The 144,179-nt window shown below is 39.6% G+C and overlaps 6 protein-coding genes across 19 annotated transcripts in view; 1 reads left to right on the top strand and 5 right to left on the bottom strand.

The window, feature by feature from the left end:
- Window positions 1-7,789, bottom strand: part of LOC120784768 (E3 ubiquitin-protein ligase RNF19A-like) — a 34,890-nt gene extending 27,101 nt beyond the window's left edge. Inside the window, exons 1-2 of the mRNA XM_040118834.1 lie at window positions 7,727-7,789; window positions 7,059-7,061 (exon numbers count right to left, since the gene is read on the bottom strand). The gene's annotated coding sequence lies outside the window, so the exon portion shown is untranslated. The remainder of the gene's footprint in view (window positions 1-7,058; window positions 7,062-7,726) is intronic.
- A 2,057-nt stretch (window positions 7,790-9,846) lies between these two features.
- LOC120784333 (polyadenylate-binding protein 1A) lies at window positions 9,847-16,673 on the bottom strand. The gene is made up of 15 exons (XM_040118053.1): window positions 15,775-16,673; window positions 15,251-15,444; window positions 14,947-15,062; window positions 14,398-14,537; window positions 14,209-14,303; window positions 13,890-14,027; window positions 13,534-13,629; window positions 13,124-13,396; window positions 12,887-12,977; window positions 11,636-11,758; window positions 11,379-11,521; window positions 10,800-10,884; window positions 10,500-10,630; window positions 10,167-10,257; window positions 9,847-10,050 (listed from the first exon to the last, which is right to left on the bottom strand). Exons 1-14 carry the CDS (start codon window positions 15,965-15,967, stop codon window positions 10,168-10,170), a joined length of 1,908 nt encoding a protein of 635 aa, XP_039973987.1. The 5' UTR covers window positions 15,968-16,673; the 3' UTR covers window positions 9,847-10,050; window position 10,167.
- Window positions 16,674-18,791: 2,118 nt separating this feature from the next.
- Window positions 18,792-31,553, bottom strand: LOC120784186 (14-3-3 protein zeta-like). Of its 2 annotated transcripts, none has more exons than XM_040117730.1 (6): window positions 31,421-31,553; window positions 28,486-28,797; window positions 23,447-23,570; window positions 20,804-20,967; window positions 20,487-20,582; window positions 18,792-19,668 (listed from the first exon to the last, which is right to left on the bottom strand). In XM_040117730.1, exons 2-6 carry the CDS (start codon window positions 28,786-28,788, stop codon window positions 19,612-19,614), a joined length of 744 nt encoding a protein of 247 aa, XP_039973664.1. In that variant the 5' UTR covers window positions 28,789-28,797; window positions 31,421-31,553; the 3' UTR covers window positions 18,792-19,611. The 2 variants fall into 2 exon arrangements, with proteins under 2 accessions (XP_039973664.1, XP_039973665.1); XM_040117731.1 differs by lacking the exon at window positions 31,421-31,553 and adding an exon at window positions 31,304-31,414.
- A 4,295-nt stretch (window positions 31,554-35,848) lies between these two features.
- Window positions 35,849-43,543, bottom strand: LOC120784679 (zinc finger protein 706-like). 4 transcript variants are annotated; one of them, XM_040118664.1, is made up of 5 exons: window positions 43,447-43,543; window positions 41,688-41,764; window positions 38,469-38,617; window positions 37,413-37,504; window positions 35,849-36,529 (listed from the first exon to the last, which is right to left on the bottom strand). In XM_040118664.1, the coding sequence occupies exons 3-5, from the start codon at window positions 38,601-38,603 to the stop codon at window positions 36,451-36,453; spliced, it is 306 nt and encodes a 101-aa protein (XP_039974598.1). In that variant the 5' UTR covers window positions 38,604-38,617; window positions 41,688-41,764; window positions 43,447-43,543; the 3' UTR covers window positions 35,849-36,450. The 4 variants fall into 4 exon arrangements, with proteins under 4 accessions (XP_039974598.1, XP_039974595.1, XP_039974597.1 ...); XM_040118661.1 differs by lacking the exon at window positions 43,447-43,543 and adding an exon at window positions 43,279-43,423; XM_040118663.1 differs by lacking the exons at window positions 41,688-41,764; window positions 43,447-43,543 and adding exons at window positions 38,763-38,816; window positions 39,562-41,383.
- A 6,190-nt stretch (window positions 43,544-49,733) lies between these two features.
- LOC120784762 (grainyhead-like protein 2 homolog) lies at window positions 49,734-62,880 on the top strand. Of its 2 annotated transcripts, none has more exons than XM_040118822.1 (15): window positions 49,734-50,063; window positions 50,768-50,954; window positions 51,064-51,501; window positions 51,639-51,694; window positions 52,635-52,785; window positions 53,017-53,128; window positions 54,461-54,555; window positions 59,406-59,564; window positions 59,692-59,749; window positions 60,022-60,161; window positions 60,257-60,294; window positions 61,204-61,295; window positions 61,451-61,536; window positions 61,738-61,802; window positions 62,635-62,880. In XM_040118822.1, the coding sequence occupies exons 1-15, from the start codon at window positions 50,050-50,052 to the stop codon at window positions 62,747-62,749; spliced, it is 1,806 nt and encodes a 601-aa protein (XP_039974756.1). In that variant the 5' UTR covers window positions 49,734-50,049; the 3' UTR covers window positions 62,750-62,880. The 2 variants fall into 2 exon arrangements, with proteins under 2 accessions (XP_039974756.1, XP_039974754.1); XM_040118820.1 differs by having other exon boundaries at window positions 52,635-52,887.
- Window positions 62,881-65,360: 2,480 nt separating this feature from the next.
- On the bottom strand, window positions 65,361-138,300 carry LOC120784204 (neurocalcin-delta A). 9 transcript variants are annotated; one of them, XM_040117786.1, is made up of 7 exons: window positions 138,178-138,300; window positions 135,106-135,508; window positions 134,083-134,189; window positions 79,402-79,812; window positions 70,230-70,335; window positions 69,236-69,355; window positions 65,361-67,291 (listed from the first exon to the last, which is right to left on the bottom strand). In XM_040117786.1, the coding sequence occupies exons 4-6, from the start codon at window positions 79,777-79,779 to the stop codon at window positions 69,258-69,260; spliced, it is 582 nt and encodes a 193-aa protein (XP_039973720.1). In that variant the 5' UTR covers window positions 79,780-79,812; window positions 134,083-134,189; window positions 135,106-135,508; window positions 138,178-138,300; the 3' UTR covers window positions 65,361-67,291; window positions 69,236-69,257. The 9 variants fall into 9 exon arrangements, with proteins under 9 accessions (XP_039973720.1, XP_039973716.1, XP_039973722.1 ...); XM_040117782.1 differs by lacking the exon at window positions 135,106-135,508 and adding an exon at window positions 117,490-117,554 and having other exon boundaries at window positions 134,083-134,221; XM_040117788.1 differs by lacking the exon at window positions 138,178-138,300 and adding an exon at window positions 137,434-137,566.
- Between the last annotated feature and the right edge of the window lie 5,879 nt (window positions 138,301-144,179).

Genomic DNA, 144,179 nt, shown 5'->3' with positions numbered 1-144,179 from the left:
CCTTTTGTCACTATCCTTATTTTATGTTAATCTCTCGATGTTCACAAGAGTTATAGGGATGTATAACGTTTTGCATGCTGGTCATTGTGCACCTGTAGAGGACCGTGGCTAATAACCATAACCTTAAAATGATTTAATTTAACATAAATGGGTTCCTAAATCAGGCAAGAAGAGAAGGAAGATTTTGAGGAGAATGCACAACTTGTATTAAAGGTTAAATTAAAGTATTTTAAACTACTTACAATTTAAAACAAGAATGAAATATGAAATAAAAATGTTTCTAGAAGAAAATGACAATGGAGAGGTCGACTGAAAAATCGTATGGAATGCACTGAGAGCTGTTGTTAGGGGGAAAATTATATCTTTCTGTGCATGTAAAAAGAAAGAAACACAATAATGATTATCACAACTAAACAAAGAATTACAAGACCTTGAGACAAAACAAAAAAAAATGAGCCAAACCCAAATCTTACTTTAAAACTAAAGAAAATTAGGGATTGAATACATTTTCTGTACTCACATAAAATAAAATAAAAAAATGATTCTTAAATAGCCAATTAATTCTTTTGTTACACAAAACAGTTGAAATTTGTTGTACTACTGCACTGAGTGAAATAAAAACAGTATCTTCATTTCCAACCAAACAAACCACTGAAATAAATTCAATAAGGGACTCAAATTCAGATATGATAAATGCTATTAAACCACATTCCAACTGGGGAGATTAAAACCTACTCACCAAATATAGTGGGACATTAATTTATATATATTAGACTTCTTACTTAGTTTAAAGGGTAAAATGTAAATGAATCAACTTGCTTTCTCATCCTTTCCTTTCCTTTATACTGAGTCTTCAGTTGTGAAGTCTACAACAAAGTCACGAGCAACTGTGTTTGTTTTTCTTCCATGTTTTACATTTTTAGTTTTAGAGCAAAGAATTATGTAACCATGTCCATTCACAGCAACACCTCAGCATATGATTTTGACTGACGGTTATGTCACCTTAGAGCTTATCAGGGTTTATCATCTTTAGTTTTGCCTATAACATATTGTCTCACATTAATGTTATGCTAGTTAAACCTTCTATAATAGTTTCTATATACTTTGAGTGATAAACTACATAATCTGCCATTCATAAAATGTGTGTAACACTTGCTTCAGCAACAACACTACTACAACAGGCCCAAGAGTTTATTTAATCCCCCTTATGTGTATGACAGTTTCTGTACTAAGAAAAAGGCACTTGGGGCAAACAAAAACCCATTTCAAGAGCCTATATTGCAAAAGACTGACATTGTCCGCTCAACGTGAAAAGCACATCTTACACCTTCAAAAACAGACTCATACCTACATACAAATAAAACAAACCAACTAAACAAGCAATCAGTTAAACAGACTTGACTATCTGCCTGCCATTTTGACATGCCGGTTAAACATAAGCCTGCTCAGATCAACTCCAAACTAAAGGGGAAATTATAAAGGGTACACCTCTCCTAGACCAAGGAAAGTAAACCAGCGCCTTTCATTAGTTAGGAGTCGGAAAGAAGAGGACCACCCAGAGTGACTCAGCAGTGCAGATGAATGCCTATCATTCCCCTCAGTTGATAATTAGAGCTGGGATTCTACTAGGTCTAAAGTTAGCCAGCAGAGACTCACTAGTGAACTGTGTTTCCATAAGTGGTAAGCAGTGTGTGCAGGGTTACATATGAGTGGGGCGAAGGAAATCACCCACAAACACACTGTAAGGTCTCCATCAGCTACTGTCTGGTGTGGTAGTCATGCCACAGCACAATGTGAAATTTGTTATCCTATTTCATAGGATTTCGGCTGTAACACATATAGAAGAGGCACAAATAAAACACAAGGAGGTAAATACATATGGTGATATAGAGAAACATCTAGGAACAAACTGAAAAACATTAGATCCAAAGTTGGACTGGTAGAGGGATAGGTATACAGGCAGGGAGACAACAGTGATGACAGGCTAAGAGTGAGACTGGCACACAGACAAATGTGAACAGTGAAACATGCAGCAGCTGAGCCAGTCTAGTCGGCCAGTCAGTATCACTCCAGCTGCATTCCTGACCTGCCTGTCTCCAGTGTAATGTTGCCTCTATGCACATTCCTGGGCTTCTATGGGGCTGGGGACAGTCACTGCATTAGTGAGGCTTCCACTGCATCATGAACAGACACAGAGCAACCTCCTGGCAGGCAAGCTGAGCAGCTATTGACTGATGTGGGATGAAAGTCAAACAGTGTCCTCTCCTTTTCACCAAAGTGTGGAGCAAGCTCAACACTGTGGGTGTGGTCAGTGGCTGTATTTAAAATGACAGGTTTAACCTTGTGCTAGTGTGGTCGGCCACAACATTCAAACCAGGAAACGGTTTCAATATTGTGGCTGATCGGTGTATAAAGCCTCTCGGCAACAAATAATCAAAAAACTTGGTCATCCATTGTGTTTTGACTCTGACCCTTCAAGATACAAAGGATTAAAAACAGAGCAAACAACAGCAACCACAACAACGGCAGTCTTAACAGGGAAGGCATTGTTGAATGTACAAAGACAGGCAAGGCAGGCCGACGGGAAGAAAAGGAAAAGTTTCCAACCCCAACAAAGCCAGTACAGTCTGCAGCTGCCCCCTCCTCCCAGTCTTCCCCCCTTTCCTCCCCCACTTCACTCAAGAGGGGAGGAAATGAGGTAAGCATCCTGGCATTTCTGCTCAGCTGAGAGAGCCAAGAGCTCAGGAAGAGGGTGTGAATTTGAATGGAATGAACTGGTAAATTGGGAGTGTTTGATATATTTCCCCTGGTAATGCTTAAGAAAGATACAAAAAAATATATATGTAAATGTAAGGATGGAGTGGTATAACAATATGAGAAATAAGACCATAAAGATTTGTTAAGTGGGAGAGATTTTGCCACACCGTTAATACCAACATCTGAGATAGAGACAGGTACCAGAAAACCCACAGTTAATGTATAAAAGCCATCTTTCTAACCATCTACTTTGCTGTCCTATGCTCAAACAAGCATCTGCCACTAGATCAGTGTAAGAGCAGGGCTGTACACTTCAACTGTGACTGTACTGCATTTATGCTTACACAGGTTGATTTTCACAGAAAAGTGAAAAACAACTCTTGTCTTTTTTTAGCAATACTGTGATGATAATGGCCCAAATTAATGTGAAAATGCATAGTTTTAAGTCAAGTAAAAATGAAATTTTCTTGGAAATTTCCTCGATATCCTGAAGTGGTGTGCAACAGTCACAGCAATACTCATTATTGCCAGACTTAGTGGGGTGGTGTAATTTGATTTGTCTTTCCAAAACCAAAAATTTATATGCACAAGTGTAAGGAATGAATTATACAGAATATTTATCCATTTTAACGTAAGCCACTAACTAGAGCTCTAATGAAGTCAATTAATGAACAATTAATCGCCATTTATTTTGATAATCAATTAATTGTTTAAGTGTTTTTTCAAACAAAGATTCTAGAAATGTGAGTTCCATGTGAAAGAATGTTAGGATTTGCTGCTTTTCTTGGTTTTACATTATAGTTAATTGAAAATTCTTGAGTTTGGCACTGTTGGTCGGACAAAAAAAAAAAAAAAAAAAAAGACGTGATGAAGTCACTTTGGGATCTGGGATATTGTAACAGCAATTTTTCAGTTTTCTGTGCCTGGCTGACTTGCTTACTACCCACAGTAGTAAAACCTTGTATTATGTCTGAGTCCAGGGACAGTGTATCATTAGTTAGCTGCAATATTCTGTGGGGTTAAAGGTTACATTATAAAAAGCTTTGTTCACAACTGGCTCATCCACTATGCGGTAACCAATCCCCTAAATCAGACTTGAGGGTAACAGCAGCTCGCTCATGCTCTGCTAAAGTCATAATGTAGTTTGCATCCTCACTCTTTTCCCTTGCAAAAGTGAAACATTTGAAAGTACTGCACTAACAACTAAGCCTAAATCAAACAACTGTGTTGCTTGTCCAAGAATGTTTTTTTTAATTTATTTATTTTTATAAAGCATCCAAAACAGGGTTATATTTGACAGAAATAACACTCTGATAATACTATACTATAATACTAAGGTTAACTAGCTCTACCCTGCAAAACAAAAACAAAGCTGCTTCTTTGTTTCCAAATCTTCTGCACAGATCATGTACTGGAGATTTTCAAAACAAATCAGATGGAATCATTATGTCTACCACAGTTTCAACCAACTCTGAGGTAGCACTAATGGCCACCTACAGCTGAGTCAATCTGCAAGCAACTTCTGCCTGATATGAAGTACCCATTGTTTCGAAAATACTATTACTATGAATTGCAACTGATATCATTGAACACTGCATTATTGAACACTAAAATTGAAAGCTTGACAGTTGTAACAACATAACTAATGGGGTGGGGCTTAGTGAAGTCTGATGCAAAAGTAATGAGCAGCAAATGAAAGCTCATGAAAGAAACCATCTGCAGCACTATATAGTGGCTGATGACGTGAGATCCTCCATTGTACTAAGTAACTGAGTATTTCTGCATTGTAGTTCAGAAGTCTTTGTTTTTGTGAGGAGTTCAGAAATTATATACAGGTTGTTACTAGAAAATATCTATGAATTTACACCTGACAAACTACCAACCACTTCAGGAGTTGGTATGTCTGATCAAACCGCCATCCTACTTCAATGCATCAAATATACATTTGAAGGTTCCTGATAATCCATGATGCATGTCATAATCAATGACAGCACCCTGATGCATTGGCCACCACCTAGCCTTGCAGCTGTGTTTACCATAGTGCAAGAGAGGCAGATCACACACAGGTCCTGACAAACACACAGAGAACACAGGTCAGGTTGCCATGCTGGGCTAATGACCTTTCTTTGGAAGAACACGCAGGTCTGGAAAACATGCTGCAAAGCCTAGGTAGGCCTCTGAAACCCAAACACCAATGACTCCGGAGGTCGGCCTCTAGCACTCATAAAACACAATACATGTGGTCTCATCCGAATAAATATTTGTGGGGAGTGTCATCCGTAGTAGTCAGTAGTGCTGAGCCATAAAGCAATGGCCATAATTTTCTACATATTTTCTCCTAAATTATGAAATATCATTTGTTGGTTAAGTATACAGCAGAATTACATTCTTTCTAAAAGCGCTCCCAAAAAAAACATCCAAATAGAAGGCATAATCTTAACCTCTTTCCACGTTCCATTTGTCCAGTTCTTTGCAGTGTAAACAAATACACACTATGTAATAGAGAAGGGCAGAAAGATTGTAAAGTGAACGAGTAAGTTGATAGCCAATTCAGAGAGTATAGAGAAAGTACATCAAACATGATCAAATTGTACATATGTACACATCAGTGATTTGGCATTCTTGAAGTTATTCACATTTTCACCTAAAACTGAAGACTGTTCATTGAAATATGCCCAAAAAAGCATCCCAACAAAGATGAGCAATGCCAGATATAGGCTAAAAAGGTTACAACTGCCTCGATAGGCCAAAAACTGTGGATCATTGCTCATGGAAACATCTTTGGAAACATTAAGGATAAGAAAGTGCTCTAAGACAGAGCTTTGCCACTGAAAGGTGCAGTAAAATGTAAGGACCTAGTTGCTGCCATATGCAACTAGTTTTTAACAGTGCAAACAATCTTTGGGACAATATACAGTACTTGGTAGATATACCACAAATGCCACCTGCTAAACTGTGGGCTACTCTGGGTAGTCAAACTGTCAAACTGTCAAGAAGAAAATCAAAAAACATCACATTTATCCAGTAACCAGAGAACACAGCAAGTCTCACAAACAACAATTTACATCATAACTAACAGTTTTACAATACCAAGAATTTTGGTTATGTACTTGTTACAAATGTTTTAATAAACCATTCCCATCATTTATGTTTTCAGTATTGAAATACAATTGTGATAACACTGTCAGCTATAAGGCCCAGCAGTAGACATGTGTGTTCAAAACACCTCATATCCTAAAAAGAGCAAAACTTTACATCCTTGACTAAATGACCGTGGGAGAAATGCATTCTGGCATTCTTTGCTTTTATTCTGGCTCATTTCTTAACTTAGCTCAAAAGTATGTGGACTATGCTTTGGTCCCCACAATAAAGAGAACCCAGAGTATTACAGCTTGTGGCTGCATAATCCCTCCCGATTTCTGATATACTGCCTTGCCACTACCAGCAAACAACGATGACAGGGCAGCTGCCTTGTGTGTCAAAATGTATAACCCGAGTGTTGGGTCTTTCTTCAGCCAAGGATGATAAGCCAAGCAGAAGAACTACGCAGGCAGGCAGCTGGGGAACTAAGACAACTTCTACTCTGCTTCACAACGTATATAATTACTATAATAGCACAGTTCACAATGACTTATTAACAAACATGGTATAGCCAATTATAGGCTAACGAAACTCAAGTATGTGATGTCTACACTGAGTATTACTATACAAATATTCCCATAAAGACTAAAACTGAGGTCTCCCACACATTGCCCTACTTGTAAACATACTCAGTGACCATTGTATAATGAAAGACTTGGCTAGGATTAGGAACTTAATTAGCAATGGTAGCTGAGCCAGACATTTTCTGAATACTTCACCTGCATACTGAATAAGATGTGCTCTAACTTAAGATTCCAGATTTAAGCAGAGGCTGATTAATGGCACAAGAACTGCAGCTTCATTTGTATGTGTGCCTCCCTGGCATACAAATATCCAACTTCCATTTATAAGATATATCACAAAGCTGATCAGATTGACCCAAGGACCATGTTGGTTCTTCTCCTGCTGATCGAGATCTGCTGTTATCAGTTGCTAATTCATAGCCTTTGCAAGTAATATGTCTAGTCTTCATTACCCCTAAGCTATATCCATATTTGTATTATGTGTGTTTTTTATTTAAGTGAGCAGTGGTCTCCATCTTTATCTTGGATTGGCAAGTATTACAAGAAGCATCCCAGGTTGTGACAAAATTGTCTTTGTAACTCCTGAAAAAAAACCCAACAATACAGAAGAATAAGATGTGCAAAGCAAACTCTTACCAACTGTTCCATTTGTCAAAAAAAAAAAAAAAAATCCGGGAGGGAGATTAAAGACCTGGCTACCCAACTGAGAGACTTCTCATATTAATCACTGACACATATCCCTGTTTTACATTTTAGTTTAATTCTCAGAAATTAAAACTTTTTTCTGTTGCTGCTTTCTGATTTTATCATGTCATGGCAGTCATTAGCAAACCAGCCCCGCTGCCCAAGTTGAACACACTGCTGAAGTACTTGACGCTGATTAAATACAACTCAACGTCTTCAATTGGCTACAAACTAAAGTCAAGCGATTCATATATTGGTATTGGCTACAAGTCCCAACATTTGTTATAATTTAAAGGGTTATGATAATGCCAAGGTTTTGTACTGTTACTTGACTTCGACTTCTCTATAACGTTAGACTGATAGCTAGGTTAGCTACGTAGTTAACTGTGTTTAATGCCACTTTACGTTACCTAACAAATTATCACTATCTGGTACACGTCCAAACAGAAAATAGGACACATGACGTTAGCAAAATATAATTGGTTATGAACCAGTAGAAATGTTCCATAGGTCTCAGCTTGCCTGACTGAAGGTATCCAGAATACCAGCCAGCTAAGTACCAAACACAACGAGCGTTAGCAGCTGGCTAGCAAGGTTAGCTAGAAACGATGAGAACGTACCGTCTGTTGCTACTGACAATTGTTCCGGAGACAGTAACAAAGAAGAAAGAAATCGTTCTGCTTTCCAAAAACGATTTTAAGTTCAGTAATCAGTCACCCCGCTGCAGTGCCGCAAATTACGTCCCCACTGCTACTAGCACTTATTTTCCTGTCTTAGGTCCCACCTATCCGTTCCGTTTCGAACGACAACAGCTCCTACGGAGCTCGCTCCGTTGTTCACTGTTCTCGTTCTAGCTCAGAAATTCAAATCGCATCGCGAGATTTTGACCATAGTTCAATAAGCCTAATGGTCTCTGCCTGATGGTCCAGGTTTTTTGGTTTCTGTCACGTTTCCGTTACAAAAGAGCTCATATGTAACTTGTTAAACAGATGTATAATAATAATAATAATAATAATAATAATAATTCATTATTAAGTAATTGACTGAAAACATAAGTACAAACTATTTTTATTGCTACCTTGATGTCTATGTATAACGTAAAAAGGAAATACACGTTTCACAGATTTCCAGTGTTTGCCTTGTATTTTCTGTTTTCTACTTTTATCTAAAATATTCGCTATGTTGTAAAATTATATATATACATATCTATATATATAGATATGTATATATATAGATATATAGATATATTCTGTATACCAATCAAGGGTAAACAGAATAATGCCTGATGTCATCTTCAAGCCACGGGGCTTCAAATGCTTCTCTGTGCATAGCAACTGGCTAAACAGCCGTAAAACCAATCATCAGGCGAAATAAACAGTCCTTCATAAATATCATTAATAAACTGTATTACTAAGCCTGAGAGATCAAAGTAAGTTAAACTACCAAGCATGAAGAAAAAATTTATGGATTACATCAAACATTGTGCATATTAGAGCACAATGTATTCATTAAAGACAAGCTATAAGGCTATAAGCTCACTCATGTCTCAGAAATCATATCCCTTACATCATAAATATATATAATCACCATACAATTTATTAGGAACACCGTTCTAACACTGGGTAGGGCCTCCCTTTAATCTCAAACCAGCCTCAGTTCTTCGTGGCCTGGATTCCACAAGATGTTTGAAACATTCCTTTGAGATTCTGCTCCATGTTGACGTGACTGCATCACATCATTTCTGCAGGTTTTTCAGCTGCACATTCATGATGCAAATCTCCTGCTGTACCACATCCCAAAGGGGTTCTACTGGATTCACTGTACACTGAGCTGTCATGTTGATGAAACCAGTTGGAGACTGTTGCTTTGTGACATGGTACATTATCATGCTGGAAGCAGCCATTAGAAGATGGTGAATTGTGGCCATGAAGGGAGGCACATGGTCAGCAACAATACTCAATCTGACCACTCATCAAAAAGGTTTCCGTCTGCAGACCTGCCGATCAGTGGATGTTTTTGAAATTTTTTTAGCATAAATACACCATACACCACCATGATGGAACACATTTAAAAAAAATAAAAAAAACCCACACACAAAAAAACAAAGTTTAAAATCAGTGCAGATAAGACAACATACATGCTGACACCAATATCTGAGATAGCTCAATATTGGCCAACCAATATATCAGTCAGGCTCTTCTCTTGACACCTTCACTTTGTCAGTTCCAAGACATTGCACAAGGTCCTGTGTCTTGGAGGGATTAACTGTCACCGAAAGCAACTGACCTGGTGGAAGACAACTGCTCTGTGAATATTTAGTATTTGTGTAGACCCCAGACCATCCTGGTTTGACATATCGCCAATATATGAACCATAACTTGCGACTACAAACATTAACTCTTACAAAAACATCTTCCCAATCAGCGCAGTTTAATGAAATAAATCTGACAGTGTTCTGTAAAGACATATACAATATCAAACTGGTGTAAATGTTTTGTGTACTTCTATTACTGCGATAATTGAAATTCATGGGGACAATAACACTGAGTCATGAAACAGAGAGGCATATATTTTGAATGAGAATTTATTACAGCCAGTAGTTTACGATACAAATCACCTCTCAAAAACGCTCAGCTACCACCTTCCTGAACATGGCTGATATTCTGAGCACTGACACAGTAAAATGACATAAAACAGAGGAATGCATTCAAATTTATAATTTCAATTTTCTCTATTTTGCTTTTTTTTTTTTCAACAAATTTTTTTTTTTTTTTTATAATCAAGGTCTAGTCAAACCATCCCTAGACCTGGCAGAGTCAATTGTTTTCTTCTTTTTTTAAGAAATAATTTATCATTTTGCGATGTTTTCAGAGTTTTAGCTTTTTCAATGTTTAATTTTTTTTTCTCTTTTTCCATCGGTGAAGCAGGTTTCAAAATGCTCAATCTGTAAAACAAAAAAGGATGTAAACTGTAGTTCATTTACTTGTATCTTTTCATCTGTGCTATCAAGAACTTAAAGAGAATAAAAGAATAAGAATAAAATCACTCAACCACACAAACCTTAAACACTGGGAACACCAGCGGGGGTAGTGGACTTCTGAGCAGCCTCCTTGGCCTGGTGGGCCTGAAGCACAGCAACAGCCTCATCCACCTGAAACAACAAAACACTTAATGGATCTCTGCATACGGAGAATTTCACGTTAAACCCTTTCAAGCTTCATGATAAGCTCAACAGGCTAGTTTGTTCACTGAGTCCTCCTTTGTGGAGATGCAACACAGCAACCAGTGCAAATCTAGAGGAACAGACTTCAAAGATGAGCAAATTCAAAGGAGAAAATAATCTCAGTCAACAAGCTTCCAGAGATATATCTAACAGATTAGCCATTAACTGACCTTTGAGCGCAACGACTCAGGTGACTCCAGCATGTGAAGAAGCTCGGAGTTGTCGATCTCCAGTAGCATACCGGTGATCTTGCCTGCCAGACTGGGGTGCATGTTCTGGATCAGGGGAAACAGACGCTCACCTAAAGAAGAACAGTTATCAACAAACACTTTAAATACAACTGCATTCAATGTATGAAACCATATCTAACATGTAAAATAACTTGTTGACTAGAAAGAATTCTATCGATTTCCCAAAAACACCTCTGTTCACGTCAGATCGTTGTAAATCAGAGCAGGTAAAGTACTAACCCAGCATCTGCTTCTGTTCCTGAGGAGGGGCAGCAGCCAACATGGAGGCAGTCAGGGGCTCCTGTCCTTGGACATGGACAGCAGGCTAAAGATTGGAAAAAAAGATTTGAGCTGAGGGACAAATTCTAGCCACATGTAAAAACTTGAGTGATTTTTGGTTAAAAAGGAAAAATAAAAAGCCTAGTTATGGACATCAAAAGTAACAGATTCCTATACCATCCTGTGGGCGATGCTTTGTCATACAGTATCGATTTCACCCTTTACACAGAAAAAATTTTAACGCAGTAACTATGTCACTTTTTTTTAAATCCAGCCATTCCCGAGCACCAGCTCCAGTCTGATACACTGTTCGCACTAAATACACGTAAACCATGCTCAACCGGCACTGCAGTCTGAAATCTAGATGGTTCGAGTTTTGCTGTCAGGAAGCAGTAAATGTAGTCAAAAGCACATTTCTTATTTAATCACCACCAGTTACTGGAAAATCCAAACCAATTTGCAATGAAAATGTTTAGAAATGAAAACCACGTTACCATTTTTTTCAATATCTGAAAAAGTGGAAGTCAATGGAATTCTTACCTGCTGCATGGTGACCTGTGGCTGGGAGGCCATGTGCTGCTGGGGGTTGCGCACACTGGCAGCATATTTGTACTGAGGCATGGCACGCACTGGGGCAGCAGTAGCTGAAGCACTGGCAGGGCGCTGGCTCAGGGCCTGGGTGGCTGACATGGAAGGAGAAAGAGGCACTTAATCAAAACTTCATCTAGTGACAAACAAGAAGTGACAAAGGTACAAAATATAGGAGATTCTTGTGTTCAGAAAACTGAAATACTTACGCATACGCTGGGAAGCCATCATGCGTGGGACCTGGGTGTTGGTGGTGGTGGTGGGACGGATGGTGTTAAAGGTCTGGGGCCTTGGAGCTGATGGGCGCATAGCACTGGGCATGTTTTGGAAGTCTGGAGGAAGGGAAACCAACATTAGAGATCCATAATGTCACAATTAAATTCTTTCAATCTTAAAGAGGCAGCTGGTTATCAATTTACAGCATCACTTAGCATTCCAATTAGATAGAATAGAATGGCCAGACTTCAATTAGCTATAATCACACAGAATTAGTGCCGGGAGGTTCAAGTGTTATTTTACCTATAAATACATTGTGTATTTAAAGTTTTCAAATATTTCGTTAGGACACCAGAGTGCAGGGCACACAAACATGGTATGTGGGTATCAAGTGGAAGTGAAACAATGTGCTTCATTTTCCTCCCAGAATGTTCAACTGTGGGCTACATAAAGCTGATAGATTATGAAATTGAGTCTTTTTTTTTTTTTTTACTTAACTTACTGTGATAATTGTGTTGATGCTATGTGTGCACTTTTACAGTACATTAACAAAACTCTTCCAGATCATTTGTATGTTGTATCATGACAGTAGCAGAAATAAATGGCCTGGGGAAAATAAAAGTCATCAAATCAAAATGCGAAATAATTAACACCAAAAGGCACTAAAAGCTGTCTATCTTAACCAAACTGTAGCAGCGTGTCTCTCTAGAGTCCACGTGCAGCAGGAATCAAGAGTGAAATCCACAGGCTAACAAGAACTCAGTCTATTGTCTGACTCTGGTACATGAACAAATCTGGTGAGGCTCGTAGCTACCAATCAAGCCAAACCAATGTTGTGCAGCATTCTTTGGCGTACAGGCTGAAGTTTGACATGTACTGGTAGTGACGAGTACAGCAAGTATGTGCTAGAGCTGGTACCAGCAGCAGAATCGAATATATGGCTTAGTAGTACTGAATCGTCTCAGCAGCAGGTGCATACATCTAAACTCAGTCACAAAGTACTGATGTGTGTGTGTTTGTAACACTATTTAAGCATTTAAAATGCTTTCATTTTATTAGTTTGGCAACATCTTAAAGCCAAGTACACGGGAAAAGGCAAAAGCTTTTGTATTTGTCAGATTCAGAGTGCAAGAATATGGCTTTTTCCTGGAGGCAGGAGGCTGCAGTGTGAACTCAATTCATATTGAACTCCCAAAAGTACAAGTTGAAAAGATTTCAAGAGCTATACAAAGGTGGCTACTTACGCTGAGGACGCACTCCTTGAGTGGCCCAACGGGGGCTTGGGCGGAGCTGCGCCAGTTGGTTGGTGGAGTAGTATGCTGCACGGTTCTGGGCCTGAGAAGGACAGAGGAAAAGACTTATAATTGTATTGTCTCTTACTGCCAAGGAACGGAAAATTATTTTTCCCATTATTCATTTCCCTACAACCAGCATATCATCTAAAGTTTTTTCATGTATATTCAGCAATTTGACTGACTCACCTGAGGTATAGCCGCCATGAAATAGCCTGAGGGTGGGGCAGGCTGGTAAGGGTTCAGAACAGGGTTGGGCACAGCGCGGACAGTGGCCATCCTCTGCATGTACTGGTTGGTTAGGTGGGCCTGACGCTCCTCCTTGCGCTGGGCCAGGGCCACATACAGTGGTTTTGTAGCAACAATACGCCCGTTCATCTCTGTTACAGCTTTGGTGGCCTCCTCTGGGGAAGAGAAGCACACAAAGCCAAAGCCTTTGCTGCGGCCACCCTCCATCATCACCTATCGGAGGAGAAACTGATTAGCATTTATTTTGACAAATTATCTTGTTACTCACCATAAAATTACATCAACTAACTAAATTTGTCATCAAGTCTTGAAAAATTTCAACATTACAAATTAAGTACACCAATCTTTACCTTAGCACTTGTTATGGTTCCAAATGGAGAGAATTCTTTACGCAGACGCTCATCATCTAGGCCGTCATCCAGGTTTTTCACATACAGATTGACACCCTAGCACATGAACATTGACAGTGAGATTGTAATCTCAGGAATAAGTCAGATCCACTCTTAGTCTCGCAGAGCCAGCCGTAACTGTATCTGGAGACAGACTAGTTGATAAGAGGTTTTGGATGGCAGCAAAATTTGCGCCTGACACAGCTGTACTTGAAGCATTTGTTCCAATATTATACAAGTATTACCTCCGTTAAAACCAGCCCTGTTATATTGTCTACTGAATTAAATTCCTCTGAAAGAGTAAGAGGCCAACAAACCTGGTATCTGGTCATGCGATCTTGTTTCATCTGCTCAAATTTGCGCTTGAGCTCGTTCTGACGCTCCCCTTTCTTCTGTGCCCGGCCCACATACACTTGCCTGCCATTCAGTTCTTTACCATTCATGTCATCCACAGCCTGCAATGATATTAAACAGAGGTCCACTGAAACAGGCTAAAACAAGTGATGTTTACATGGATTCAAGCCAACAGCAGACGTTACCGGGACAAGTGCGGGGATGTTTAATCTTTCAAAAACTGTAGATAAACATTGAGGGGGCAATTTCCCGAAAAAAAAAGAATGTGGAGTTGATTCTAACCTTCTGTGCATCTTCATGTCTCTCGAAGCTAACAAAGCCAAATCCCTTGGATTTGCCACTCTCATCAGTCATAACCCGGATACTGAGCGCAGGCCCTATAAATTCAACAGCGACACATTTAACAGGCCAAATCAAAATGGTAACATGCCTAATTGTAAACCTGTTGTCTTTGAAATCTTATCGTCTTACCATATTTACCAAACAACTCCTTCAGCTTCTCGTCATCCATGTCCTCCCCAAAGTTCTTGATGTAAACGTTGGTAAACTCTCTGGCACGTGCCCCAAGCTCAGCCTCCCTCTCCTTACGTGATTTGAAGCGTCCAACAAATCTATTGGTCAAATAACGTGAAAAATTTAGAACAAACCCCAAATGCTGAGACAAAACTTTGTCACAACTTGATTCCTTAACTCATGAATTACCATAATGTTCCAGTAACTTTTGCTGTCCAGAGCTGTTCAGAAAAATCTCTCTAATGCATTTCTTTATTTGCCTCCCCAGACTAAATTATTCTGATAGAAAAAGTGCATTGACTGAAAAGTGTTATCCAGCATTACTTCCAGTGTAGGACACACTTGGCTTTTTACACCTGCAATGTGCGTAATTGACAGGTGGGTTTGCAGACAAGATGCAGTTAAACAAACAAAAAAAACAACAAAAAAACAACAAACTTTGATTAGATGTAAAATTCACAGTAATCAAACACCCCCCAATATTGACGTAATTATTGTCCCACTTACACTTTTCTGTCATTGAGCAACATGCCATTCATTTTCTCTATGGCCCGCTCAGCAGCCTCGTGGGTCTCAAAGTGCACAAAGCCGTAACCCTTTGAGCCATTTTCATCACAAACCACCTTGGAAAAGGGAGATTTGCATGTCAAAGACAATCCTAAAACATCATGCATTGCAAAAACACACACACGCACGCACACACACACACTCTACTTCAACTTGCTGCATTCTTTAGTCATGCAAAATAGTCGTCTATAAAGCACTCTTAAAACAAAAAACAGGCAGACAAAATTAATGCAGCCTTGCCTACCTTGCATGACAGGATGTTTCCAAATGCAGAGAAGGTGTCATAGAGTGCCTTGTTATCAATGGACTTGTCCAGGTTCTTGATGAAGATGTTGCCCACTCCACTCTTCCTCAGGGAGGGGTCACGCTGAGACCACATGATGCGGAGAGGCCTGCCTTTGATCACATCAAAATTCATGGTGTCCAGGGCGCGCTCAGCTGAAAACAGATGACAAAACTTCTGACACTAGTTTCATGTCTTTTTCATACTGCAATAACTTCAGTGCTTCTATAGAAGTAAACGTTTTTTTTTAAAAATCCTCTTTCATGACATGTCAGTAATTTCACGACAGGTGTATGATATTTTATAGAACATTATCTGAAATCATTATATTATGACACACAAATAAACTGACTAATACCTCAATAGTGCTAAGTGAAACATAAGATACCATATAACTGAATGCACAGTCCGTGTTTAAAATGGAGTAGGGTGGTTCAACATCCCTCGTTAGCTGCGCTTACTTAATCTAGTTATGACAAACCTACCATCAGCAGGCTGCTGGAAGTTGACATAGGCATAGCCAAGGGATCGGCGGGTGATCATGTCTCTGCACACCCTGATGGACAGAATTGGCCCAGCCGGGCTGAATTTCTCGTAGAGCATGGCCTCGGTAACGTCTGGATGCAGGTCTCCCACATAGAGGGAGGCCATTGGGTAGCTAGGCGCGCTGGGATTCATGTCAGACGCCGCGTGTTATCAGGCAATACGACTGTAAGGTGGTAATAGCTCGATATTTTGTAGACAACAGTCAGCCAATATTAGTTTCCTATATGGAGGGGTTCTTTTACTCGGTCTCTTCGACAGCTTCACAAAAATTGAGAGCGCAGACACTAATACTAGCTATCTTAAGTTAGCAACGTGGGCTAGCTAGCTTGATTAGCAAAATGTCGGAGCGTGGCCTAAGCAATGGTACTCGCACGCTCCACAATTCTGAATCTGTACTTTTTCAGTCAGTATGCTGAATTGCCGGTAGTATACGACACAAATGCTCCAATTTACAATGATAACTGGAATGACAAAGCCCTTACAGGGAGAAATAAGTGGTTAACAATATAACTGGCTAACGTTAATTACACACGCTTTCAACAATGACGCTAACTGTTCAACGTGCTAACGTTCTACTCGCTCCGTCTTTCGTTCTTTTTCGAAGGTAGCGTCTTCTTCGCGTTGCTTGGGTTGGCAAATGAAATCCTGCTTCACCGATTTTTATTTTTCTTATAAAAATATGTCTGCGTGTGCGCTCTAGCTTTTGGTTTGTTTCATAATAATAAAATGTGTGCCGAGACTAGCTCCGGAGCACACCCTACGCAGACGGATTACGGGAATGAAAGGAAGGTCGGTAGAGGTTGTTTCCCGATTGCAGTCGAAACTACTGCGCGTTCACCACCAAGGTTGACGTCACACATCTCGCGATATTTTATATTTGATTTAATTCGTCTAGTACGGATAAATTGCGATGGCTCAGCTCCAGTCTGCTATTTCAGCACATAAGAAATGTTTCGATGTCCAACAGCTTTAGACATCTACTACTCTGAGCTCTCTTGCTTTTAACTGTATTATGCGCCCATTACCACGTTTCTCTGTGACAGCAAAACTATGAAATTACCATCTTGTCTTCATAAGCGTTGTAAATGAAAGAACTGTTGCTATTGATCTTCCGAGGATTGCATTTTTTCTGTGGACATTTATGAATCCAATAGTGTTTCCAGTACATATTTAAGGCCACTTTGGCTTGACAGCTTACATTTAATGCTTGACACTCAACTTGACTGAAATAAAAGGGAGTACCACCGTCGGCGCCTAAAGCCAGCTCTTCCGAATATCACATCCTTCCTTTAAGTTTATGGACACTTAAGAATCAAGTGGTGCTGCCTGCAAATATTTGATTTAGGGCTACTGTAGGACAATGAAAGAGTTAGCCTACAGAAATATTGCAGGGTTAAAAATTGTATCAAGGAAACGCTATTCCTATGTAGTCTAATAAAAAGGATCACTGGATGAACTTGATCCTTTTAATGTTAAGACCATCATCTATTCTTATTGATGAACCCGATAGTGATGGTAATGGTAAATATTGCATGTTTGCCTTACAAATAATTAAAATGCAAAACGTACACGACTACATGCTACATTCTACAGCCATTGTTTTTTAATGGACACAACCTTGTTTTGGAGGATTCTGACAGGTCCTTCCGAAATACAATATAGCCATAACCTATCTATTATGTGGTCACTATGACTGTAGTTAACAGACCATTCTACATCACCCAGAGGACATAGTTGAATGTGTTATCATTTGGTTACACTCGTGTGCTGACTGAGAGCAAAGCCTGCTGGGAGTTTTCTGCAGAGAATATGCTGTTACTGTACTTGTGTTCAGCCATGGGTTGGGAGTAAGAGATGTCACTGCAGCTCAACGTTCCTCTGCGGTAGCCTTGCAGTGCCCTCCTCCCAGGTACTGTCCAAGGCAGCTGGGCAGATTCTCAGAGAGGACTGTGTAGACGGAAACGGTTTTCAAAGTTTCCCTTCCTGTAACGGCTCATTCAAGCAGTGGCAATGAAGCAGACTGACTGGCTGGCTTCTTCATTGTGGAACGAGAAATGAGGGTTCTGCTTGAGGCCTCTGATATGGTTGTTCCTTATGTCTTCACCCTATTGCTCCGCTCAGTGTTCTTTGATTAGCTTTGCCTTCTGAATGTGGATGAGATTTTGCAGCAGTAGACTTTCCATGCCTACAGTCTCCAAAGGCCCAGTGTATTCAAGGGCGTGGACTGTGTGCCCGTACTGTAGTTTATATATTTTCCTGGGTACAAGGAAATGTTTGGTTATTCCTCCAAGAACAAGTCTGCATGATGTAATTCATGGAGGATGTGTTTCAAAGAAACAAAAGGCCTCATTGACAACAGCGGAATATTTGCATTGGAGTCACTGAATAAAATTGGTGTGTACTAAGAAGGGGAGGACTTTCTGTGGGTCTCCTCTGCTCCCAGCCTCCACCTTAGTATCACTCATTTACACTTGCACAGCAATTCACAGAAAATAGAGCATTTGAGTTAAAATGGTTGCTAAATGTACAACCCAAATATAGCCAAACTCACTGGTGTTTGAGGTAGGATAACCACGCCCGAGAGTTGAAATTCATTAACATGCATTATAGATGATTTTGGATCATATAAATGTTAAAACAAAAAAATTCTAAGACTGTTAGAACATTTGGAACTTCCAGTGTATCACCTAAAAAAGTTGAAACTCTAAAGTTGTTGGGTTTTTTTTTTTTTAATTCCACTTACATGAAATTACACATTACCCCCCAAATAACAGTTAGGCTTGGGTGTTCTGTATGAAAATTCCAAAGACATGAACAAAATTAGCCAGCCAGACAACAACCTTCCTTACATCTCCACAAACTACTTCTTACCAACATGCAGTTTAGGCAAATACTGAAAGAAAAAAGGAGAATAAAGACAAAACGAATAGAAATCTTAATTTGAAAAAGCAGTAACTAGATAAGCATGTGGGATTTTTTACTGCTGTGCTCATACAAAACAGCAACAATAACAAGCTTGTGTGCTCTTTTGTTCTTCAAAGTTTTCTATACCTCATAAGTGATACATAGAAATACAAAAGCAGATCACCCAAAAACAGAACAAAGTAGAATAGAAAGTTGAGCAACTGACAGTAAATGGAATGTAACCTTTGTGTTCCAACAAAACCTTGCCCTCTGTCTACAGCATTGCCCACTGCTTCCTCCACTGTCTTTACCTCAGCTGTCATTCTTCTTGCCTAGTACAGATTAGCTGCTGCCGTTTGCTCAGGTGTGAGAAACCAACTCCTGATTTTGTGAAACCACAGGTTTGTCATCAAAAAATGGTGCTAATCAAGAATAAGACCATTAATATGAATAGAATACATACAGTATAACCTGTTGTCTGACTCTAAAAACTCAACCTGCTGCATGTTTCATGAGTCAAGAACTTGCCCTCTCACCCACCACCCTAATATTACGACACCCCTATTGCTCCCACACACAAAGAGGTCAGCAGACAGGCAACCAACCCAAAATACACTTAACCCTTCCAAATGGACCCTCCCACCAAACAATTTAAAACCTACCCTCACTCCCCATTCCCTTTCCCCACAGTTACTACAAAAGAGGAAACAGTAAACCGATAGGAGAAAGATGAATGTTGAGACACCTAAATAGAAAAAAGATGGAGAGAGTTGGACGACAATGATGATAGTGAGGTGGTCTCAGTGTTGATGATCATGATGAAATGAGCCGGGACAATGGCAGGCAGACAGGGATGCCTGTGGGGGTCTGGCTCAATCTCTGGGTTCCTCTGTATCCTCTCCCTCAACCTGGTTATCGGAGGTCCACAGCTGAGGAAAGACAGTAGGACAAGCAGGAGAGAGAAGCAGTGAGAGGGAGGACAGCGAAAGGGTAAAAGAGGAGGTAGAGCAGGGGTAAAGAAAAGAGAGCAACATCCATCAATAGCTAATCTTTACGAGATTCTGATTTTGAATTATAAATTAACATATGCAGCATACATAAGTATTCAAATAGGTATCAAATTCGATAAGACCTTTGTTAATCTATTGCTTTCAAGTTTAGTATTTAATTATCACAATCAAACTTATAGGTCTAAAGTCTAAAGGTGATTCTCCAGACTTACCTAGTTTTAAAAATGACTGAGATGATCGTTTGGTAAACAGATGTAGGAAGGGCTGAATAATTTCACTTTGGGATTTATCCTGCTTCCGCAATTCAATGGAAGTGACTGGAATTTTGTGTGTGTAGCCTAAAGTACTGAATAACGATATGCAATACAGTGTCCCCATTACCCTGGACAATATAGTTGTATTTCTGGAAAGGGACGTTGCAGCTGAATTTAGCACTACTTTTGAATAGTCTGAGTAGCACAAACAGAGTTCCATTCACTTGGCTAAATGAAATCAAAACTACCTGAAATGTGGGTGAACTGACCATTTAAGTGGATGAAACTGGTCTTCTATTGCTACTTGTATGTATATACACACACTCACACATATACACACAATCAAGGTGTTCTAAGGCCACACTGTTGACTGCAAATGGGATTGGCATTATAAACGAAACAATTCATTTAAAAAAAAAAAAAAAAAACTCAACAGACTTATCAAAGAAAATACTAATTGGTTGCAGTTGAAATGAAACTTACTGTCAAGTTGTCTCTCAGTAGCTGCATGATTAGTGTACTGTCTTTGTACGAATCTTCACTCAGTGTGTCGAGCTCTGCAATGGCCTCATCAAATGCCTATAGGATTGAAAACACATTTTTAACGGCTGGAAAAGTAATGGTATTTTATAACAAGTTGTGCATTTATTTGTCTGTAGAATGTGTATGCGTTTCAGGTCAGTCCCCACAAAAAAAAAAAAAAAAATTAAATTATGCCAGATGTTAATACATTTACATTATAATGAGCAGTTTAATAATCTTACAAATATGAAAAGAGTTATGCAGTGTTATGAACTTACGCGTTTGGCCAGCTGGCAGGCCTGATCAGGTGAGTTGAGGATTTCATAGTAGAAAACGGAGAAGTTAAGGGCAAGGCCAAGACGGATTGGGTGCGTTGGCTGCATTTCTTCTTTGCTGATATCAAAAGCTTTTTGATAGGCAGCCTGCGAGTCTTTAATGATGGCTGAGAGGAAACAAAGAGCATCAGAACTGTGGAACCTAAACATTGTAACAGACAAGTAACCATGTATATTGCCTTCATACAGTAAAAAAAGACTAGAAAGAATAGAAAAGACTAAAAAAGAAAGAATACAACACACTCATTTGCCCGTTTATTACATACACCTAGATAAAACTACTGCAATCAGCAATGAGTCCGGCAATAAATCCTACCTTCATGAAGGTAGGATTGCTTTCAGTTTCAGAGTGTTTCAAGTGTTGATTATACTTTATGGTCATTTTGGAGACTGTAGTTTGTGGTGCTGTTGACGTGAACGCCATGATACTCGACCCTATTTATAATTGAAGTAATACAGTCTTTAAAGAAATAAAGTCATATTGAAAAAGTATCTAATGATCTAATGAACAGCAATACCATAATAATAAATGCTGACTAATACTGTAGAAGGGCCACACCTCTCTGTGGTATTGCCAAGCGCCTCTTTCAGTTTCAGTTTAGGGGTAGCTTGTTTTGAGATCTATAACTGAATTGTTTGAGGGCCTAAATAAACTTTCTTACAACACAATGTTGAAAAAGCCAAGTTGTAACTACTTTCTTACAGTAGCTAGCTTTGGTGATGGGGCAAGAAGCTGGTATTCGTAGTGAAATGGGAACTATAAAGCAGATGCAAGAGGTCGATTAAAAGGCTCAAAACAATACTCCACTTACAGGTAATATTTCCTGGTGTGTGTTGAATGCCACCTCAGCAAGCTTAGTGTTGTACAGTAGCCAAAGGGTGTGTCAGGAATGTGGCTCACAGAAGCAGGGTTATAGTGAAATGGCTTGAGTAGGTTTAACAAACTGAACCAGTATTAAGGTTTTTCATAAAGCCAACTCAGAGCTAATGTGATCAAACATATTCAAGACTGGTTTAAATACATAGTTGAAGATGTTCAGAAATATAATTGTTGTTTTTTTGCCTGACAGTTTGAGAAGATCAATACCACTCTTATATCTGTCTTTTAAAAATAAATACAGTCATCAGCCTGTTAGCTTAGTTTAGCATCCAGACTAGAAAGAGGTGGAAACAGCTAGCTTAGCTTGGTCCAGTAATAAAATCCTACCATCTCACTAACACATAACTTGCTGGTTTAATCTGTAGAAGAACCAATTATAAAAACATCAATTTGCAGATTTATGGGGGTTCATGGGCAGGACTATTTCTTGGCTGGGCACAGTAACTTGCTAGAATTGTGTCTTCACTGTGAGGTTGCCATGCAACCAGAAAAGACTCCAGGAACTCTACTGGCCAAGAAATAGTCCCACACAACCCACCATAAAACCACAACTTTGTTTTTATACTTCACCTTTTGTATGTCTTTTGACATGCTGACTGACACTGATTGAAGACTGACTGCTTTTTAAAAAATGTTTTAATTGCCTTTATAATTTGATTCAGAGTAGAGACAGTTCAGTAGTAAAGCAGACCAATAGTCTAAGACCTAGCCTGAGACCTTTTGGTTTTCCCTTGTCTATGTTTTAAGACATGCATGCCTAATTACATGGATTACAAACTCTACGAGTGATTTATGGAAATGCTGATATGTATCTGAGAAAAAAATCCCTAAATTGATCAGAATGGATATATAATTGATTCATTAAGACACATAATTATGAAGTTATGAGTGCACAGATGAGGGAAATGCAATCTCTGCAAACCCACGATTGTAAAATACCAACAGCTGCAAATCACAGCTTACAAATCAATGTGCAGAGTTTGTTAGTTTTAGAAAGGAGACCAGTGACATAATGTTTCAGTCCATTATCTGTAGACACACCTCTTAACAGCCACTAGGAGGCAAACGGATTAAGAGATTGAGAATGAAACTGAGACAGAGAGAGAGAGAGAGAGAGACTCCAAAAGGAAGGGATAATTCTCATGTAAAAAGGACTTAAATGAAATGAACCCAAACAGAATATTCCTTTCAACGTAAGCTGGTCACTGTATACTGCCTAAGATTGACTGAGGTCTCTTAAAGCCTGTCAGAAGCCTTCAAGTTTTATTGATTGTAGTTTTGTTCAAATGTACAAAAACTTATCTACTTAAAGTTAACCTTTTTCCTTGCTGCAGGCATCTATTGCAGAAAAACTGACCCACTAGTTGTAAAAAAAATTCAGTCAACAACAATGACAGGAAGTGGTAGCGTGTAGTACATAAGTACATTTATCCTACCTTTCTTACTGCCAGAGGCATATACTGTGATACTGATGTAATCATCGTGGAGCTAATATCATAAAGCTTTATCCTAATACTTAAGTGTTCCTTTAATAGGATCTTGTCTATTACGTCTTATTTGGCTCTGCTAGGAGTTGTAGATATCATTTCTTACAATTCAGCTTTCCAGCCAGCGAAATGTACATATAAATAAATAATGAAAACGAAATAAACCAACACTACCACAAACCCACAGATGGTATAAAAGGGACTTAACATAGAGCTTACATGTCTTCTCTTCTCCTGTAGCCACCTCAGCCAAGTAGCGGTAGTAATCTCCTTTCATTTTCAAATAGAAGACTTTGCTCTCTGCTGCAGTGGCTTTGGGAATGAGATACGTGTTCAAGAGACCCTGTGAAAGAAAACAAACAAAATAGACTGTTAGAGAAGAACCGCCTTTCTAAGATATTCAATCCAATGTGTCCATTATGATGTATCGAGCTTGCTTTACGATTGGGGCTGGCAGACCTTGAAATCAGCAGAAACAGGAGTGTTGATTTTTATCCTTCAAGTATTGGTATAAAATGTGTACACAATTAATCGAAGAAGGCAATTCTAACACTTGATTACTACAAGGCTCATTTGCCACTTAAACACATCACTTATCCACTGATCCCACAAGTGCAGTAGTAGTTGTTTCAACCAATACAAATGAACATCATAGGCAAAATTTCATAGCATCATTTCTCATCAGACCTAAATGAGGGTAGAGACAAACTGACTACCTCCAATAGCCTCAGGGATTGAGCCTGAGACTTTGCCTGAGCACCATCACAGATGCTTCAGAGACCACTGAAGGGGGTGGATCTGTGAGGAAAGTGGATAACATGAAAGCATGGAGGAGGGGAAAGGGGCAGGCTGGACAGAAGAGTAGAGCGTGAAGATGGTGAAGAGTGAAAAAGGGTGGAGGAGAGAGAGAGGGAGGATGGGAGAATGGATGAAAGATGGTGGGGGTGGAGAGAGTGGAGGGCGCCATGCTGCTGAACTCCTGATGAGCTTTTGCTGAGGAAGTAGGTCACCCAGAGCCCAGCTTGGCTCTTTACATCACAAGTATGCACCAATTGATAGCCTCTCTCCCTGTTGCTAATCTGAATTTCAGCTCGCAGGGAACCTATGGTAGGTGATAAGTGATGGGAGTGTACCAAGGCAAACTAGCTGTAAAAAAGGACAGAGGTTTAAACACTGCCTTTAAATAAACCCAAATTAATACTTAATTTTAAGTGCAGTTTTTATCTCTTCATGGCTCAACTGTGGATTTTCATGTAGTTCCAATGTGGATGTTTCCATGATGTTTCTCCCTATCAGCCATGATAAAATAACTGCCTTTTAGGGTTAAAAGAATGCAAAAAAAGCATAATTTCCCTTGGCATTAGTGACAATATGTTATTAAGAAACACAGCCCAGACCTGCCCTTAAATTTACAAAGTCTTCTGATTTCTAAAACTATGGGTTGAGACAGCATAGTTTATGGGCCTGACTAATGCTCTCTAAATAGGAATAGTATTATAATGGGCTAAGCCTGGGTGTCTGGTTAGAAGACAAGAGTTACAATTTATGTAACATGTTGGAAAATTGGTAGATTTGGTCCAAAAAAAAGGATATAATATAGGATAACAGCACAAAACCACCAAATGATATTAAACACAGACCAGTATTCCAAATGGATACAAAAACAGCCTTTTATAAGTTCTGTAAGATCCTTTTCATTACACAGTGCATTTTTACATTATTCCAAAAATAATGGAATAAACAAGGCTGATGTAAGAGCCTGCATTTGCAGAATGCTCTTTCACTGATGTGAGCCCTTTGGGATCTCAGTGCAGAACTTCACCACTGGCAAAGCCAAAACTAGAATCCAACTACCACTGAGGCAGGAATGTTCAGAGTAAATGAAACATATTTTCAGTAATTGTATCCTTTTTTGCATTCAAGGATTGAGAAAGATTCCCTGAAAAGTAAGCAAAGATCTAAAAGCCTCATCTCTGAGGAACAGACAACAGAGCTGTGATCCTATAAGAAATGCTAAGTAACAGTCCAAAGGTATGTGCTGTTATCCCCACTTAATTCATCGTGTTTGTCCATCTCTATGAGGCCAGGCTCTTCGTCCTGCCTTTGAGTGTGGTCACTCAGAACAGGAATAAAAACATCTTTAGATGTGGTGGGACGACGCCTTGTACGAACTAATTTTTGCTTCAAGTACGCAGTAGCCATATTCCTGTCCGACACTCCTCCTACAGTCCCCATAAGGCCAGTCGGCTGAAGAGGAGGTCAGCGAGCCAGAATGCTGGTGCTCAGCTGGTGTCATTATAGGATTAGGCCCTAGTGAGTCATCAGGTAGATAATGCACGAGCTGAGAAAAGAACAGAGTAGCAGAGGTCCTACAGATAGCTACAGTACTTAGCTACAAAAACTAATGAACTAATAAAACTACAAAATCAGTGGAAAACTGGTACTACTCTTTGAGTAAGAGGAGTTTTGCCCTGAAAGCCTTGAATTCTTGGGTATCTATAACACTTGTCCAATTGAAAACCTTGTGAAGTCTGGTCTGCTACTTCCTGGGGAGAAAAGGATGTGTCTCTATTTATTGTGTAGATAACACTCTTTAAACATGTGGTCTAATCATTCCAAGTCATAGTGCCACACCGACTAAGGACTTTCTACTCTGCCCTAGGTTTATTAAAAAAAAGACCAGTACTCATTATCTGAAGAAATGTAGTGGAAAGAGGAGATGACGTCGCTGAGGATTGTCTCTCGTATGTCAAAATTCTGATGAGACACTCTCCTCTAACAGGAAAAACGTGCAGGCAGTTTGATAAAAACATGAAAGTCGGATTCAGCCTTTAGAATATGAACATTTGAAAATTAATACAATATTGTTGGCTGATTCTTCACCTTAATTACTCATAAAATACTTACGTCCTTCTGTGTGGACAGAAGCCTTAACAGTCAAAGTTCAAGGACCTAGAAACCTTCAGCAGCTACGTATCGGATTACAGCTTGTATCTCGAAATGTATACAGAAAAGGCTACATTGCACTCTTACGCCCTACTAAAAACAACATAGGCGTTGATTGCTACTAAGTCTGAAGAGTTCTTGGCACAGGGTCAAACTGCCCCATCCACATCCTGCCATAGCAAAGACTAATTCAGAAACTGCATGACATAGAGCCAAACCCAATCTTTGTAAAGTTGTCCATCTTAAAATACCTACTACTTTATTTTCATGCATAGGGACAAACACTAAATCTACAGTTTCAACTACTGCACAGACAAACTAAGTTAAGGTTAAAACACAGCTATGTTTGCCTGACCCATAGATGACAATGGTATATTAACATGAATCAAGGGAGCAGAAGACACTTAGTGGCCATTTTATTAGGAACTTCTATACAGTCTAGTGAATTCCAAATCAACTTTTCTGCCATAATGCCTACTTTAACAATACCTAGAAAATTTGGTTTTGTTGACACTGTCACAGAGGTGCTAATTCAACTACATGTTTTATCATTGAGGTCATAGTAATAGTGTTGTAGTGGACTGCATTTTATTGAGAGGAGTTTCTAGTATTGCTGCTGCAGGTATAATGAGAAAATCAGGCCTACTTGACAGGCTTAACACACTTATCTCACTTACTGCTGAAGGACATGACTAACTCATACACTATGAATAATGAACCAAATCAATATAAGTATAAGCTGTTTTAAAAACTTTAAATCCTCTTCTTGCATACTCTCATCCCACTTAAAACATTTTTTCCATTACAATGGCATATTACATATGATAAATCCAACAACACAAGCTGCTGAAGTGAGGTATTACTGTGGAGTTCAACTCACTCCTTAGTCATCCAGCATTTCTTCACACAATCTGAAGAGCAAAAGGAGATGACCCGGTTTAGTAATTTGCCTGAGGTAATTCTTCTATAAATTTTGTCAAGAGGCCTTGTTTTGCCTCTAATCAGTTACTTCTTTATCCCTGAACTACAGAATAAAGATGATGACGACGATTATTAAATCCAGTTTGTGTTTAAGGTAAAGTGTTCATCTGATACTGCACAATATCAGATGGGATTGAACAGTTAACATCTGTGCACCTTGTACCATTCAGCAAACACAGCCATGGACAGCTAGTGTTGACTCTATCAGACCTGCACCTCGTTATGTACGGCTATGTATATAAGTATCTGAACAGTGACAATTCTCATAATTTTGCCTCTGTACACCACCACAGTGGATTTGAAGCGAAGCGATCAAGAAGTGATTGAAGTGTAGATTTTCAGCTTTAAATCAAGGGGTTTAACAAAAATATTGCATTAACCTTTTAGGAATTACAGCCTTTTTTTTTTCCGTAGTCCCTTCTGTGATCATCCATAGTTGTCTTCCAGGCCTTTTGGTGTTGCTGAGCTCACCAGCCCACTCCTCCTTTTTAAGAATGTACCTGATTATTGATTTGGCCACTCCTAAAGTTTCTGCTATCCGCCTGATAGGTTTGTTTTGTTTTTTCAAACTAATGCTGGCCTCCTCCATCAGAATCGACACCTCCTTGGAACAGCTACCAAATACAAATTCAACACTTGGAATCGACTCCAGACCTTTTATCCGCTTCATTTGTCATGAAATAACAAGGGAACAAGGCCACATCTGTCCAATTGTCAGTCAACTATCCAGTTACTTTTGAGCCTCTGAAAATGAGGGACTATGTATAAAAATGGCTGCAATTCATGAATGGTTGATGTGATATTTATGTTAAACCCCTTGAATTAAAGCTGAAAGTCTACACTTCAATCACATCTTGATGGCTTCATTTCAAATCCACTTTGGTGATGTACAGAGGCAAAATTACGAATGTTGTGTTACTGTCCAAATACTTATGCACCTAACTGTAATGTGTTGGCAATTTTACATGTCTGTTTCATGTCTAAGTAAGCACCTACCTCACTTTAACACACTTAGTTACACCTTACAAAATTTCTCAAACACTTCCAACATGATACAACTCTGACTTGAATTTCATCCAATTAACTTAAAGGTTACAGCAGCACAAGGTTAAATACACACTGGAAAAAGACTGACGGTATGTTTCACCTTAAAAGCACTGAACAGAAAACAATTTATATACTTTTTGTCCCCTTCTATAACAGTCCTGTTATGTCTTAATAAAGGTGTAAAGAACATTCAAGTTACAGACACCTATGTCTAAATGACAAACTGACATTACGTTAACAGATAAAGCCAGTAATTTTGTCTAATGAAATGTTAGCAATCTCACCAGCACGTCCTGGCAGATATCTTTCAGCTCTTTCTCAATCTTTTCCCGGTACTCTTTGGCCATGGTCTGCTTCCTTTCACTGCCCTCAGCTTTCTGCTCGATGCTGGACACCACACGCCACGAGGAGCGGCGGGCACCCACCACATTCTTGTAAGCCACTGACAGGAGGTTACGCTCCTCATTTGACAGCTGCTCACTATCCTCTGTAACAGCCTTCATTGCAGCAGCCATGTCATCATAACGCTCAGCCTGCTCGGCCAGCTTGGCCTTCTGCACCAGTTCCTTCTGGGGTGCCTCGCTCATGACTGCTCACTGGAGAAAGGAAAGCAGAGAGGAAAAAAATCAGCTGAGGTCAAATAAGTGAGTAGTAAACGGACATGTTTTTTTAAATTTGGGCCCATACCTATTTACACAAGTGCCCATTACTAAGTGTATTGAGCAAAAAAAAAGCGAAAAAAGAATTTAAGAGCATGTAATGAGGCAAATGAAGGTCTAATCTATCAGGAAATCTGATATCAGAAATCATCTGTGCAGGCTCTAATCTGAATACATCAATAGATGTGGATTTCTACTCACTCCAGAGAAGCTACCACACCACACTAACTTAATTGGTTTAACTGAAGTTGTAGCACATGGTGTAACTACTGTTTTTGAGGTTTGCTGCCCTCCTTAGGAAGTACTTGTCCAAGAAAACACTAATGCACACTATGGAAGTTCAAGGCTATGGGAGATAACAAGAAAAAGTGGACAGTGGGGTATTGCAAGGGTTATCAAACATAGCAATTGAGCACCAAAGCAAGAGTGAGCTGACGATATGTTTAAGCTAAAGAATCTAATAAATTTTAATTGTTTGAAATGCATTTTTGTTAGCTAAACGAGAAGGTTTCAGTAAGTAAAGATGTAGTTACATTCAAATAAAATTAAGCCTGCAAGGCCTTTAAGCATAGTGATTTGAGAAAAATGGCTATTCTGCTATGGCTTTGCCACCATACTATTGTACAGTATTAGCCCTGCAAGTTACTAAGCAATATTGTGGTTTTGAAGAAGAGAGAAAAGTAATGTACCAGCAGCTACAGTGCAAAGGCAGTCTACGTTTGCTTGTACATTACTTTTTTGAAGCATACACCAATGCAAAGGAATTCTCGTTACTACATCAATAGCATACATCCGTTTGACCCATTCAAAATAGCCAGCAGGCTTCCACAGAATCAATCCCATTTTTTCCATTTTAAAGTGCATGCAGAGTGACATGTTTCAAGATATGTCTTGAAGTACAGAAAAGAAAGCAAATTCTAACACAGACCACACCATATATTGGACAACAAAATAAACTGGAAAAAAAACAAAACAAAACACTAAATTCAGAAATCACAAAATGACATACCAGAGGATTTGCCTTTTTTTTTTTTTTTTAAACATCACAATTGGTACAACATACATGTTGGTTACTTCTTTCAAACGGAAGGAAATATGTTAAAATACATTAGAGTTAACAAGTTTCCTTGAAAATTAACAAATATTACCCTGAGGAAAGACATAAGTGTGTTAAGACGGACTCGTTTTTTTTTATTGTAGCATTTCTACCACCACTCCAAAACACTAACACAAAGAATCCCAATTGCTTTACAATTCCGTTTTGAAAAAAATCTAAAATCAGAACGCAAAGGGATTTAGTCAATCTGTAGGAACTGTACTATTTTCAACACCGAGAGGCATGAACATGATGCAATACGACCCACGGGTACATTTCCATCAGTAAATAACTAAGCAACAAAAAAGTTATCAAGTAGTTACAGCTTAAGTATCGTGTGTGCATGCTATTCGCCGAAAGACTGCATGCTATAGACATGGTACGAAATAACACTCTTGCCTTCAGGGCAAACGTAAATGTGCCCCCCTTCCTCCCGTAAACCCACACATACCACACCCATTCCTCTACCTGTGACTCGCCCAACAAGCGGAAAAGTGCGAAATTAAACCGCGTTTACACTTGTCTTGCTGTGACTATTGTCCGTATATTCGGCCGATACGGACCCAGAAATGCTTCCGTTAAATTTACAGGCATAGTTCTGACGAGAAACACCATTTAGTGCATGAAAAGCAACCGATAGCGGCTTTTCGTTAGGCCCTCGTGACCTGTTTCCAGTAAGGCGTCGACTATTTCCTGAAATCGAAGCATTCCAAGCCAGACAGCCTTTAGAAATGGGCTACGCGTTGTACCAATTTTCATAACTACTCTCACACGCTCATAATGTTTGACCACACACCTTTAAACGTTTGAGTTTACCTCGAACCCAAAAAAATCATGAACTTGGTCGGTTAGCCGGACCCAAAGCCTTTAAAAGGTGTGCATCTTAGTGGAGCCACCCGTCTGGTAGCAGATGTTGTATCACAATTTGTCTCCTGTTTGTAGTTTTGTTAATGCATTTTTTGACACTTAACGTCAGCAAATAAAACTAATAAACGGTCGGCAAGTCTGTAATATTACAGACACTGAAAATGAGATTAAGATAACTATTGCCGTTACCTGAAAAATTACATTTAACTAGCAATCATTCCTCCAAGACAATGCACCTTTTGCTTTATATTGAATGGCAGGAACATTTAATAAATTAGCATAACCTAACAAATTACTTCAATTAACAGGGTTAACGCATTTAGCCAATGCTACAGATTATCAGAGCAACAACCTTCGACCTGACACGCCTTCCCCGTTTGATGTCCCTATTTGAAACCAGCCATTAGACATATCCCAAACGGTAGCTTAGCTAGCCATTGTTCGTCGGTCTGATAATTGTCGCCGCTAAATGTAGCCCACCGTCAAATGTAGAAGATGCGCCTCCATTATCGCTATGTTTCACTATTAGTTCGAAGACCTAACAATAACTTATGAAAACGTAAAAGGAAACTTTAAAAGCTGTAAATCCTATCATACCTGAGTACTGGCAGATTGCAGTGATGTCGGCGTACCAAGCTACAGCTGATTCTCTCAGCCCGATTGTCTGAATGCAGTCCACGGGGTTTCCCTCCAATCACACCAGTCCAAGGCACGGCCCGGAGAGGATGGGGTGGGTGGCTGGGTGGCTGGGTGTGTGACGTCAAACGTTACCCAGGCAACCGAACACAAGACATTATGGGAGTTGTAGTGTTCCCCCCTTACCATTACTCACCTAGCCTTTGTGAGGCAAATGGCAGATAAATGATTGCAAATAATGTAGTCAATGTAAGCACATTTTTTATTTTTTTATAGTAAAATTATTGTTATATTACGACTGTAATCTTTGCCATACTCTTTCATGTAATCAATTTACAACCCCAAATGCATTATAGGCACTTCTAATTAAATCCAGTGTGCCATGATGTTGCATTCGAGCAAGTAGAGATGCAATTTATGAAAACCTCACCTCGAAACATCACAATAACTTTGATATTAAAGTCATCATCACCAGCAGGTTCAAACAGTGTCTTGTTGCAGATCACAATTTTGTATCCAAACAGAGGCAGAGACAGCACATACTGAAGACTGAAAGGACTTCTAAAGTCTTGAATGGCTCCCAGGATATGTTTGCTGTGACACAGGTCAAGGCTGTATGGGGCTTACATTTTATCCAGTTCCTAAAAGGATCTTTCACTAGGGACCACCAAGCTCCTTGGCTACCAGGGTGATATGTCTCTAACAAAATTAGATATTGTCATTTTCCACACAGGTGTTGAATTGTGTCTGGAACAGCTTCAGTAGTACTTACTGTGGATGCTGAGGGCATCACAAACTAGAACATAGGACACAGAACTACAGTGTATCTTGCCTAATAGAAATGACTATTTCTGCACATTCTGGTTGGTTTCCAAGGGGAGAGAGTGAGGCTATTTTTGACTCGTCACATTTTCCCTAGGGACATGATTTCAAGCTTGTAACCTATTTAAGGGCAGATCAGATAGTATCAGCTGTAGAAATGCAGAGGAACCAGTTATATTAAAAAAAAAGTCTCCTCTCACTTGTTACTGTGCAGTCCAGAAGGGGTGTAGTACACAGACAGAGGGATTTCAAGTAAAGAAAAAAAGAGTAAGGTGAGTGATAACCTAAAGATGTGTAACCGGTTAGTCCACATCTTGAGAACACACACACACACACACACACACACACACACACACATACACACACACACACATCTATAAATTATTACCAAAGTTCTAGTGTTTGTATTGTTATACGCAATACTCACTGTTGTCATATGTAACTCTGCAAGATCCACCCGGCTTCTGTATTCTGTAACAACAGTCAAATCCCTGGGGGATAGTGGGAAATGTAGGAGCTAGAGTTTCTGGATCTTGACTAAGGGACTGAAAGTCAGGATATCTTGGCCACTACTGCCTCAATAAACTTTATTTTGTTAAAAATAGATGAGTGTGATAATAAATTGCTGGAGCACCCATTTTAAGGATTAACCTCTTGAGATGCCATCTCCTTTTTGAGGGGCCTGTGGGCACAAAACATGGACTTTTTTTTTCAAAAAGAGGGGAAAAAAGCAATCTGTATAAAATAACATCAAAACCATTTTGTCCTTTTCCACTGCTCTGTTTGGATACTATGGCCTTTTATCTCGATCTTGAACCACTTTGCAAACTTGATAACGTGGCTTAGGAATGTGCTACAAGAAGTATTAATATTCTGCCTTATTATCATTACAGTACCAGATTGTTGTTGTAGTCCATGTATTTTTGGTTTGTAGTAGTAGTAGAGCTTTGTGCATTTCTATCTACATGTGAGTGCATCTGTAGCCCAATAAGTGGGCATTGCAAGCACTATATGTTAAATCAGTTCAGATCCAGTTAGTCTGAGGCTTTTGATGTATTTTATCTCTTATCATGCCCAATTTATAGGGTCACCACCCTGCCACCCATCCAAGGACATATTTGTTGTGGGGGATGGGGACATGTCCCCATATGAGAAACCAAAATTTGTCCCCCCAATATTTGCAATGAGCAGTCAATACAAAAAAAAAAAAAACAATTTTTCTCCCCTCAATATTCAGTGTTAAACCGACTCCAAAGCGTTCTGGATATTCACTGAACTTAATGTTGATGCTCATATCAACCAGAAACAGTGAAGACCACAGCTGTGATCGCAGCTGGCGAGCACGTGCCAATGTTTTTGGCGTCTCTGTATCCTCCAGTCACCAAGCACAGCTGATCACTCACAGGCCTACTACACAGGTCTGTCTAAATCGCAGCATCAGTGATGCACATGTTCAATGGCTCAAACCAGGGTCAAGAAGATTTGGAGCTTGTAAATTGATGTTCACAATTAATGCCAAAGTCTGTAGTTGTAAATCAACCCTTGCACACCTGTAAAATAAATCAGCATGAGAAATTCAAGTTTGTACATGTGTAGAACAGATTTGTATTTGTAAAAAAAAAAATCAGAGGGAAGTTGCTTCTGTTACCGTCATCTCCACCGCAGGTCCTGAGAGGCACAGTACATTTTCAAAATGGACGACGGCATGGGCTCCTCTGCAACACAGGTCGGTTTGTATATATACACAACACATTACATGTTTACCATTATTTTCTAAAACATCATCAGACAAAATTAAAGTCACTTAATTCACTTTTTTTTTTTAACAAATGCAAACCTTTCTTCCAAATGGCCTATTTTTTCTTTTTTGTTAATATAGGCTAAACCAGTGTGTTACTGCTCTGGTTGTTACATCTAGTGTTTGTCAATGTAACAGTCTGCACGACAATCTGAGTTTTGCTCAGTCAATTGTCTTTTGAAAATAGGGTCTGTAGTTTTGGACTTTATAATGTTGACTACTGTAGTCTTTTACACATATAAGAGTGAGAAAAAAAATCCCAACACTGTAAAATGTATCACGTCGTATTATCAAGCCTCAGATTGGAATTTAACAAATACCACAATCCAATTACTTTTAGCTGGTTTGAAGCTTTACCCTCAAGAGCACACAATCCATGAAAAAATGGCATTTAGGTAAGCGAAGTCAGCCTCCATTAGAGTCAGTATGAAACATACTGAGTCAACACGATACATGTGTTGTCAGCAGTCTGTATATGTACATGGGAGAAAATGTACTGTGTCTGGAAGTGTAGCCATGTTTCTAATATCTGTAGAAGAGGCACTTTGTCTCGCACAGGCTGAGATAAAATGCCAGTTGTAGTCTGGCTACGTATAATGAGTATTACTAAATATATCTAATGTCTCAGTTCTTGAATGGTACTGTGCGTACATATTACTTTATTGTCCTTTTAATCTTTACTTACTTTACCAAGTAAGTAGACATAGCAAGTGGTAGCTGCCTTCAGGCTGAAAGAAACTACTGTACAGGCCTCTTCACATATCCTGTTGGCCCAGTAGTACATCACATTGACCCCAGTGTTAACTGTACCACAGTCACAGAATGTGCTCCAGGCTTCCTCATCAGTCAAGAGTACTGAACTACCTGGAACACCACTTCAGTGAAGTTTACTCCACCATTCTGCATTATACTCTGCTGGCAATGCGGACTACTCTCAACCCAGCAACAAGAATGTTCCTCTGTTCACCTCTTACTACAGCTCTGGGACTGGAAGAGACTGGCAAACAAATAAATAACCACTATTGGAGGGAATAGAAAGAGTAGGAATTCTTTAAGGAGTATTCTGGATTCAGTAGCTGTAATATTTCATAGATATTATCCAGCTGTTGCATGGGTTTACATGCCTGTTAAAACACACTTTCTAAAGCAACCAACAGGATGAGGGCTTTAATAGATCAAGAATGCGACAAATAAAGTACCAACATTAATTCGTTTTTGTCAGTTCTTGTAATATTACAACTGAAGCAGTGATTCATTATTACCTTTATGCTACATACCTAGCTCTTAAATATATAATTAGTTTTATTATTAACTAAGTGGATGAGAGGCTGTTTTACTCTCACGAAGGTATAAACTAATGAAACCCAGACGGAGATTACATTTATGGGGCATAGAGAACTAATTGAAACGTCTGGGAGAGCAGTTTTGGATACATTTTCACCTTCATTGCACATCTTATAAACGGTGTAGTTTTCGCTGTAATTTGATGGAGATTATAATGATTTAACAATAAAGGCAGTGTATTTAGAAACACACACTTCTTAGTTTCAAACAGGTGAGATCAGAAAAGACCCTGACATTACAATACTAGGAATTTCCTGCCTTATTGAGCTCCCGCTTACTGCATGGCCTTTGCAGTAGGTGGAAAAAGAATAAGGAGAGAAATTTCTACATGTTTTAGTTCGGTTCAAGAATACAGTTTAAAAAACACACACACACACACACACACACACACACACACACACACACACACAAAACATAGTGATGGTTAATATAAAAGTAACACCTTTATTAAAAGGTTATACATTACATTGCATGGACAAAGATATGATTATTACAAACGTAGAAACATGACTGCTTGTCTGTCCAGACTTTAGCACAGTGATACAATGTCAGTGGTTAATGACCAGCCGGTCCAAATGTATAGAAAATAGTTTTTCTTTCTATAAATTAAATCTTTGTTAGCATGCTATGAAAAGAAACTTATATAAAATTAACAAAGCTAACTTACAGTGTAATGTAGTTCAGACTTTTAATGCAGGTTCAAAGTCAAAATACTTTTCTACCATAATGACAGGATAACATTAAAGAGCACGAGGCAGCATTAAGGTTTGTTTTCACATAGGCCACTGAAATGACGGTGTGAGACAAGGTTATACTGCAAAATACAACATTGAACAAAATCATGATCAAATACTACAGTGCTGCACACAATTATGCCACATACTTATTACAATGACAAACTGGGGGTATAGGAGTAGCTCATTAGTGTTATCATTTAAAAACACCCAGAGCAAACTAATCTTCACCCTAATTCAGTCAACGGCCCACTTCTAACAGGACCACAGATTATACAGGTTTTATGTGGTCATCACAGTGCTCTGTGAGAAGAATAGCTGAAGAAACTGTGCCATGGAAGGGTTTGCCAGGAGTAGAATTTTACAACTCCACTGCATAGGAGAAAGTTAAACAATGGACATGAACTAAATACATTTCATGAACATCTGAGGGAAAACACAATGCACAATTTCAGTACCCGTGTAGCACAATGTGTTTAATTTATATTCTTTATATAAACAAAAACTACAGACTTGTCCTGAAATTTTTGAAATTATCTGGGCAGGGAATAACAAAATCAGTGCATATAGGAAGTAAATCTGAATCTACACAAAAGAACACCTTATTAGTGGTTTTGATTAAGCTTCTTTCCAAACACATTATGAACTTCAAAGTCCCTCTGAATCAACTGAAATTAAGACCCCAATCCTGGTGCATCACAAATTAGTTTCAGTCAAAAACCCATTATGGGTTTCACAGGATACTGGATTTGACTGTAGACAACTTCCAATTATCATCACAGTATTACAATTTTGTTCAGCTGAGCTAGGGCCAATTCATATTTCCTTCTGAACTCAAAGCTTGTCCTGGAACAGTGGGAGCCCTGAGATGGTGTAATGGTGGGAGAGCCCATGGACAACTTGGTATTGTAAACATAATGTTTAGAAATGATCAGATAAAAATATTGCATACAATAAAAGCATATACATTTTTGGCAAAAGCCAAAAGAGGCCAGCTGGCTGCTGTGTGTCTACCTTCAGTAGTCACCCTGGATTAAATTCTGGCAAAAAAAATCCAATCTGGAAAAATGACCATGGGCATGCAAGGTAAGTACCATCCCTGCATAAAACACCCATGCATTAATTACTGAATTAAGCAGCATTATGAATAGCTGAAGTTGTATTGAAGATATTTTAATCAAAAACACTGCAAAATGTAGAAGCCTGTCCTGAATCCGCCCCAACTGTCTTACTGAAACAGAGGTGAATCTCTTACACCTCCACGTCAACCAACTCCGGGGGCATTGCGGACTTTGGATGTTTGCTTTCAAAGTGCTGCTTAAAGGTCTTCGGGTCGGGCATTTGTGTCTGAGAGAGTGTGAGGAAGAAAAAAGTTAAAAAATTAGAAAATATACATTTAAACAGGCAGTCCATGAAAAGCACATTAGTTTAAAAAAAAAACAAAAAGGGCATTAATATACAAGGCATTTAGCCCAGGTCTTACAGTAATACCCTCACAAAATCAGTTTGACCAGCTACATCAACAGCACCATAAAGGTAGATCTCTGGTCTTTCACAAGATCACTCGATGGGTCAAAAGATGCACTGTCCATGATGTTAAAAATGTGAGCTGGTTAACACTCTGTCAGAGCAGCTACCTTCATTGGTGGTCAGTGACCACTGGGACAAGAGATTACTTAACAGGCTAAGGGAAAATAAAATATTGCATTTACAGGTAACATACAGGCTTGGTAAGTGTTTAGTTAAAACATGTAAAGAGAAAGTAAAGCGCGAGTTTGCATCTGTGTCCCAGCCACTGTTTACAACTTCACCACAACCAAAACAGAGGGCATCAGTGCGATTTAACAGTAAACACAGACAGTGGGGGAAGTAGCCATATGAGGAATGTGGAGAGAAGAGTTCATCAAGCACTTATAGTTCAGCCAATTTTCATACCTACAATGGACAATCACTGAGGAAGGCATGACCTTCAGACAGTGTCGGAAAGACAGAAATTTGGGCAAAGGCTCCTCAACCAGCTTTCTAAAAGGGGCTTTTCACAAGAGTGACTACAATGGCACACGTATAAGGGCTTCAAGATTCCCAGATCCCTTAAGATGGTACAGGCATTGCCTGAATCATACTTACACTTACATACATTCACTTTAACACATACTTTCATTAAACAAGTTTAATTTTTGAGAGCAATTTAATATTGCTCAGTATGAGAGGCACGTGGCTCCTTTGCCTGAGTTCCATCCTAACATCATGGTTAAATGATATCAAGGTCATAACAATAATTTTATGTTCTGTTTTGCGCCTAAGCACATACCCGACACACAGTGCACATGTATACTAAAGCAGCCTTCGCTGCAGCCTTCTGGTCATGGCCTTTGCTCTTCTTGATCTCTGCCTGCTTTTTGGCATTCTTCTGCTGGGACTGGAACTTCTGGTGCCCACGGGCCATATCTGATGCTAGACCTGAAGAAATTATACAGGAACTTGGTCAGCACAACACCACGAAGAAGGTGATGAGCCAGAAACTGAGAGAGACTTTAAAAGCTAGCCGGCAAAGAATGACTTCCAGGAAAATGGAAAGCACCAAGGGACTGAAAGCTGTACTTACTGGAAATGCCAAGCAGTTACACCAGATGAGGCTTCAGATAAACAGCCTTGATGACTGAAAATTTAAGGACAGCTGTCTCATGAAATCAATAGCCCTCAAAATGTGTAAGACAGCAGTGGCTGCGAACCATCTTTCAGAACTAGGTTAATGGCCGCTTTTTTGGGTCACAGGGATAAGGCAATTAACTTGGAAATTTCCCCAAAGAAAATCAGACTGCATATATTCAAAGTTGTTATAGACGGAATACCAGAACTGGGCCAGTGCTATGATTATATTAACTTCGCTTTTGACTGACACGGCCACTGGGGTTTATTTTTCCATTAATACCCTTGGGTCAATCAGCGATCCCCAAAATGAACAGAAACTGTTTGCGCGAGGGGCGACCATTACTTCCTTCGCGTGTAACTTTGTTAGCTTACTCGGCAACTTTTTTTTAAATTGAAAGCGTCATCCACCCATTGCTCTCATACGGCCGTCCCACCTTAGCCAGCGACATGTGAGAATGCTGGTCGAGGGGGGTAACCATGACTACACCGAGGGTTTAGTTTGAGTGCGACGGTTGAAAAGGTTTACTGTGGAAGACGGGGTCGTCTCGGTAACAACTTGGTGCATTTTTCGTCAACGCACAAATATAACATGCATTTCGTTTTCTGCTGATTAAGAGAGACAAGCTTTCTGTTAGCCCGTTGCAATCTTTGACGCTAGGGTAGAATTTCTGGAGGGACACATACAGAAAAATCGGAATTTTGATAGATATTAGTTATTGAGAGTCATAATCCACATGTTGTAAATGCCTTACCAGTGAAAAATAAACGCACCAATGAAGACGGCCACAAAATCAAACTCAAGAACAGCTACATTAAGTCCTCCGGACCTCCCGCCAATTCTTTGCATTGACTGGCGGATCAAAAACCAACTTTACAGGTGCACATCGCCACCTACTGTGTCGGAGTGTGTAAAGTCATTGCATTAGATCACCTAAATACCGACTGGTCTATAAAAAAATAACACCCTATTTCCTAATCCCGCCTGTATTATATAACCTACCAAACCCCTTCTGATTTCCCGTCCTGTGCTCAGTAGTGATTTTAAACTCCATTCCTGCCCTGTCTCATGTACTATATTTCTTAATGTCTCCCTCTCTGAATTATAGTTACTGCAATGCATGATAATGTGTTCTACATCTTCCAGTGTTACACCGATGACACAGATTCATTTGACTTTTCCCCATTATATAAAACATGGACTGAAAACCTGCATGCCTGCACCTTAATCGTGTTATGATTATCTGCTGCCTGTGGTTACGATATCCTCCCTTAAAGTGTTTAACATTGACTGCCTTCTGTAGTCTCTATTATAATTATTATATAACTATTATAATTCATTGTCTGTATCCCATTCTTTCTGCCAGGCGTTAATTATGGCAATTCAAATGAATGATTTCCCCTACCATAAGAAACTTTTATCACTTGGTTGTAATATACTTTGAGAGCCTTCTTTGCCAATTTATCTGCCTGTCCATTACCTTTAACACCCGTATGAGCAGTGACCCAACAAAATTACATTTCTAAACCCATCCCTGTAATCCTAAAAACAGAATGGGAGTTTCTATCATGAGATCTTCCCTGCCCGTTTGCCTTGATACCACACCTCCTCGAGCCACTGTTGAATCCGACCATTTGACTGTAATGACTGTAATGACTGTACATGTTCTATCCACTGAAGGCCAAAAATAATTGCAATGATTTCTGCTGAAAATATTGACAATTTATCAGTCAGTCTGTGATGTATATTAACAGTAAATTCTGGCATATATATATATACACCAATTCCCAGCTGTAGTTTAACATATGGATCTGGGAGAATCCATGGAGGATCATTGCTTAAAACAACAGATGGACTGTAGTTTAACTCTATCATGCCCATCTTTTCTACACTCTTACCTATACGCCATCCATAACCTCTGTCACTTACCTTAGTATACTCCCCACACAACTCCCCACAACTCAAAGCCTCAGTGGCGGGCTGTTCCTTTCCTCATCCTTCTAGTCAAACGCTATACACTACTGGTAGTTTCTCTCGTCTAACATGTAACAACTACTCACCAGCACAGAGCGTTTATTGGACTTGTTCTCACAGCCCCTAAACATAATCTTATTGCTGTATTCTGAAACCTGTGTAATCTTTGTAAAATTGTTTTACATGCTTTTCCATAAACTTATTCCTCCAGAATCAATAGTGGATCTTATTAGTGCCCAGTATACATTTAACAGTGATAGTTTATCAGCCCCCAGTATAAAATGATTCAGTAAATGAAACCTTGAAATCCCAGTTATACAGCCAACTTTCAACAATGTGTAAAGTATTCTGAAAGATTTTCAATCACATGATTAACATTTCTCCCTCTTTTCCAGATTGCCCCATCATCTGCATATAATGAAGCACTTCTATCTCTATTTACATTCTTAAATATATCATTAATCATAATATTGAAAAGGATAGGGCTAATTACACTTCCTCGAGGAATTCCGTTTTCTGTTTTGAACTCACTAGACATATCTGATTCCACTTTAACCCTGAAAGTACGATGTAGTAAAAAAAAAAAAAAATCTACTATCCAGTCATACATCTTTCCTCGAATACCAAGCTGACTCATTTTAATTAGTAACTGTTCTTTCCACATAGTCATATACCTTTTCAGTATTTTAGTACACACTTGCCATTACTTCCTTCATGTGAAGAGATTTTTTCACATCATTACTCATCTTCACTAAAGCATCTGTAGTAGATCTACCTCTAGGGAATCCACTTTGACATGGGCTAAGCGATTGTTTATGAAATAAAAAGTAATCTAGTCTTTTCACAATCATAAATATGATGTTAAAGCTACAGGTCTATAGTTACCTGCATTGGCTGGGTCCTTACCTGGTTTAACAAAAGGAAGTTTCAGAGCACTTCTCCACCCACGGGTTTTCCTTCGTCCCAGATCTTGTTCAACACATCTAAAATAATATTCAAGATATTATCATTATCAGGTAAGTGTTAAGAGTTTTATGTATCACATTGCATATTTCATCTTGTCCAGGAACGGTATAACCACTACCACTACCTTTTTCAGCTCAAACTGTAAATTCCATCTCTGACACTGTTCACTTGAGAGTTTTCTCTTAATATCTCTCTTTTCCTCTGTCTATGCCTGTCCTCAAGATGGTTTCACACTTGCAAAACTTCTCCCAAGCAAATGAGCCTTTTCCTCACTAGTTATAATTTTTTACCATCAACTAGAACAGGAGTACGGATGTTCTTTGCACACTCATTTTCTTTATTATTGTCCATGCCTCTTTTAATTGGACCCCCCCCATGCTTGAGCGGAATTGCCTCCATGCTTTTCACTTTGTTGATTTAACCTAACCCTAACTCCCATTCTTTGATAATTGATTACTTATTATTGATTGAAATTCTTTCTCGCCATTTAAAAAAAAAAGCTTGATGTTGTTCTTTTATGCCCTTGCTACACTCATCACTCCACCAAGCTACAACTCTCCATTTACCACTTATTTTACTTCTTGGAACATACATTGAGGCTTTAATTGTATTTGTGCATTTATCCATATCATCTTCCATATTTATACTCTTTCCGAATTCTGAACATTATTCCTTAAATTCATCTTTGGGAAAGCACGATCTACTGTGAGGATGACCTTTTTCTGAAAATGCCTTTATATTTAAAGAGCATCAAACTGTGGAGATGTTTGGAACTTTCCACTCATTAGATCTTGTTCAATGAGCTCTCACTAATGTAAGATGTAAGAATGTGATAACATTTCTCACATCATATGTTCATCATTGTACCACTGCTGTTATTCAAACAAACCAACAATCTACCATCTACCAGGTCTTCAATCACTGCTCCTTTTTTATCCGTATCTGCGTCCCCATTCAATTGCTGTGAGCACTAAAGTCTCCACACCGTGTTGCTCTTTCACAATTCTCACCTGCTATTTCATGGAACATTTCCATAGTTAGTGGCATTTGTTTTTATTTGTGAAAAATGTGGGGGAACGGCTTGAGAAAGATTTCGGATAGCACTCGCCCTGGGCCGTGGGTCGGAACACACCCGACAGGAGACAGGATGCAGCTTTAACCGTTTCGTTCGCTGATTCAGCCTTAATGCAGCACAGCGGTACAGCAGACCCCCCCGCCATGAAAGTTTTGACACAGTTAAAGTTACTAACAATGCAAACACTAAAAGTAATAATCCAACTACGAGCCTGATAAATGCAAATGCTACTATCAGGAGGCATGCTAACACTCCTATCAATACCAATCCTGCCGACATCACAGACCCGCCGACCTTGTGGCTCGGGTTTCAACGGGGCGGGCGGACAACGAGTTTGTCAGGAGACGCTACAGCAGTTCACAGCGACACAATATGGTTGCTATCAACAGAAAGAGGGTTTAGGAATATATATACATTTACTCAAGTATCTTGCCGTGACTTATCAATTCCCTTTACCGGTAACTGTATTAATCATTATCCAACGGAGGTAGCCGACGCCTACACCTGACAACGACCTCTGTTAACCCCCTCGGCAGTTTACGAGTTAACCCGGAGCAATGTCCATAGTCGCACACGAGTTCCGTACTCAGCCTCAGAGACCGGGATGAGAAAACACAAACTTACCGGTCGGACAGCCACGCACACAGGAAAAGGGCGCAGACACACGCCAGATGACCAGAGCGCTCGCTCCCGTCAGCCCGGTTGCTCGGGTGCGCGCATGCACGCGCCACCAACTGAGAAGCCCGCCTAACCAATCCCGGACTTTATGACAATTTCGGACAATCACCCCCGCCTTCTTTAATGTATCTACCGCATCCCACGGAGGCAGATCCTGGTATTATACGGTCGAAGTGTGGCTTTAGTCAGGTTTCTCGAACACAAAAACGACTAGTTCATGAACACACTTTTTAAAACCTTGACCATTCGCAGCTAAACTTCTGGCGTTCCGCTGAAGTGCGCGGATGACCACAATGACAGTCTTTAGGAGGCACCATCACACTTCAGTGGACAGACAGCATTTTCATTCTATAAAAGTCACTCTGCGGAGAAACGCAACGAAGTTCACTCTTGTCCACAAGTGAAGTCCCCTCCGCTGCCTGACACCTGCGTGACCATGCTTCTTGCACAGTGTTTGCTCTGCCCACTGCGGGAGATTCTCTTTCGTCTTTCGGCTACTTTCTTGTTCACGCCTCCTTCCTTTGCCTTCTTCAAGGCTTCAGCACATGAGCCCTGGCTCATAATGTTGTATCCTTGTGCATCCTCGGACAGCGGCACCAAGTTGCAGCGCTTGGCTCTGGTCACGTCCTCTACATTTTCCATATGCACGATCCCCACCGCCTCCCCTTTGCATCGTCCTGCTTCAGGACCCCCGCGCCGACACCTGAAAACATCCGAGTGGTGGCAGAATATAACCTCTCACTGAATAACGGAACATACCCAGCGAAACTTTCTTCGGGAAGCTTATTGCAAAATGAAGTGAGATCCAGATGCCCCCCCCCAAGCAGACTGTAGGATTCATCAATTTGTACTTACACTTCAGAATGTGTGTACATTTACGCACACCTCCCACCGTGCCTACCTACAGCGCCTTGTGGTAGAAAAGTCAAACTGCTAATGAAATACCATCCACCAAATGGAGAAAGGCTTGACATACTGGACCAAAACAAAAGCTATGATGAAGAAAAAAGACAACAAATTGAGAGTTTACGCATGTAGTTCTTTTAGAGACACTTAAGCCACTAATAGGTTTGTCAGGGTGCCATTGAATTCATAAACATGAAACTATTTAAGTTTCATCGAATTATAAAGTCAGTTAGAAAGAAAGTGGAATGTAATGATGGAGGCAATTTAGTTAAACCTGTTAAATGATATAAAAGGCAACGCTTAGGCATTGTCACTTGCCCAAAAAGGAAAGTCTCAAGCTGCATTATGCAGGGAGCGTGTTTTCAAGGAGCCTGCAGATTTTTTTTGCTGAGAGCGACACTTGGCTTATTAGTAGATTTGGCCATTGTGCAGAAGTTGGCCTTAACCTCCAGGAAGGAGCTGTTGAGGATTGATGGCTTATTGGTAGGTGACTTGTGTCCTATTTGCCATGTTAGACCTCTACTGGGAAACAGTATCTGAATGTTGTGTTCATCACTGCAGGAGGCCATCCATTAAATAAATGGCTGATCACTCCCCTCACAAACTCCTCAAACCAACAAGAGGCAAGGTGCAGCGCAAGGGCATGCAGGCACAACAACAGTTGAGCGCAGCATGGGCCTGCTGATAGGGCGTTGGCTGTGCTTGTCTGGGACAGGAGGAGCAGTGCAATACCAGCCCGGCAAGATTTGCCCCTGAAATCACTTTCCTTCAAATGCCATTACCTGAATGTGATAACATCTGCAAATTCCTTTTTAGGTTTGCTACATTGTCGAAGCTTGCAGTGTGCTACACACCACAAAGAAAGAGGACACCCTTCTTGTAGGCCTGGTGATGGCTGAGGTGTCAGGCAAATTGTCATTTTCTTAACATTTATTTTATTATAATTATTTTATACTAATATATATATATATATATATATATATATAGTCAAGAAAATATATTTAGGTGTGGTCCGTGTCTGAACAAAGCTTGACTTACAAACAATGCACATAATTTTAGTAATTTTGCCTCTGTACACCACCACAGTGGATTTGAACGGAAGCCATCAGGAAGTGGTTGAAGTGTAACCTTTCAACTTTAATTCAGGTGGGTTTAACAAAAATATCACATTAACCGTTTAGGAATTACAGCTATTTTTATACTTAGTCCCGCATTTTCAGAGGCTCAAAAGTAATCAGCAGTCACATCATCAACAAACACCAGTGACCAAGTTCTATTGGCAGCCATACATGCCCATGCCATAACACTGCCTCCACCATGTTTGACAGGTGATGTGGTGCTTTGGATCATGAGCCGTTCCTTTCCTTCTCAATTCTCTTCTTTTCCCATCATTCTGCTGCAAGTTCATCTTGGCTTCATATGTCCACAGCATCTTGTTCCAGAACTGGGCAGGCTTTTTTAGATGTTTTCTGGCAAAGTCTAATCTGGCCTTTCTGTTCTTGAGTGTTACCAGTGGTTTGCACCTTGTAGTAAACCCTCTGTATTTAGATTCATGGAGGCGTCTCTTGATTGTAGACTTTGTCAATAACACGCCTACCTCCTCGAGAGTGTTCTTGACCTGGTTAGATGTTGTGAAGGGTTTTTCTTCACATAGTAAATAATTCTTCGATCATCGCTTAGTTTTCTCTCATGGTCTTCCAGGCCTTTTGGTGTGGCTGAGCTTGCCAGTGCATTCCTTCTGTTTAAGAATGTACCTTGGCCACACCTAAAGTTTGAGCCATCTGTCTGATAGGTTTGTTTTGTTTTTTCAGCGTAATGATGGCCTCCTTCATTTGCATCGATACCTCTTTGGACCACATATTGAGAGGTTCCCATGAAAAGCTACCAGATACATTCACTTGAATGGGAGAGTGGGATGTTATCATTACAATATTCATTTATTTATTTCTCATTACAATAATTATTTTTAAAAAAAAAACAGTAATGGTTGTTGTCTTTCACAGTACAGACATTAGCAAAAAGAAAAGCCAAACAAATATGTTCCCTGATGAAGTAAGCCTATGTCCAGAAATAATCATTGACACGGAGTGATCACACTGTGCGTCATTCTGAGCAACACTGTTAAAAATAAGGCTTACAGTGAATGTGTTTGAATGGGTTTGATGAATTGCAGTTTCCTCAACTTCCCATAGCCATTTGACAATGTAACAGTGTTTGGCTACTTACTAAAATTTCTGTTCAGTTGGATGTCTCAGAATCGTTTTCTCTGACAGTCTGCATTTGTCAGACTTAAGCCTTTTTGAGCCCATCATTTCCATAAGCTGTAATTCTTTGTTCCCCGGTTCATGTCGACAGTAAAGACGCTGGAAGACGTTATAAACTCCCTTTCAGAATGGATTTATTTCCTCTGTGGCAGCGGAACATGTTACACCAGCTTTCAGACACTCCTGCAGGTTAAACTGGGCTAATGAAAGTCTTTCAGGGCTGACTGACTCTGAGAGACCGACTGAAAACACTCAAGGCTGCAAAACAACTCATAATGCAGCACTCTGTAAAATACATATTTACACAGGTACTCTTTCAATTCAAAAAGAAAATCTCATCTCAACACTTAACATTACTTGTCTCCTCCTCAAATATAAGCTGACCCCCACTTTTTCAAACCTAATCTCCATGGAAAAAAGTGTCTTACATTCGGGCCAATATGGTTACCTTCCTCTCACCACACTTTTTCCCATTCACTTGGCTCAGTAGCTGCGCATAAGTCTTATAATGGTAGGGAAAACCCCGTCTGCAGCTAAAAAATCAGTTATGCAGAGTAATGCATGGCAAAGTTTCAAAGAAAATGTAAACAGCTTTCACACCGAGGTTTCCCTCCTGGCAAACAATACCACAGGCCTGCATCCACTACATGGACAGTAAGGACTGTACACCGTCTGTGTGTGTTGTGATATCAATTTATCAAGTGGTATATCAGTTTGGCTGCAATAATATGGTGCAAACCCATACACTTCAACAGCAACATGAGAAAGACTCAGAGGAAATAAGCAGCCAATAATAGTGGAGTAGCTTGAACACGATCAGTCCAATCACCAGCCACCAATAGAATGGAACAAAAACCTGTCCCTCTATGCAGTACTGCCCCCATGCGGACACACAAGGAAAATGTGGCCAAACTGCCAAACACAGTGGAAGCATCTTTGGCCTGGATCAGTGCTCCCATGTCCCATAGGAGGAATTAATTTAAGTCTGACTAAATCCAGAAAAGTGCTTTTCTGGAGACACTGTAGCTTACCAAGGAGAGCCTGAATAGATTAAGCCTACTTGTTAAGCTGTGACACAAGAAGGCAGAAACTAAGCAGAAAGTACTCAAAATGGACGTAAAAAACAATCATTTGAACTTTCTGGGGGAGTTAATACAAGATATGACAGGTTGAATAAAATCCGAGTTGCTGAATAGAGCAGGATCAGGAGAATGGAGGAGTCGAACAGTGCGAAATGAGACAAGAATTAGGGCTCTGTTTTTGTGTCAGCTCTCAAAAGCAGCTTATTTCCTCATGCCCCGGCTCGGTAACTTGGTGGCTTGCTGTGCACCTCGTGGGTAAGGGGGTGTCCAGCGGCGCACTACAATTCTGCAAACAAGAAGGAGTTCCCCCTGGCGCCGCCCCCTGCTCACCTGCTCAGCGCATTTTTGTTCCATACCATTTTGGTCACTTTATTTGGTGAAGGTATACCCATGGAAACCCCTCTGACATCACACCAACCCCTTTATTGATGTTTTGTGCGTCTTTCCACTTTTATTATATGTTTTTCAACATCACACTGGAAACATAGTCTACTCTGATTATGGCATTGATGCCAGCCAAGCTGGATGAAGATTCATGAGTCATTCTTACTTCTACCAGCTCTGTAATCCATGACAGTTAGTAGGTATCCTACACCAGGTGTCTGTTCTATCTGCAGACTCTAGCTGGAGTGATGTTGCCCACTGACAAGCCGCAGTTGTGTGGCCTGGTAGTAATTTAAATTTATATGCATTTTTTAAAAATGTTGTCAACAATTGACATTACCAATTTAAACAAGCTGTGAGTGTCTAAGACTAAAAAAGACCTGGAGGTCAGGTTTTATTCTTGGCTCGATAAGAACCAATGTGTGTCTGTCTGACTCTGCAGATTCTACCAGGGTTGTTAGGTGCCCTAGATTATAACCAAACCCGTCCTTTTTACCTGTTGAAATACCTAGTACAACCAGTAACATGCAGTTTTGCACTTGCCACAAAGAGACTGCAGCTCCTACATTGTGACTGAGAGGTTGTTTTTGCCTCAGAATGACTTGGTCTAAATTTTAAAGACAAGAGCTTGTTAAGGAATATTTCCAGCTGTCAAACCAACTTACTCACCTCGAAACCATAAAGACATATACACTTCATGTGTCCTCTGCCTTGTTTTGGTGGACACATGCCCAGTATACCTCCCTACAGGTACATATTCGAAAAGTACTGCTGTCTTGCGTCGTGTATCCCACAGATATAGAGAGTCAGAACAACACGATGATAAAGACTATATACATTTATTTATACATTTCATCGGAATGCTTTGCAAATCTTTTTTTCTTTGTGCTTGTGCGGGGCGACTTGTCGCAGCTGTGACACCACTGCAGGAAAATTCTACAGCCCATCTGAGTCAGACGAAAAGAGGAAACCAAAGAATGATACTGAAATACTTATACAATAGCAATAGTAATGGTTTCAAATTGCTCAGTTTACAAAGCAGGCCATCATGCCTTACAACTAAAATAAGTCTTGTTTAGTGTGTACTTGTGCTGTGGATTTTGGTTCCTTTGCTTTTCGATGGTCATCCTCTTTGTAACATTTTCTGTCTGCACGGTGCGACATGAAATGCCTACCACAAGGTGTCACGGTACAGACAACAATGAGGGCGAGTTTGCTCAGAACAGTTGCTACTCGCCCTTATTGTATATTAAGACCTGTACAATATAATGATAAGAAACATATTTCCGCTGGCATTTTAGCCTTTATTATCCAAAGCTTAATGCTACAGGTGTCCTTTTCGTTGTTGCTGTGTGGTTATGTTAATTATACTGTATATCTAGTCTCATCAAGTGAGGGGAAGGAAAGTGTTCATATCAGTAAAAGTTCCCTTACTTCTGATTAATCTGCCACTAACATTATGTCTGTGTGCCAGCAAAGACAGAACCTGAATGCCCACCTTTACCTCTCAGGTCACACCCCTCCCCACCTCCCACCGATTCACCAATGGGGAAATGACTGTGCCACCTGTGTAGAAACATCTAACCAATCAGCAAGGCCAACCTTCGTTTCCTTGTTTGCCCTGCCTCATCAGGTTCTGCACTGCCAGCCTCTTAATTTACCAGCTTCTTAACAGGATACAAACCTGGCCCATGCGTAAGCTCACATTCTAACTGACATCAGAGACAGTCAAATGTATTTCAGAACGTAAGGTTACAGATAATTTCATTGGCTGTTGTGGCTGCGAAGTTAAACACAGGCCGCCTCTTGTGGGACTAGCTTTCTCAGTCTTCCACACAAACTAACCTGCACTAACTAGAAAGTCCAGTTTCTCTAGCAGGTCTTAGAAAACATCAGAGAGTCCTGGAGGCAACATGGACCTGGAAAGGTAGGGCAGAAACAGTAATATTACTCATAATAACTTTTGTCAGTTTTCCTCCAGTTTTTACCAGTGTTAAAAATTTGAATTGTCTTTTGTTTGGCTCTTTGTTATTTCGCACAGGCAACAGACCCTTTCTTATTTAATAAAAATACATCATTTTTATAGTTTATTTCTTTTAATATTTACATTATGCGAAATAATTTCAGGCACTACAAGAGATAAAATGCCATAAATTTATCACAGACACGAACAGCACTTGATTCCTGTAATGGTAATATTGCGGTGATGTGCTGTACTTGATGCTAAAGGTTTGACTTAACTGTCAATTTTAAAAACTGTACAGTATGTCCCTTTCTAAAACTGAGATCTTGTATACAGTGTCTCTTCTTGACAGTTTCTCTGAATGATATCTTCTAAATTTCATTTAAAAAGTAACTCTTGAGTTTGATCATGAATCACCAGCTGGACATGTTCAGAGCTGACTCAGTATATCTGTTTGTTATTTAAATTAGCTGTATACAAGCAGTTATTCCTCGGTGAACTTACATAAACACACCACACACGGAGAGGGCGATTAGATTGAAGTTTGGTGAGAAACAGCCTGGGGCAAACTTGGTGGTTTGGCAGACCAAGCCTCTGTTATTGATAGACTGGCTTTGCAGTCACAACAGGGTTTATTGTCTCTTCCCATTGTCCTGTCGTCCTCTCAGTAAACGGCTGGTGGTGGTGGTACCAAATGAAGTGTCGGTGCCCCAAGGCCTGGTGTTCAGCAGTGACGACGAGGCATGGAGGAGCTACCTGGAGAACCCACTGACTGCTGCCACTAAGGCCATGATGAGCATCAATGGAGATGAGGACAGTGCAGCAGCTCTGGGACTGCTGTATGACTACTACAAGGTGCGGAGAGCTTTACATTACAGCCAAAATAATACAAAAGGCAGTTTCCACATAATGTGTTCTTATTTGTTTCAGGTCTTATTTTTTGTATTTGCTATAACCCTGTCAGGTTCCCAGTCAGAGGAGACGTGCCTCCAGCGGCGTTAAACCCACGGACCCCTCCGCTCTTGGGCCAAGTAACTGTGGGAGCTTGGAAATACTAGATCACCATCTTCAGGCTCTTAGTTGCATGCCTGTCAACCTCTCTCTAAACAACAGCACCACTACAGAACATCAGGGCTCCAACTTCGGAGCTACCGGCCTTGCAGGAGCCACCAGAGGAGGAAATGGTAAAGGTGAAGGCGGGGCGGCTCTTGCTCTGGTCAAGAGACAGTGCCAGACATCTGTGGGAGTATCCTCTTCTGGAGGTTCCTACCTAGAAGAACCCAGGGGCCAGATAAGGATGGTTTACGAGCAGGGCTGCTATGATTTGTCCCTGTCTGGGTACTTGAAAGATGAACAGAGAAGCACTCCAGACAGCACGTATGAGGATGCAGTGGAAGGCGAGGTGAGTGAGGTGGAGGTGGCGTTGTGTCTTGCTTTATAAGTCAGCATCACATTATTTAGATTTTTTTTCCTGAACAGTAGTAGTTTCCTGCTTTTCTCCTTTTTGAAATATGCAGTGTATATTGGCTTCTTTCACAGATGTACTGCAGAAGTCCTTCCTCGGGAGCCGACGAATTCCACTGTAGCCTACCAGTGTAAGTCGAAGTTCAGATTCAAACAATAGCACTAAACATGTAGACACTGCTAGTCTAAAAGATTTACACTGGTTTTATGTGCACAGTGAGTTTTCTGATACAGAAGTATTAAAGGATGAGACTGGCAATATTCCATATTTTTGTTTTATTCAACAAGTCCCATGAAAAGAACAAAAACAACAATGTGTTGATTGTGACCTCCCCAGCCTTTCTGTGGGCCATTCATTCCTACTGAAGAAACATATCCTTAAAATTGGGTCACAAATATATTGTTTAATTTATAGAATAGGTGCAGTAATTTCCTGAAACAGCTGTGCATTGTCGATTTTAGCAAAAATGACTCAGTCAGGAGCATTTGTTGGGGACTATTTTCAGCTGTGTATTAATACACATTTGAAGTTCTAGTGAGTATTTACTATACAGCAACAGGATGGTATATTTATGCCTGAGTGTGTGTGTTCATTGTAAGGAAGGAACATGTGGCCCAGGGCAAAAGTGTGGCTCTTTCATATGTTTTTAATAGTCTCTGGACAACAGTGGCGCTGTAAGATGTATCAGGTTTGTGACAATAACAAAAGTATAGAATATTACAAGGCCTAAAGATGTGCTATTGTACATCAAAGCATCTTTGATTTAAAAAAAAATTTAAAAAAATCTGTTTGTTTAGAGCCATAGGAGTATCATAGGAACCACTTCTTGCTGCAACAAACCTTCTCCATTTTTAAATTAAAAAAACAAACCCTTTCCACTACTGAACAACTTAGTTCAGTCAGAAAACAAATCTCCATAATTCAGTCTAATTTTGTTTTCTTTTTCATTAAAATGTTGACACCGTTTGTGCTAATTTTCCTTGCAAATACAAAAATGTGGTGTATCCTTGTATCAGAGGAGATACGCGATGGGTTGTCAAACATTTCCACACATGCCTATGTTCTTACAGTGACAGTTTCCGGTACAGTCTGGAGGCCAGCATGTCGCTGCGGCAAGGAGATGGACCCATGGCTTACCTGAACCGGGGCCAGTTCTACGCTTTGACGCTGTCTGAGACCGGACTCGGATCATCCCTTCGCCAGCACAGAGGCAAAGTGCGGGTGAGTCGACCGAAGCTATCACAGGGGCCTGATAGGAGCCGATCCAGTAGTGAGCAATGCACCATGGGAGGCTCTGAGCTGCAGCGGGACAGTGTTGTACAGGTAAGGGAAGGGAGATGTAGTAAATGGAGAGAAAGTATAGAGGAAACCTTAGAAATTTTATATTTATTTTTGATTCATTTTTTATTTTTCTTCTGTTTTGGCCTGATTATACTGTATCTTGCACTGCAGAGTGTTATCATGGTTGTCTTTGGGGAAGACAAGTGCAGAGATGAGCAGCTGAAGAATTGGAAATACTGGCACTCCCGTCAGCACACTGCCAAACAGAGAGTCCTGGACATTGGTAAGATGATTATTTTTCTGCTGGTCACTGACAGGGTCGCCTGCTACATATGTGTCTTGACGGGGTTTATAAGTAGAACAGATGAGGAATAGGCCCAGATACAAAAATGGCACACCTACACTGCGGTATTGAATATCACACTCAGACGTAGATACTTTGACTCCTAAGGTGCACAGAACCGTGCAGGTAAAGAGACTGCGAGCAAGCTGAAAATCTACAGGAGCCTCTGGGAGAATCCCGTCAAATGTCCTGAGGGGAAACCTGACACAGTCTGAATAACTGTCAGTCCTCGATTCCCACAGGACTTCAGTGAAGAGACAGCCACTGGGTCTGCATTTGCATAGACGTTAACAGGAGAAATAGGTGGGGGCCTGGACTAAGGCCATATCCTGTACAATCAGCAAGACACAGGCCTCAACCTGTGGTTTCAAACTCAATGGAATGAAGCAGAGAAGTCAGACACTGTGGTGGTTTTGTCTGTGGCAAGTTCATGCCAATACCATGGAGGGTGGAAATTAGCCTACATGAGCAGAGGTTGAGTGGGCTTATGGGAATCTTAACTAATTTAGATCTTTATTTGTTGGCAACAATGTCTTGCGAAAGGTGCCAGATTATGATATAGTCGATAGTTATAGATTAATTGGATAGGGAGTCTAAACAGGTACATTTGATAGTTTATTTAAAGACAGAGCAGTCTCCTAGCAGCTGAGCAGCAGTGAATATTTTCAAGTACTGTACTCAAGTACAGGTTTTAGGTACTTGTACTTTACTTGAGTATTTCCATTTTATGCAACTTTATACCTCTACCTACCTATACCTCTAAGGAAGTACTGTAGTTTTTACTCCACAACATTAATTTGACAGATATAGTTTCTTTACAGATTACAATGTTGCAACAAAAAACATATTATGAGTTTATAGAACTCAATGCATTGTTAAACATTAAACCAGTGGTTTCCAAACTTTTTGGCATTGTGATACTTTGGTCGTGTTTTAGATGTCTCTGAGTAGTTTAGTTGGACTAAACTACCCAACCGTAGTCAAACTAGGCCAGTAGTCCTCAAGCACTTTATATTTTAAAGTAGTCAAAACAAGCTTCAGCTTGACCTTGTGCAATAGTAAAATGCCACTTCTGCCTTGATATAGCAGTATGAACAATGTATTAATGTAATATATATAATATATTAGTCATTGGGCGCATTTTGCTGTAGAATCAGAATTTTTATTTTTGATACTTTGCCACAATTTTGAAAGTGCCCTGAAATTAGGGCTGACACCAAACTCCCCTGAACCCACTGAAAGAGTTTTCTCTGATCTTCACTTTACATGCAGCCAACTACAAGGAGAGCTTGGGCACGATTGGGAACGTGGAGGAAATTGCCTACAATGCTGTCTCTTTCACATGGGATGTCACTGAAGAAGCCAAGGTAAAACGAAAAGTAAAAAGGAATAGAGAGATTGTGCTGTTTATGTCAAAGCAAGAACGATTGATCTAAAAGTGGAAAAAAAGTCAAATGAAATAGCTGTCATTGTTCTTCATTCCCCTACTTTCACTTTCACACTCAGTCAAGAAGTCAATCATTTCCTGTCTGTCACTCATTGTCACTTTTGGGAAAAACAAGTCCTCAAGACAACCACAAGTTGTTTTCTTGGGGACCCTTAGGCTGTAGAGACTTTCTGTCTATACTCACCTGTTTGTCAGTGGATTGTTGGCACCTCAGGGTTTTAAAATAGTTGATGGAGCGCATGCAAGAGACGCTTCCACCCAGAACCCCTTTGTCCTCCATGACAGAGGCGGCATGTCTTGGTTTGAGGCGGGTCATTATTTGGGGGTCGCAGGCACGCTGGGCACATGGCAACAAACCTGGTAAAGGAGCTTCTTGGATTTCACACATAAACGCAGACACACCCCCACACACAGCATCAGCCCCCCTCAGGGTGTTTTGGGCACAGGAGATTGTGGCTGTAGCTCCCATTCAGCTCAAATTTAACGAGAACTCCAAAAACAGCCTCATTCAAAGAGAGGCATTTGCAGCTTTGTGTGTTTGGGGATACATATTCACTGTTTGGGACACACCTTCACTCCACTGTAATTGTTTTTAATGAGATCAGGTAGTTGTAGCTGTGTCCAGTCAGTTAATGCGTCTTCTACAGTGGTTTCAGAAAGTACACTTTATTGTGTTGTAGATTTCATTCTACCTGGATAAAATTGCCATTTTTGTCAATCACCTGCACTCCATAGTCCATGATGACATCTTATTAGCCTTTATCGTCAGTAGTTAAAAAAAAACGTACATATACCTTTTCCGGCTTTAGAACACTCAGTAATCCAGTGATTGAGTAAATTTGGGGTCTCATGAGAGACAGATTTGATCAACATGGTGCAGTAAAGGTGAGGGGATCCTGACTTGTAGTCCCTAATATGGGGCTAAGTCCCAATACGCTTGATCCTACACTTCCCATTAAGCAAGTCAATAGCATCTTTTCGATAGACCGTCTCGGACTAGTCTGGTTATTCTCCTCTGACCTCTCAACAACATGGCTTTTCTGTCCGTCTGAGATCACATTTCTTCCTCCATCCTTATGTGTGATGTGAACATTAACTGAAGCTCCTGACCTTCATCTGCATGATTTGTGGCAATGCTGCTGCATGATTGGCTGATTGGATAATCAGCCAATAACTACATGAATAAGCAAGCGTACGGTAGCAAATATATCTTAACATGGAGAGGTGCTATCAAGGGCTTCTGTGACCCAGACTCACTGAGCAGCCTGGCAGCAGTGCAGAGACATTCCCTTCTGAAGTTTCTGAGGAGTGCTAGCTTGATTTCCAGAACTTGGGTATTGTAGCTAGGTGAAACGAACATTGCCCATAGTACTGGTTTCAGTCGGAGTGTTGGAGGTTTGGTGGTGAGCAGGTTGACTCTGGCTTTGTTGATTAATCCGGTAACGGTTTTTAATGTGGCGGCTGATGTAGTGTATGTAGGCTCACATGTCACTGCTGTCGCTTCTCTCTTTTCTCTCTGTCTTGCGCCACCTGACCATCTTGGTTTCCAAACACAGGTGGATGTCCAATCAGACTCTGATGGGCTGACATACAAATTGATATTTTTGGTCCAAATGATCACTTTTGTTTTTTGTTTTGGCATGGCTCTGCTGTTGCCAGGCAACACTCACCATCCTCACTGTAATGGATTGTGAAATGTATTGGCACGGGAGACAAGCTGCTTCCTGCGGCATGACTCTGTTTCTGTGTTTGTTTGTTTGTGCCTGGTTGTGTGGATGGCACTAAACAGCCACTTTACAGTACCCCCATGAACTTAGGTATTTGGGAGGTATCTGAATGTTCATACATGCAGTAAGCCCAAACACAACAAGCCTCCCACACACACACAGATGCTAGCAGCAATGCATTCACCACTCCTGGAAAAATTGAACCGGCTTGGGTCTGTGGAGGTGTGTACGAGGCCCATTTGCGCTCCAGGCCTTTCCATCAATCAGCCCTCACCTCTGCAGGTTCAGACACGATGCTGTTGATGATGTATAGTGGGAAAATTGCTGTTGAGCCAAGGTGAGGAATATCTACCGTTATCCGTCTCTGCCGACCTGTTGCTCAGGCTGTTGGTCCTGTTTAACTGGAACATCCATCAGGAGTTTTTATGTTGGTTTAGATGGTTTGGCAATAAAGAAATGTTGTAATTAATCATCTGGGTCTTTTCCATCATCTCTTTGGAGTAGAGCCACGGGTTTTCTGAAAACTGAGGAATCTGGAAAAATATTAAACCAATGGCAAATCAGTGTTTCATTACGGAAATCAATATCATTCACAAATTTCCAGCTTATTTGTAAGCACATAAACATTTAACATAAGGAGGGTTATGAAGTGGGTGAGTGAGTGAATAAGCATTGCCTCTGGCCTTCTGAACGGCTGCTGCTGTTGTGATGCACGCCCCTGTGACACTCAGTCATCACTGCACAGTTTATGAGTCAGGTCGAGCTTCACTAGAGAACAAAGATCTCTATCAGATCTGACTCCCCATCTGAGCAGGACTGGCCATAAAACTAAATACTAGGTTTTTATTGTTATAATAAAGAGATGAATACCTTATATTATCAGCTTTAAGTCACCGGTTATTGCTTTAACTGTACCTACAACAGGGGATTAAAGTGATGCATTTCCTAGTTTCTGCTAGTGGGAGAAGCTCGTAGCACATCCCACAAACCCTGTTTGACCTCACATCTCATCCAGACTAGATTAAAGGACTTTCATGTCTTTTGATTCTTTACTTGTGAACCACCTACCTACAAAAAAAAAAAAATCTTTACAGTTAGTGAGATTATTTAAGTTTGTTAAAACATGTCTAAGATTCCAGACATGACAGAAGGAAGCATTACACAAAATTTTTCTCACCCACCATCACTGTCAACTTTGAGCGATCTGTGTAATTTAATGTTCCAATCTTTTTTGTCAGACGTACCTGCACAGCCCTGTCAGATGGTCTCAAGTACCCCTTCACTGACACCGCCTGTCATGTTCCAAATGTGTTAATTTGAATTGATTTCATACTGGAAGTTAACAATTTCCATAAATTTTTATAAAAGTAAATATTTTGACAACTTTTTCATACAGTTGAACAGTTAATGTTTAGTCCAGTTTGGTCAAGTTTGCATTTGCAGTAGTACCACTTTGAATGACACAAGCTGGACAGTTCAACCATTTTTCCACAATGTTTAGCTATTTTAACCATTTGTCCATTACTTTTAGCTACATCTACACTCACTGAGCACTTTTATTAGGAACACCTTTACACATGCAACAGAATGGGGAATAAATATGATCTCAGAGACTTTGAATGTGGCATGATTGTTGGTGCCAGACCGGCTGGTTTGAGTATTTCTGAAACTGCTGATCTCTTGGAATTTTCACGCACATCCGTCTCTATAGTTTATTCAGAATGATGTGAAAAACAAAAAAACGTCCTGTGAGCAGCAGTTCCGTGGATGGAAACGCCTTATTGATGAGAGAGGTCAGAGGAGAATAGCCAGACTGGTTAGAGCTGACAGAAAGGCTGTGGTGACTCAGATAACCACTCTTTACAAGAGTGGTGAGCGGACATACATCTCAGAAGGAACATCAAACCATGAGGTGGATGGGCTGCGACCACGTCGGGTTCCACTCCTGTCAGCCAAGAACAGAAATCTGAGGCTGCAGTGGCCACAGACTCACCAAAACAGGACAGTTGACTGGAAAAACAGTATGCATACTGGAAAAATGTTTTCTTGTCACACTTTGGGCCCCTTAATACCAATCAATCATTGTTTGATGCCTATCTGAGTATTGTTGCTGACCATGTGCCTCCGTTCATGGCCACAATTTACAATCTTCTAATGGCTGCGTCCAGCAGGATAATGCACCATGTCACAAAGCAAAAGCTGTCTCAAACTGCTTTCATGAACATGACAATGAGTTCAGTTTAGTTCAGTGGCCTCCTTAGATCAGAATCCAGTAGAAGCCCTTTGGGATGTGGTAGAACAGGAGATTGGCAGCATGAATGTGTAGCTGACAAATCTGCAGAAATTATCTGATGCAGTCACGTCAACATGGAGCAGAATCTCAAAGGAATGTTTCCAAAATCTTGTGGAATCCAGGTCATGAAGAACTGAGGCTGGTTTGAGAGCAAAGGGAGGCCCTACCCAGTGTTAGAACGGTGTTCCTAATAAAGTGCTCGGTGAGACTATATCCATTCATTTTAGCTATTTCAGTAAATAGATCAATAAAGTTTTTCTGATTCTGATTCAACTGTTCATCAATTACATTTAACTATTTCAAATGTTTGTATGTGTATCTATTACATTTAGCTATTTCAGCTGTTTATTAGTAACTTTTAGCAATCCATAAAACCATGATTTATCTATGAATTTTGGCTATTTCATCCCTTTATTCATTACTTTTTTGCTCTTGGACCATTTATTGATAAATAGTAAAAAAAAAAAAGTAATGGATATATATTCTTTACCTTTAGCAAACTTTGTCAACCATTCATCTTCTTTTAGGCTAGAAGTATGCCCGCTTGCTGACTAGTTTTCATGCATCACGTGATGTTGAGGTGTTGCAAATCACTCAATATGTGGTTACATTTTTTTACCTTTTAAAAAAAAAAAAGAAAAGTACACCTGGGTTGGAATCACTGTTGGATAAACATCCCTCCCACTGCTTGCTTTAGTTCCCAAAGCCCCAGAAACCGACCCTGTCCTCTGTTATATTTTTGTTTCCTAGGTCTTCATCTCGGTGAACTGTCTGAGCACAGACTTCTCCTCGCAAAAGGGCGTGAAGGGGATGCCTCTGATAATCCAGGTCGACACCTACAGCTATAACAGTTGCAGCCGAAGACCCATCCACAGGGCCTTCTCTCAGATCAAGGTCTTCTGCGACAAGGTGAGGAAGGCTGCTGGCACAGTCAGCTGCCTGCTCTGGTGAATAACTGAGACTTTGCTTTTACTGGCTGTAAGCATTTTCAGGTCTCTGTCCCGTCAACCCCATGTTTTTTTGTTTTTTTTTGCAGGGCGCTGAGAGGAAGCTTCGGGATGAGGAGAAGAAATATCTCAGAAAGAGGATGAAAGGTTAAAACATTTTTTCTTTCTTCATTTTGGCTTAATAATGAAATTGATGATATTCATTTTGGTTATGTACATAAATAATGTTGGCAAGGCATGGTTTGAAATCTGCTGAAACAAGTTCACAAAAGCACTTTCCAGGAAATCATAAAATTGAATGGAACAGAAGGGACTGCATAAGACTAAACAGTCAGACAAATTTAATCAAACCATATCATATCTGTACTTGGAGTGGTTGCCTGGCAACAGATGCTGAGTTCATGCTCTCTCTGGATTAGGGAAAAATGGTGGCTTGGGGCCAACCTCTCCCATTAAGAGTGCTGATAGCAATTTGTTCAAAACCATGATAAACCTGGACTCCCAGCCTGTCCTCTTCATTCCTGACGTCCACTTTGGAAACCTGCAGAGAGCAGGGCAGGTGAGGGACCCCTTTCTGTCACTCACACACACAGAGGAACTGTCCTGATCCAGTCTTGCAGTGTGACACATGATGGATTTTTACTCGATTTGCAGGTGTTTGCTTTTAACACCGAGGAGGTCGACAGAGATGGGTGAGTATCATACTGTTATTTCCACCCCACTGGTTTGCTCTAAACACTCATGTGTTGCACCTCACTGCACCATGTTCACCTGTGTAACAGCCTGACGTGGTTTATTTTTGATACTCTTTCCATGGTGAAACAGTCTCTGTATTTTTGTCATGGGAAAATCAAATTGTGAAGAGGACTGGGGAGGATTAATTCTCTCCATCTCACATCTGAGGGAACAGGGGAGGGACAAAAACCAAAGTGGGGATTCAGATAATTTTAATCAACATTATGCAACTATTTTACCTTAAAATAACAGCTTCAAAATCACTTTGATGGTACACTGACTTGTAATAGGGAGAGTGGCGCATATCTCATCCCCACTCTGTGGCCCGAACGCCCGTTCTTGCAGTACTTGGGTAGAGCGGGTACGATCTCCCACGAAAAGTGCGTAACGCTTTAAGCCACTACGTCACGCACCACCAGCTATGGGTCTTCAGCTAGCTATAGGAAGATGCCGGCTCGGTATTCTCACTACGGACGTCATGGCAGAGGCAAAGAGACTAGCTCCTAGCATCTACATTATTAGCACAAAAGTGCTGCGGGCTCAGATGTTTCGGTCAGTCAGATTAGTGAGGATGCTGACTGGTGGATGAGTGGGAAGCGTGACTGCTGGTTTGCACTGAGATGATGATTGTCTGTTTGTTGCCTGGGTGATTAAGAGGCTTTGTTTGCTGTACGTGAGCTGTTGGCTTTTAGGGGTACGCTGCTCCTAGTACCCTTCACCGCTCGGACTCGGAACCCGACAGAATTTAATGCGCCAGCGTCCTGCAGTCGTCACACCTGGCTGCGGAGGCCGCTGTTGCCGATGTTCAGCAGAAGTCACATAGTCTTGCTTTAAATGTTGTGTGTATGTTTATGTGTATGTGTCAGGAGTGTTCTGATGAAGAGGGTGTCATGTGTTGCTGAGGAAGATATCTGTCCACCTCAGTCCAAGAAGTCTAAAGTAGACCAGGAAAGGAAAGGTTTGTAGATGTCCCAGTTGTCTTTTACTTGTCTTATACTCAATCTTTTCACTGCATTTGTATATCTGTCCCAGGTTCTTCTCCTTATAAATCATTTTATAGAGTGATTGATTTTTGTTGTTGTTTTTTGTCTCGTTTAACCCATACCTCATTAGTTCTTCTATATGTGAGGAAGGAGTGTGATGAAGTGTTTGATGCCTTAATGCTGCATACCCCAACCCTCAAAGCATTGATGGAGGCTGTGAGTATTGAGAGTAGTATTGTAATGTGGTTTTAACTGTTGTACTGTTGTGCTGAAATCGGGAAAAAAGCCACATTGGATCAATTGTGCTAAACAGCATTATTTCATCTTAGAGAACCAATATAACCTTTTATTAAATAGTGACACTAGCTGTGAACTCAAGGTGCTTCAGCATGCTTAAAATACACTGTTTCTTCACAGATCTCAGAGAAATATGCACTGCCTATTGACAAGATTGCCAAAGTTTACCAAAAAAGCAAAAAAGGGTGAGTCCGACTCCATAGAAACCACACTGACAGCGGGCATGCTCGCCGCCCTGTGAAGCGGTAATTAGGCACAACAGTGCCTGGAACTAAATTCTAATGTCAGTATGCTAACATGCTGAGGTTTGGAGGATCATCTTTACCATGTTCATCATCTTAGTTTAGTGTGTTACCATGCTAACGTTTGCTAATGAGCACAAAACACAAAGTACAGCGGATGTCGTTAAAGTTGGCCTGATTATAGCGTCCCATCCCACAGGGGGTTACTAGACTGCTATTTTACAAACATGCGTCTTCGGGTATTGCATACAAAAAAACCAAACTGTACACCAAACTGCTACAAGCCTGCAGGCTTTCTCCAGACATGTTTCATATGTGAACAGCCAACTCAGTCGTTGTACACCATCCATTTTTACAACATCCATATCTGTTTTGCTAAATAAAAAAAATAAAAAAAAGTATTGCGTCAACAACACATATTACAATTCATTGAGTGTACCAGACTTCATGGCAGTGCAGTGTTGTTGAGACGTTTCATTTAAAAGCACAAATGTCAACCTCATGGTGGCGCTAGAAAATAATCAGGGGATCACCAAAATATTTAGGGCACATTGTCCAGGGGCCATGAATGTGCACAATCCATCCAGTAGATGGTTAGATTTTCAATGGATAAATAAATCTTAGGATATGGTAACATGCACCAAAACGGTGGACTGACATCGCCGTCTCTAGAGCCACACCGTTAGCATGGCTAACATCATTCTGATTAACTCAAGGAAGATTTCACTCAGTGAATCAAACAAGTCTTTGTGATCTGTCCGTCTCTCTCTCTCAGGGTCCTGGTGAACATGGATGACAACATCATCCAGCATTACTCCAATGAGGACACCTTCATCCTGGCTATCGAGAGCTCGGCAGGCTCCTTGCGTGTGACCCTGTCAGAGATCTGACGGTTGTAAGCCGCAGCAGAGTTGTCAGAAAGAGTTGACCGGTGGTGGGGGAAGCTTTAGCCGTGCCATGTGTAATATTTGTGAATATTGTTAGCAGTATTAGATGACAGCGCCGTCGCTATCGAAGGCCGCATGGAGTCTCGGTATGGATCAGTGGCTAAACTCCATCCAGCATGCAAAATCCACACACACCTCACCTGCTGTAGTACCTGTCTGGTAGACAACCTGCTGTAGGAGGATTTCTTGCACTAGCAGCTCAGGCGTAATGTTGAAAACCTATGGATTTGTTGTTAGGTGGGAAAAATCTTTTGATATTCCCTGGCTAACTAACTTCCCAAGTCTTCGCTAGCTCGTAGGCGTCTATCTGGAACTGAGACGAGATCACCACAAAGCTTCCATCCAGCCACCTTGCTGTGGTTTCCCAGGTGGAAGACAGCAGAGTATACACTAGCCGTATTGGAGTAACAGCAGGGACCACCATTCGGCTCCTCTGTGGCCTCTGCCGTTCTTGCCGTTACGTCTTCTCGCGGTGGAAGCTTTTAAATCACTTGATGAGATGTTTGAAACGCTCTCGCTTCAGAGCAAGTTTATCCAACATCTTTCGCTGGCTCTCAGCAGCTCAAGGGTAATGGCTTATTGTTTTGTATGGATTTAATTATTTCTAGACATGTCTTGAAAGTAGTTCTGATCTCTTGATTTAGTCAAAGTGAACCTCTTCTAATCTTCATTGGTTGTCATGTCTTTTTTTTTTTTTTATTGATCTGTCAAATTTTTACCAGGGAAATAAGTTATCCCAGTTTGCGATTACATACTGGTGTGTCAGGATCTATAATTACATGAGGCACCATTATGGAACAAGACTGCAAGTCTCCAGGATGCCGTTCAGCCGTTGGCTTTCTTTGTGCGAATGTTTACTGCTTCTCCTCCCACCGAGGAGGCTGTAGTGAGCAGTATTTATGACATTAGTTATGGACTCACAAAGTCCAACTGGTCCATTTACTCAGACCTTGTCTGAGGCTACTGCAAACCATCAGAGCTTAACAGTCTAACTGCTCTGTTCCTGCTCACTTCCTGTGTTTACACCTCATTCACTGACAACTCCTTTATCCTTCATATGCTTCATGCACTGTGAAGTCATTGTACAGTCTTTTAGATGAGTCAATAAATATAGTTTTATATGCAGTCACTTGTCTTTCTCTTTATTTAACTTCTAACTTCATTTTGTTTGCAGTTTCAATCAAAAGTTCCTGCGTCATCAAAGGTCATATTTGCAGCCACTATTTTCCAATAAAGCCCCCTCTATCAAGGGTTTATAAATTGTAATTAATGGCTTATTGTTAAATAATTTACTATTGCAGACAATATAAACCACTAAAAACACATGTAATGATAATGCAGTTTTAAATGTTGGTATCCATTTACAAATGTTTAATAAATGCTGATCAATGTGTTAATGACTATATCTAATTGGACATAGATTCCAGTCAGTCAGAGGTTTTTTTTTACCTCCTGGCAAACCTGATGTTATTATTGACTTATACCTGGGCAGGAATGTATATAGACGCTCAGGCCAAAAAATACTAAAAATGATGAAATTTCCTGCCATGCATAAATGTTCCTAAATAAATAAATGCCAAAACCGGCATTTAGCGATGTTTTGTGTCAACTTCCAAATGAGTTCAGTGAGCAGATACAACAGCTACACACAATTTTGGAAATGTATAATAAGCTGATAAAAGATAGAAAGTCGGTGCCAAAACACCCACTCGTACACAACATGAAAAAGCTTGTGACATGAGCTACAATATGCTCAAAAATTAAAGGCAGCCCAACAATAGAACATTTCTGACGACGTTCATTCATGAGCATTTTGATATCATGGACCTCATTTCAGCATTACAAAAATTAAAACCTGACCAATGCTGGAAAGTAACGAAGAACATGTACTACACTCCTGTACTTAAGTACAATTTTGAGGTACTTGTACTTGAGGAATTTAATTTTGTAATTCTTTATTTTTTACATAAAAAAAAACATTTTGATAAGGATCCTTTATACTTGTTTTTTTTTTTAAAGAATTCTGCCTAATATAAGAGGGAAATTTTACAACTAAAAATTAAACTTGTCTCTGGTGGACAAACTATGTAATGGCAACACTGTTTCTACTCAAAATGACCCCAGGGTATTTCTGTACTGACATTTCTGGTCACTTATGGATGAACATACACACCAATACAATATATCTGCAATAAGCTAATATAGGCCCAGCTTTTTCCATCGGGCTCCAACTACAACCACAATATTACACTATTAACCAGATGCCACAGAAATGCTTGCACACAGATCGTAAATTTAATTCTTGCCTTTTAAAGTTGACCAAAAAACAGAATCCTGTGTTCCAAAACTGCAGTCACTAAATACAGAATACCATACAAAACCTACAAAATGCAACAATTACAAACATTTTGTTCAACAGATAATAACAAGTGTACAGTATAAATTTATACAATACTGTTTTGTTTTTATTTGGCACAAGACGCTATTTTGTGTTTTGACAGGAACGTTATACCTGACACAGCTTAAAAAAAAAAAAAAAAAAAAAATCATAAAAATACAATAAAAGCAAAACATTGTGACAGTATCATTGCAGTAGTTGTGACTCTTGGTTTGTTTGTCTGCATTTCTTTTTTCTTTACAAAAAACCGCGGTTATTTCATAAAACATTCAAAGCTTTTCGGATTGGGAAACAATGCAGTAACTGAAAGGGCTTTGCTCAGCCCCGGGAGCGGGGCTCGGTTCAGGGCCTCCCTCCAGCCCGGCTCGGCTTTGGCGTTTTCTGTCGCAGCTGAGCAGAGAAAGGAGGAGGGAGAGGAGACGAGACCAAAATAAATGCTAATCGATTTAATGGGAGCGTCTGTAGCGGGACACCAAGACCATGTCATTGATTTTATGTAATACTATAAATCCTGTACATGCCATTTAGTTGAAAGCATACCCCGAACTGGGACTCGTGCTAACGGGTTGGGTCCACCCTGTGTGTGTTTGGCCCTGTTACCCATACAGCTGGATGGTGATTTCATTATTGAGCTCAACTGAAACAGAGGACATCTTTCAGCTCTGACTATGAAGCATCCCTATTAAACCGCGTGCGCCTTTGTGTGCACAGGTTGTTTGTTTCCCTCCATGAAGTTACTCATATGAACCATTAGATGTGTCAGCTTTCGCAGTCCGCATGCTGTCAATGACACAGACTACCGCTGGTAGTAATGGTGGCAGTGCTAACATACAGAAGTGAGCAGAGAGCTGGATGGGCGACTGGCCGCTTATCCACTGATAGTCATAAACATACATTAAAAACACATACATGCGCTCACGTCACATGCATTTGTGTTATTTAGTCTACACACCGCTGTACCCAACTGTTCAACGACTGAGTCAACATGCAGCATTTCAAGACGTCTGAAAGTGAGGGTGAAGAAGTTTGTCCTTTGTTCTTCACACAGTACGTGTAAAAAAAAGAGACTGGTTTGCATGCTCGATCTCCTGCAACAGCTTAAATACACAAACATCCTTTTTTATTATTATTTCACAACATTTGTTATGAACTGAGCATTCTGGACTATGTGACTTTGCTTTACAAATGTAGTTGCACAATATCTACACTACTCAAATACTTTAAAGACTAGTTTTCTATTTCACCTTAAGAATAGAGCGCGGTAAGTCTGCAACTCTAAAATTCTCTGTAAATTCTTACGGGTATGAAAAACCACCGGAACAGATGATGACTAAAGGGATGCGTTTCACTCTTCATTTCGTAAGTGACACTTCACAAAATCTAACTACTGATTAGGGTGCATATGCATAGTAGCATAATTTTACATCTTTTTGTTGTCCCAGCACAAAATAGGAAACAAAGTCTATCAAGTTTGCAAAACACATTAACATGCGTACACATTCTCACAGTAGAAAAGAGGAAATTAAAAGCTCTACTCATTCTGAGTGAAGGTCAAACTTCACAAGTCCTCTCTGTAGATTAAATTCGCTCACCTACAGTATGTCCTGTTATTCAACACTGTTATCTCTCGCTTGTCGTCTCATGCACACACTCTGTCTATGATACACATTGGAGTGATAGAGGCTCTGTGTCGCCCCGGCTAGAGCCTCAGAGGGCACAGAGAGCCAAGCAAAGACACTGATACAGAGACTCCAGTTTATACTGTTTATATACATCCTACTGTAGACCTTTATACTCTGACATGCCTATAGGAGAACTGAGGGGTCCTGGTCAATTACAATCAGTGGGGGTTAGATAACCTGAGGAGGGTCTAGGAAAGTCTTCAGGTTCAGTCATTGTTGGGGTTTGGAGGGTTTGGATGAACGACTCAAGGTGGAAATCTGAGAGTGCGGCTCCTGTGCCCATCTTTGAAGTCCTCAGTGCAAATTGAAGGCCTGTCTTCTTCGTCGTCATCAGCTTGTCATCCTTCATCATCATTCTGCTCCGTAGTGGAGAGTTAAGGGCATTTCGAGTCACCCAAACGAGCCCTGCGAGAAGACACGTGGAGATGAGCAGTCAGATTTATTACTGACAAGTGTTGAAATGGTCAGCCATCATCAAGTGTTGCATTTCATGGTTACAACAATGACAACAATACAGTATCAAACAGAACAGGTCAACAAATGCATTCACACGACAACAACAATGTGCAGGCTCATTTAAAAACGTAGCACCAGTCCTGGTTTTCCTCATCAAGCACCTTACTTCTGTTGCTCCGCAAATAAGAACTTTACGATGTGAACATACTGAACAACTCATCTGCTGACGGTGTGAACGGTTTTCAATTTAAAGGAACAGGTCAACATTTCGGGACATACACTTATTTGCTTGGTGCGTATTGTTAGGTGAGATTAATACTACTTTCATATCTGTGCATAAATATGAAGCTACCATCAGCAGCCAGTTAGCTTAGCTTAGCATAAAGACTGGAAACTGGGGGAAAGAGCTAGCCTGGTTCTGTCCAAAGGTAACTAAATCCACCTGTCAGCGCCTTTCCAGTTAATTAATTAACTCCTTTCATCTTGTACGAAAAAAAAAGTGTAAAAACAACAAGTTGTGGTTTTATGAGGGTTTGTGCGCTGGACTATTTCTGCGCCAGCGGAAGTGAGCTCCTGGAGTCTTGAATTATAATAGGCCCATGTCCCAAAATGTCAGAATGACTAATTCTTTAAATAATGTAATAATCAATGTTTATCTACTTTTGATTTCTCTAAATTTCTTTTCGTCCCACTCACAGTCCAGTGTGTTCAGGCAAGAATTACTGTTGGCTGACAGTGAGAAAAGGCTACACACACACTTATAAGACATCCCGCTCTGTTTCATGCACTTACTGTACACTGTCTTGGACCAAATCATCTGCCAAATGAATGTAATCTAACTTAATCCATGATAAATAAAATACACACCAACTACATAGTATCGAAATCAATCATGTTGCAGTAATAATTCATCCCGTCAGAGAATGGGCTTTTGAGATCTCTCTCAAATCTTTTTACGGTTTGACATTACAAGACTTTTCCTATTCTCATTCATAACATCACTTCAGTATTTAACTACCTGTTGTTTGATGGAAAGTGTGGTAGTTAAAAAAAACTTTATTAAGACCCATGTTATCGACCACTACAGTTGCCAACCAGTAGAGCACCTATTGTAGGCTCCTCCAGTCGAGAGACGGAAGCTATCACCGTTTCTTCTAGAGACCGCGGCACCAGCCAGGCTGCAGTTTGCCGGCTTCTCCTCTCTCCGCTGCTTTTATTCCTTAACATCATCGCTGCAGCAGCTCCAGCGCCAAACAGCCTTCTGTGACTTTCGGCTCAGACGAAAAGTCATAGCCCAAGTTCACAGAGTGGTGAGGCAACTCATGCCTGGAGCTCACTGTCACAAAACTAAAGAAATGCTTGCGGACTTCACGAGACAACAAACCTTGTAACTGTATCATACACACCCACTGGGAGGCAACACGGGTTCCTGGGTTTTATCTTTAGTAAAGAGCTTACATTCTAAGAGAAAAGTGAGGTTTTTTACAAGAAGTGCTCACAAAGTCAGCACTTTGAGGCTTTACACAGAAGAAACTTTTTAGGAGCATTAGCAGCTTCGTTGCCTCTTTCAAAACACCATGCCACCTCCTACAAAGTCTCTCATATCGGTCCATGGGCTACAAATAGTCACAAAGCCAGTGACACTGTGGATGACCCATCCCACGTCCTGCACAGTGCACCTAACCTCTGAACAGCATCTCTCCAGCAAGCGTCTTCAGTGCCCGGGAGGCACAACTGTTCGGGAGAAATACAGTGCCTTCCTCCCTGAGGCTGACCCTCAGCTTTCCTACTAATGGCACTTTCTAAAAAGTGGCTGTTACAACACCAGTGCACTGAAGTGAAGCTTTCACTGTGCGCTGTATTGCAGGAGAAGTTGCTGAATGTGAGACTTACAGGTTACGTTGATGCCTCAGGTTTAGAACTGTCCAGCACTGCTGGGGTCGCACTGCAACAGGCGGACGATGGAGGGGTCGCTCTTAGCGCCTTTGATGAACTCCTCCAGAGACAGCTTGCCTAAAAACACACACAAGACCAGCATGGCAGAAATGATCCCTTCGTAACTTATAAATCTGCATATTTATCAGGTTACATGGAGGACTGGGGGACACATTTTGTTCTGAAAAAAGCAAAGTGACAGTATTATGATGCATTTTAGTTCTTCATTAAATGTGTTCCTATTGAATCTCTACTGTAATGAGCTTGTTTACTCATTCTGCTGTGAAAATCGGACTGTTTGGTTTGATTTGTAGGCTAACTCATGCCGACCCGTCCATGTCAGTGCAATTCTCTGGTGGAGCATGGGGCCGCAAGCCTTCGAAATCCCTTTACCTGTTTGCCTAAGCAGTCTTTTGGTATGGGAGGGGGGCTAGAACTGTGACTTCTCAACCCAGTAAGGGTTTCTGGAAGAATTTTACCGGGATGATAACAAAACACACATTTCAAGGTAAATGCCTTTAGAGCTTTCACAACCTCAATCAGTGTGGCCTAATGATGTCCCATTTTCTCACCAACAGGTGGCAGTGTCGAGACAGCTCTTCGTTCTCCTGACCCCCCCCCCCCAAAATAGAGAGACTCAAGTTGCCTCTCTCATGCAGACAGTGTGTTCCTCAGTACCTTTGAATTTCATTCGAAGAAGGAAAAGAAAGACAGCACATTTCCATGTCCAGGTCAGCACGACCCCTCTTACTTTGTTTTGTGATGCTGTTTTTGTTCTGCTGTCACTAGTCTTGGTACCAAAATGACCAACATGTTGTTTTACAGTCACTTTAACCTTTTTCCGTACCATGAATTTATCCTAAACATGCCACATCTATATGAGATGACGGCCACTTTAAAATAAATAAATAAATAAATAAATAATAATAATCAGTAGATGAGGTTAGCCTACCATCCCTGTTGGTGTCCATCTGCCTGAAGATCTTCTCTGTCCTCTTCTCAGGTGTTGACTCGTCCTCGGGCATCTTCATCACCGAGGACACCATCTTATAGATTGCCTACATGGGGACACAAGTGAGGTCATACACTCCAAAACACTTTATTAGAAACACCTGTACACACAAGCGCGCGCATGCACCTACATATAGATAGATATACATACACACATATGTGTGTGTGTTTATACATGGCCAAGAACCCGATGGGGACTCTGGCTGAGCTCCAGCAATGGAAAACCATCGCTGCAGTACTCCACTGATCTGCGCTTCATGGCAGAGTGGCCTGGTTACGTAAAGATTGAATAAAAATGTCTATAAGAGGACTCTGCTCAATGTTCCCATAGCCTGGAAATGGCTCTTCTACATCTCAGTAGCGTAATCTACAAAGACATAATAACTATATTGTGCTAATTTTATATGTGATGTCCACTGCTGCACTGTAAAACATCATGCAGGACTTTAGTGAAATCAACTAATCTTTTCTTGTTACCTTAATGTAAATATGCAAGTTTGCAACCCTGCAGAGACTTGTATTTTCTTGTCTTTAATACATGTTACATTAAGTCACGGTTGTTTCTCGTCATAATAATAAAAACAATGCTAAACATGATTAAAGTATTAAATTCAGTCCCTACCCCATTCATTTATAATGTAATTTAACAAAGCCACTGAGAGCAGCCTTCTATGTTGTCTTTGTACTGACTACGCTACAAAACAGCTTTAACAGCTGCAGATGTAAGTTCTTCATGTCAAATGAAGAACTGACTCTTTAAACTGAGAAAATGTAAAAGGAAAACAAATCTGTCTGTACTGACTGTCCCTGTGACTAAATAGTGGAGTCAGCTTAATTTCTTGAGTTTACTGAACTTGTTTTTCACGTTCAGTTCACTTAACTCAGTTAGTTTTACGTTTTCAAAACTCATAAAACAACATTGAACTAACTGACTTAATTCATAACTTCAACCCGAGTTCAGTGAGAGTATAATAACAACAAAGGTGAGAGTATGATAAAAAACAGAGACCCGGGGAGGCCCACACAAAAGAGTGTGCCACACATGGGACCTTATGCAACATGTCCCTGTGATATTTGATTTACTGATATAAGTAACATTTATTCTCCTCTGTCACAAAGACAAACACAGGTATGTCAATATATATTCTCAGGGCTTGCACCCACTCACAGGCAAGAATTTATTCCAGTATGTAAACTTGCACTGCTTCACCGCTCTGTGATTACGTTTTCACAGTTTAGCTACGGAGGGGTGGAGACAAACATCCGCACATACAATATCCCTAGACTATTTATCAGTGTTGTGTCTCTTCTGCTCTCTGTTGCATTGCCGGCTGTTTGGCAGTAAACAGTGAAATCACAACCCACTCTCTCTATCTCTAATAAGGAGGCAGATTTGAGGGGATTGGGAGCTGACAAGTGACCAGAGGATGTTTGACTGTGATTATAGTGCAGCGGGAGCTTTTTAATAGGTGCTGGTTATACCTCCTATTACATAGTGGCAGGGCAGCTCAGCTTCAGGGTCAAAATTGAACTGAGAGACAAGCAGAAGCCACGGTTAATATCAGCCTTCATTTCACTTTGGAGCTGCGTCTGTTATTTATCGAAATCCTTCAAACTGCCGTGATTGTTTATTACATTTAACCCATATTACATTGTGAGGATTTAGCGGCTGGTCTATTCCAGAGCAATGCAGTGGAATAAGCTTAAATTTCTAAATCCCAAAATTACAAGCAACCAATAAGAAGTGAAATGATCTGCAGCTTATAGCCCTCTCAATATTCCTGACTATACAGGAGGCTATGTATGCTATGAATACAGTTAGAATCAAAGAGAGACAGAAGAGGTTTTGGCCTCAACCCATTTTATTCTACAATGACATCTAATAAAAGCTTAACATACATAACAAACAAGGATTACTTGATTTTAAGTACAATTCTGGTGATATAATTTTTTCTTATCTTTTCTTTTGTGTGTATCCCAAGTCTGATGTGTCTCATTCCTCTCTGCCACAGAGCTCCATTGTTGTCCAAATACGAATGAAAAAACATCAGTGGGCCCTGCCAGTGCACTGGGTGACATGTTTCTTTATTACCATGAACACACACTGTAGTTTATTAAGCCTCAATACCAGTCAAAAGGTTGTGACTGACAGACTAACACCTTATGGATTATAGTCTTATGAAATATATAATAACGCCAGCAAAATCATTTAACACGGTCAGTCTTGAGATTGCACATTTGAGGCCGTTAAAATATCAGGCAGAGTAATTCTCCTACATCAGTAGTAGAACCTGTGTGATTCAGGTTTGATCCTGTCTTCCCCTGTATCCACAGACCACAATCTTTGTTGAAATTGGTTGAGGCTTTCTATCATGTTTTCTGTCTTCACAAGACACCCTATCAGCTGATGTATCCTCCCCGGTTGATTGTCTGTCTCCATCTCCCCTCTCACCTTATACTGTGGATTCTCTTTATTTCTCACAAATACAACAATGAAAACTGCCAGCAATCTTCCCTTTATTTGTATGTAACGCAAATACAGTATGTATGTTTTACATTTTAGACAGACTTTACCAAGCTTTAGCAATCTAAGAAGCATCCCTTCTACAATCTGACTGCCCCAAAGTGAAAAAGGAAGCTTCTTTCATACCCTTTCAGCTGGGAGCTTCCAGAAAAGAACAAAACATCATCAACTTTGGAGCCGGAAACAGACTGAGCCACAGTTAAGTGATGAGAGATAGAGAGAAACAAGATTAGGTTAAAACCTAGTATATGGCTTGAGCGCCCTTTATCTGTTTGCTTCTCTCCTACTATCTGAGCACAAATATACAGTATTTTAATACATCCCAATTCCCAATAAAGCTGTTCTCATCTACATGTTTTTCTGTTTCTTTTGTCAGACAGTGGAACAAGTATAAAATAGTGACTGATTCGCGGCTTATTAAGACAACATGTTAACCAGCAGTCACTTCCAAGCCATTTCCAAGCTGCTGCTCTATACTGCTAAAATCCTGATTTTATAACCGCGACATCATCTGACTAAATCACCTACACATAAGTTAAAGACAACGGCTCTGCTGTGATTTCAGCTATATTTACTTGTATAATGATCACTCAGAGAGAAAGTTAGAAGCTCATTCATGTCTGTGTCAGCTGCCGTGCAGTCAATTGAATGAGACGCATAGAGAGGTGTGCTTGTGGAGGGAAAGCCTGACCTCGACTTGGGGTTAATACAAGTGACTCTCTTCTACAGAAAGTAGCTAAGGTTTGTCCAAAAAGTTGCTTGATTTGTCGCTAGGTCCTTTTGTGAGGAAAAGTCGCTAAAAGGGCTGTGAAACGTCAGTAAATCTAGTGACAAATGCGATAAGTTGGCAACACTGCCTGTAAACATCCCCTGATGACGCAATAGAAACTGTCTATTGAACTTGAAAGAGCAACGACCAATGGCATAATGTCAGCACGTAGTCACATGGCATTCAGCTGACCAATGATGTCACTCACTCACTCGCTCTACACCTTAACCGCATCAGATAATACAGAAAGAGACAGCTGTAGAAAGGCAGAGTTTAAGAGAGAGAGAAGAAGAGAGGGAGGCTGTCCACTTGTTGAGACTTATTTCCACTGACAGAGCCAGCTGGGAACCCTTTCATTTGTCCTCCAGTAATAAGCACACATACACAACACGCACACAGTGTCTTGCCTCACCCTCACACCAAAGATGAATACGTTTCCCATGGCGACTTTATCTATATGAGCAGTGATCCATTCACCCCCCCCCCCCCCAGTATTCTGCTCAGTCTCACTAAATTACCAGTATGAATGCTCTCTCCCTTCTTTTCTGCCAATTGAGACTATGGATTGAGACAATGAACTTCCCTCTGTGCTCATCTGTTCTGATGACAACTCTGTGTTTCAGACAAAAAGTAGACAGAGGTTAGATATCAACTACTGATGAGTGGATGATACAGTTTTATCTTTCTCCCTGCATTCAGATTTTGTGATTATCTGAATAGGATGAACCAGGCTGGCTGTGATCCATTTCATTCAATTACTCCCACAGCAAGGCCAATTATAAGCATCACCAGCATTTACACACTCTCTGCAGGAGAGCATTAGCTGGCTCCAAGTCACTACAGCAAATGGAGTTGAGTGTGAATAGAGAACATGGTGACCATTGTGGGAGGAATGACAGGGCCCTTTGGGTAAAGCACTGGAAAGTGTTGGCCACAATAATACTGGTGTGATGGACAATATCTTTTAGACAGAGAATAAACCCTAAAAAACTTAGAAACAGAGGATTAAAATTGTTATATCTGTAAAGAACAACAACATAGACTGTACATACAAAATTATGAATAAGTCTACAGCCATGCTAGCAGTCCTGGGGGTCTGTACTTAGACATAACATTGGTTTCAGCTAAATGCTAACATTAGCATGCTAAGATGATAACAATGACAATGCTGATGGTGTGGTGGCTAGCAGGCAATGTTCACCATGTTTATTAGCATAGATTAGTATGTTTGCATGCTAACATTTGCTTACGAGCACTAAACATAAAGTACATCCGAGGCTGATTGGAATGTCATTTGTTTTGCAGGTGTTTGGTCATAAACCAAAGTATTGGACAAATTATGACCTGAATATTATGGGATTCATATTATCTGAGATTAATGCAACGCAGATGTGGAGCAGGAAAGTTCATTCCAAACGTCGTTCTCAATTCCCTTAACCTAAACTGAACTAGCATTACATCAGCAACAACACTGAAGCTTGTGGATAGTATGTCGCATTTAGAATGAGAGGGTTGGGAGAAGAATGTCTGGGCTACTTTGGTTAGCCAGCTTTCATCACAACCCAGATCTGCACAATTGGCAGAAAATATATGGATTTATCTTCAGGAGAACCACCTGACACTTTGCCCTGTGATACTGCTGAAAGAATACTGTGATCATAGTAAGCTGCAGACTTTACACAAAGACTTTGAGCTCTTCTGCAGTTACTTGAACAAGTCAGCGCTACCTGAAAACTTTTTTCTTAAGCCTATTTTCTCTCTCTGGAGGCGGTTAGCTTTGAACCAAGAGAGTCAGCCAGCCAAATGCAGAGAGGCAGTAGACAGACATGAGGATAGATGAATATTGTGTGTATGTGTGTATGAATAAATGTTTCTGTGTGTGTTTCTGTGTGTCTCAGATAGGAAGAAAGAAATTGAGATAGCCCTGGGCTTTTTCTATAGCTGCACTTCAACAATGAGGAATGGTAATGTCTAATGAATAAAACACAGAGCTCTTGCTTCTACATTGCTAAAGCTACAATAAAATGTTTTCTGTATGCATGGTGCAAGTGGACATAATTTCTGAATCCTTAATAAACTGCAGCTAATTAACTACTGCCACATACACATACAAATTTATTAAGCGATCACAAACACACTTATACTCATTCCTTCCTTTTGGCAGAACTATCATCTTTTCAACACTCTTGTCCTCTTATTCACTTCAATTGATGAGCCCTGCAGAGAGTCAGACATGAGCATCTAAGTCATTGCTTTCTATTCTTTTGTCATTGAACAGCACCTCCTTTTAATGGAAAGTAGGCAGAGGATTTATGTCATCAGGATGCAGAAAGAAATGACAGGCTGAAGTCTGAATCACTGCGGTCCTGAGTTAGGAATTTAATCTTGAAGCGACAATATGTGTGATACATGTAAGGCATTATATATTGATATTTCCTGTGATTGGCAGTGGCTACCTTGGAAATGAATAAGAGAAGTTGTCTTAATTAGCTCAAGTCTACAGCTACTGTACCCATACCATCAGTAATTAAAAGTATGCTTATGAAATATAAACGAAAGCTCTGTGATGCTGTGATGGGAATGATACCAATGATATTTCAAAAGGAAGAGCATCTAATCAAACTATTAAGCAGCTATGACATAATATTTTTTGGAATAACAATGGAAGAAATGGCTACGAGTAATGTGAAAGAGTTCACATGCAGTGATGAATGCACAGAGAATTATTACCCAAATTTGCAGTTCATCTAGGCTATACCGAGCACTTTAGCATCTTTCAGCATATTGTTTTGGTTTTAACGGCCACACCTTTCATGTTTTGGTTCACTCTCACTGCTCTCATCAGCATATTTTCTCGACACAGCAGGCAGTTGTTTTCAGCAAAAAAATTCAGATAAGCCCACTCTACACTACCAGGTCACCACCACAGACAAAGTTTTAGTCCATAGCTTTACTACGACTACAGAGCTAAAAGGTTAGACTTAAATTCACTAAGTGACCACAAACCTGACTTCAAATGAAGCCTAATGCTGCTCATATCAACTAGATGTGTAAATTAAAAATTGTTTGCTCAAAGTTTGCCATATAAACTCTATAGGACAATAATATGTCAAAGTAGTGTTATAGTTAGCTTTCGCAGCCCCCAAGTGGCCAAGAAATCAATATAATGCAGGTTTAAGACTCTGGTTTAGCATATATCACACTGAAGAGAGGAGCTGTGCCTTATCACTTATATCACAAATAAAGTGTGAGCATCACTGAAATCAGTATTGTTGTGTCCTGGACTCACCTGGATTAAAGAAGGCGAAATTTCACAGCTATATTAATTAATTCCAATGTAATCACCGCGATAAGAGTGATAACAGTGTTGACCTATGAGGGGATGAGAGCTGGAGAGTCCAAAATCGAGGATGCTATCATAGCTTCGGACTAAAAACTGTTCCACAAAAGAGCAATGGTTTGCAAACAGTTGTTAGACAGGAGTTGTTGGTAAAAATACATCTCTTGAAAAAACCGTGTGAAAATATCGTCCAAGTAGTGACTGAACTAAGCTAACAAGTTACCTCCCTGACTCTACTGTTACCAAGCTGTTAGCTTGGAGAGCTTTATCTTCCCTCTTCAGTAACATTTTATTGAACAAAATGTTGTATAATAGTGAACAAAATATTGGGAAGTAAACAGAACAGGATAAAAAATATAGAGAGAGGCTCCTGGAGCTATTGTAACTGAGCTAATGGTTAGCTTGCCACCTAGAAATTTAGCAACCAGTTCACGTGAGTTGTCACTACATTGCTAAACTTCCAGCCCACTACATTTGCATTGTAGTGCGATTGTCACTTTATGGTGTTACCGCAGTATTCCTCTTTTCTGTGGTTCTGGCCATCAGTGTCGAGGATGAGGAAAGTGCTGTTGCCACTTCGCCAGCCACCTAGGTGCTCAAGTAGCAATAAACCCAAGGTGAAAAAAATATTTGACAACACTAGCTGACTAACTGTAAGAACCGTCTTTATTTCACCAAGGGGGGATCACCCTGATGAAGGTGATGTGCCGAGAAGCGTTGGTGAAATAAAGATTCTTCCAGTTGGTCATCACACATACACACTTAGTGACCGATGTGTGTTCATAGGCATGTAAACACACTACTTTATATCTCTCTGGTTCTTCTCTAAAAAACACTCCCTATTATATTTTCTTCTCATCTGCTGCTCTTCTCTCTATTCTGCCTTCCCCTAACTATGTGCAGTTCCTTTCCTCACCCATACATCTTCCCATCCTGACATAAGTCACAAAAGCTTTCTGTTTGTAAAAGGACTCCCAGTTCAAAGACAAGATCAGAAGTCTGCTTAATGGGAGGGGAAATTCAGTGAAACTAAAGTGGGAAAAACTAGCTGCTGTTACACAAATGTGGAAAAAGTTAAAAAAAAAAAAAGCGTACACACGTGTGCGTGCACACACACACACACACACACACACACAAACACAAACACAAACACACACACACACACACACACACACACACACACACACACACACACACACACACACACACACAGACACACACAGACACACACAGACACACACAGACACACACACACACACACAGACACTTAGACATAATACTGCATTTGCTTGTGCATGTAATGGTGTGTTTACATGAGGAGCTCTTGTACAGGAAATGCCACTCAACATTCTCCCTTTCCCTTATTGTTTTCTTTTTATTTTCTTTTATTTTTTTTTTAAAGGTGAGCTATGCCTTGCTATACAGCTAAGAAAACATGTCAATTCTACAACTAAGTGTGTCTGTTGAATGCTGCAAAATCTAGAAATCAACTTTTTCCTCTTATGACAGAATGACCAAGGTTTCTTACATTGAGTCAGTTGTAATTTTTTTTCAAACAGAAATGCTAATATGTCGGTAAAAATGTTTGAAAGCCTGCCTAGCCCGCTGGGCATTTTAGTTGACATTTACATGAATTACCCTAATGGATAACAGGTTAACATGCAGGGCTTTTAACACAGGCTGGTATTTAATATAAATGTCCTTCTTCATCTTTACAGCATTAGGCTGTTTTTGGCAGCTAAAAAAGAAACAAAGTTGGCTTTACAAAATATGCTAATGCTTGTCCTACATGGAACATGCACACATAAACATGATAGTACATTACTTAATAGTCTTAATACAGACAACACGCCAGCCTTTGAAATTTTCCAATGGAGGATCATATAAACTATATGGTAGGTTGTTTAGCAGACAGGGATTAGGCTAAGATTTAGTTCCATTTGCTCCTGTAAAAGGTGCAGAGCAGATGGAAAACTGCATTTTCACAATCATTTTCCTTTCTTGATATGGCTAAAAGCCACATTTAAAAAGGAGTAAAGCTAATGAAACCTTGTATGGTTCCATCATACACCAGTCTAACTAGTCTCAATATCTAAATGCAACTTTTAAGTACACTGACATTTCAATGCTGGTAATAAATGAGGTCCAGAAAAACATATCATTAAGAGCTTCCCTTGTACGTCCTCCCGTTCTTAAAATGCCTGTTCTGTCATAAAGAGTGTGTTGGATGCGCTGGCAGTACATGTCTATGTGTCACGTGATAGAAATTAATTCAGAACTGGCTCACAGTCACAGAGAACACTTAAGGCTACCATGACATAGGCACTAGATTCCTGCTACTATAATTTTCTTTGTTGCTTTTGCATTTTTCACTGTTTTAGACACTGGGAACTTTTGTTATCCATAGTCTGTTCAATATATGGTATTTGTATTCAAAGACACCAAGAATGATGCCTCTATTTGCCTGCATGCACACTCACCTGTACAATCTCCAGCATCTCAGCTTTACTGATGTACCCATTCCCATCCAGGTCATACATACTGAATGCCCATTTCAGCTTCTGTTCCAGCTTGCCACGTGACGTCACACTTAGTGCGATGATAAACTCCCGGAAGTCTATTGTCCCATCGCCATTAGCATCAAATGTGCGAAAGACATGCTCAGCGAACTTTGAAGCATCTCCATAGGGAAAGAAGTTGCCGTAGATCTTCTTGAACTCCTCCATGGAAAGGTTCCCACTGGGGCAGTCCCTCAGGAAGCCCTTGTACCACTCCTGGATCTCATGTTCGGTGAAGTCGGTGCTCTCAAGCAGGTCTTGCATCACCTCAGGACGGAGCTTGCTGTTCTGCTTCCCCATGTCTGTTGGTCCTGTTGATCACTCAGCACACAGCTGGGAGGACAGAGAAGGGAGAAGGTGATGTTTTAGGATGAGACAGATATCAACAGACAATTTACAGTACGATAAAATGCCTTTTATATATCTTCGGACCCAGCTGAAGGGCAGAGAAAAGAAGAAAACTGTTCATCACACATGTAAAAAATGTATGGGATAAATTAAAAAGCTTTTTTAATCTACAGACATATTCCTGAGTGACATCATTGTGAGGGGAGGAAAACAAACGTCCATATGAGGAGTTGTTTTTGTGCCTCAAACTGCATGAATTGCAAAAAGTAATGCATGGAAAATGTTAAATATCCCAGGAAGGAAACCTCTACTTCAATTCAGAGTGCAGAATTAGCTACTAGCATCTGGCATTAGCTACTGGTCAGAGCTAAGCCTGCAGCTCCGGTAGACGGCAGCCCCCATCTCCCCGCTTTAATGCCTGGATGCTGTAAACCAGCAACGTTGAAAGTGGGACAGATAACATCTTGTGAAACCAGCAACGTTTGGTAGTATTTTGACCTACAACAGGAATATAACATTGTATGTAGGCTGTGTCAGAATACACTCCCATATAACCAACTGGAGCAATGCGTAAACACATTCAGCACAGGCATGTGGATATAACCTGTAAGGAAAGAAAGACTGCTGGTGCTAGCACTGCTACCATTAGCCACACTCGGCCAACCAATGTGACATTGTTTACCCGCAGATGCTGTGATCCCACTCAGTCTGAAATGATAACACAGCTCATCACAGCAATGATTGCGCAAGATATGCTTCCAGTTGGCTTTGTTGAAGGCAAAACTGTGTTAGGAACACCGCAGGTCAGAGCCCTGAATTTTAATAAGGTGGTGGATAGTTTTGCTTTTAAATGTCTCCTCGTATCCCTTTATTAAGGAAAAACAAATTATTTGATAAATTTTCATTGGCCCCCTAAAGTGCTTTATGCGCTCTTAAATGTTTCAACTTAAGAGAATATGTGCTCCTTGAGAAAAAAGTAAGCCCTAAGCAATCCCAGCCAAGTCTGAGGCCATATTTCTCTGTCAGAAAATAGTGGAATGCTCCCTTTGGGCTTGGAGTGAGTTGCTGCCCCAATTGAGGGAGTTCAAGTATCTCAGGTTCTTGTTCAAGAGTGACGGTAAAATGGAGCGTGAGGTTGACAGGTGGATTGGTGCAGCTTCAGCAGTAATGCAGGCATTGTACTGGACCGTTGTGGTGAAGAGACAGCTGAGCTGAAAGACACAGCTTTCGATTTACCAGTTGATCTATGTTCCAACCCTCAACTATGGTCATGAGTTTTGGGTAGTGACTGAAAAATTGAGATTGAAAACACAAGCGGCCCAAATGAGGTTCTTTCTTAAGGTGGCTGGGCCCATCCTTAAAGATGGGGTAAGGAGCTCAGACATCTGGAGGGAGCTAGGCGTAGAGCTGCTGCTCCATGTCAAAGGAGCCAGTTGAGGTGGTTTCGGCATCTGTTCAGGATGCTTCCTGGGTGCCTTCCATTTGAGGTTTTCTGGGCATGTCGGTAGGACTGGAGGTACCAGGAGGTAGGCTGGCAACGCCTCGCCTTGAGGACATAGCTGCTGTGTCCACAAGTGGCTTTATTGAGGTATGAACCAAAAATGTAAGCAACCCTCACCTTACGTTCATCGGGATTAAATTCATTCCCTTTTTAAAACTAATGGAACTTTCCATGGAAAACAGCTGTGTACCTTGAGTACACACACCGCCATATGCCAACATGGGTTTAATTAGTCTGTAAAATCTCTAGACACACATTAAACATGGCGTAGATCCACAGGGAGGAAAAGGTGGTGCAGTCAAATGATAGTTAAGCTGAGGCCCTCAACAAACATCATTCGGATTTATAACCACTTAAGAAACAACTTCTTAATTCTTTTCCTGAAATTGAAGTATGAGTGTTTGTAGTCCTAATCTTTATGAATAATATAAAATATTCATTTTATGTAAGAAATATAACATTTACTCAAAATAGTAATGATGAGTCATCATCTACATGCAGTTTAGCCAGCCACATTGTATTACTTTTTGACAATAAAATTTATAAAGGTAATCATTTGCTGTCTGCCATGTTGAGCGATCAATGACTCTGAGCTTTGAAATTACATAATGACCTGAATATTAAAGTCATAAAACACCTCATGGAACAGATGTTAAATTGTGTTGCTTGTTTATCAAGACAAATGGGGCAAAGTTATGTGAACGATTGTTGTTCAGGCTGATGAACAATAATCAGGTAATTGGTAAAAATGATAAATAAAAACGAACTTTGGAGAATGTTTGAAATAAAACATTTTGAAATAAAAACTGCTGGAATTAAAAAACAAGACCATGTCAAAATCTAGTAGACGGTCAATGTGTGAAACTGAATACATAACGTAGTTGAACAGTGTTGTGGAACTGCTACTTTTAATAGTAGCTAAAGCCTGTTAGAAAAGTCTGTAAATGTTGATAGATGATGAAATACGCTAATTAGCATATTCATTATGATAGTGTGTTGTATTTGCATTCTGCCTAGTGTCAGCCAGTTTCCAAATAAAGCTGTTCTCATTTACATGTTTTTCTGTTTCTGTTGTCAGACAACGAAACAAGTATAAAATAGTAACTGAGAAGCAGCCCATTAAGACTACATGTTAACCAGCAGTCACTTCCAAGCCATTTCCAAGCTGCTGCTGTGCACTGCTAAAATCCTGATTTTATAACCGCGGTGTCATCTGACAAAATCACCATACACATTAATAAAAGACAATGGCTGAGCTGTGATTTTGGCTATATTTACTTATAAAATGATCTCTCAGAGAGGAAGTTAGAAGCTCATTCAAGTCTGTATCAGCTGCCGTGCGGTCAAATGAATGGGATGCGTAAAGGTGTGTGCCTGCAAAGGGAAAGCCCGACCTTGTGCTCCGGGGCAATACTGGCGGCTCTCCTCTACAGAAAGTAGTTAATGTTTGCACGAAAAGTCTATAGATTTCTCGCTAGGTACCTTTTTTGAAAAGTCACTAAAGGGATGTAGAAAGTTGGTAAATGTAGACACAAAGGTGCTATTCATTTTGAAAGAGCAACGGCCAATGGGGGAAACTCGCACCCTTGGGCGGTCAATCAGTCGTGTGGCATTAGGCTGACCGATTGTGTAACTTCATTACTCAGTTAGCGATAGACAGTTGCGTTTATAGGGCTGGCTCCAGCCAAAAATGACACAATAAACTATGCTACTGTAAAAAGAAGCAGAATGACATAATATTTCATAATCCTGAGTTAAACCCTCAAATTCAACTGGGTTGTCATGGTTATTTTGAATAAACTGTCTTTATATACTGTCTGTATATATAGTTATTCCATAGTGTCTTATCTATTTATTTAATATTGGTGACTGTGGGCCTTTGTTTTACTAGATCTGTTATACTAGATACTAGAAAAAACAGGTAACAGACAGACAGATGGATGGAGACTTAGAATAAGTCAGGGAAATAGTGACAGCGGGGCTAAAACTGACAAGAAACACATTGGAAGGGTTCTGAGTCTGTCTTTTATCTGCCCTTTTGGTGACACAAACAGGAAGTGCCTACTCCTGGTCTCAGTGAGATTGTGCTCTCAATACAGTAACCATGTGTCTATGGGAGTGTATACATGCTCATGTTTTAATGTGTGTTATCATAGCCTTTATGTAATTAAAAGAACCAAACATGTTTGAAATGAAACAGCACATGTAGTATGTTCATTACCATGCTTTTGAGTTTTTGTGTGTGTTTAGGTTGTATTTATTTATGTTTACTATATATTCAGCTCTGTGCACTGCCCTGTTAGCCTTGCCTTGGCCGTCACTTTGAAAAGTCTCCGGAAATTAGTCACTTGTGTACTGAAAACCACCTAGCAAGGCCTTTGAATACAACTGGGCTATTGGAAACCATAGGAAACAACAACTGCAAAAAGTTTCTTTTTCATATCCTTGTGAGCAGGTCTAGTTCACTAAAACAACCTGATACTGAGAGAACTGAGAAAAAAGAGTGAGTAGGAACTCAGCAGTTAAATTTACCAAAAGCTCAAGTCAAATCATGCCAGATAGTAAAAAACAGACCTCCCGCACTCAAGGTTCAACCAAGGCTACCACTGAGTAGACATTCCATAATGTAAGCAAGTATATTTGAGAAGTGATAACTTATCAGAGAGTTGAATTATCTACTCTCAGAGTCTGATGGAAAAGCTCCAACTCACGCTGTGCTCTAAAACACAGTAAGATACCCAGTGAGGTGGCTTCTACCTTGTACTTCTACCTTTCTTTGGTAAACATAAAGATGAAAACAGCTCTTATGTCTGGGTTTGACAGAATCATAATCAAGGGAAACAATCACTTGAATGGTGCATTAATGAATGGAAGAATGATTTTTGCAAGGCATTATTCTTGACACTCACCTTTTCTATCACTGAGTTTTGTTTGCACAGCCACGCTGAGCACTGAAAAAAACTGCTTCATATTTAAACAGCAGCATATTGAAACTGTAGGAAGGGGTGATAACATGGAAATAGATAGCAAAATTTAACAGGTTGCACATGTAACCTGGAGACTTGAATCCAAATCAACACAAGGGAAAACAGAGTCTTTCAAAGCCATGTGGAAGTCAACCCAGATACTAATACTATACATGGCAAGGTGCTTACTGTAATCTTTGAGTAAAACCTAGGATACTGACAAAAGTTTAACGAGACTAAGAGTCAGCCATGCTAGCGGATCTGCAAAGCTGTACTTTGACAAAGTGGTGCTTTGAGCTAAATGCTTACATCAACATGCTCGCTAAGACATTGTATGTTTAGCAAGTACAATGTTTACTGTGCAGAGCATCTTAGTTTAGAGCATAGCATGCTAACATTTGCTAATTAACACTAAACACAAGTGACAGCTGAAAATGTCATTAGTTTTACAGTTATTTAGTCATTATTATAGAAAAAATAATATGAGAAGTCAGAGGATCACTAGTGATTTTTATTACAATTCTTCCTGTGGGGAAGATGAAAGTGTGTACCACAGTTCATGGCAATCCATCCAATACTGCAACTGTTTAGACATTTTAGTTAATACTACAAATGTCAACCTCATGGTGGCAATAGTGGAAAAGACAGTAGTTGTTGAGATTTTTCAGTCTGGATCAAAGTGGTGAACTAATCAACAGACTGTCTGACCGACACTGGCTTCAGAAGCAATGCCGTTAACCTGGCTAAAAAGTACAAACAAACTGCACACCTAAATGTGGATGCAACGCTTGTTGAGAATGATAAAGAAATAATGAGGTTCTAGTCTTTACTATTTACTTTGAGGTGGTTTTAACGAAAGTACTTTCACCAAAATGAAGTAGGCAAATAAAGAAATGTAAGGCATTCAAAATGAAGTGATAGAGCAACAATGATTTTACATACCACGTTTTTTAAAATCTGAGTTAAAAAAAAAATCAGAGACCTTGGGATGAGATAGTTTTCGGCATAAGTTGGATTGTGATGTTTCTATCATCCTCTATCCTATAATGGCAAGTAAACTGCAAAATTGAGTGTTTGGTTGAAGAAGTTAAAAACTCTGACTTTTTTGCCGATTACTTTACTTTTCAATTTGCTGCTACAGCAACTGACCCTCAAAGTGATTACAGTGTCTTGCCAAGCCTTCACTAATGGAATCCACAGCCATGACCCTGTCCATTGCTAACACACACACACACACACACACACACACACACACACACACACACACACACACACACACACACACACACACACACACACACACACACACACACACACACACACACAGACCCACTGTGCTCTGTCACCTGGTATGATACACTCTATTTCCAGTCTACTCACACACCCCACAGACAATGAAACCCCTCTGCCGCTTGTGTGTTGACATGGATTTTTTTTCTTGAGCTGCTTGTCTGTATGTGCATGTGTGTTTGTACTTCTCATCTTTTTAGTTTGATTTTTGGACCACTGGATTTACTACATTTTATGGTCCTCACTCCTTCATTGGGTTATATTATGATTAGCTTTTGGATTTGGGTTATGTTATAGTTGGTGACTTAGGGGAAGAATGTAGTCAAAGGAGGTCAGAAACAACGAAATATAAAGATGTGTCTGTATGTGTGCATATGTGGTGAAAAGAGAACAAGAGTTTTCATATTTACTGCACTGTATATTTGAGATTGACAGTGGCTGACATTAAAAGGATTTGGCATTGGTGAGCGACAGAACACACTTCTGTGCTTCACAAGGCTGCTGTATGCTTCAGTATACTGATCAGAATTTTAGATAGTGTTGGAAAGCTGCTTTCTCACAGTTGGGCTGGGGGTGGTATATCTAAACATTTTTGTAACTTTCCAAAAACAGGCAATCTGACAGTATACGCCCACTTTCCACAGCAAAAGGCCAGGTGTGCATAGATGGGATAATAGAAGGAGTTTCGGTTGGTCCATAAATTCAGTTCAGATTCTTCACATGCTACTTCAATCACCACATCAATCAATTTTATCCACATCCATTAGCTACTGTGTAGCACATAAGTAGCTGCTGCTCTTCTGGCTGTAACATTCATTCTCTTACTATTTATCTAATAGATATTGTTGATGACATGCATGTAAGGGATATCATATATCATATATCACATATCACACATCACATATCTCACATCACATATCTCACATCACATCACATAACATGGTGCACAATTCCCCTTGAACAGCTGGATGGACAAGGGGAACTGATTATTGTACTTTGGCTGATTATATTTATAAAGTATTATTACAAGACCCCTATATATTCATATATACACATTTATACACATATATACATTTATACACACGCACAGACACACAGACACACAGACACACACACATAAATATACAAATCTTTCTTTTTATTCTCCCATTCTTTGTTTTTCTACTTATTCTACTTCATCCTCAGTTTCATTTCATCATACAAAAGACCAATCCGCTCTCTTATGAAGCAATCCTGATGCAGTTACCATAGTAACGTTGGGCATAATCTCACAGCCATTGATGAGCTTTCTGGCTGAGTGCACTGCATACACATACGCATGGGTACAGACACACTACTCACAGTCACAATCACTGACTGGGGAATGTGTGCGTATGTGAATGTGTAGGTGTATGGGTGGTTGTGTGGGTGCAGGTAGGTGAGTGAGTTAAGTAGCAAGTAGCCAACTGTGATCAAAAGCTATAAAAATTCAGAAAAAGTAATAAAACCTCCTTGATGTGAAGCAGGGAGTCAAATAATAATAATAATAACTGAGACACAAAATGGTCCAACGTTACAGCTGTCTACTCTGCATGTACAGTTAGGTACATAAGTATTTGGACAGTGACACAATTTGTGTTATTTTGCCTCTGGCTCAAAAGTAATTGGAAAATGGACTGACAATCAGTTTCATGGCCAGTTGCGACCTGTTCCCTTGTTATCTCATGACAAACTGAGCCTCTGAAAATGAGGGACTATGTATAGAAATGGCTGTAATTCCTAAACAGCTAATTCGATATTTTTGTTAAACCCAATGAATTGAATCTGAAAGTCTAAACTTCAATCACATCTTGATGGCTTCATTTCAGATCCATTGTGGTGGTATACAGAGGCAAAATCATGAAAATTGTGTCACTCTCCGAATACTTATGTACCTAACTGTATCTCTCATCTGAAGCAGCCACTCCAGCCCATTGTTTTTCCATTGATAAACTATAATCAACAGTATAATAACCACAACTGAACTATATTCAGTTGTGGTTAACTGGTTAGATTTAACTAGATTCTGTGAAAAATCTCTTTGATTACGTCGTTTTTGCCAGATTCCATCATGTCTTATTGTTACTGTAAACTCTGGTTATTTGAAACTAGTAGGGCTGACGCAAATCCCTTGAAACTTCTACCATGTTAATATCCAAAACATGGTATATTGCCATGTTAATATCCAAATCAGTATTTGAAAGCTGCGGTTTTCTTCTTCTTCTTATTATATATGCATTAAACAGAAAAATCCCAAATAGCCCATAAAATAAGAAATACTAATCCAACATTATTCATTATGCATCAAGATGAATTAATAGTCATTCTCAGACAACATTTAATCTTAGTGATATTTTTTACATCACAGCTCTCATCTAATGTTACCAGCACTGACACTGGGACAGTGACACGTGAACACGTGACAGGCTGACAAGTTAGAACTACACTAGCAAGATATCCAAAAATCAAGCATCTGGTAAATCCTCAGAATTTTTGAAGCTGACCCCCATAAAGTCAAGTGCCAGATATGCCAAAGGAAAATTGGTATATCTAAAATCATACATCAAGAAGTTTGGCAAATCACCTCAATACTGCAACTAACATCTTAGCCGTTTGCAGAAGTTTCTTTTTTTCTATTATGGCTGATGTTAGTGCAACCAGCATGCTAACAAAGTATAACGTTGAAGTCTGATTTTTGTCCTAGTCTTCCTACTCTCCTGCAGGATGTTTCAAACAATTCTTCTCTCTCTCTGGATTAACACTGGAGAAATGCAGGGCAGCAAGTATGTAGAAGTGGGGTCTCTATGGTTGCTATACACAAAGATAGTGCCCTGTCAATGATTTAACCCCATGTATCACACTGTGCTAATACAGTTTAGAGGAAATAACTCTGTCTTAGCTGGATTCAAAAGCCCTTAGCAAAGCCTTGTCGATTGTAGCTGTGGTCTGGTCTCCTCAAACTGTGGCAGACTGTTCTGTTTTACACACTACCACACGGACACACACACAAACACACACGGACACACACGGACACACACATACAGACACACACACACAGACACACACGGACACACACACGGACACACACACAGTTTTACTTCTATCTTTGTGAGGACACTCATTGACATAATGCATTCTCTAGCCTTACCCTGACCTCAACCATCACAACTGACTTACTTTCCCAAAATGTCCTCACTCCCATGATCTAAAACTCAAAGTGGTCCTCACAAAAATAAAAAGTGCAAGTACACACACACACACACACACACACACACACACACACACACACACACACACACACACACACACACAGACACATACAAAATAGAGATTAAAGTAAGAAAGAAAATGCTGGTGAATGGATGATGACTGTGTCTGCCTACATCCCACTGGGTCTTAACAGACATCCCTCTGTTCTCTTTTTTCCTGTTCCAGCAGTAAAACCATAAGAGAATTCAAGACATTTAATAAAAATGTATCACTTTTAAGTAGGCTAACTAACCACCAATGTACGTGTTCTATGCTTTTTTTCAGGGGAAGTGTGTAAATTCCAAAAGCTAAACAACAAAAGTGGATCTTAACCATCAGAATTTAAACTATAACTACTCTACTACTGTAATGTGCCTTGGTTCCAAAGAGGCCTCCAAAAGGAGAAACCTTTCCCCTCAAACTTCCTGACAATGGCCTGGCACTGGGAGGAGAGGTAGGAAAACACAGAGACATGCACTGGCAGACAGCCAGGCAGTAGCTGGATAGGGGGTGACCCAAGAGGGGGGCAGATGAGTATGTACGACCTGGACTGAAGCCAACATTTCTAGGACCCGACTCCTCGATGTTTCCCTTTTCTTTTGTAATAAAGCTGACTGTACTTGTGCAAGCTCTTTCCTATCAAAGCAACACCAAACCAGAGACAGGAGACAGTGTTTAAAGTCTTTGGCTAAAGTCAGATTGATTGGGTTTACTACCTGTTATTTTCAGCCCTTGTTCTTGTAAATCGACTCCTTAGCCTCCATTAAGTTGCTATGGTAACAGACCTGATAGGCGGAGGCAACCACACATGGTGCTTATTGATTCAGGAGAAAAAGAGTGAACCAGTGAGAAGCACAAGATTACACACTTCCTTAAGTCAATTTTAAAATCAACTTAAAAGGTTATGCAATTTCATCTATGAAGCCAAAGTGCAGAGGTCACACACACACACACACACACACGCATATACGTACACACACACGCACGCACACACGCGCGCACGCGCACACACACACACACACACACACGCACACACACACACACTTTGGATTCTTATCTTACATACAGACAAGCTACATGCAGATTACGTTACAGCACACAAATACAATGTTTAATCCATTCCCTACTCTTTTGCTCCTATATTTTGGTTTTGGAGAGGGCAAAAAATAAGAAACCACCATCCAAATATACCTGTTGGGCCTAGTTACACTTGCTATACTATGACTGGATAATTGTTGTTCAGTGTGTTTAGGGAACGGTCAGCTAACTTTACATGTGCTCAGTTACATTGTTTTAATCTATTGATATTGACTTCTATCTGGATATTTGAAAATATGAATTAAATGTCAATTTCACACTCCAGGCAGTATAAAGAAGTTCAAGTTTTAAAAGTTTTTAATCACTAAATCTTCATACAACAACTGCTGCCTGTGTGGCTTTGTTCGTTCCAACTTAATTTTCCATAAAACCGATGACTGATGATAAGAAAGAAATTGTCTCACACCTGCTGGATAAAAATTTCCATTAGTACTGTGAAAGATGAAGCGGGATGGCTGTAAAATGTGAAGAATAGCTGGACTCTAACTGATAAAAGATGTTTGCAGAGCAACTTTAAGAGCAGCTGGAGAATGTATGGCTGTTACAGAATGAGTGCAAGGTCTATCATATCTAACAGTGTATGCATTATGAGAGACAGAGCAAAAAGAAAGAGGGAGACAAAAAAAGAAAGTAAAAAAGAAAGGGAAAGACAAAACGTGACTCAGGGAGAGCTTGAGCCTGGATATGGTTCTGACTGAAGAATGCCCCTGGGGATGCAACAAATCTTGCTCTGCTTCCTGTGGTCAAAGAAAAATATAGAAACAGGATATAACATCATGGAAAATAACAAACAGAACGGAAGTTACATCACAGTGGAGGTCAGGGGTCAGGACCAACCTAGGGAACTGGGATATGTTGAACAGGAGCAAATTTTAGAGCATTAAGATTACTAAGAATATTAATAGGCAGTTTCAATGAATCGTTTAGAAGAAATAAGAAAAGAAGAAACAAGAAGTGGTACCCGGGCCTCCAGCACCACTGTTAGGTATCTCAGAGTTCTCTTTGATCAGGATATGTCCTTTAAATCTCACATAAAACAAACTTCAAGGACTGCCTTTTTCAACCTACGTAACATTACAAAAATCAGGCACATCCTGTCTCAAAAAGATGCAGAAAAACTAGTCCATGCTTATGTTACCTCTAAGCTGGATTATTGTAATTTCTTATTATCAGGCTGTCCCAACAATCTTTAAAGACTCTCCATCTGATCCAGAATGCTGCAGCGCGAGTACTGACAGGAACTAGGAAAAGAGATCATATTTCTCCTGTGTTAGCTTCTGCATTGGCTCCCTGTAAAATCCAGAATAGAATTTAAAATCCTTCTCTTCACCTACAGAGCCATTAATGGTCAGGCACCATTGTGTCTTAAACAGCTCATAGTACCCTATTACCCTACTAGAACACTGCGCTCCCAGAACACGGGCTTGCTTGTGGTTCCTAGAGTCTCCAAAGGTAGAATGGGAGGCAGAGCCTTCAGTTATCAGGCTCCTCCACTGTAGAACCATCTTCCAGTTTGGGTCTGGGAGACAGACACCCTCTCCTTGTTTAAGAGTAGGCTTAAAACCTTCCTTTTTGATAAAGCTTACAGTTAGGGCTGGCTCAGGCTTGGCTTGAACCATCCCCTAGTTATGCTGCTATAGGCCTAGTCTGCCAGGTAACTTCCCATGATGCACCGAGCTCCTCTCTCCTCCTCTTCCTCTGCATCTGCTTGATTCATATGGCATTAATGCTTGTTACTAACTTGACTTCTTCTCTCTCCCGTAGTTTTGTGCTTTCTCGTCTCTCTCCTCTCTCCTCCTGTCACTTTCTGCCTCCAGAGCTGCAAAGTCTGGATCTGTGACTGCAAACCAGCCACTGCCCCCATGATCCTGCTCCACACTCACTGCTTCAATTATTATGATCATCATCTATTATTAGATTTACTTTTATTAATATTATTATTCACCCTATTATGTTAATTATTATTTTTATTATTAGTCTCTTTATTGTTGTACATCTTTATGTTATACGTCTACTGTGCTATGTGTTGTGCTGTGTTATTGGATTTTTTTTTTCATCCATGGCTAAGGTTCACTAGAAATCAGAACTTGGGTAGTGGACCAAACTAAATTTAGTAAAGGTCAGAGAGTTTACAGTTACATTTTTTCTGCTACCACTACCACCGCTACCACTGCTATTTGGCACTGTAAATACTTTCACATTGATGTACTAGGAATGGGAATATTCTGCTGACAGAATCTTTATAGAGTCACATTGTCAGCCACCAACCAAAGTAGTTGCTGAGATCTCCACTGTCATGATCTTTCCACAAAGTACATGAAATAGCTTTTTAGTAACACGCACGCACACGCACGCACTCACACGCACACACGCATGCACGCACGCACGCACACACACACCCCTTTGAAGTTGGGAGGACCAAACAAAATGTCCTCACAATCGTTTGGAACAAAAATTTGTGCACACAACAGAATCAGAAAGTTGTGTACACACACGCACCCACACACAACTCTTCTTCTGTCCTTCAGTGAAAGATTAAAGTAGAGTAACCATCAAAAAGGTACAAGGTTACCAACTGAGATGATCAAACAGAACTAATGACACACTCAGCCATTATTCAACAGTGTGACTGGGAAACCACTGTGAACTGCTCTAGGAGGTCAGTGTGTTTCTAATCATTAACCACAACTGTAGTCAGTGTTCATTGATGCTGTATGTTTCTGGCAATAAAGAAATTGATAGAAAAAGTACTAATGATATTAAACCAATATACTTTATGCCTACGTCTCAGCTCTGAAGTGAAAAAATGTGGAAATCATTTTCCTTTAAAGCTACTTTGATCCAAATTTTTATATTGACAATGGATCAAATGATAGGTGCACGTGAAAGAGGTCACTCAGTGATGAACCCAGAGAGAATTAGTTCCCGATCCGGTTTTATGGTTTTGGTGCGCACTCACAGCGCTCATCAGCTATTTAGCAACACTAAGCTGCTGTTTTTCAGTTGAAAAGCTCCAATAAACCCACTATAAGATACCTATCCAGCACCAAACAGCAGACAGACAAAGTTAATAACTTGTTAGTGAACATAGAGGGGCATTCAGCAGTTAAATTACTGGATATTCCCCTAAGGAGTTTGTGGAGACCAAATCAGAGGAGAATTAATATTGGATATACAATCATCACATGAACATGCGGCTCCAAATGAATGCTAATGTTGAATGAGTCTGCTGGATGAGTACATAAGCAATTCTTTGCTGACACATTAGCCACATCAACATTTTAAGGTGACATAATGTCAGTGTTGTGTTTACTGCTTATTGTGTTGACCCCAAATGACCAAAAACATAAATTAATGTTGATTTAAAGTTTTGCTTAACAAGTAGTGCAATCAACTGCTCACTTTAAAATCCACAACTGATCAAGTCCCATAACTGTATAAACAGAAGTAACCCCTCACTTATATACCGAGCACTTTATTAGGAACATCTGAATACCTGCTTATTCATGCAATTATCCAATAGCCAATCATGTGGCAGCAGTTCAATGCATAAAATCAGGCAGACACAGGTCATGTGAACTTAGTGACTTTGTTGTGGCATGATTGGTGTCAGAAGGATCGGTTTGAGTATTTCTGAAACTTCTAATCTCCTGGGATTTTCATGTACATAAGTCTCTAGAGTTTACTCAGAATGTTGTGAAAAACTGAAAACATCCAGGGAACAGCAGTTCTGTGGATGGAAATGCCTTGTTGATGAAGAGGTCAAAGGAGAATGGCCAGGCTATGGTAACTCAGATAACCACTTTACAAGTGGTTTATACTCTTTACAAGTGTGGTGAGCAGAAAGGCATTTCAGAGTGCAAAACACATCAAACCTTGAGGCGGGTGGGCAACAACAGCAGATGACCACCGTTGGTTCCACTTCTGTCAGCAAAGAACATCTGAGGCTGCAGTGGGCACAGGCTCCCTAAAACTGACAGCTGAAGACTGGAAAAACTTGGCCTGATCTGATGAATCTGGATTTCTGCTGAGGCACGCAGATTGGGTCAGAAATTTGCATAAAGAACATGAATCCATGGATCCAACCGGCCTTGTATCAACAGTCCAGGCTGGTGGTGGTGGTGTTGGAAATGTTTTCTTGGCACGCTTTGGGCCCCCTAATAGCAATCAATCATGGTTTGATGCCACAGCCTATCTGAATATTTTTGCTGACCATGTGCCTCCCTTTATTGTCAAAATTTACAATCTTGTAATGGCTACTTCCAGCTTGATAAGGCACCATTTCTCAAAGCAACAGTCGCCTCAAACTGATGTCATGAACATAACAATAATTTCAGTTTAGTGCAGTGGCCTCCTCAGTCACCAGATCTGAATCCAGTAGAACACATTTTGGGATGTGATAGAGTAGGAGATTGACATCATGAATGTGCAGCTGAAAAATCTGCAAAAATTATGTGATGCAACATGGACCAGAAGTTCCATAGAATTTTTCAAACATCTTGTGGAATCATGTCATGACGAAATGAGAATGGTTTGAGAGCAAAAGGAGGCCCTACCCAGTATTACTAAGGTGTTCCTAATAAAGTGCTCGGTGAGTATATATGGAGTGTGTAGTAAGTGGTTGAGTCTTTTATGTTATATTAAATCTGGAGTACTGAAACTTGGTCTCTCTTTACACACAAGTCCATGTTCAAAATTTATGAGGGCTTTATTCAGCCAAGTTATCCAGATAACTGTAAATTTGCTTCATGGAAACATACTCCATATCTCATTTTCAGGTATGATCAGGGGAGAAATACAGTGAATCCAGATTTTCCATTTGATTCGTGGTGAAAAACAATAGACTGGGACTTTAAGGGTGAGCAATTTTCTTAGCTGTTTCTTATTTTTTAAAAAGTGACAATTCAGTGATAGTACTGTTCTCTTTTAGCCTCACATACCCCAGTAAGGCATGCATCCTGACTGCCAAAGACCTCTGCAAGCACTGAAGAATTCTAAGTAGCTGTGTATCTAAGATACATCACCTCCTAGCTGCCACATTGTCATCTGCAACACTCCCTTTGGGAAATTATTCACATGCTAAATTGTGAGTAATTCAATATCTTCCATAGTGGCTGAGAGCTGTCTGTGCTCCATGTGAAATGCAGAAAAACAGCTAGGTTCAAAATAATGTCAACAGTAATTGGACATATTATTAAAGTATTAAATCACAATTCTTATGAAGCAGATTTCATCATTCACTATGTCTTCTTTCAACTGACCCCACATTTCAGTGCATACTCTTCAGTGCATACTATCAATTTTCCAGTAGTTATTCCCAAAAAAAGATCAAATTTGACATTGAATTAAGTAAATAGGAGTGAATTATTGAATTATTACAGCCCTAATTTATGCTGTGTGTTCACTGACCCAGCACCAAATGTTCCTTCATTAAGTCTTCCGTATCCCAGTCTGGACAGTGACCATGGACCAGGCCTTGACAAGAATGAAGCACATTCAGGTCCAGTGAGTGTATATACTAAATTTAGCCTTTTGGTAGCACAAAAGGATTTTTGTGATCTGAATAAAAATTTAGACTGAAGTACATAAGAGCCAAAAATATGCAGTGTATTTCTACAAAAAGTTGAAACCTAGCAAAACTTTTGCTGCAAAGTAATGTGACGTCCTTTTGTAATTCAATGTTAGGCAACTGTTAAGCATTTGTACTCCTTACCTTGCAATTGCTTAGACCGTGGATAAACACCTCCGTGCTAACTCTCTGGGGTTTTAATGTAATTTTTTGGTGTTTAGTTTTTTTTCTTGCTCTTTTCTGCTGAATGCTGTATTCTTTTTATTGAGTATTCACTTTTAAAAAACAAGCTTGTCGCTCAGCCCCTACATTTGAAGTACATATGTAGTTTTTTTGTCTAACTTATTACTTTTATTGTTTTTCTGTTATAGTGTCTTTATGCTATTTATATCTTGTCTTCATGCTATTTATCGTTTTTTTGTCCTCCGTGTGTGTGACAGCAGGAAACCTAATGGAAAAAACCTTCTAAACTGAGTTGGGAAAAAAACAAAAAAAACAAACAACAACAACAACAACAACAACAACAACAACAAAAAAAACACCTAAAAATCATAGAAAAAAGTAGAAAATTATGGCAATGGAAGAGCAGGAACCAGTGAACATTTGGCATTTTTGCTTGAAGAACAAAACAAAAAACAAAACAATTAATCAATCATCAAAATAGTTGAAGATTAATTTTTTGTCGATCGACTAATCGTTTCAGCTCTACAGTGCTGCTGTTGGAATAAATGCCCACCAAGAAGCCTTTAATAAATACTGTTAGATTTACACATACCAGTGCAACTGTTGTTTCACTGAACATTATTAAGCATGGCCTCAGTTCTGCTAGCACTGTGGCAAAAACATGCATCAGCAGTTCAATTTCTGGCTCCATGCTTCACAGTGAGAAAAAATAAATCTCAACAAAGGCGAACACACAAATATTTTTATGGCAGTAATTTCAAGAAGCTAACCACACATTAATCTGAATTCAGATCCTCTGAGACCTGTCACAGAAAGTTGCAAAGAGAGGCAAACATGGAATTATATGGAATTATTCAACTTACAGAGCCAACAAACAGCCAACTTGACCAAACCCTCTACACCAATTAAAGATCAAAAGTAAATAAAGAGTTCTCTTTTTATTACATTGTTATACACCGTTGCAATGATAACCTTGAACTTATGTCTTTCGATTCACAAAGGGTGAACTTTGAGTAGTAATTTGTGGTGTAGTGAAACAGATTCAAATAACTTCCTTTATGTAAAGACAGAACCAGTAATGGCAGCAGGGAAGTTCTCTTGTTTTAGTGTAAAGTACTACCAACAAGTATACTATGGAAAGCAACAGCCCGAAGAAAAATGACTCTTTTTTTCTTGTTTCCAGCATGACATGACAGTGTGTGTGAATTCCTCTCTGTGACTAAAAATAGAACATCTGTTTCCCGTAGTTCCCCTAAACCAATGCATGGCAGCCTATAGGCCAAAACTTTTCTTGAAAAAAAGATCTATGTAAGCAAGTGTCACTCTGTGTGGGACCTTTCAGCTGCAGGCAAGTCTTGAGAGCATTGTGTACCCCATTGGGGCTGATTTCAACTGGATGACCTATGACCTCTTCATAATAGAAGCCCAATAGAGAATTACAAAGTGCATGGCTGACCATCTGTCCCTCGAAATTAGCACTAATGTGTCTGTTTGCAAGCACTCGCTAAACTTGTGTATCACAGAGAATAATGCTTTCACAGGGGATGGAGAGTGCAATTATTTATACACTTCTGCGCTGAGGCAAACTTGTTTTATTTACTGGAATTCCTGTTCTCTGATGCCCACTGTCTCATACCTAAACAACTAATACACTCATTTCTAGGTCTAGCATAAATGGTACGGCCTAGCATAAATGGTTGTAAAAGCCCTTCCGAATCCATATACGTAGCTTTTCTATACATCATCCCTATAAACCCAACTGCAAAAAACTCCTCTTCCAAGATCCAGGCTGAAGACTAACAACAGAGCACTGCTGCTGGTCAAACATCGTGTGAAGTCATTAAATATTTCCATAAGTATTGAGTATATTTTTTAAGTATATTTTTTAAATGTACTTTTTCCTTTCCTTACAATCACTGATGAGTCCCAGGCCGCAGCTACTCACAGAGGTTGGAAGCCACTCTATGCAGGCAAAAAGGCATTGTAAAAACATATCCTTCCTGAGCCACACATATTCAAATATAATTACAACAATAAAATGCAGAGCATTTGCAAACAATGTTTACATGTTTCTTAAAAAAAACAAGTTTCATATGTACAAAAAAAGTCCTGCAAAAACTGAAATTAAACATAGCCTTAGTAGGTTTGAAATGTCGAGTAAGGCTGAATTCTGAATTTTTTTGGTGGCTCTGTTGGTAGATTGAGTTTCCCACAGTGACTGACATTCTCAAAAAATGTAACCACATATCGTGGGGATGACGTGGAGACTGCAAGACCAATGACGGGTAAGCTGGAGCAGCACTGTGTTTCCAATACTGTTTGTTGACAGTGAAGATGACATGGTGCAAGTTAAAGACAGGCTAAGTAAGGTTTTCCTTTACAGTAATGGAAGAAGAATTTGCTTTTCATATTGTATACAATGAAAACAATATACTGTTTTATGAATGCATGGTACATCCATCTAGTGTAGTGGTGCTATGACTAGCCAATGAGTAAGCACACTTCACCTGGAGAGAACTATAAACTTAAACCATCACAACACTTTGGCAGGTAAGTGTAATTGTACCTCAACTGTCCTGGTTACCCTATCCTTTTTGTTTTGACCTATATGGTGAGTGCAGATAAAGTAATGAAAAATGTCAAAGCCACTTACGTGCAATGAGCCTGACTTCAAGTAATTGTGGGTAAATGTTCATTGAAATTTGGAATTTACACTGTACAGACACGTTTTGAGATTTGAGTGCCTTTGCTGAATATACACTTTAAATCACCCAGGTAAACACACAGGCAAGTATGTGGACAGTGCCATGTGTTACAGCTGCCTGTCTTTGCATACTTTTTGATAAAAGCCTAAAGTAATAAAGTGCTTGGTGAGAGTATATTAATGTAACATTGTGCAGGAGATCTCACAGAGTTCTCAAACCTAATGTGTGAAGTACCTATTAGCTACTTGTGACATCCAATTCATCCAGTTCAGTTTTTGTTCCCCGTTTGACACCAGCAGCAGTGACAAATAAGAGAGCTTTGGTTGAGTGGGTGTTCATGTGAGAGGGCCAAAATTTTATAGCCCAACTTTAAACTAAAGCCACAAGCTACACGAATTGGTAAATTATATCCTAAAACTTTATTTTCACTCCATTAAGCAAACTCTGCGGGATTTCTGACCACTAGTGGTGGCCTTTATCGTTTGTATCTTGTGGTCTGCCACGTGTGCATGAGGATACACATGCATGACGTAATACACATTTCAGCTGACTGCAGAATGGATGCAGAAAAAAATGTAAATGCTTCATTTTACAATGACGTAAACTTAACAATAAGAGCCAGATGACCATCACACACACCTGCACTCTTTGATACAGTTTCCTGGTTTTCAAAATGCTCAATCAATTAGAGAAGCCATTATTTACCACCTGATAAGAGAGTTAGAGGAATCTAGATAGAAAAAAAAACTGCCTCCTGAAGTGTCTCTTCTCTTATCTCTGAGTGTACTCCTCACCTAAACTCTTTCTTTCTATTTCTCTCTCTGTTTCTGTCTCTCTCTCTGATTCTGGTCATAAATCAACAGTTACATAAACTGCCTTAAAGTTAGTGTCTACCAGTGTTACATGAGACTCCCTTAAGTACAGAACAGGATGTTATAGAATCATGGTTCATATGGTTCAGCTAAGCTTGTGTGTAGCAGAATTAAACTGTTTTCACCACATTTTTAAACAGATATTTAGATAGACACATCACAGTGTGTGTGTGGGCTCTTGGAGATATCTAGGAGGGAGACCAGTCAGTTTTTTCCATGATATAACTACCTTAAATCAGTTTAAATGCAGTGCAGCTCTGGATGTGCTCCATACATACACACACAGACTTGTTTAACTATCCCTGTGGTTACACTCACTGACATAATGCATTCCTTAGCCCCTTACCCTAACCCTAACCGTCACAACTAAATGCCTAACCCCAACCCTTACCTTGTCCCCTAACCTAAACCTAATTCTAAGTCTTAACCCTCAACACACACACACACACACACACACACACACACACACACACACACACACACACACACACACACACACACACACACACACACACACACACACACACACACACACACACACACACACACACACACACGTAGCAGTCACATTTACACTCACCTTGACATGTAAAACTTTTGCATACATATGTATAGAACAGACACACACTAAATGTTATGCACACAAGGAACTGTCACTCTACTTTCACCCACCTGCAACCACAAAGACAAACTGCTCCCTCACAGATACACACGAGAAGACATTGGCAGGCTTAGAACTAGTCACCTTCAACAACTGAAAATGAATGATTATGTAATTCTCTAACATTGTACCGACTGATATTTTATATTTTCAATTCACCTAAAATTCCTGGTGTGGTAGCAAAGCAGAAAATGCTTCTTCTACATAAAAAAACACAAACATTTGAGATGCTTTAGTTCCTAAAAGTGGACCATTGTCTGTTGTTTGGTGATGATTTGTGTGGGTGTGATGTGCTGATGTTGGGCTCATACAATGATAGGACAGTGCACTCCAAGGCGTCAGGCAGTTTACCACCATTTTTTAAACCAAATTTTTGGGCATTTTACCTTTATCTGATAGTGACGATAAAGATACAGACAGGAAATAAGTAAAGAGAAAGAGGGAATGACGTGTAACACTGGGACTCAGCAAAAATCAAACATGTCATGTTGCAGTTATATAGTGTGTGTTTGAACTATTACGCCACCAAAAGCAGATAATAACCATGTTTAACCGTGTTATTTGTTTTTTAAACAATCGCACACAATGTGGTTTTGCCCTTTTTGTATAATCGGTGCCAAAGTTGCATATGGTTAAATCACCTGCAGCCCTGCCAACTGTGTTGCTTAATTGGTGCCGAAACTTTATATAGACCCATTTTTTATGCAGCAAGATGAAAGCAGTTGCGAACACTGTTAGCTAAGGCTACAGGAAGCTGTAGCTGCTTCACATTTCTAGACTTACGGTGGTTGGTCAGTGGAAAACTTGAACTCTGTACCAGTGACAGGAAGTGTTATGTTTTCATATGATTTCACTTTATGTTTTCATGTTGAAAAATACAAACAATATAAGTAAAGCAGTTTGGCTATCTTCAGACAGAGCATCTGATCCAGAGATAGGCCCAACCCCAGAGAATAAAGCTGACCCTATGTGTGTTCTGCATAAGTGAAAGCTGGAGATGAAAATGAAGTATCATGGAAACCATCTCGCCCCGCTCAGTCATCCCGTTACCTATGTTCTAATTTGTGTGTGTGTGTGTTTGTGTGTGTGTTGAGCTGGGTGAAATGATAGAGTCAGTTTGAAATATCAAATAAAACATTTACAGGACAGATTCTCGTAACCTGTTCAATGCTTAAATCAAACACTACTGTGTGTGTGTGTAACTTCGCCTCAGTGTTTTAGATTTTTAACATCTTCTAAGAGTAAAGATAGCTTCAAACACAGGTTTGGCATCACATACATATTTCATCTAAATAACAGTACATTCATATAACCCTTTTTGACATTTTGACATAAAAATCAATGTGCATTTGTGTCAATACAGCACCAATATAAAAGCTAAAATACCATACGTGATCATCTATAGCTGCCACCTCTTTCACTTTATGATTTCAGTCACTAAAGCTTTCTCAATACTAAACTTTTACCTTGCAAGGTTATAGAATTGTAAAAAAAATGTGTGCTCATTTAGACTGTTATTATATTTGTTCACCTCTTGAACACTGTCATCTGTAAAATTCTCACTGGAAAATATTCAACAACACAAACATGCCCTGAGACAATCCACTGCTGCAGGATGTAAGATAAAGCTACTGGCTCGATGCTAGAGGTGTGTTTGGCAGTGGCTCTTTTGTCAGAGTAAGTGCTGCCAATATACCCAGTTTATAACACAGACATACCATGCAAACACACAAAAATTAGATAACTGTATGCTTGTGCATGAGCACAAAGTAAATATTAGGAAACGGACATGAAAACAAAAATAGGACATGACATTAGTCTACTGTCTCTTGACTCAAAATGGCTTCTTGTGGTATTCATGCAGCTCATTTCACAACAGGAAGACACCTCTGAATGATGCACCCTCAGGCTTACAGGATATTTGAAACTGCTTAACACGAACAATTAACACAGGAGCAAGACTAATATGTGCTTAAACTGTAGTTTGCAACAACTATTAAATGTCAAAATTCATATAACTTTCAGTCTGCTTCTGAGGTCACTCCTTAAACTCTACTGTATATTTGCCTGATCTTTACCTAACCTAATGCTATTCACTGATAAAAAAAAAAAAATACTTGTATTGAAATAAACTATGTAAGGTAAAGCACAAAAACCTCTCTTCAAAAACCAAACCGTTAATCCAATCTAATCAGCAGAGCAAATTGCTAATTTGTGTCCTACAGTAATCTTCTAGACAGTGCTGACCAGCATTTCATAAGATGAAGTCAGTAGATATCTGCAAATACGATACTTAAGATACAGTGCAAAGACCTGTTACATGCTCTTTGCTGGTCTCCACTTTGTGAAGTTGGAGGAGGGAGGCACTGCTGAAGAGGGAATGAGAGGAAGAGAAAGTCTCACAGCAGATGAGTTCTTGAGACGTAGGGAGAGAGGGAGGAAGACAGAATGAGAAAGTGTGGAGTACTGAAGAGAGATTCAAACCACTTGTTCTCCACATTTCCCTTTCTTCCCACCCTATCTGGGCTAAATGTGGGCTGGCAAGCCTTTGTTTGAGGCATGCAGGGAGTTGGGGGTGTATGCGAGGGTGATTGGAGGAGGGGGGGGGGTTCCCTTCAAGCTTGGCACTTGTCAGGAAAATTCCTAAAAAATATATAAATTATAAAAAATGCCCTTATCTGATCCCATTATTGAATTTCTTTAGAGAGAGAGAGAGAAATAAAAAAAAAGAATCAAAACTGACCTTAGACTATCGGAGTTACATTTTTGCAGCACATACCTCAAAGGCTTTCCCATCCCCTCTGATGGAGGCAGGTGGCAGCTGCTCTGCCCCTCTCCCTGCCTCTGACACTCTGCCAGACAGAGCAGGCAGCTCCAGCCCACACTACTGCCTCTAACATTAGCAACGCTTTCGGAGGTAAAGCCATGTGGAGCTGCCCATCACTTCCAGCTACACAACACATAACACGCTCAGCCCCCACAGTGATCACACTATCCTTCCCCACTCCCTTCTATCATCACTCATTTCCTGCAGGGGGTTTGAAAACAGATCTGGCTGTGTTTGCTGGGAAAGAAAGCAGCTAGTCTTCCTCACAACCTGATCAATGATCTCCCTTGAGAGCTCAGACATTGAACTACAATTCTGCAGTTATTTGACTCTAAAGTTTATCTAAATGATTAAAGGGTGACAAAAAGACATTAACAAAGCCTCTTTCACTCTCTGTCTGAGAATTATTCTAAAAGACAACTTCCCTTCTGCAAGAATGGGACTCAGATGCACGGGCTAAAAGGTGTCCGTTATCCAGCTTTAACTTGCTACACTCTCTTCTGGAAACAACCACTGGCTTCTAAGGAACACAATATTCACACAAAGAGAAAACACAGGAACCTTACCTCACTTTACAGCAACGTACAAGCCGTTCAGAAGTCCATCACCCAGTACTTTCTCCCTAGACTAAGTTTGTGGCAGCAACAGCTCTAGAAGAAGCAACAGGCGAGAATAAAGGAGTGCACCAGAAGGAAACAAAGATGAGAGCAAGAGAGAAGGAGATAGAGCAGCGGAGGGGGAAAGGAGAAGAATGAATGACTGAGACAGAGCTAACGGAGACGGACAGACTCTCAGAGACTCCTAGTTTGAGCAGGGAGGTTTGTTAAAAGCCCACAAACTAACTCGCTCCTCTGCCTGCCTGCCTCTCCAGCTTGACGTCAGAGTGGTCACATGACCTCAGTCTGGTGTGGAGGGGAAATGAAAGGGGAGGGGAGACAGTGAGACAGAAGGAGAGAAAGAGAGAGACGGAGAAGCCTGCGTTGCCATGGTAACAGGCCCACTGCACCGCAATGATTTCAATAGGTCATTTGACACACATAGATTCTTACACACAGCGAAGCTGCTAAACGCCAAGCTCAGCGCTGCACAGACAGACCAATCTAGACAACATGAACAGAGTGAATGAGCTTGAGAAAAAAAGAGAATTAGAAACTGATACAAAAAGGTTCAAGTTTCATATTTTTTTTCCAGTTCTCAGAAACAGATACAATCCAAAAAGGAATGTGCACCAGAAAAACTGCACTTTTGAACTTCCCTGAACCAAAATAAGCATGTTCTGCTTTTTACACAGGTTTTTTTTACAAGTTTGTTTTTACTACAATTTTTGACCTTTTTAATGGAGAAGTATGTATAGAAAGGATAGATTTTACTGTATCAAGGCTTTTCACAGTTTAATTTTAGCAGATTAGATTGAAATTATTTATTTATTAATATTCCATATATTTGCCATGATTTTGTTCTAAAGACAGACGGTCTCGTGTATCTGGCAAAATGAAAACATGACTTTGGTTATTAGAAATGGACATTCCCCCTGTGTCCCCACTATGAAGTCCCCAAGAATCCATGACTCCTATTGGATTCAAGTGATTAATTCAACAAGACTAACAAAAGAACAATATCTGCACAAAGGAATATGGAGAAAAAATAAATAAGAAACTAAATCAGTTTCATTACTTTAGGGAAGAGGGGAATACAGTAGCTCCAGTTTCAACTACTTCAAAAAAATTCATTTATATAATACTGCGAGACAAGCTGAAGAAGCAAACCGCAACACAAAGATTAGGTTTCAAGTATAACACTATGATTAACAGCCAATCAGCAATAACTATTGAATCAACAATGGTGACAATTAACAGTGGGAATATGGGTATGATTACAACATCACATCTCATTAGCAGAGTAGAAATTAAATTGACGTATTGTTGTCACTGTCGGAGTTAATGAGGCGCATTAGCCTGACTCTTTCAGGTGGCAGTGTTTGGCAGAAAGATGTCAGTAACTTCTGTCTTCATGTAGCAACAGAGTACCACTCAGGTGGCTTCTACGGTACATAAAAAAAACAAACAATATTATAACTGATAATATGATTCTTTTATATACACAATATGACCGAACCTTGTCATTAATTTCCCTTTCCGCAACCAAAATATTCTGTGTTCGAAAACTTACTAGATGTTTATACTCTATAGAAGGATGAGAACATAAGAAGAACATGAAGGTCTGTCTGAAATGTCCAATGCACTTTAAATGTAACAGTTAATATTTTGAGATTCATTGTGGTCATAAAGTTAATTTCTGTTTTCTTTGTTTGTGTAAAACAATGTCTTTTATGGTCTTAATTGTTGCAGGTTAGCTGCAAATATTACTTGATTAGTCAATTATAAAATTAATCAGCAATTATTTTGACAATTAATTGTTTGTCATTGTCCAAGCAAAAATGCCAAAAATGTGATGGCTCCAGGTTCTTAAATGTGAGACTTTGCTGCTTTTCTTGACCTGACATTATACTAACTTGGACTTGAATTGATCTTTGAGTTTGGACTGTTTATCTGACAAAACAAGACTTTTCAGACTTGGAGTCTTGGAAACTTGGATCGACATTTTTCACTGTTTTCTAGACCGATTAATTGAGAAAATAATTGGCAGATTAATCGAAAATTCAAATGATTGTCAGTTGCAGCCTTACATGCATATGTGTGTATTTATAAGCAGCTCACTGTATTCAGAATTTTAACATTTTTACATACTGGTCTATTGAAGTATCACTTCAACTCCACTTCCAAAATGCTCTGTGCATTGTGTCAAGTTTATCTGGGGAGGGGCAAAGAGACAAAGACTGAGGGTGTGCAGTGTGGGATGAAAAAAACTATTTCAGGGCAAACTAAAGACCCTCCTTATCCCATCCTCCACCAAGCTGCGAGTATGAACAGCTATGGTCTGATTACATTCATTTGGATAGCATCTGCGGCCCTGTTGAATGGAGTGCTGTGGGGCCCAGAGCAGGGTTGCGAGTGTGGAGGGTGTGGCTGAGGTCAGCCAACTGACCCCCCCCCCCCGGGACTACTGTGAGTAAGGGTATGTATGACTGAGAAAGAGGCACATGGGCAGAGACAAAAGATGAAATGCCACAGAAGGCAGAGAGAATTGAAAGAATTCACGGAGCAGTAATTTAATAAAGCCTGCAGCTAGGATAAATATGACTGTAAACATCCTGCTGAAGAAAAAGCATGAGACAAGAGTGAAAGCCATCAGGATAGAGAAGAGCACAGCACAAAGAGCTCAGATGATGTAAGAAACTGAAATGAGAGTCTGACTGTAAGGGGGGAAAACTGGTAGAGGGACAAATTAGTTAGATCAAAGCCTGAGTCCTAGGATTAGTGGGCTGACTGGTGATGCCTGTGCTGATTCAGGTGAATACATGGTCTTTCACAATAAGTTTTAGAGATGCAGTGTCTACCATGTTAAAAAAAACAAAACAAGTTCTATATACTGTTTTATATGAGCTGCCTTTGAAGATAGGATGAGACGCTGGTCATCATAATGAGGGGCTGGGGAATGATAAAGGCAAAGTATTAGCTGATATGGTAACACTCAATCAATGCACTGCATGTCTGACATTTTCACCCCCTCCCCCAGCATACTTTGCCCTATCACTGTGGAAAGTGGGAAAGCCTGTAGATTTTCAATTTCAATTTTGGAAAAATAGAAAAGATTTGGTACTGTCGACCACCTTATCTGACTTTTTAAAAAGGTTCTTTTCAATGCTTTTAGGCTCTATGAGCAGCACCTCTGTAGAAGCATGTAACCAGGCTGTGCGTGTGTGTGTGTTAGGATGTAGGGTGGGTAACAGGCACTAGAGGGAATTCCTTCCTCCAGAAGGCTCAGGAAGCAACAGCATGGGCGGAAGAGAAAACAACTTCTCTTTCCAAGGCAGACCCTTCAGAAGTTGTTCCTTTGGAAAAGGAAACGCACTGTGTCAACGTTAGAAACTCACTTCTAAATAACTCCATTATTGTCTGCTGGATGTTACTAAAGTCAACTCAGAGTAAAAAAAATCTGAATGTATGAAACAACAGACTTAAACTCACAAATTCCAAGAATTGTAAATTAATCCAAAACAAGCAATTCTGGGCAATGACGAATGTATGCTTATGGTTTTACGTGTTTTTGTAAGTGTGAATTATTATTGGTTAGTGAAACACTGAACCTGAAGGTTGGACCTGTTTTAGTAAGCTGTCATGTTAATCTCAGCAGCTGGACTGGAGGTATTAGATAAGAAGGTGGGAAGGCCCACAGCTGTTAACAAGGTTTGAATGTCTTATCTAACAAATCAAGGAATGCATATCAGGAACACATACACACAGTGATTCCCATACAGTTTTTGAAATTAATAGGTGGTGCTGGTGTTCCACCATTTTACTCAATTAATTTAGAGCAAAATGTTGAGAAAAACATTTGTAAATGCTTCTATCACAGGCTTAGCTTAGTAGCTACAAAGGTGTATTTTTGTGTTCCAAGAAATATAAGGAACAGGGCTCTATAGACAATCCTGTGGACAATATGTAAATGGAGTCTCTGGAACATTTGATCTGGGCTGTAATTTTGAAATTGAAACATCCCTGAAATGCTAAATTTACTGGAAATTATCCACTTGATTTGACTAACTCACATTACTGAAGCCTCATATAAGCTTCAGATAAACTGTTGAATACACTTTTTGAAAGAACAAGGACTTTGAATTTTGTTCCCCATTACTTACATTGAAACAACTTTAGCAAGGGATATTTTAATGGTCAGTAGGAACAGGAGGAATGATTACAGCACCTCTGGGGACCTGACTATTGTTTTAAGACAGAATTTCAAAAAACTGAACCTATAAGTTCTCAAAGAAGACAATACTGCTTTGGGGAAAGATGATTTGGCCCTTATCTGCTGATATACTTTTAATCAACTAGGTACACACCCAAAAAATTGTGTGGACAATGCCACATGAATCACAGCTGCTACAAGTAAATAACAAGCCTAAAGTTACACTTTCTTCTACTAGTAGCATAAAAGCAGTGGATGTCATTACAGCTCCAACTAACACCTCTGAAAAAGACTATGTGTAAAATCATGTTGCCTGAATGGAGACCATTAGTGGGTAATACCTCCATTAAATGTTTGCATCTCTTCCGTTTCCTGTGTAAATCCCTTTCCACACACTAAACACTTTGTAGATATCAACACAGAAGCACATGTGCATCAAGTGACAGTTCTAAGGCTTCCAGTATCTTACTGTTTCTGTGGATTAATACAAACGGACCACTGTGTTTAAACACAAAGTAAGATGATCTATACTCACCCCATCAGCCTTTTGAAAATAGAAAATGTTGCTGAATTGCCACTGTGAAATGTTATAAAGCAGGCTTATCATTGGTCACAATTCGAACAGTTAGTACAATTTATCCTCTCATCCACCCACCAACACCAATGTCTATTCTTACTGGTATTCTCAGAAAGCTGCTCTGTAAAAACAAAACTAACAGCTCAGGTTAACAAACAGGTTTTGACAAGTCAATGCTTCTGCTGAAGTTCTGGTGTGTTGGTCAACAAGTGCTGATGTAGGTGTCTGATACATTGTTGCTCCACCCTTGTGATGAACTGTTTGGAGCACAGAGCTTTACTTTCAGCACCGGACAGATAAAGCATGTGGGGACTACAACGACGATTAGAATGTGGTGTTGCACAATTACACGTGTCGTCTTTCCATGTAATTGCCAATTACAACACATACAGGAATCAGCAGAAATGTAGACAGCAGACAAGGAAGTGAATTCATGTCCCACTCATAATATGGTTATGAATGTAATGATGCACTGTCCTAAAAGGGGGAGGGAGGGAGGAGGAGAGAGAGAGGGAAACGGACACCCACATATACCCCCCCACCATAACCAGACATGTAAATGTGAAACCATGCATAAACTTAAATACTGTAGGAGACCCTCTATAAAGAAGCTGCACTGTGCGACACTACTCCACTATACTTTTTTTTCTTCTTTTTTTTCCTCCAAAACAGCACTACTCCACTAACAGTTTAACTCTGATGGTACATACTTATCCATCCTACAGCAGTTGTAGTTAGAGAGTCTCTTACAAACAGCAGTTGTTCTCATCGCTTTACATGTACAGTAGGTTAATTCACAGCTCACTGAAATGACTAGACAAGATTGTTTCAGAACAAATCTCCTCATTTGTTACATAACTGCAGTGCATGGGATGGGTGAGCCAATGCAAATCGCTTAGCTGGCTAATCCAATGTTCTACACCGCTTGACAAAACAAAAGCATCTTAAAGGTCTGTGTTCTTGTGTAAAAAGAATGTGATAATGTACATTAATTCAAGAAAAAAAAAATTAAAGGAAACAACCATTTGTCAATTAAGTGGGCAATTATTTGTCACAGGAATACATGTCATTGAATACTCACATTTTTTAAGATGAAATAGCAGCACATTCTACAGAGATGCACTGAATTAACAGTAGAAGTGGTATTAAAATAAGGACTGTGATGGGAAATTACACAATACAGTATGCATTTAAGATGGTGCTATTGTATTAAAACCTTGTGTAAATTTAGTGAAAGTTTGATTAAGTGTGCATTTCCAAGTATATTTTTAGTACTTCTCACTCAAATATTGTATGAATTAGATCTTTTAATCCAAATCTAGGAATAGAATCTTTACTACAGTCATCAACCAAAATGAGGTCTGCCCACAGAGAGGAAATTCATCTTCCTAAACCACTACAATCAGATTTTTATCAAACAGATCAGTAGAGGATATGTGATCTGTGATGGTACAGTAAGATAATGTAAAGACCACTTGAATGAGGGCATGAGATGAAGAAAATCATGAGTTATTGGATGACTCACCAAGACAGAGGAGGTGAAGGAAGGTCAGCTGACAGACACACTTTCAAACTACTACGCATGCATGCATGCTCCCGCACTCACATATATTGCATTTTATCATAAATGTTTTTTCTCTTCTTTTTTGTTGTGCCCACCACTTTGTTTTCTGAAATGCTAGGCTTACATTGTGAAACCTTATACAACCCGCTTTGGCAGGTTTGTAGCCTTATACAACCTGATTTGGGAGGTTGTATAAGGGTTGTATGCCTTATACAACGTCCTTTGGCTAAAAACAACCTGCGAAGGCTAAAAAGAAAGGGTCAGCAAGTGCTATGCCAACATGTTCTATGCCTACTACTACTACGGGATAATACATAATGCTTCAGTAAATTTATAAATGTGTTTAGTTGTTACATTGTTTTACAAACTTAGGAAAGCAATGTTTAAGTCAAGCCTGATGTTGCCTTACACATACAAGAATGATACCCAGTCTCTTCCACACAGTGATTCATACAGCATTTTAATTAAACACTGGTATTTGATCGGTACTCGCTATCGGCCGATACCCAAAGTCCAGGTACCGGTATCTGTATTAGGACTGAGAAAGTCTGATCAGTGCATCCACACAATCACCTGCCCTGCTCTTTAAATATCCGCATCAGCCACTGAAAAGCCCATATTGGTTGACGACTACGCTAGCTTACTCTTCATGTTATTATAGTTACACTAGCAGTATGTATGAAAATCCTGCTCTTTCCTCAAAATATACCAGACACTGGATATATAGCCAGATAAGCTACATCATTGAAAAAAACTCAGACATGAATGCAGTGTAAACAGGTAGTAAACTCCTGACAAATTGTGCCAATACAAGATTTATCAGTTTGACTGATCAGTCACAGAGGATCACAAAAAGAGATTCCTCTGAGATTGACAGTTTCTTTGCTCTGGATAAATTATATACCACAAGCCTGGTCTCATTAATTGTCATTTTAACATCTAATTTGACTAAATAGAAAACTAAAAAATGCCCTTAGTAGAGAACAGACCTCCACCAAGGAGGTGTATTGAGTCATTTTGTGTTAAGTTTATTTTAGTGCACTACTGTTGAGTAATAATAATCATGGGTTTGAGCTTCATCACCTTTAAGTGCTATAAATAACATTATTTACAGGTAATGTTGGTTATGTTTATTATTTTCATGCTCGATAAAATTGTAGTTTAAGTGTTTTTGAGTATTTTCTTGATCGTTTTTTTTCATACATTTAAGTATGTTATTGACAATGAATTAGTACATTTATAAAATAATAATTGGATTATTGTGAACAATCAGATCAAGGTTATAGTCTTATTAAAGCTTTTACATGGTATGCAGTGATCTGACCTGACCTACACTTGAGTTTGTGATTTCTTTGATAGTTAACTTTATATCTGCAACCAGATATCACTTATTAAACACCGTTTAATAAAACTCCGCACACCTCCTTTGTGGAGGTCTGCCCTCTACTGAGTGCATTTTCTAGAAATAATTATTGACAAAAATGTACAGCCATGATTACCATTACCAGTATTGACTGAGTATAAACGGAACATTTGTAACTGGTGTTGTTGACCTGCATACATTTAAACTCCTGATTTTTAGCAGCTTCCAGGTTATAGTAAAGTTAACTTTATTAATGGGAATGTCGCATTTATCATTGCCCTTAATTGCCTCGTCACACTCCGATGGTGGCTTCACGCTTTTTGACTTATATTTGAGGGTATGGACATGATATAATCACGTTATCCATCACATTCGCTAATCTGTTGCTCTTTGAATATTTTGAAGAGGTCGGCATGTCTGTTGGCGAGATGCTTTGCCAAGTTGGAATTGTTGGTTCCCTTGGTCTTCATAAGTTTAAAACATCTGTTACGGACGGGCTTCGTGGTGTCTACGGACTTGTCCTGACTGTTTGCTATGAAAGCGAAATAACGCTGTCTGCCTTGTCGACAATCGTGGATGTTTGGCAAGAACACTTGTATTTGCAGCCATGCCTCATTGTTTCTTTACCATGAAATCTGAGATGCATATGCATATGAAAGAAAAAAAAAAAAAAAAAAAAAAAGGTTGACGCAACTCATAGGAAATACGGCTCTTATTAAAACACTGTCATTCTTAAAGTATTAATTAAATGGGGTATTTACTGTTTTTAATGGCAGGATATTGTGATACTTTTAGTATCAGTATACTGTACTGTGTGACACTAGGTGTGACCAGAAGGGCTAACCACATTGGAATGAGTGAACACTCCTAAGTTGGAATAAGGTGTGTTTTTCCTGTTCTGGCTGGATATCCGCACTGATCTCACAATTTGACTCAATTTCGATTCACATAGTCCAGAATAGATTTATTTCGATTCGATTCAATAACTCATGGATCAGTTACATCAGATAAATACCATTGTTGCATAAGGCGCATCTCAGAATTTATCTCGGAAACTTAAATTTCGTGTACATTCAACAAGTGAGCAACATTGTTGTTTCCTTGAATCTAAAATTGTGTGAAGTTCACATTGTAGGATAAATTGTAAACACATTCCTTGTTTTAAAACTGTGGACCAAGGAGTTATTTTCCCTGGCAAATGCAAAACGACTAAAACATGATACATCTATATTTTTTAGGCCCACATGTGCAACAGTTGAGCAAGAATAATGAAAACCCACACCAATTATCAGGGGATCATCATTATGTCCATTTTAGAAAAATAAATGCTATCCCATACAGCTATGCATGGTATGTCAGTGGCTGATTCTTCATATAAGCACAGCACATCCGCTTTAAAGATCACTTTGAGCGCAGTCAGGGCAGAAACTGAAAGTCTGCTCACTAATTCATCTGCAGTGTTTGTGTTGACATGACATCAGTCTGATATCTGCAGACAGCTGCTAGCTGATGTTAGCTACCTGGAACAGACTCAATACAGTAGAATCCACACACTGTTGAGTCGACTTCCACGGCCTGACATCTCGTAGCCAGAGATAATATCTCTTCAACAAACACAAACAGAGGGCTCAGATCAGTGTGTAGAGACTTTTTTCAGTCTGTCCCTCTCATAGATGAAATCTCTAGATTCGCTACGAGATAGCCAGAGTCAGCTAACCAAACTGAATCACAGCAATCCTGTAAATTGTAGCGCGTCCACATAGAATGTAACTGTTTGTGTTATAGTTTACGGGACTGTTGTGCCTTGAAGGGGCTCATATAAGTAGCAGTCATCTGTGTTACTTTTTAACTTCAACTAACCTTTTTGTGAATGTTGTAATAACTCAATTTCCACAAAGTAGACATTTTATAAATCAAGCAACCCTAAATGAACCACGTATAATAAGCAACCACTGCCTACTCGTAACATTTAGTGCCGATGTACATGTTTACTGAGTAAAGGCGCAACTTCAAAGTTTGATCTCTGGGTTTTTAAGAATCGATATTTGATCCCTCAAATAAAAATCATGATAATAGGAAAATCAATTTCTTTTTAAAAATCCAGCCCTAGTGCCAATCCATTTGGTAAATGTTGAGATATTTCAGACTGGATCAAAGTGGTGGACCATCTGACCCACAGACCTACAGACCAACATTGGCAGCATGACCGTGCTGATTTTATGCTGCAATTTCTGCAGAAAAGGTAAGGAAACAGGAAAAAATACTCAATTTGGTTGAGATGGTGAATAGAGAAACATGGGTGACAAGGACCCTGCAAACGCTACTCTACAGAGAACAGGAGGTGAGTGAACTTCATGTGACTGAGGTGAACTTTAGGTGAGCTGTGCAATGTAATGAACCTGATTATTAAATAATTCTCACAACTCACATTATCCCTGATCCAGAACTGCCATGATGGATCATCAACAATCCTGGATCACAACTACTGTTTTATCACTTTTTTTGGTAGTTTTGTTTACTATTCTCACACAGGTGATGCTGACAGTCCAAATTCCACTCATAAAAATCAAACATGTTAAAAATAATCTTACTGAGCTCTTGAACAAAAAGCAAACTCTCTCCTCATGAGTGTCTAAGCACCACCACGACTCTTTAATCTGTCTTGGCAGTCATAATAATTATATAACTGTGTATGACTCAACCTTTGATGTGTCTATATTTCTTCATAATCCAGAGTGGTGAGAAGAACATTATTTACAGAATGTATTTATTTAATCCAATTTATAGCAGGGGAGGCGGATTGTGAAAAAAACAGGAATTGGGGTTGAAAAAAAAAAAAAAAGGATTGTTATACAATCTGCAAAGTGTCTCAAGAGTTGCTAAGCAGTATTACAACCCACTCCATCCTTGGTGATTCAGGAACTATAAACAGAAGCCAGAGGAAAAGACTGACGGCCAGTTGGTCCCCTCTACTGTTCTTAATGACAGACAGAAGGCTGGATGCAGACTAAGGATTAACCATAGCCCACCTTCTCAGTCTCTCTCTTATCAGAGAGCAGCAGGTTGGGAGTCAGAGCGAGAAAAAGACATCACCACCTCCTCTATGAGTCATGCTCTGGTCCCTGGCTCACTATAACTGTTACACACATACAGACTCCCCACACGCATCAATAACGTTCATACAGAAATAGAGCAGTTGTCTCTGCATATCAATTACTGTCTGCTGGCATAGAATGGATGGACAGATGCAACTCGCCTATCAAATGTCAGACATAACCAGATTCATGGAGTAAGCTCAAAGCAGCAGCCATGGCACTTTTATTTTATCGGCCAGGCACTTCCTGTGAGTCACAAGTTTTTTCCAACTTTGGACAAATGAAGCTTAGCAAAAGTACAATCAAGAAGACTAACTTCATACTACTCTATTTATTCTCTCTCTCTCTCTGTTAAACAATTAGATTTTTAACCAGCATCAACGGCCCATTCCACTGACCTCATCAGAATTCTTGCTCCACATCACATCCATCCAGATTTTTAGCCATCGCTGTTCAGCCCTTCACCACCAACACCACCACCACCAGTGTCGAGACTCAATTGGGGAGATATCCCTGCACAGCTCATGGAATGACTACCCCTTTAAATGATGATGGCATGATGGGGTCTATTCTCCAAAGACTTCTCACACATTTCTTCAATTTTCTATTATGCACACTAAGTCAAATAAATTAAGTAAATGCTCTGAAAGCCTCTCACTATTAGTCTCTCCTGATTCCCATACTGTCACTTATTATGTTGAAATGAAAAAGGTGATATGAAGGTAGTGTGTTTCTGACCCTTTATTCGTCGGAAAGTACAATTGGATGACTTTACTGATAATCATTTTGATGGATACATCATATGGGATGTCCAGTATGTATAAGTTGTATATAATTATTTGAGCATTGTTATCACAGTGAGTAGGGCTGCCACCTTTATGCTGATGATCTGAATCACCAATTGAAAAGCCCCCAATTTCGATTTTTCATTTTGTCAGTCAATTGACACTAAGGCCATAATCTTGATGAGGGGTGTTAACGGATTTGGAAACCACTGGTATATACAATAGAGCAAATAAAAAAGTTTATTGTTCATATAAAAACAACACTTGTATAGCCATTAAAAAAAAGCTTATAAACTTTTATTTTATTAAATGAACCACGGAAGTATTATGTTGACATGCTTTGCTCAACAGAGACTGGTAAATTGCAATCCTATAATTAATCTATAACAATTGTGTAGTAATCTTGTAGCTATTATAGAAACCTGTTTTCATTTGTTCATATCCTCTTTAAACCTAGGTTTAACTATACATTGGCTGTAAATGCATGGTGACCCCTTTGAAAAATGGTAAATATGCGATTATCCCAGGTCACTGCATCAATCCAAAAAGAGTATTATAGTAACAGTCTACCATAGCGATTTCCCAGCATCTCTACCAGAGCATCTCATTAAAACCTAAAATAACCCTAGCAGCTTTAATGCTGTGAATCTGCTAAGAGGGAAAGGCTGTCAGAAAGGGTGAGGTAATCCTACTAAACATAACCTTAGCTATATCTGGTCTAAGGCCTGGAGGCCTTGCAAAAACATCTAAGCAGCAGGACTGGGGTCATATGCAAAACGTTTCAAATAAAAAAATACAAATACATATAGAGATAACAAAAAACAAATGGTGTTGAAAGACTGGAGAGAAATTATCTAAAAGGATCAATTTGCAAGGTGCAGCAGCTTACTGTTACCACAGTTGAACAATGAACATGTGATATGAAGAAAAAAAAAAAAGAACAAAAATGCAAAAACATATACACACAAGAAACTGAGTAAAATGATAAAGTAACTATTTGTCAGCCTCTCCATTCCTCAGTTACTATTTCAAACATGTAGGCTTAACCCCTAACCCTCAACCATAAAAGCTAGAGCCAGTTAGCAGTTAGCTTAGCTCAGAATAAAGATTGGAAGGCAAATACTAGCTTAAGATGTGCAATACTAAAAAGTAAAAACAAAAAATTGTGTTTTTATGGGGAGTTACACTAGCCAGCTAATTATTACCCTTGTTACATAGTTTCAGAACCAGACTGAGGGAAGTTCGCCTCTTTTAATAAAACTCTTAGATAAGTAGTTTTCATCTTCAAGTTTAAAGTTTTCACTGACAGCAAGTGACCTCAAGCGTGAGTGTGTGAGGCACAGTTGCAGTCAGCTCTTGTTATAAAGCAGTGGGCCTCTTAACTGTACAACCTACAGCTGTCCCTTAGTCTGAGAGCCCCGCCGGCCAATGTGTTTGTGTGTGTTTGTGTGTTTTTGTGTGTGTGTGTGTGTGTGTGTGTGTGTGTGTGTGTGTGTGTGTGTGTGCGTGTTAAAGTTAGCATACAGTATGTGTATTAAAGACCAAAGGATTTTCAGGCCATTTAATTTTATCTCTTTTAATTTTAGTAACACAAACGCACAATATTTGTCCCTGACTTCTGAACAAATGCGTGTGTTTGTGTGACTGTGTGTAATGGCCTGTGTTTGAAGGGATTCGAGGGCCTGGGAACTGTGTGGAAATCACATTGGGCTTCATCTGGCTCATCTCAGAGTCATGGGAAACAACAGTGACCAAAAACAACAGGGCTTGTGCACGATGCAGCTTGAACGCCCAACTTTTTACCGTTTAGACTGGACTAAATACACAACCTTCAGCCAGAGATAAAAGGAGAGAGCAGTGTGTCCTATAATGATCTATGGCTGTTTGGAAATATGAACAAAACTAGACTACCAATGGTTATGATGGTATCATTTCAACACTGACAAGTTAAGATAAAACTATTCAACAAGACATCATTAAACTCATGTTTGTCCCCATTGAGACAAATAATTTTTTTAGAGTTTTAACAAAACAAAATCTTATCATTTTAAAATATAATTAATGAAGTATTTAAGATCTCACCATTCCTAATATGAGAACTGAGTTACTTTAATATAATATTGAGAAAATAACTACATTAAAAAGTCCTAAACTTAGCAGATCAACATGGTGATCAGGAGTAAGTCGAAACATTCTCACTCTCACTCAGCACACTCTCTGGCGTAGTTTGGTATGTTATGATGTTATTCAAGTCACATCTTTTTATGTTATAAAATAATACATACTATACTGGTAAATTTGTAATATTGTAACGCAGTAAGAGGTTAGTACAAACACAACAAGTGAGCAGTGTGTCCCTCCCAACTGCCAAATGGTTTCTCCATCCACAGGAAAAAAACAAACAAAATAAAAACACACAATAAAGCTGTCAGTCTATCCAGGGTTACTTTCTGAAGACTACATCTCAGAATACATTGCGAGTTACAAGCCAGATGGATGAAAACACTGATTTAATTTTTTTTGAGCAAACCTTTAGCGATTTCGTCTACGATTGAAGGGTAATTTCTGCCTTTCAGACTGCACACCAAGTCAGATCTGTAAAAACAAAAAGGGAAATGTTTCAAATAGTTAACCAAGACTAAGAGGCTACAGCCAGTCTAATTCTGTAGCTTGTGAGGATGCATTTAAGTACAGCAGTACTACGAGCTAAATGTTAATGTCAGCATGTAAGGGTCAGGTCATGCTTGAAAAGAAATAATTTGGACAACTTATTGTCCAGGCATAATAATTTAAACGTGAGGATAACAGTGCACATTTTCAGACAGTTTCTGCTGGAAAGCATCCAGATAGCAATCATAGTGTTGCACTCAGCTGTACTTGTGAAAACTGACAGAAAAAAAGAGAACCAGACAAAGAACTTTAAACTTAAAAAACTGATGACAAACTGAATGATGGCACTAGATGAAAAGTCAGGGCCTTTGTGTAAGGCTGTATATTCATTTCTTAACTGTTTGTAGAGACATAGAGTGCATATAGCAACATGCTTCTTAGGGTTACCAACCTATTGACCAACACTGTCTTCCCTGCAGCCGTGCTGCTAGCATGGCTAAAAAGAAATTATCACATGAATTCAAGTTTTCCCAGTTACTGCACTTTTCATAGAGCAATAGCCTAATTATAGAAGATTTGCTGAAATTAACCATTTACCAGGGGAGAGAGTTGGAAAAATCCCACAGTTCAAATCTCATTTTAGGCAAAAACAGATGTTTCTAAAAATTCAGTAAGTACAGACCAGCTGAGTGAAATTTTTTCTAATGACACTGCTGTTTCAATACAACAAAACGACTACAGATTATGTGACTAGCGGACATTAAATTAGAGAGAATGTAGAGTGTATGTCAGTTGGGACGTTAAAAGTTCATGGTTAATAGTGCAGTTGGGTGAACTTGTCCAGTCACAGAACAAAAAAAAAAAACCAAAACATCATGGCGATAATATGCAATGGTCAGCGAATAGAGGCTGACAAATTGACCATGGTTCATCTATTCAAGAATGGAGGATTTCAGTTCATTATTCAGAATCAAAATCAACCATTCAATGTCTGCAGAATCATACTTTAATGGTAATGTGACCAGGGTGGTAACTTCTGTTGTTAATAAAGGCAGCGAGCCCGCTGCCTCTTTGGGAAGTCCCTCCCATTCCTCACTAGGGCCGCTATCTCGTTCATCTTATTGTCCAGTGGTCTTACATTGCCCATGATGACAAAAGGGAGATACGTCTTACGTCTACTCCTCTCAATCAGTTTCTGTTGTCTTGACCCAGCTCTCGTCACTTCTCTCTTCATTCCTACTCTGCATCCTCTGTGTGTCCTCCTGCTGAGTTCTGCAGGGATGTCCGTTGTTCTGGACGCCATGCCGGCCTGCTTCAACGGCTGCATTGCCCAATGATATCATTCAAAAAAGTAGCTGAATGAAAAAAGTATTTCCACTATGAAAAAAAAAAAAAAAACAGACCAGAACACTCTCTGCTAGCTTGTTTTAGAAAGGGCACAGATTAAATAAGTTATTAGTAAAAATTAAACAAGTATTACCAAAAAAAAAAAAAAAAAAAAAGTAAAAAGTTGGAAAAATTAAAAAAAAAAAACAAACAGGAGGAACTGTTACATGCTGCATACATGTTTGGCACATGCACACAAATTTTTATTGTGCTTTTTACCAAAGTGGTGGGTCATTTCATAATAATTATCCTCTATTCTTTTTAAATACCAAGCTACATGACCTGCTCTATGCAAGCATAAAATGTTTTTCTCAGTTATGATAATACAAGGCGATGCCATTAAAGCTTTTCCCTGTTGGCTGTCTGGAGGAGGGGAAAGTACGATGAAAGCTATCTTCAGTGTTGCGTTGGATGAGGAACAGAACTGCCCCTGAGGTTCCTGTCCTCTCACTTCCCCAAGCCCTCTCAAATAAGACAACTCCTCTTTCAGAGCACAGCTTGATAACCGCAAACTCTGCAGACAAACTGAGTGTTTGTGTGTGTGTAAGAGGGTGTTTGTGTGTGTTAGTGTAACAGCAGCATTATACAACCTTTTTGCTTACTTTTAATAGGGAAGAAAAATAATTTATAAGACATGCAGAAACACAGAATTTCTCTCAGACACACACACATACACACACCACACATTTTGTTATCAGTCAGCATAATTACAGAAGAATCAATCAATAATTTGTAAACATGGAGTTGTAAAATGTGAAAATGGATGAACAAAGCAGAGATCCAAATTAATGAATCTGTGTTGTCACCGATACTAAACTCATTAAAAGATTCCGGTGTTTGCCAGATGTGACAACATTAACATACAAGTCTAAAAAGCATGCTGGCATATGTCTGTATTTACAGTTAAGATATAAGTAGTTACAGCCTCAGGTAACCTTACACATAAAGGAATGACCCCAATTAGTTCCACGTAATGAGGTATACAGCAGAAGTTTACAGCAAATGCATCTAGAACTTGAACAATATGGACACATTTTATATCAATAACTTAATCTCCCCATATAAAAATGTGGAGATACTGTTTGGGCTAAGAATGTTAGTTTAAAGGAAGAGTTTGATATTTTGTTAAATATGTTGTTTGCTTTATTGTTGACTTAGCATAAAGACACAAAACAGAGGGAAACAGCTAGCCCACCTACAACCAAAGTGTAAAAACAATACGCCAATATGGTCTATATGTTAATGTGGTTGTACAGGGGATTATGTGCCAGATTATTTCTTGGCTGGGTGCAGTAACTTCCTGGAGACTCTGGAAACCTCATGGTGATGGCAGAATTCCTTGATACATTCGGAAAGAGCCAGGCTAGCTGTTTCCCTGTCTTTGTGCTAGTCTAAGCGGTTTCAAATGGTAGCTTCATATTTACTATATAGACACAAGGGTGGTATCAATCTTTTTAGTCTTGGGTAATTATGTTAGGGAGCTTCTTAATAAATATCTTACAACTGGCCTACTGGTATGGGAGCAAACATTCCTTTCGTCTCTTCAGTGACAAAACGGCTATTCTTCTGTAATAACTTTACTTCAGCACCAACCCAACACCAAGGAGTGAGAGAAGAAGATGAGGGATTGCTGGCTGAGAAAAAGTTAGGATTTGTGCTATTGAAAATAGCCAATCCATCAAAGTACATTCCAACAGCAATTCCCTCAATCAATTTATGCCTTCCAATAAAAGAGCATTATTTCCCCTGGTTCTATGAGAACTGGTTTGGCTCAAGGCAATTTTTATAGTCCCACAAGTGATAGCAGAACAACTTTTGTTTATGCACATTCATGCTCTCACTCTCACTGACACACAGAAACGTGAAGACACCACAGATTGTCCAGGGCTCAAGCATATTTCACACACCATTTGTGAAACTACACAAACACAAATGACATAGAAGTTGGCCTGACAGAAGACCGTATATGGATTGCAGCTTCTGGCTCAATTACAAAATTACTACATAACTTTGATGTTACACTACAGGAAAAAGGAGGAAAGAGCTGACACAAAACCAAAAATAGAAGAACTTGTGTAAAAAGCTATGACGGAGACCATGCCTTTGTTTCCAAGATATCGTATTCAATGCCATGACATTTTCTCAGTGCCATTTAAGCAGGCTCTGAAACAACTAAATAATATTAATGAGAGGCTATTATTCTAATCAGGCTGTAAACACTGCTGAAATTTATGACGTAGTCCATAGTGGTAGAGAATACCTGTAATAAAAATAAGTGAGCATATCCTGGTTGCAAGCACATTAAAAATGTTTTTTTAACCATCATAACATCGTGGCTTTTTAATTTCTTCCATTTTGTTTTTGTAAAGATAATATTTTCACTTCCTAAAAATCTCTGAGGGTGTGGTCAGCTCTCCTGTGGAGACATATTGTCTCAGGGTGGAAGAGAGAGAAACAAAGGATATAAATGCATTGAGATACAGAAAAACAGAGAGTTTGGAAGTCTAAGATTGTCTTTGAATAAAATGTGACAACAGGGAGACCTCAGCCTTTTTACTGATGCCGTAGCAACATGTTCTATGGTAGGTAAGAAAAAGCATCTACAATCAGGTGTCAAAACTAGAACAATGTGTCAACTCCAAAAGAGTGATTGGGGATCGAAAATCCCCAATGTATGAGTGTGTATGTGTGTGTGTTTTATGTATTCATGTAAAAAAACATCAAACATCAGCAGCAGTGCCAAATCAGCAGGAAGACTGTGTAATTCAAGGGATTAACGTTTTATTAGCTGCAAGCGCCTGGGCACTATTTCTGTTACATTCATGAGAATAAAACATCCTTATAAAATGACTAAACACCACTGACACTCACAGCTCAACAAGGAAAATATCTAATCCAAGGTTTTAAACATGATTTAGCAATGACTTGCTACCATAAAGTTATGCTCTTGGTCTCTCTCTCTTAAACCTCTAGTGCAATGCCACCATCACAGACTCTGATCACAGTAGCTCACATTGTGGTACGGCGCAGGGATCCCAACTGTATGAAAATTAGGTGAACTTTATGAAAATGGATTGAAAAAAAATGTTCACCACAAAAGCAAATCACCACTGCTCAGTTATGCATCTACCAGCAGCTCTCACTCTGCATACTAAGAGGACTGGATTCCATACTGGTCACTGTTGTGGACAGATATTTCACACTATTGTTTGAGTGAGCCTGACCCACATATTCCATCTCTAAAAGTCATAATGAGGTGCTGTACTACATATGAACACTGAAAAATGAGTGGCCTGTTAGCAGACTTAAATTTAAACAAAGTTTTCTTTTCATAATACATCTTTTTTTAAAACAGCATTCTCTCTCTTTCGTTTGCTACCTTTGCTAAGATCTTTGATTATCCTTGTAGTAATGTGCTGTACCTGCTCAAACAGGTGTCACACACTGACTGGCCCTGCATCCCAAAATGTGTGGGGTACATTAAATTACTCTCGAGTACAATTTTTTTAACTATAAAGGTATGGTATGGTTCTTCTTGTCACTGAGGAATCTGTATGAAAGATTTTCACGGTGCTAATATAAAAATCTCAGGGGTGGATGCATACTGAAATGGCACCAGGTATTAAAAACAACATAACGCACAGGGGGAAAAACAGAGAAAGACGTAACAATGTATTGCTAATCTCCTAGGACACCAGCCCAGGCAGTGTGGGTGTCTGAACGAGACACACTTGCTCACTCATTCGCTCATCTGCTCAATAAAACTGGGCTGCGACTGCAACGAGGTGTCGTCCTACCATATTCGCAATGGTATACGCCCCCGTATACCGCTCCTCTTATTCACTCTCTCTCCCCTACTTGTGGCAGACCAGCTGTCACGGTTTCCAGCCCACTCATTAGCAGTCCTCTCTCATATAACTGTCGCTCCAAGAAGCTTTCATCCTACATCTCCTCTACTGCACACCGGGTGGCAAACTGGAACATTACATAAAGAGAATGTGGGCCCGAGTCATGTGTGTGTGTGTTTTTGAGTGTGGACGTGTGCATTTTTTTTTGAGTATTCATCTGCATTAGGAAAAAAGGTTTGTAGATGTAACATGTCAATTATGGTCATAAATGTGGCTTTAATATAACAAGCTGTATAACCAGAATAATTTAAAACAGAAAGGTGAAGGCCTAAAATTTTATGGAGGGAAAAGGTTCTCTTCAGAAATTACAAGTAATTATCAGCGCTTTTTGTGTAGTATCCAGTATCCAGTATATTGTATCCTGGCAGAATTGCATTAGTTCTGTTTTACTGCAGAGAGCTTGAGGAAGAATGTTAGTAATTCATTTTTATTTGTGGATCATTTGTCAGTAGTTTTGAGAGTAATTTCTCTCCATATTATTTGTGCTTTATGCTTATTTGTCTGTACTTTTTTTATGCTCGCGTTTTCCCACTTGCAACAATTAATTGCTCATGCTAGAAATGCCAAATCCCACTTAAGTTAATGTTGTCTGATTACTTTACCACCAACTATGAATTCATACTAACAGGGTTGAAATAATAGGCATTATAGGTGCCTAAAAATCCCTCTGAAGTCAGTGCATACCCAGGGTTTCACACTTGTCTGGCAATGACAGGTGTTCCAGCCACCATAGCATTCTCACATAGTGGGAAAGCCCTGTGCTAATTCAGGGCATCCCCATGGACTCTTGGCCTGCCACGGTGTGAAGCCAAAGCCTGTCAGTGAACCTCAACAACTCCTCTCAGCTCTCCCAACACAACCCTCCGGCTACTGAAGCCCCCACTTCTGACAATCTGTTTGGCATTGATGGAGGGGTTCCGCTGTGCAGTTGGTGAGGTAATGGAGTGTGTGGTTTAAGGGTGTCTTGGTGCATACAATTTTTAGCAATTCAGATTAAAAATGCATACTTGTCAGTATCTGTTTGACTCCACCTGTCTGCCTGCCTGCCTGCGGTACTATTCACCTGTATGTTTATATTTGTAATCATGTCTATGTATCTTATGTGAATTCTGTTTCTTCTTCACTCTGTATAAATCTATATCAGTCTACGTATGGCACTGAGACCTCAGAGTGAAGTTTAGCAGCTGTTGTACAAGATTACACACAAATTTGATGGTAGCGACAACTAGTAAAAAAAAATATACTGTTGGTGTTTAATTCTGTAGATGACCTCCTTGATCTTTGGATCCAAGTTCCAAAGATGCCTTTACAAAGACAAATCCAGTTTGTCTAGTCTTCATTTGCTTGATCCAAGACTTCATTAAACCTGCAATTACTAATTTTTTGGATAGTTGGGGCAGGAGAAACAAGCTGTAAAGGTTGATTTATGGTCTCTCAGAAGTAGTTCATAAGATGTGCTGCCTGAACACATCAGAAATCAAAAGTGTGCATAGTTTTTTCCAACGGCCACACTGGAAGTCGGAGTGAAAAGCCAGCCGTCAAAGAGAGGGTGGAGAGATGATATTGTTTAAAAACGGCGAGAACGGTGCGTATTTTCAGACAGTCTCTCCAGGAAGGCATTCATGGTGTTATACTTAGTTTTTCACATTAAAAAGTGACAGAAACAGATTTGCAATATGTGGAAACCAACACTGTGCCGTGCTGTCGATAAGTTTGAAGCCACAAAGGGAGCAGGCAGAATGACAGAGACAAAAAGAGATCACAGTGAAATGCCTCAGCTGTGGCCTATTTAGACAGTTGTCCACTGGGGTAGATGTTCCACACTGAATTTGAGCACCTGGTTGATGTTGAGAGAGGTGTTTATCAAAAAAAGACTTCGGCAGGCCTATTTGAATTTGGGAATGGGGTCATAAATTTTGCCTCTAAGCATATGCATAGTGTTTGAGATACTGTGGCCTGTTTCACAAATGGGATTTGCCAGCACATCTTAAACACAGATCACAAATGGTGCTAGCATCCTGTTTCCCAACTGGAAACTGCGGATAAATTAATAATAATAGTTTTGGAAAGTTACAGTAATGGTTGGACACAGACCTCCAAATGCAAAGTTGGGATGGTGTGGGGGGAGGGGCTATTCAACACTATCCGACCATCCGACATGCATATCGGACAGATTATACATCCTGCTTTATTCTGAAAATGAAATTCATTATGAACAAAAAAATATGGAAGTGAATTTTATAGAAGAGGATTGTTTCATGTAAATAAACTAGGAACAAAGTCTGGACAGGGAGATGAGGTTGGCTCTTCCTAATATAGCCTCCGTTAGGACACAAACAACAGTTAACATTAAAGTCTATGGCTAAACACTCATCTTTTAATGTGAAACCCACACTGTGCCATGCTGTAGATAAGTTTGAAGCAACATGGGGAGCAGGCAGAATGACATACAGACAAAGAGAGATCACAGTGAAATGCCACAGCTGCTGCCCATTTAGACAGTTGTCCACTGGGGTAGATGTTCCACACTGACTTTGTGCACCTGGGTCATGGTGAAAGAGGTGTTTACCAAAATTTAGGCCTATTTGCATTTGGGAATGGGTTCATTTATTTTGCCTTTTAGCATATGCATGGTGTTTGAGATACTGTGGCCTGTTTTACAAATGGGATTTGCCAGCACAGCTTAAACACAGATCGCAAATGGCGGTAGCATCCTGTTTCCCAACTGATTGTTGCTGGCAAATCTCAGATGAATTAGTGAGCCCTACAGTCCTCTCGCATGCCCAAGCAAGGGTCACAAGTATGGTGTTTCTTTTAATTAGTTGAATGTGGCAAAATTAATATGAGAGTAAATGCTCTCATGTTCCAAGTAACAGCTTGCATGTTGCAATAACTGGCACAAAATGTGATTTCTTTTTAAGATCTTTAGATTAAACTCCTAAAGCTGCCTTTACAAAGACAAATCCAAAACGTAAGTCTTAATTTGCCTGTTCCAAAGCTTCATTAAACCTGCAATAGATGATTTTTTGGGTAGTTTGGGGCAGCCGAAACAAGACCGTAAGATGTGCTGCCCGACCATGTTGGAATTCAAAAGTGTGCATAGTTGTTCCCAATGACCGCACTGGAATGTGGTGTGAAAAGCCAGCCGTCATAGAGAGGGGGGAGAGATGATATTGTTTAAAAATGGGGATAACAGTGCGCATCTTCAGACAGTCTCTCCAGGAAGACATTCATGGTAGGGAGAGCTAGAGAGAGAAGTACAGTCCTCGGCTCCTTTCTTACCTCTACAGAGCTGCTAAATCACGGTGTGAATGTTGAATAATCTGTTTCAGAAAGTTACAGAAATGACGAGACACAGACCCTTTATCCGAGGTCAGAAAGGTGTGGCGGGAATGGGGTTTCTGCAGGTGTTTGGGCATCCAACAAACAGCTCAGGAGTATAAAGCTCACCTACCTTCAACACCAACATACACCAATTAGCCACTACATTAAAACAACTTACTGGTTTAAATGTTGTGGATGATCGGTGTATTATCACCTTTTACGTTGAAATGCCAAATGTATTAGCAAAGAGTTGCCTACGTACACACCTAGCAGACACAGAGCAACATTTGCATTCATTTGAAGTTGTGTTTGTATCCACCTGATATCTGTATGTCTAGTATGTCTCTCTTTTGCTTTCCTGCCTGCTGCACCTGAAAACAATGCAGATGAAAGTGGTGTGAGTGTACCAAAACAGTTAAGTTGCGGGCTAGAAAACCAAAACAATGAGCTGAAAGATGCTAAAATGCTCTGTAGAGCTGAGGGGAAGTGCAGGTGATAATTCTTTGTGGGTTCATCACTTCGAGTGACCCCTTTTCACATACAAGTAGTCAGATAATCCACTGTTGTCCATTGTTATAATAAAAAAAAAAAAATTGATTGTAGCCACTTTAAGGCAATATCAAACATGTGTGACAAAATGATCTCAACTCAAAGGTCCACTTACTTGCTTTTTTGGAGCTTTAAATTGCATCTCCCAGTCTTAATCAGTGGAAAGACCTGGCTCATGTGTTACTGTGTGATCTCAGTTACCCGAAGGGTTTTTCTGGTTCACATTGGGGCTCAGTTTTCTACAGACCTTGACTGATTCATAGACTGTGTGGCTATAAACAGTCAAATGAAGCACAGACTCCACTAAAATCATTTTCTGACTTTGTACGAGGGAACAGAAATATGGTTTAATTTAGCATCAGGCCCTGAAGCCCATCACTAGATTGTTAGATACTGGAAGTTGGTGTCTGTCTTTCTGTCCAACCCTTATAGAGGAAAGTCATGCCAGACAAACAGATGGACAGACAGACATGTACAAACAGACACACATACGGAGCTGAGTTACAGTATAACAGCCAGCTGGTGTGTACAGCTGACATTAGAATGAGAGGCTGCAGAGAGATGTGGTTTTCTAGGCATACCAACAGAAGGGTGTGGTAAAGAATGCAGCATTGATTGAGAACTAAATATGATCAAATAAATCCTCAAAATAAATATGATCAAATGTAAGAAGGCCTTAGCATAAAACCATAAGAAATACAAAGCTAAACTATGTGGATCCCCAGCACAAATGATTCTACATTCCAAATAATGTAGTGCTATTAGGAAGCTTAACTCCACTTTCCAGACTATTAAATTAGCAGTTATTTGTTGAGATGTTACTGTCAACAGGTAAAAAACTGTAAACTGTTATGTGATATCACAAAGACAAACAAACCAACTGGCCAATAACACTCGCACTCAGTGCCTGATTTTAATTTCTCCCTGTGGTCCCCTGTAATAAAACAGTGAGTATACAAATAAGTTTGTTAAAGTGAGCAATTCCGCTTCGTTAAACCGGTTCGCGTTGTAATACATTGAAAAGGAGAGATGAAATAGGGGAAAAAAAGGCTTTGTACCACAAATAATGCAAATACAGTTCATGGTATAAGCCATCAGAGCTTGTGCATTCTGAAATAAAACAATAAGTGCTGCAGACTGCAAAGTCTGTCATCACATTTAATGACAGCCATTGTTATGATCTAACGAATCCGACAGGCCTGCATAGCATAGATGTGATGACTCACGGGTCAAAGAATGGCATTTGACCAATCACAAGGCCAGGTGTCAGCACTCAGTCATCTATGAACTGCAGGCTCACTTTGACATTAAAGCTGCTTTTCATTCTATGTAATCCCTCTAAACATTATATGCTTGCTTTCAATATGTTGTATAACATGAAGAAGATACATGAACTACAATTACTGTTTTTTGCAATTTGTAACCAACATTTCTCTATAGTGAGAACACTTTTTAAAAACTTCTCACACAGCTCTCTTTACTGATATGCAACTCAGCACGACAGTTAATCTCACTTTCAAAATGCATTGATACAACCAAAAACCTTTATTCACATCTCAGGACAAACTCTTGTACCAGAACACTGACAATATTTGTCTCTCAACATTACTTCTTTGTCACTCATTACACAATGAACTAAAAAACACAAACAACTGGTAGAATTAGCATACACAATATTTATCAATATTGTCTCTGAAGTATCATTTATTTATTTAGCATAAACCAGGATTCCATTAACAAAAAGGACACTTCTTTATTGCTAACTTTATGGATTGTGCTGATTTTCAGTATATGTCGCAAAAATTAATTAGAAGTGCCTCATTTTATGTGGGGCATTTTTGTTTTTTTTGCATAAAGTAATTCCAAGTGCACAAAATGAAACTAAAGTCATTCCAATGATGCAATACAGAAACTATACATTTTCCCTATACTTGTATAGGATAGCTACAAAAATAGTCTAGATTTGTCCACAAGTTCTCATCCACATCAGATCTTATGTCCTCTCTTGCAGTGCACCTGGGAAAGAATCTTTGTGCGTGACTGATCCATCCCTGACAATCTTCTACAGATACGTGTAAGATATCCAGCATTCATTGCATCCAATTAAAAGTATTGAGAAATGCGTGTTATCAACTGTAAAAAACTGTAAAAGATATTAATTAGAAAGAAACAATACGGTGACTAGGAAAACAGGCAGAGAAGCCGGATGTATAGGCTAATCTCAAAATTGCAACCACCTACAGTAAGTATGTCTTGTTATGTGCTTGTCCAGCAAAGTGAGCAAATGAAACAAGAGAACCTTTTATGCAGTGAAACTCAGCTACAGCTGACAGAATCTTCTGGAGATAGGCTGAGTGAGAAGTGAAATACCAGCATGAAATGAAGATCTGCTATGTCTTTCTTTTCATTGAAACATGGCTACACAACAATATTCAGGACATCAAGCTGGATTGGCTAACTTGCTACTAAAACAATGAGGGAATCTTCATTGCCTGGTGGGAGTCGTGGTGGTGATCTGTGTGTTTGTATCCACAAGGAAAGGTGTACGAATGCTGTCCATAGTCTGTTCTCCGCTGGTGGAGTTTACAGTCGTGAAGTACCAGCCATACTGTCTAATGAGGCCGTTCACCGCTGTAAACTCCACCAGCAGAGAACAGTCTTTGGACAGTATTGTTACTGTAGCAGTCTACCTGCGAGAGCTAAAGTGATCACCACACAACATCAGTGCTGGCGACTTCAGTCATGTACATTTAAAGACTGTTTTTCTGAAATTCCACCAACATGTCAAGTTTACTACAAGAGGAGAAAGCACACTGGGCCTTGTTTACATCCAGGTTGTTGCTGCTACTGCAAGAGTGCTCACTTTTACTCTTATGGCCGGATATATACTCGCTTTTTAACTAAGCGTTCGCATAGACAACCGGCTGCGTCATGAACGCAATTGTTCACATTCTTGCCTATGTAATACACGTGTTACTGGAAGATACCTCTAGAGGGCACACCACAGAAAACAAACATGGCAACACTCAAGGAGTTTACTATTTTGTTAATTCTGTTTTGTTAATTTTGTTAATTTGTTAATTCATCACGGGAGAAAAAGTGACAGAGGCGCCATTGCAGATGGTATGTAAAGCCACTAAATCAAGCACCATATGACAATGGCGAGTATATCTCTTTCATTCCACCAATGCGGGAACCTGATGATGAGTAACAGCACCAGTTTTTTCGAATGTCCCCCAGGATGTCTAACTAAGTCCACTAATTATTACGCCACAATACACAGTTGTGTGAGTTGGTTAGTTCAGTAGAGCGGCTTTCTAATAACAGGTAGCAGCTTACAAGCTTCTTCAGCATCTTTACAACATCTGTCACTGCTGACTTGCCTCACCCGTCTGCTGCCTACACTGCCCCTACCGTTCATTTGCAAATTATAACAATTAACTTAATCAAGCAACTCCAGAAGTATCATGCTGAAGAACACCAAACAAAACCAAACTAGGTGAAGATGCATTGCAAAGATGCAAGATGTCAAAATGACAGGAAAGGTTCTTGAATTCCTTATTATAGATGAAAAACCCCTGACAGTCGTTAAAAATGCGGGCTTCCGCCACCTGCTTGAACACTTGGAACCACGGTATGGATTTCCATCACAGAAATATTTTTCTGAGCCCGCTCTACCTGAATTATACAAGAAAGTGTGTGAGCATTTATCAGAACAGTTAAAAGATGTACCAGCAATGAGCTTCAAGACAGATATTTGCAGCTCTGACATGCGCACACAGTCACTTTTAAGTTGAACAGTAAAATGATTGAACACTAGTTGTACGCCTCCAAGTGCAGTGCTACAAGCAAAAAACTTCCATGGATCACGCACCAGTGACTCAATTTCGACTACCATAAAAGAAATGCTTGATCAGTGGCATATACCATTGACTAAAGTGCATGTGCATGGGACAATGCAAGCAACATGAAAAAAGCCATGGACAACATCAAAGTGCGCTGGTTAGGCTGCATTGTACATACAAGGCACATGTATGTGTACATCTATATCTTTATCTTTATCTATAAATCCATATCTATCTATATCCATATAGATATCTATATATCTAGATATATCTAGATATATATCTAGATAGATATATATATATCTAGATATATCTAGATATATATATATATATATATAGATCTATCTATCTAAATCTATTTATCTATCTATACACACACACACACACACACACACACACACACACACACACACACACACACACACACACACACACACATTTATTTCACAAAGTTAGGAAAGCAATGTTTAAATCAAGCCTGATTTTTCCTTACACATACAAGAATGATCCCAGTCTCTTCCACGAGACATACAGCTTATTAATTAAACACTGGTCTCGGATCAGTACTCGCCATCTGCCAACACCCAAAGCCCAGGTATCAGTATCGGTATCAGGACTGAGAAAGTTCGATCGGTCCATCCCTAAACAAAAGCGCAAAACTAGATACTATCCCTACAGAAAAGCCTGGTCTGAATGTAGTGACAGTGATGACACCCATAGGTTTCTCAGACGGTATTTTAAAACCTTGATTTGGGTTTACCGATGACTGCCATCTCTCTGAGTTACTGGGGCCAGAACGGGTGTCTTTTTAAAAAAATTATATGAAACTGATTGGCAGGAATTCATGAGTGAGCCACCTGGCAACACAAAACACTACACTCACAAATGATCTGCCTATGAATGGATGCAGTAAGAGGGTGGAGTGTGTCAAGCCTTCTCTTGAAGATGGTGGACAGCACATCATGTTCCCTTGTTCAAGCCGTCACCACCGTGTCTGTGGGAAGCATGAGAATGACAGTTGATGATCCTGTTTGGTCTTAGCCACTAAACCACGCTTGTGTCGAGCAGAGCAGAGGTACAAGGGAACAACTGCTGAGCTCTGTACACTAACACTGACACCGGTCAGTGTTACTGTGATATTTGTCTGTACAGTGGTGTTTCAAGGGTATTTTATGGAGAACCAGACTTGACATCTGGAATTTTGGAGGGTTATTTTTCTTCTTCACAGGACATCGCAGAAATATTTTTAAAGGCACATACCATGTGACCGCTATGTCCTGGGTTGCGATCTGGCATGTGTTAAATGTTGTCCCCCGGAAGTTCTCCCAACCTCTCGAATCTTAATATTTAAAATTAACTTGCCAATAAAGGCAGTCATGCTAAGTTTAAAAACAAAATAAAGCAAACAAACAGCAAACAACAAGCAACCTTACTCAACATTCTTATTATGAGCAGGGGGGTTCATCATCTAGCTGCTGTATAGCCGAGTCCTTGGTTTCAAAGAGGAATGCCAACAATTCTAACTATCCATATTGGAAAAAAACTGAAAGACAAACGTAGACACTGTTTCCCACACTGTGTCTCTGCTTGATAAGGAAAAAGAGCCAAAGAAAACCAAACAACCAACGCGAAAGTGATGACATGCTGTCAGCTCTGGCTAAATTCCTGTATGTTCATTGAACCATTAAAGGGTACATGTCTACTGCTCTCATCCTGCTCACTACTGCCATTTTTTATCATTCATTAGAAGTAAGATAAGTAGTTGTAGTTTCACTAGATTTTTGTAATAAATTATACTTTATGTAGTATGATTGTAGGATCATTTGTCATTCTGTAATACATAATATATATTATTTCTCCAGATCTGCATAGTGGTGGTAGCAGGCTGTGAAACCTGGAGCTCTGATATCAGGGGAAACAGCTCCTGTTGGCCTCCAAAGGTACATTGATCCTAGGCTAGGGGTCTGACCACAAGTGATTCAAGAGCCTCTGAATTGACTAATGATGTCAACCTCAATCAGAATATGGAGATCAGTTCCCCATCCTGGCTCCAGGCCAATAATTTGGAACGAGTGTCATGAAGGTAACACTATGATATAACACTTATTACACTGAGACTAATTAGCCTTAGTTGGACTGACTTAGAAATTCCCGCTTCCTAAACAACAGCTACCTCCTGATCAAGAAAAAACAAGATTAGGTCAAAACCTAGTATATGGCGCCCTTTATCTGTTTGCTTCTCTCCTACTCTCTGTGCTCACATTTACAGTAATTTGATATGGCTGAATTCCCCATAAAGATGTTCTCTATTACACGTTTTTCTGTTTCAGTTGTCAGACAGTGGAACAAGTATGAAATAGTGACTGAAACCCGGCCCATTAAGACGACATGTTAACCAGGAGTCACTTCCAAGCAATTTCCAAGCTCCTGCTCCGCACAGCTAAAATCCTGATTTTATAACTGCAACATCATCTGACCAAATCACCTACACATAAGTTAAAGGCAACGGCTGTGCTGTGATTTTGGCTGCATTTACCTTTATAATGATCACTCAGAGAGAAAGTTAGAAGCTCATTCATGTCTATGCAGGCTGCAGTGCAATTGAATGAGAACCATAGGAATGTGTGCCTGCGGAGGGAAAGCCCAACGTCACATTCACTGGTGACACTCTTCCACAGAGAGTAGCTAAGGTTTGTCCAAAAAGTCACTAGTTTTGTTACTTTTGTGAGGAAAAGTAATTAAAAGGGTGTGAAACGTCAGTAAATCTAGTGGCAAAGTTGCCAAGTTGGCAACATTGCCTGTAGACACCCCCTGATGACGCAATAGAAACTGTTTGTGCCAATACATTTTGAAAGAGCAAAAACCAATGGTGTCACTTCAGCACTTAGTCATGCGGAATTCGGATGACCAATGGTGCAGCACTATCAGTCATTCAATCAGTCAGTCACCGACATTTGCGTTTATAGGGCTGGCCCTGCTGTTGCGGTCCAGCCAATAAACAAATTAAGTACTGATATTATAGTGGTTAGGCATTCAATAAGTCATACATGCTGGATTTCTCCCCTAAATTTACAATAAGCAGTGAATGAGAATGCTTTTATGCTTCATTCATCCATCCATTCTCTAAACTGCTTAAATGCTTAACCACTGTGCTGCCCAAAGCTTTTATACTAACAAATGCAGTGTGCCATAGTAAGTGTGCACTAACAGCAAGCAATGTGATGAAATGAAGTATAGACATGACCAAAACTATTTTGCCAACTGACAAAAAAGTAATCACTGTTGCTCTAATTAAATCTGTAGTGAAATCCATCTGACACAGTGAATGCCATCCACTCATGTATGTAGCTGTTTTTCATACTAAAGATAAGTTTGATGTCTAAACACTGGTGTACTCATATACCCAAAGTCGTGCACTTATTTACAGTATCTTTTAACTGCAAACATAATCTAAATCAGGTGAAGGACAATTAATTCAATTTCTGTAACTCTGTCACTCACCAAGCGGAATGTGTAGATGCCTGCAGGCCAGGTGAGTGGTATTCACACTGCTGGGTCCCTCCTTCTGGTATTTGGGTTTATAGTGTACTTCCTTATCCACCAATGACCTTAATAGAAAATGTACAGCACCTGAGGAAATCTGTAAAGAAATATGCTTCTCAATTTACCAGTAAAACAACCAGTGTGTTTCTGCACTCACTATATTTGACATGTGGATATGTAATATACTGTATGTTTGCGTGTGTATTCATAAATGTGTGTACACAAACTTGCACACACACTTGCATCTCTGTTTGTTAATAGGTGTGTATGTTAATTTAACGAGTTGGTCAATGGGTCATTGTATGTCACTGATCGAGGTCCAGACAAGTGCGAGCTGTGTGGTTCAATGTCACTGACCTACAAACCCAACAGAAGCATGATATCCTGTTTTGAATTGAGAGTTCCTACATGGGGTCAGAAGAAACACTGGCTCACAGCAAACCTTGGATGATTTCATTGTGCAACTGGCTCTTATCACAGCCTGAGGTTATCCACTCTAAAGCCACACTATTAAAGCTGCTCCCACTGACTACTCTACTCCATGCTTTGTGAGGTTGTTTGGCATGGCTGGCAAAAAAAAAAAAAAAAAAAAAAAAAAAAACATGGGATAACTGAAAAGATAATATCAAAAATATCTAAGATAGACATGCACTGCAAAGGTAGATAATCAACTGCATTAGCAATAAACACTATCATAGATGTATATTCACCCTGTAGTGGAGGAGCATAATCCATATGAAATATGGATTTTAACCAACCAAATGGAAAATAGTGATGTTACATGCACTTAGTCTGAATGTACTAGGCCTGACCGGAAGCCAGTACTTTTTCAGTAAAAGGTATGAGTCAACACAACCATGACTTACTTAAATAAACAAACAAACAAACAAACAAACAAAAGGGACATTACTAGGTATTATTCACCTGCAGCTCAGTTTTACAAACAGGTTAGCTTGACTGAAAACATATGATCATATCTACCATTAAGCCCTAACTGTAGCAGTGAGATGCCTTCCCGCTCAGCCATCTGATGATGAGTACAGTGGTCAGGAAAACCACGCTGCCTGATGAGGTGCAACCTCCCCCAGATGTCGGCACATCTGTCTCTCTGTACATGTAATAAACTCAGGAGATAAGGTGAGAAATCTATTTTTCACATCCAGAAAGTGGTTGCTACCACTGCTTTCTTGTTACTAATCTGTACCAACCAACACCTCAAACAATGCAATCCCACTAATAAATGGAAAAATCTCTGTCTGTCCCTCCGTCCATCCTTTGATTTTCTTGACAACCACTCAGCCGATCGACTTCAAACTTCATGTGTGTATTTCTGAGGATCCAAGGAAGTGCAGTGTCAACTGTGAAGGGTTTCGGATAAGTGGTTCTGAAGAAAATTAAAAAGAGAAAAATTATCCGACAGTTGGTTAGAGCTGGGGTGGTTCATCCATGCATTCAACGACATTGATTAAACGGCGTTTTGCAAGAGATGGCTGTGCCTGGTCAAAGCATGGATTCCCCAGAACAAGTAACTTATGCACCGCTGCTGTTATGGTGACAAAACATTACACCACGTGTCATCTAAGGTTTTTTAAATTATATGTTTCTTTTAATGGCCATGTATGAGTGAAAATGCCTTAGACTAACGTTAAAAGGTTTCAAAAATGTTCATTTCTAAAGCAAAAATACATTTGCCACCGATTTTCTTAACTGCATATTACTCCAGTTGTAAAATAAATCTATGTCATACATATTTTAAGTTTTAAGTCAAGTTCTTCAGTAAAAATACTGATTCTCCAGATCAGGGAAAAGGTTACTATGACGCACAGTGATTAAATTAATCTACACTCTCTTGCCAGTATATCAGGTACAACTAGATAAAACTGTGTTCCTAATATTTTGTCAACCTTAGATCAAATAAATGGGATGGACAAAATTTATATAGGTGTAACTAAAAAACTGGCAAGTGAGTGTATGTGTCACAGCAATCCTTCTGAATTTGTGGCCCAGTATTTTCTGATCAGGTATCTGACCAGTAGGGGCTATTATTCATTATCAATATCCTTACGAGGTAGGGACGTTGAAATTGGACGATGATGATTGGATGATTTAATAAAATATTGAATTATTAATAAGATAACAAGCAGGTTTTGAACAGGCACTGCACTAGTGCCTCTTATAATGCTACCAGATGTTTCTTCTTCTTTATCAACATATAAAACATGTTATCATACTGACAGAGATTTTGAGAGATGTGCTGACAAAATGTTTCTCATTGTGGAGAGAAAATGGCCTAAGACCTAACCTGACCTAAGAATGTTAAACCACACTAACAATCTCCCCTTGTCGACAACAGTGTAGTCAGTAAAAATACTCCCACTTGCTCTAGCAGTATACTGACTGTAACTTCCATCTACCAGAGTTGTAAGCTACAAGCATTTGAGCTGCTTTTTATGTATATTAAGTGCAGTTGGAATAACTAGTTGATTAAATGATTAGCTGATTTCACAAAAAAATAATCTGCAACTATTTCAAAAATGGATGTATTATTTAGGTCAGTTTTAAAGTAAAAATTCCAAATATTTGCTGGTCCCAGCTTCTCATATGTGAAGAATTACTGCTCTACCCTGTCTTACATTACATTACATGATTTTTTTTTTTTTTTTTTTTGTCATTTTGGGCTCAAGGTAATTGTGATGACCATTTTTAATTATTTTTGGATGTTTTATAGGCCAAACCATTAATTGATAATTTGAGAAATTATTCAGCACAGTAACAAATAATGAAAATAATTGTTGCTAAAATTAAACAAAAAACACTGCACTTAATATAAAAAGATTTTTTTCCCAACAGTCTCATGTAGCACTAATATGTCACATCAGGTGTCAACTATAGTCTGTCCAATACTAGCTTTTTGAGGCCAATACTGATATCGAGTAAAAAAAAAATCTGATATACTGGCCAACAGTTTTTTTTTTTTTTATCACGGATTTGTCTTTTTAAAGAATTGTGAGCAAGATACTTCATGAGCAGGACACATCTAAATGACCTCAAACCTAGTTTGGCATTTGTGAACAGCAATTTCTTCGTACTTACTGGCAGCCACGTACAAAGATACCAATACCTGTTCATATCAGTTGATATATCGCCCTGGCTGATTTATCCGTCTAGCTATGGTGTCTTAACACTACTTACTGTGATCTACACAATACATTCTAGTGATAAAAGTTGATTATTAACTCTATTGTGGCCGTAATTTGTAATAGCAAAGTCAGCTGCATCCTGGCTGTAAGTGAGAAATGACTGGCTTACCTAAAGCTACGACATGAAGCAAGGACGACCAATTTCGTTTTAACCGTACAACCTCCCCACTACACAGCTGTGCCTCTGCGCAAACCATATGCAACAAAAAAAACACTACATCTTTTCCAGACGTTGCTCTGTGTGGTCTTGGGTTCCTCAGAAACACATTAAAAAAAACAAAAAACAAAAAAACACCTATACTTCAACCTTAATCCCTCTAAACTTTCTGTCCATAGCAGAACACTCTGCGTACAAGTAAAGCTTGGTTGTTTTACTATGTATCCGCCTACAGCTCAACTTGAGGAAATCGTTAGAGCATTTGTAAAATCACAACAATGACAGCATAACAGTACGGACACTACTGACACTACAATGGAACAAAAGCCCGCAGAACACTGAAACCTTGTGGCATCAGAGCGGAGCCACAGATAGAAGTGGTTTGTATACTACAGAGCTCTATTAGCATAGCAAGCTAAAATGCTACTCTTTTGGATGCGCCAAAGCTACACACGGTATACTGTTGACCTAACCTGCTGCGAGAACAGTGAAAAGAGCAGCTAGCTTAACGTCTATTAACGATAGTGTATGTGGAGGTAATGTTTATCAGACTGCTTACATTCTTAACCAGGTAAAGAAGATACACTACAGAGCTTACCACAACGTAACTCCGCTATACTGAGTCTAAATGAGGGTCTTTAAGAGGCATGGGCGCTATAAATGCCATAAATAGCTACGCTCAAACGGGAGACTTACCACTTTGTTAAAAATGTCATCGGACGTGGCTTCTTTATCTGCCGGTAATTCGGTAAACTGCGACAAACAGGAACACATGCATCCCCAACAAGTGTCAGTGAAGTGAGTTCCATCAAAGATCGCATATGGAGACGATGTGATGCATGAGAGGATCCTCCAGTCTGCAAAATTCTGTCCATCATGACGCATGCGCCCTTGGACAAAGCATAAACCTTGTCTTTAGACTTGTTGAAACAACTTAATGTTTTTACAAAAATTGCCATTTTTAATTCTCTATCCTGGGATCAGAATGCGAAAGACATATCTGTTTTTTTGTTGCATTTGTAGTATTCAGAAAAGAGCAGAGTGAGACTTCTGTCCTCTCAGTCATCTCTAACTATTTGGAGGTTATGATTTTTTTTAAAAATTAGCCTCTGGCGCCACCTACGGGCAACTAGGGAAGATAGTCCATTTCCTCAAGGCTAATTGAGGCTAACAACAAAATTTACCATGCAATGATTTAACTTGTGCTTGGTATATAGCGGGTGTGTGCAAGTTTTAAGGAAACTATACATTCTACAAAAAAGAACATTCTGAACTGGTGTTGGATTAATCACAAGCACTGGAACAATATGTAATGTGGCGCAGGGAAAATTCTCAAAAATCATAAGGAAATATTAAAAATGCCAAACCTCATGAAATGTGCAAGTCACAGGAAAGGTGAACAGTGGTCACAAGGGGACCAATCTCTAACACTAGCTGAAAGCACATAATTTCAAAAATGACCAGTGAGTAGAATTAACTGAGCTCTGTGACTTTCCAAAAAGAAACGTTAACAGTCACTTCAAACAGAGGCTCTGGCCCAGAGCCCCCCCGCCCTTCTGTGGTTCCTGTGCCTGTGCCTGGTAGGGCTCTTTATTAATCCTTCCAGGCTTCACAGTGCTTTCCAAATATTTTCATTGCAAAATAACAGTCACACTTGCCAGAGTTGTTAGAAGCAGGAATGTCCTGATCATGTTATTTTGCTCATGATCCTCATCAGTCTTTTAATACTGAGTATCTGCCAACCAAATTCAATTCAATATTTCTTTGTTTTCATTCATTTCTATTCATCATTTTATTTCATATCTGCACAGCATACTGAGGCTACAGTGACATTTCATTTAAATACAATAAAATTAGTTTAACAGTTTAACCAGAACGGCAGAAGGCTCTGCTTTAAGAAAATAGAAGCTGAATCTCAGGCTTTACTTGATGGTTTACTATAATATTTTGTATAGTATGCTGTAGTATTTAGTACGATACCTGTGCAGAGAAGTGTCATTGTGGATCTGCTGTGTCAGAAAGCTTTGGAAGGGCTATAAATGATCTTACTAATACATACAAACTCACCCTTTCTTTCAGCTGATTATACATGATGATTTCTGGGAAAGAAAATCCCAAGATTTACAGCTAAATGTGGCAAGAATCAATCAATCAATCACTCACTGTTAAAGGCAGGGCATGAAATTGTGTCTAGTTAAGACCAGCAGGTGGAGATCTAGTGCTATGCTCCACAGTGTATTCCCATTTTGTGCCTCTCACTTCATCTTATACAAGTTCAGGTACCAAAAATCAGACTCATTCATTCATTCATTCAATCAATGAAACATTTTACGGGTTTAATTCATCCTGCTCAATGGTTGGAAATATAGGCTTATTTATAAGATATTTATCTTGACATAGTAAGTTAGAATTAATGGGTGTCAAAGTCCACTTTAGCAGATGGCCATTTATGTCAATAGATATATTTGTGTAATACACATCAAGAAAAAAATAGTTTTAAGTTTTATCATGTACATGTGTTTGTGTGTGTGTTTGTGTGTGTGTGTGTGTGTGTGTGTGTGTGTGTGTGTGGATGGGAGGCATTTTGTACCTCACACATCTCTGATATGTCACTGGTGTCTGTTTTGGTAAAGCAGGTTAGCCCATGTAACCTCTGCCCCTGTTTAGATCTAAATAATTATCCTTACCATTAATTTCTGGCAGTTTTTAAAACATCGGCCAAACTACATTGGATCAAGTATAGATTTGTCACCATTCTGATGTAGTGCCCCCCCGCATCAGTCAGATCTGTCCATAAATCTACTCTCATTTTAATGAGTAGAGACGTAATAAACAAGAAGTGATGCCAGGCGTGGTAATGAATTCTGCAGGAATACTAATTGGGGTTTTGAAGGGTCAGAGGACTGTGCCTGTAACATAAACCACTCTGTCACTTGCTTCTGAACTTGTGGTTCTCATATTATGCATTAATTTTTGTCCCATTAAAGCATTGGAGGAGATAGAACTTCAAACAATTGATTTTACAATAAAAATATATATTTTTGACATAGTACGATTAAAGGCCATTGGGATTTCTATAGACACAAAACGTGGAAGTGCTTTGTTCCCTGTTTGGGGCTAATATCCACTATGAGCCGATCTTGTCCTTCATATAGTAACCATAACAACTAGTGTGCTGCTTATTGTCCGACTTGATTGAAAAATAGTTTCTGGAGAAAACGTTGATGTGAATGTGGAAGAAGAAATGAAAGTGAAAGAGTTCATCATTCATAATTTCTATTGTCCAGAAGCAAAACAAAACCTATGCTCTGTTCAGCTGAATCTTAATTACTGTTAATCACAATTAACTGGGCAATAGAGTAGATAGAATTAATGGACAGTGGAGGCCCAAATGACCATTCTTTACTCCAACAAAACCCTGTGAATGAAGGCATAGAATTCTATAATAAGTGGAGCTTGGTGATCAGAAGAGAGCATAGAAACGGCCTAAAAACAAAGGAATGTGTCCAGAGGGGAGGATTACATTTATCAGGACTGCAGAGCGGCCATGCAGACAGAGACGGGATCAGAGAAGGATAACACACAGAAAGCAGGCTTAGTGAAAGGGTAAAGAAAAGTGCGAGGAATCTGAATAATAAAACAGTACAGCTTTTTAATTATTTCACTTGTATTTTGGAACATGAAATTGCTAATTATGTCAACAATAATTTTGTAAAATTGTTATCTCCAGAAAAGATTTGCTCATGCCTTTTACGCCGTGCAGCATTTTTAAATGAATTAATTAGGCGATCACAGTAATTACTGTTTATATTGTTGTTAATGAGCCCAAAGGCAAGCGAGCTGCACTCATCCAAATTACACTCATAAGGCACGGAGCCAAGAAAAGGTCCAAACCAGAGTGCCGCATGTTAAACATTCCCCGAGTCTTCCCGGTTAAGAGATAACCAAGAGCATGGTGAATTATACTCAAACCTTTAATTTCCCTTTGACCACACGTATTTACAACTAATGTCATAATTTCTAAGAGTCTAATAAAGAATACAGTTTTGTTTTTTTTGTTAAATGTTGTAAGCCCAAAATAGCACTGTTGATCTGATAGCAACTGCAGTTTAATATGCATGTAAAACAGACACGTCAGATCACAATCACTCTGTCATTTTGCTCTTTTTTTTCATTTCTTTTGTCATTTTGTCAGGTGTTTGTCACAAGCTCTTCTTCCCCGTTTGTCAATTTTGGTGTCACATTTTCTGGCGGCATCTCCCGCACGTTATATTTCATTACTGACTGCAGCTTTTCTGAAACACAATAGCTGAGCATTATAATGGAAAGTTCTTATTAATGTAAATAATCAGGTTTGTGAGTAGGTGACACACGCACAGATCCCTGCTGAGAAATCTGTGTTCTTTTGTTTTTTATTGGCGAAAATGTCAAAATAATGGAGTATACAGTACAGTGGTATTATAGTGTGTACTCTGAATGGATGTCAAATCACTTTTGCCCTAAGAGTGTGTTGATAAATGGATCTGACCCCTCTGTTTTCTTTCTTGCTTCCTGTCTTTTTCTTTCTTTCATTCTCTTTTTTCTTTCTTTCCCCAAATCTCCCCTCTTGTTAACATTTTTTACACAAAACTCCAATACATGGTGTCATCAAGAATTAAGGGAATGTATGAAAATTATCCTCTCTTGTCTTTCTTTAAAGAAAAAAAAAAGACCCTCCCTTAATGATAATTTCTTTAGATCCTCCCGATAATTTCCAAAAAATGGCCACAAAATTTCTATAAATAACATAACAGTATTGAGTTGGTACAACTCCTTCCACCATCAAAGAAATGAAAAAAAGAACAAAGAACTGAATAAAAAATGAGGAACAAATTATGTTAATGAATTAAGACAAGTTACCAACACATTAAAAAAAAATTGAATTAAAATTGATCCTAGGCTAACTCTATACCACACATTTTAGTTTTTTCTTTACAATGCGTAATAAAGTGATAGAGGGAATGACTACTGGAAGAGATTACAATATCAATTAATCATTAATAACCCTTAAGATGCAAGTGTACTCTGTGGTTCTGTGTTTCTGACACGATGGTCCAATTAGCTGCTAGTTAACAGTCGTGGGCCACAACAAACAATACCTTGACACGGAGACAGGTTCGTTGTCCTTTGCAAAGTACAAACACTATTATTATTATTGCGACTGTTGTAAATATTTGCTGTTTTTTTTCTTTTCACAGTTTATCTTTTAAGAAAAGATACTGTAAATGTGGGGTGGCAAAAAAAACAACATAATCAAAATCAGACATAAGTGTTCCCCCTTTCTGACCCTCCTCCCTCCTAATATTTTTTTTTAGAGTTTCTAATGGAGAAAAAATAAAACCAGACAAGACTAATAAAAAAAAAACAAAAACGACAACATACATACAGTCGATAAAACATTAGTCGATGAGGAGAGTCTTATTTGAATGAGTTTGAATTGGTCGGTTGGTCACAGTCAGTCATGGACACACATTGTTTACAGGGCTGGTCCCTGTGGTTATTAGATAGTAATTACATGTGTCGGGCAGGAAATCCAAAGTGTGGGACCATTTTGAGAGGGTAAAGGACGACCTCAAGAAGGTGACATGCAAACCCTTCAGACAAACGTTCGCCTGTCATTCGTCGACCTCAAACACGGCTTATCATTTCAAACAAGTAGGCAGCCCGACGTTAGCCACTTAGCATGGCCGCTCGCTCTAACTTTTTTTTTCATTTTTATTTTAAAGGCTCATTATAAGTTATTGTGTTGGTGTTACAAGTTAACAGGCAGCTCGCTTTGTGCATGCGCTTATAAAATCGATATTTTAAAGGCTCATTATTACGGTTTTGTATTTCCCTGCAATGTTGTACAATGTTTACAATGTTACTAAGAACATTCCTTCTCAGCCCTGGAACTCAAACTATTTTCTGATGCCTCCCAAAAATATATATTTAAATGATTAAATCAATATCATGAACGTTTTATGACTAAAACACTAATGGCTTGAACTAATGACTACTAGTTGACTAGGGAAATCTTTGGTGGGGGGCAGCTTTAATACATACAACACATACAGATGTACAGCATAAGGCCTGCAACTAATTTTCCTTAACAATTAAACTTAATTAATCCATGAATTTTTTGGTCAATAAAATGTCGGAAAATGCCGGGCACATCTTCTCAAAACCCAAGGCAACCTCCTCAAACTGCATGTCATATTCGACCAGCATTCCAAAACCCAAAGAACCTCAGTTTAAGATCGTTTAGAAAAAATGAGAAATGCATAATTTACAATCAAAATAGTTGCTTATTCATTCTATTGGAGGAACCCACCAATGCCCCAGTCCTATACGTATGCACACGGGTCTGGGAGTGGTGTATGCTTTTGTGTGTTTTGGAGATGCTGTGAGAGAGTGAAAGAAAGAGAGAGAAAGGGAAAGTGTTTCACTTGTGTTTTGGGGGGGGGTCCAGAGTTGATGAAGTCTTCCTGCTTCCTGCTGTAAAAGAACAGGGGGAAAAAAAAATATCTCTGTTGCCTTGGTAACCATCAAGCCCACCCCCAACCCACAGAGATACCCATACACACACACACACACACACACACACACACACACACACACACACACACACACACACACACACACACACACACACACACACACACACACACAAAAACACA

The sequence above is a fragment of the Xiphias gladius genome, chromosome 22 (genome assembly GCF_016859285.1).
Source record: "Xiphias gladius isolate SHS-SW01 ecotype Sanya breed wild chromosome 22, ASM1685928v1, whole genome shotgun sequence".
Lineage (NCBI taxonomy): Eukaryota > Metazoa > Chordata > Actinopteri > Istiophoriformes > Xiphiidae > Xiphias > Xiphias gladius.
This window is presented reverse-complemented; position numbering and strand designations above follow the sequence as displayed.

Excerpts from the sequence above, each read along its gene's own strand:
- LOC120784333 (XM_040118053.1), bottom strand. The coding sequence starts at position 15,967 with ATGAATCCCAGCGCGCCTAGCTACCCAATGGCCTCCCTCTATGTGGGA. Across the intron at positions 15,063-15,250 it reads GAAACATCCTGTCATGCAAG|GTGGTTTGTGATGAAAATGG; the intron begins GTAGGCAAGGCT and ends CCCTTTTCCAAG. Across the intron at positions 11,759-12,886 it reads TCAAGGAGTGCGTCCTCAGC|ACTTCCAAAACATGCCCAGT; the intron begins GTAAGTAGCCAC and ends CCCTTCCTCCAG.
- LOC120784186 (XM_040117730.1), bottom strand. The coding sequence starts at position 28,788 with ATGAGCGAGGCACCCCAGAAGGAACTGGTGCAGAAGGCCAAGCTGGCC. Across the intron at positions 20,968-23,446 it reads TACAGGAGAAGAGAAGACAT|CCATCATTAAAGACTCGCAG; the intron begins GTAAGCTCTATG and ends GTTTCCTCTCAG. Across the intron at positions 20,583-20,803 it reads CCTGCCAGCTGGCCAAACGC|GCATTTGATGAGGCCATTGC; the intron begins GTAAGTTCATAA and ends TCAATCCTATAG.
- LOC120784679 (XM_040118664.1), bottom strand. The coding sequence starts at position 38,603 with ATGGCCCGTGGGCACCAGAAGTTCCAGTCCCAGCAGAAGAATGCCAAA. Across the intron at positions 37,505-38,468 it reads ACATGTGCACTGTGTGTCGG|ACACAAATGCCCGACCCGAA; the intron begins GTATGTGCTTAG and ends ACACTCTCTCAG. Across the intron at positions 36,530-37,412 it reads GAGTTGGTTGACGTGGAGGT|TGGAGTTGTAAAATTCTACT; the intron begins GTAAGAGATTCA and ends TCTCCTATGCAG.
- LOC120784762 (XM_040118820.1), top strand. Across the intron at positions 51,695-52,634 it reads TTCCACTGTAGCCTACCAGT|TGACAGTTTCCGGTACAGTC; the intron begins GTAAGTCGAAGT and ends ATGTTCTTACAG. Across the intron at positions 54,556-59,405 it reads ATGTCACTGAAGAAGCCAAG|GTCTTCATCTCGGTGAACTG; the intron begins GTAAAACGAAAA and ends TTTGTTTCCTAG.
- LOC120784204 (XM_040117786.1), bottom strand. The coding sequence starts at position 79,779 with ATGGGGAAGCAGAACAGCAAGCTCCGTCCTGAGGTGATGCAAGACCTG. Across the intron at positions 70,336-79,401 it reads AGATGCTGGAGATTGTACAG|GCAATCTATAAGATGGTGTC; the intron begins GTGAGTGTGCAT and ends GTCCCCATGTAG. Across the intron at positions 69,356-70,229 it reads GATGGACACCAACAGGGATG|GCAAGCTGTCTCTGGAGGAG; the intron begins GTAGGCTAACCT and ends GTGTGTTTTTAG.